General features: G+C 38.1%; 7 protein-coding genes across 7 annotated transcripts; 1 reads left to right on the top strand and 6 right to left on the bottom strand.

Moving 5' to 3' along the window:
- Positions 1-9356: 9356 nt before the first annotated feature.
- LOC148081690 (RAS guanyl-releasing protein 2) lies at positions 9357-52610 on the bottom strand. The gene is made up of 17 exons (XM_087788656.1): positions 52324-52610; positions 34866-34977; positions 34684-34786; positions 34553-34609; positions 34355-34486; positions 32894-33044; positions 31322-31495; positions 28804-28920; positions 26889-27170; positions 23603-23677; positions 23397-23519; positions 20492-20607; positions 20275-20416; positions 18015-18051; positions 14165-14326; positions 11059-11121; positions 9357-10340 (listed from the first exon to the last, which is right to left on the bottom strand). The coding sequence occupies exons 2-16, from the start codon at positions 34933-34935 to the stop codon at positions 11063-11065; spliced, it is 1800 nt and encodes a 599-aa protein (XP_087644782.1). The 5' UTR covers positions 34936-34977; positions 52324-52610; the 3' UTR covers positions 9357-10340; positions 11059-11062.
- Positions 52611-54193: 1583 nt separating this feature from the next.
- On the top strand, positions 54194-71983 carry alpk1 (alpha kinase 1). Its single transcript, XM_087788354.1, has 20 exons — positions 54194-54342; positions 55012-55159; positions 55884-56038; positions 56101-56299; positions 57234-57293; positions 57374-57460; positions 57541-57617; positions 57691-57786; positions 57855-57959; positions 58843-60067; positions 60553-60700; positions 60766-60928; positions 61004-61187; positions 61271-61449; positions 68135-68240; positions 68306-68340; positions 68410-68544; positions 71140-71320; positions 71508-71595; positions 71688-71983. The coding sequence occupies exons 2-20, from the start codon at positions 55051-55053 to the stop codon at positions 71812-71814; spliced, it is 3459 nt and encodes a 1152-aa protein (XP_087644480.1). The 5' UTR covers positions 54194-54342; positions 55012-55050; the 3' UTR covers positions 71815-71983.
- Positions 71984-74586: 2603 nt separating this feature from the next.
- Positions 74587-77073, bottom strand: cskmt (citrate synthase lysine methyltransferase). Its single transcript, XM_087790294.1, has 2 exons — positions 76883-77073; positions 74587-75395 (listed from the first exon to the last, which is right to left on the bottom strand). Exons 1-2 carry the CDS (start codon positions 76968-76970, stop codon positions 74707-74709), a joined length of 777 nt encoding a protein of 258 aa, XP_087646420.1. The 5' UTR covers positions 76971-77073; the 3' UTR covers positions 74587-74706.
- A 629-nt stretch (positions 77074-77702) lies between these two features.
- On the bottom strand, positions 77703-83532 carry otub1b (OTU deubiquitinase, ubiquitin aldehyde binding 1b). Its single transcript, XM_087788657.1, has 8 exons — positions 83471-83532; positions 82553-82594; positions 81440-81501; positions 81150-81248; positions 80971-81089; positions 79994-80078; positions 79208-79402; positions 77703-78270 (listed from the first exon to the last, which is right to left on the bottom strand). Exons 1-8 carry the CDS (start codon positions 83511-83513, stop codon positions 78073-78075), a joined length of 843 nt encoding a protein of 280 aa, XP_087644783.1. The 5' UTR covers positions 83514-83532; the 3' UTR covers positions 77703-78072.
- A 799-nt stretch (positions 83533-84331) lies between these two features.
- LOC148081694 (nectin-4-like) lies at positions 84332-106453 on the bottom strand. Its single transcript, XM_087788658.1, has 11 exons — positions 105295-106453; positions 97567-97752; positions 96736-96903; positions 95641-95919; positions 94497-94614; positions 91480-91634; positions 91252-91402; positions 91102-91177; positions 89913-89975; positions 88028-88222; positions 84332-86319 (listed from the first exon to the last, which is right to left on the bottom strand). The coding sequence occupies exons 1-11, from the start codon at positions 105347-105349 to the stop codon at positions 85933-85935; spliced, it is 1833 nt and encodes a 610-aa protein (XP_087644784.1). The 5' UTR covers positions 105350-106453; the 3' UTR covers positions 84332-85932.
- Positions 106454-109133: 2680 nt separating this feature from the next.
- Positions 109134-112412, bottom strand: fcer1g (Fc epsilon receptor IgFc epsilon receptor Ig). The gene is made up of 5 exons (XM_087790295.1): positions 112256-112412; positions 111248-111345; positions 111009-111056; positions 109756-109773; positions 109134-109675 (listed from the first exon to the last, which is right to left on the bottom strand). The coding sequence occupies exons 1-5, from the start codon at positions 112320-112322 to the stop codon at positions 109622-109624; spliced, it is 285 nt and encodes a 94-aa protein (XP_087646421.1). The 5' UTR covers positions 112323-112412; the 3' UTR covers positions 109134-109621.
- A 186-nt stretch (positions 112413-112598) lies between these two features.
- On the bottom strand, positions 112599-121410 carry ndufs2 (NADH:ubiquinone oxidoreductase core subunit S2). The gene is made up of 14 exons (XM_087788660.1): positions 121290-121410; positions 120655-120758; positions 120278-120468; positions 120081-120201; positions 119094-119206; positions 118929-119003; positions 118170-118247; positions 118004-118089; positions 117804-117923; positions 114782-114911; positions 114609-114704; positions 113816-113899; positions 112798-112855; positions 112599-112727 (listed from the first exon to the last, which is right to left on the bottom strand). The coding sequence occupies exons 1-14, from the start codon at positions 121394-121396 to the stop codon at positions 112690-112692; spliced, it is 1401 nt and encodes a 466-aa protein (XP_087644786.1). The 5' UTR covers positions 121397-121410; the 3' UTR covers positions 112599-112689.
- Positions 121411-121896: the final 486 nt, after the last annotated feature.

Raw genomic sequence — 121896 nt, forward strand, 5'->3', positions numbered from 1 at the left:
ACAAACCATTTTAATTATACATTTCAATTAAACATTCTAAATTAACTTAAACATTTTGAATTCATTCAAATACTTAAACATTCAAATATTTTAAATTAATTTAAACAACTTAATCAAATATTTTAAATGAATTAACAGGCACTAAGTCAAGGTAAATCAAACATTTCACCGACCATTGGCGTCTTTGGACTGAACTCTCGTTGCGAACTTGGAGCGTCTTCTCTCTCCGACCAACTGACTGACTGAGAACCTCCATGATTTCACAGGTGCTGCTCATAAGTGCCGATGACTGAAGCAGCTGGTTTGCTGCTGCTGGTGCACTCTGGGAAATGCGGTTCTTTCACACACTGAGATTCAGCCAAACATTCATAGATAGGAAAATATTAAACAAACTGTGAACAAATCTAAGGTTGAATTTATGAAGGGTGAGGACGAGGCGGGCATGTGGTGGTTGTTTCTGTGTGTACAATGTTGTTGTGTTAACACATGAAGGTTGACTGAACAATGGTACAAGGCGACCAGCAGATGAGTTGTAAACGGGTTCATGACTTGATCTCGCAGCAATATCTCCAGCAGACATTCTCACCAGTAGGAACTGTAGCACGAGCCTTGAGCTAAAGTAACCACCTTTCTCTTGATTAGATTATATTTTTTTCTTGCTTTTTAATTTGAAACCAAACCTGTCAGAAACCAAGCACCGCATCACACGAGGCAACTGCAAAGCTCAGAAAATGGTGCTTTTGATTTGCCAAAGAGCTGACGTGAGATCGATACTAAGTTAATCACATGCAGGTGTAACTGTCCGTCACAACAGTGTTCTCTGCCATTACCTTCTGACTCCTGAATTTTAACTACGTAGATGTCACATGCACTGTTAGCGTGACAACCTTAAGGCGAGCAGGCCTGCAAACCATCCATCAAGAGAGGAAAATACAAACATGTATGACTGGAGCATCGAGAGGACGTATAGCATGAAGAACGTGGATCAACTTAACAAAGGTTAGGGAAAGATGGCCAACTAACGTGTGATCATAATTGAAACGTGTAGCAAATAGAAGAGTACAACACTCTATCTAAATATATAGGTAAATATCTTAGAACATGAGGGTTAAATTCACACCATGGTGCCTAATAAGACATGTCTCTAGTACATTACTGCAGAAAACTGACCAGAAACTGTTTCCTTCAACTGAGAAAAATCTCTAAATTTAGGAAAATTATGTCACAACACATTCTTTGTTTATAATCCATGTGTTTGTGTCTTCTCGTTTAGAATATTGTAACAGTTTATTTTCGCATCTTAACAAGAAGGATCTGTCTCGCCCGCAGTTGATACAAAACTCTGAAGTGAGAATTCTGAGCCGCTCTAGTAGAAGAACTCACATTTCTCCGATCCTTAAAACTCTTCACTGGCTGCCAGTTTCTTTCAGGATCCATTTAAAAATGAAATTCTTTTTATTTTTGTTTTGTTATGTGAAATGTATGAGCATCTTGGCAGGAATGAACATGATACAGATGAAATATTAGGGTTGGTAATGTTGTAACAGATGGGGTTCCAAACCCATCAAACAAGGGGCAGGAATCTTTGAGCGGACTTGTATATTCACCAACCAGGAAGCATGAGTCTGATTTTGATATTTACAATCTATCCTTATTCCTCTATATATGTCTATATATATATATATATATATTTATTATCATAATTCTCTCTATAATTGTTCAGATCCATAATGTCACTTTCCTTATCTTATCTTAAAGACTGGCATCTTTTTAGGTCACCATAGCAACATCAGTCTACTTTTAATTTTGAACAAACCATCCTGAGGGCCACATATAATGACTTGGCGGGCTAGATTTGGCCCCCGAACCTTTACAAATATGTATGATTCTCGTGTAGTTCCTCATTCTATGTAAGACATGTGGTTCCTCAGTATATATCAGGGGTTTTGAACCCAATACATAAGGGGCTGAAATCTTTTAGCCCAAAAAAAGTGTATTTACCAACAGGAAGTACGAGTCTTTTCATTCTTGGAGGCTCAATATATTTGAATTACCAACGTGTTTGTTCTCCATCAAACACATGTTCTCTGTTTCTTACGGTATCTCACACACACGTGTATGATTGTAAACAGTTCTCCACGAGCCTGGACTCGTTGTATAAACAAAGCAGGGTGTGATAAAAGCCGGCTGGAGGAGGAGTGAAGACATTGTTACGTCTTAATGGACTCTCGTAACCTCTAGTTCGCCCAGATTTCAGAGCAACTTTATAAAGTAATACGTTCAAAACATGGTCATGATGAGGAACTTACTGTGTTTCACGGGTGCGGCTCTTTAATGAAAAAAGGTTAATTATTCTCAGATAGTTTTGCGGGCATTTTGTAATCATGTATGCACATTCAGCGTTCATGAATACCAAAAAACTGAAATCGTATTTTCATCAAACGAATAAAAAAACAAATCGATATCGAGAGCCTTTTTCTCCTGTGCCGCAACCAGATAAGTCTAAGGTGCAAGGTTATCATCGACGCCCGGATCATGTGATACCATCTCCCCGTGCAACGGTCAAAACACACTTGCCTGCCGCTCAGGTTCGCCTCCCCGTCTGGTGCGGCTCGAGGAATATTAAATATGTGAGCTGTCCCCGCTGCAGATGAGCAGTCATTGATTTTGTGTCAGCCCCTGGAGGTAACTTGATTTGGTATCAGTGATGACTAAATGAGACTCCTCCAGGGCTCCGGAGACGCTCTGGCGATGGGAAGACGAGGCGCGCCGGCGAAAAAAGGGAGGCAGACAACAGCGTCTGAACACTGTCATCATCCCGGCTCTGCAGTATTTATTAGCGACAGGAAGTGAGGCAGGGGTCTCAGCACGCCTGCTGTCGCCGCCGCTCGCCTCCTGTTACTTGAGACCAGAGTGAATCGTTATTTATGGAGCTTTGGATAAAGTCAGTGATTTTTCCCGTGTTCCTCCTAATTCAAGAGGTCGCCTAACCGTGAGGTATATTTCATTTGTCAGGGCAGGGGTTAAATCCAACTGGTTCATTTCAGAATTTTGTGAACAGTGAACAGTGACAGCTTGAACATCCACGTTTTGTTTGTTTTTAATGCACCGTAAGAAACTCCTCCGTCCTATGTTTGGATGAGTCAGATCCATTTTTATTGAACTAGTGACGTTGAGTACTCTAGTGACAGGACACCGAGCCGAGAAATTATATGTTCCCTTCAACACAGACTCACTTACTTTATTTATCGTTTTATCTTTTATTTATTTCGTTTTTCAGTTTTAAATTAACGTAGTTTTAATCATAAACATTTTGTATTTTCATAACTCTTTACATTGATAAACTATGTCTGTGTTACTGTTAGTCTCTGGCGTGGGTGTGAAGGCTCTTCTTGAATAGTGAAGTCATGTTTCCAACCTTCAACACGCCGCTAGAGGGCCAATTCTTAATAGGAATTTGTGTAGCTGGAGAACATGAACATCATTCATCAGGTTGGTGAGCTCAGTTGGTAGCGAGCTTCACATTTTTGGAAGTTTGAGGACGTGAATTTCGCCAGTATTTTCTTTTTTTTTTGCCGCTTCGAGTCCCGCTAGCAAAAAGTTTAAACTTTTTTTTTGTTAATAATAGTTTCATTAATTAGTTTATTAGTTAAGTAATAGTAGTATATTTGTGTGTGTTTGTGATAATTTGGTAGAAAGTATTGTTCTGGTGCCGACGGTTTTTAGTTTTTTAATAATTTAATTTTTTCTGAATTATGTATATACGAGTATAATTAAAATATGTTTTCATTTGGAATAAAACAAGGAGCATAATAAACATTACTATCCATCATTAACTTAATGTGATAAGATTAAAACTTTACAAATAACCTTTACTCACCTTTACTATTAATGTGTTGATTTTTACATGTAATATATAGGATAGGGGGGAAAATGTACTGGAAAAGAGCACCACCTAAAATATTTTTCACCTGCCGCCACTAGACGTGTTGCCTTAAAGCAAGGGTCTCTTGATTTAATGTCCACATTTCTTTTCAACAAAATAAGAAAAAGCAAAGCAGGAAAAATGCTGAATCTGCTCTGGACTGGTTTCTCTGCAACATGATATTATTTATTTATACTAGTGTATCATTTTTGACATGACCTGAACAATCATCTAGATGTCTCAAGAGTCAAATGCTGATGTTACATTAGAAAAAAAGTATTTTTATTATTTTTTTAAATAAAACACCTGTATTTTATTTCCGTTTATGCCTCAAAGATCAGTACTGGGCCCCCGCCAAGTTAGTAGGAAATAATAAGGTTTCATGAGTATTGTCATAAGTTTAAGAATATTGAACTGTCAGTTTAAAAATAATGTGAAGATTACTAAGTTGGTGGTTCAGATCTATTCAAAGGTTATGAAGTAATATCTAGTGGCCTTGTTTCTTTTGGAGATGAAATCTCGTTTACCATAACATCACCCACTCTGGTGTGATTGGTCAAGCATCAAGGTTTGTCACTGCTCATCATCAATACCCAGAAGTATTCACTTCCAAGGGACTCGTTGTATAAACAAAGTGGGCGGGATTACAGCTGGCTGAAGGAAGAGTGAAACCATTATTACGTCAAAATGGACTCTCGTAACCTCTCGTTCGTCCAGACATCTCATCGTTAAACGTCTCATTCTACATCAGCTGTTTCTTAAAACCACATCAGCAAAGACATCAAATATGTATTCACAAAAGACGAAGCAGAACCAGAAAAATAAAATCACAGTTACATTTTAAAAAACGTAACTTTCTTCTGCTGTTTCTTCTGATCATACTTTTTTCAAATGGTAGACAATGCTTCATGAAGCTTCATCAATCCATTGCTTACCTTTCGATTCCTCATTCAGAAAACGTTAATAAAGGCACTCTTTTTAACACATTTTACCTTAAACCTTTTCTTGGTTCCTCGCCCAGACGAGTACATTTTGTGAAGGTTTGTATCATCTTATTTATAGAGTCTTCTGGACGTCACTCTGCTCTATAATCACTTGATTTAAACGACTATTCTACGGACACTGACACATGGTTTTTAAACAGAGGGCGCCCCCTACTGAGCTTTTATAAAAACTGCTTCGTCAACCCATCATTACCAGTACATTAACAGTTTGTTTTCATGTCTTAACAAGAAGGAGCTGTCTCGCCTGCAGTTAATACAAAACTCTGTAGAGAGAATTCCGAGCCGCTCTAGTAGAAGAACTCACATTTCTCCGATCCTTAAAACTGGCTGCCAGTTTCTTTCAGGATCAACTTTAAAATTCTGGTTCTTACTTTCAGATCTATTCATGGTCAGACCTTCCATCAGTGATCTGATCCAGACTTACACCCCAGCTCGGGCTCTGAGGTCTGTGGATCAGAATCTACTGATGGTTCCTGAACACGCTTCAGGACCAGAGGAGAGAAATCCTTCCAGACTGTTGCTCCTAAGCTTTGGAACCATCTCTGTGTTTGATGATCTACTGACTCCTTCAAGAAACATCTCAAGACACTTTTATTCGAGAAAGGCTTTACCTTGAATCTCTGAGACTCCTGTGTTGTTCTCAGTGTTATATTGACCTTTTAATCATCTATTTTATTGGGTATTGTAAGTAAGTAAGTAATTCATATTTATAGAGCACTTTTAAAGATTGTTTAAGTGCTTTGTGACCCTGGTCTAGAAAAGCGCTCTACAACTATTACTTACTTACTTATCAGTCAGCAACATGCAGATCCAAGCCCCGATTTAGTTTAAGCATTAATGGTGTTCCACTTTTGTCTTTTATTTTTTAATCGGGATTTTTGTTGTGTGGTTCTGCTTTTCTTTCCGTAAAAATGCTGATAGTTTTGAAGTTGAGTTTATGTTTTTTATTGTGCTTTCGTTTTTGTCACCTTTAGGTCCACTGTAGGACTGTTTAACGGATCTTAACAACATTACTTGATGAAGCTCACAAAGATGTATTCATGTTTTTCATTATTTTCAGTTTCAGTTAAACAAAAAATGTTTTTCTTCTTTTGCGCAAATGAAGGTTTAATTTTAAAATGGTGGCCTTGATAAAAAGCAACATGCGTTCGACCTCTTCAGGCAAGCGTAGCTCGCGGTGAAACTGTACATCTGCATGTTGAATTAAAAGAAAAGTGTCTCAGTTAAAATGCTTTAGTGAATCAAAAGAGTGGTTCGAGATGTAGCCTTGAAGCCTTGGTTTGGTTTAGAAAAATAGTTTAATTATGCTGTTAGAGAAACCATTTTTTTTGTAAGAAAGAACCGGCTGATGTTTAAATGTGGACAAAGCCGATAAGCTGAAGTGCTGGAGGCTTTTTCCTTCTTTTTTTTAAAGCCTATTTGACTTGTTTATTTTAACACAAATACAAAAACAAGAATTCATTTTCCCGGAGACAAAATAAAAGAGACGAACACAGGAGGGTGATGAGCTGTAGGTGTGTGTGTGTGTGTGTGTGTGTGTGTGTGTGTGTGTGTGTGTGTGTGTGTGTGTGTGTGTGTGTGTGTGTGTGTGTGTGTGTGTGTGTGTGTGTGTGTGTGTGTGTGTGTGTGTGTGTGTGTGTGTGTGTGTGTGTGTGTGTGTGTGTAAGGGAAGGACTGTAAGAGAACTGTCAGCTTAAGGAGAAACATTGCAGCTCCAGTGAGTATCGGGTTTGTGCATTCGCTTCACTTTGATTTAATCGAAAGCAACGTGGAAGAAACGTTGCGCCGCTTTCTGCGTCTGCGATGCTGCATTGTGATTCACCACAATCCATGACAGGGCCTCTGTTTCCCGCCACAGTGCTGGCGTGATGCCCACCCTCATCCCGCCCCAAAATCCTCGACACACCGGAAGCTCAACAGCGCCACACTGAGGTGGAGTCAAGTATATCCATAACTACTTGATAAGACAAATATACTTGGTTTGTTTTAGACTAAATTAAAATGTTAAACTCTTTGTCGTATCATTTATTCTCTACCGCTTTATCCCAGGGTTGGGGTCGCGGGGAGACTGGAGTCAATCCCAGTATCATAGGGCGAGAGGCACGGGACACCCTGGACAGGACGCCAGTCTGTCGCAGGACACACAAAGACAGACAACCATTCACACACACACTCATACCTATGGACAATTTCCCAAAGTTCTCAATAAACCTCTGTATGTTTTTGGACTGTGGGAGGAAACCGGAGTGTCTGGAGTAAACCCACGCAAGATGGGTGGGAATTAAACAAATTCAAATCAATAAAGTTCTACCTTACCTTACCTTACCTTACAAACTCCACACAGAAATGATCTCTGGGCCTGGAATCGAACCAGCAACCTTCTTATTTCGAAACACATGATCACAAATGAGACTATTGGTCAATAATGTTGACTACGTTTTTTGTTGTTTTAATCACAGAAGTTTGCAGCAGGTTCTCAAACATTAATTTTTCCTAAAAGCAAACATGCAAGAAAGTTTCTCTCCTTCACAGCGACACATCTAAGTGTGAGTTTCAAACCCCTGAGCTGGAGTGATGCTGCTGCTGAATCTGAAGCTTTAGGGGCGCGTCGCTCCCTGAAGAGGACATTCAAGTAACACCTCTGCAGTTCCTCGGGAAGCTCTCGTGTTCCCACATGAGAGCGTTTAGCGTCATCAAAGTTCACCGGACGTCTGGCTGCAGCTGGATCAATGTCCTTTATTGAGCCGGATACTGAGCCGGCGCCGGGGCAACCGGAGGCCGACAACATCTTCACGGAGTAATTTGATGTGGCGTTTACTGCGAGCAATATGTTCCCACCTGCTTTATTAATACATGCCTGGAGGATGAGCAGCTCCAGAGGGAAATATTATGACTTCAACATCAATATCTGGGTTTAACAAACACTCTTTTTTTTTTAAGAAATGTTAAGTTTTAGGAGCTTTTCTTTCACAATAATTGATTTAAATCGGATTAATTGTGACAAATTAGCAGCATCAGAGAGTCGAGAGGGGAGATAGAAACTAAACATATCATTAAAATACAGTTTAAAAACAATTAACTTGACAACAGAGCACAAATATGATGCAGGACCACATGTAGAAACAATTGTATTTCTTTTATTATTCACAACTAGTTCTACTCTAAATATGACCATAGCAATTTTTCTACACTTTTCGTCATTTTTGTGAGTATTTATTTTCCCTTAAACAGACTTTTAAGTGCTTTTATATAAAATAAAAAATGAAAAGTTGAATAAAATAGTATAAAATATTTTTGCTTGATGGCCCCTTAAATGATTCACTGTATTAAAGGTGACCCCTTAATGGTCATCGGGGTTAGACCGAAGAACAGCAACGATTGAAAGACAAGTTAGGTCGAGTTAAACATAAACAAGCAAAGCTTAGAAACAGGAGTCGAGTCACAAACTATGATATTGAAAAAAAAACTAGATCAATAAGCGTTTCAAAGAAAGACGTGAGTCGGTGAAAAACCTTCAACTTCTGGCAGAGAAAACTTCTCCTCACGACAACCACGCGATCTTGTCAATAAATGGTTGAAGTTATTCCCTTATATGACACTTCAAATATTTTTGACTACTACAACTAGTAGTGGTAAACTGAGGGCGCCACCTGGTGCTTGGTTCTGTTTCTGTCTTGTCTATTGCTTACCTTAAGTTTTATCTTATTTCATCTTTTTTATTTTGTACTGACACCACAAAAAAAAACTGGCAATTAAAGTTTCTGATTCTAATTCTGAATAGTACTTTTTTCAAAATATGAAAAAGATAATCATTTAAAAATGCATTTTTGGGTAAAAAATTAAAAAAAAACTCCAAAAAGTAACAGATTACTCCTAAACCTTGCGGGTGAATAAAACAAGTAAAAAATTTATTTTTGGGTAAACTATCACTTTAAATCACACAAGTCAATCTCAGACAATTCATTTTATGTGGCTCGTCCAGTGGTTTCATCCTTAAGAAGATAAATGTCCATGTTGATATGGTGACCAAATAAACTAGTATTTCAGATAAGATAAGTAAGAGTTTATGGATTTCAACAAGTGACTTCCAACAAAAGTAAAACTGAAAGTATTTGCAGGAGGAAAAAGATAACTCATGACAAGATTGCAGAGAGTATTTTAATTTTTTTAGTTTAATGTCGACCTGAAAATCTGTATCTTCGTATCTTTTCATATTGAAAATTTAAAAAGGCATCTGTCACCTTGGATTACCCGAAGCAGGCGTTAAAGATAGTATTTTAGGATCAAAGCGCTGACGGTGCGACGGAAATATCCTTAAATGATTTCCCGGACGGATCAAAGTGAAACGTTCAATCTGGAGGCGAGATGGTTCCGTGTGTCTTTACCTTTCATGCTTTAATAAGAGAGAATGGAACAGAACACATCAGTGTGACGCTGGCAACGCTTTAATACTGGACAGTAAAACTCAGACAGAAGCAGCTCATTGAGAAACACAAACTTCTTCCTCTACATCTGGGACTAGAACCAGCAACTTCAGAGTCTCAGAGAAAAGAACTTCATCTGCATGCAAACCCTTTAAAAAAACAATTGTAATTTTTTTTTCTTAAACTTGATGAAAGTATAATTAGTGCAACACTTTTAGATGATTTTAAATTAAATTTCAAATGTGATTCTTTGATCACATTCTTTAGGTTTGAATATGTTTTTTCTTTTATTCCAATTTTAACTTCTGACGTAAAAATACATATTCATCAAAAAATTAAATCTAATTTACTTTGATAACTTGTCTCTTCATTTCCACTTGTAATTGTTTCATATTTATCTATATATATTTATCTAATTTACAAAAAAAGAAATAGTGCTCGAAAAATAAAAATAAAACTAGTGTAGTCATAGCTTTTATAAATTTAAATATATATCGTTTTTAAGACCAAAAATAACATTTATTTTTTTATTTTTTTAGTGAGAGAGTTCTGGGTCTGCTGACATCTCAAGATGCTTCTAACACGATACAACATTATCTACAGAACAGTCAACAAACATGAGAAAAATACTTTTTTTTCTGTAGAATAAAAACATGCTCACCGAAGAATGTGTATATTATCTGTAACATCAAACTTCTAAAGAACATTCTTGGCAAGTACAGCACCTATTTTGTATTTGACACAAAATACAGGGTTGTTTATTTTTTAGTTTGATTTTTTTCTTTTTAAAGATTCCACATCAACAATCAAATGCAGATCCTACAGACGAAGTAAAAGCATTCAGGTCAACGACGGTGTTGTGATTTCAGTTCTTGACCGCTGGGGGGCGGCAGAGAGGCGTCCTGGCTGAGGAACTGAAGAACATTCTGTTTCCTGGCTGCAGACAGACGAGCGCTGGAGAGCAGCCCGTCACACGTAGGAGGGAATCTAAAATAGATCCTTCATGTCAGAATCACATGTGAGTGCAGCTGACGCTGCTCAAAAGATGTTTTCTGCGTGACTCATTTGGCTTTTTTCAACATTTTAAGCTGCCTGTAAATGTATATAAATATGGAAGATTCAATCAAATCTTGACATTTACCACTTATTTCTTTCCCTCTCTGAGTGTTTGGATAATGGAACAAACTCTTTCCAAAAACGCAGATTTTACATCTACTTGTCCATGTTGTTTGCAGATGTTTTTTTTAATCATAAAAACCTGTATCACTCCTTTTCTTCGACTTATTTCGATGTATGATCACGAGGACAACATCCGGCATAAATCGCTTCTGACTTTTGTTGAGGTATTTCGAGGTCAACTGAGATGAATTATCTCCAGCATGTCTGGAAAACAGAACCTCCCCAGAGAGGTGACTTATGTGCCACACTCCCCTCACTCGTGAAACATTTGTCAAGATAATTGAACTCCTCCATCTTGGGAATGTCTTTGTCTCAAATAGTGAGATATCCACACAAAAAGGGGCTTTTATCCCATTTTATAAACAACATGTAGAAAACAGGGAAACTAAAATGAAAGTCATTACAGTGTTCCGACACCAGGGGGAGCCAGAAACGCTTAATCAATTCTACAGATTGGGTATTTAAAACACAAACATGTGTTAAACTAAACTAAAGCTGCAAACCAGATAGAATTTTGTGACTTTACCTGGCTATAGATGGACGTCAAACACTCCTTCCTCCACCGACTCTACATCCTCTTCCACTATCACTGGAAAAAAAAGAAGGATTACAATCAGCTGCAGTGTTGACGCACACACACAACCTCTCTCTCGTTTTATCTTCTCATTCCAGTTGATATTTTCCTAGTAAACATTTCTTGAAAAATTGAACGAGTTAGTTCACTCCTGGGTCACTGGCGTTGCTCTGACGACCGGTTTATCTGTTCGTCTATCGCTCTATCAGCCCTCTGATGCGGCTCACTGAGGTTTTTGGAAATAAGAATTGGTATAAATTTGGGTATTTTATTTAAATGTTTCGTAATGATGCATGAAAAACGAGCAGCTCTCTCCTTCAGTTTAACTTTTATTTAACAAAAACTGACTTAACTTCACCGATATATAAGAAGACAAGAACATTCATTTTTCACGATGATCATCTTTGACTCCTTTCTCCCCTCCCTCACTTGTCTCACTCTTAAAGGAACAGTAACACGCAAAACAACGAGTGTCATAATATTTTACTTCAGTTTGTTTAAAATATGAATTAAAAATTTAAAATAGACCTAAAAAAAATCAAGACCTGGTTAAAAAATTTCTTTAGGCCTACATAGAAAATATTTTATATTTTTCAGCAAGTCAGTCAGTTTCAAACGTGTACATTATTATAAATTAAGTTTGATAGCAAATCATTTAATTTTGAATGTCCTATTATTGGATTTTCTGCATTGTTGAAATATTAATAGTAATAATGATGATGATACAATTATTATAATGTATATTAATGTAAATATAACCCTTCAGAGTCACATAGTGCTTTACATTAAAAAAAAGAGTTAAAAACAAACATAAGTCTGTTCATCAGGACAAACTGCAGTAAATATACAGTAAAAAAAAAATGTTTTATGATAATTATCAATGCTCTATGTGATAGTTACTTAACATAAAGATGGGTTAGGATTATTTTGAGAATAATGTGAGTTTTTTAGAGTTAGAGACAAATCGTTTGGTTCATTTAATGTATCGACTGGGGCTCAGTTGTCTTTCGTCTTAATCTTCATCCAAAAAGACACTAAAAACATCCAAATACTTCCATACTGCTCGTCAGTAACAAGGAAGCCTCCCCATGAGAGATTTAAGCTGACGGCCTGGTATCATCCACCAAGAACAAGCCTTTTTGGTGACAATTCCTCATATTTAAATATGTTTAAGTGCCATTTTGGACGAAGAAACAGACAACTGAGCTCCAGTCGCTTAAATGAACATAAAGTCGTGTTTACAACTCTAAAAAGAACAGATTACTCTGAAAATAATTTCAACTCTTATTCGAAATGAGAGTGAGTGGAAAATGACTACCTGTATCACAAACTAAAGTTTTGTTTATAGTTTATTTATGTATAGCACAAAGGCAAACAAAGAAAGTGAAAATTAAATGGAATGATATTTAATCTGAAAAGTCAAAAGGGTTTTCCGGCTCCCAGGGTTTTCTTTCCTGTAGGAAACGGGTCCAAATGGCTCTTTGAGTGGAACTGGTTGCCGACCCCTGGTCTATCCTTTAAATGTCAGAAACAATGGTAACCTTTGGAGAAGCAGGGAGGTTATTGAGCCAGAATAGAGGTCGTTCTCAGGCGAGGTTGAATAAAAAAAAAACACTTGAATTATACTCTCGATGACCTCATCACCTAAGGAGACGATTGTTTTTGCCACTAAATTGCCCTCTTGGACCATCATCTGATGAGGAGGGTACTTTACCTAATCCAGTCTATAAAAAACCTTGTTACCAGTGGCGCACTCGCGTCACAGCAAGAAGGCTGTGGCTCGCCTTCCCGGTCGGAGGGAGAGGCGACCTTTCTGTGTGGAGTTTGTATGTTCTCCCCGTGTCGCGTGGGTTTACTCCGGGTTTCCTCCCACAGTCCAAAAACATACAGGTTTATTGGGAACTGGGGGAAATTGTCCAAAGGTTTCAGTGTCTGTGTGAATGGTTGTTTGTCTTTGTGTGTCAAGAGACAGACTGGGATCCTGTCCAGGGTGTCCCCTGCCTCTCAACCTATGATACTGGGATAGACTCCAGTCTCCCCGCGACCCAGACCAAGGGATAAAGCGGTATGAGAATGAATGATATGACAAAGAAAAGAGTTTAACATTTTAATTTAGTCTAAAACAAACTACGTTTTTTTGGGCCTGAAGAAACTGGGATGGACTCTTGCCCACAACCTCCATAAGGGAACAAGAGGTAGAAAATGAATGATTGAATGGAATGTCTCACAAAAGTTTGCACTTGCATATATATTTTTTTTCTTATTCTTTTTTTTTATTTCGTTTGATTTGCCTTTTTTATTACTGTGTTTCTTGTATCTACCTGATGGGTGAGTTGAATAGGAGTACCTTGTAAAACTCTTCACTGGCTTCCAGTTTCTTTCAGGATCAACTTTAAAATTCTGGTTCTTACTTTCAGATCTATTCATTGTCAGGCTCCTCCTTACATCACTGATCTGATCCAGCCTTACACCCCAGCTCGGGCTCTGAGGTCTGTGGATCAGAATCTACTTATGGTTCCTCGCACACGGTCCAGGACCAGAGGAGAGAAATCTTTTCAGGCTGTTGCTCCTAAGCTTTGGAACGATCTTCCTCTCTCTTTGCGCTTGATGGATCTACTGACTCCTTTAAGAAACATCTTAAGACGTTTCTATTTGTTCAGGCTTTTCCTTGATTTTCTGGAACTCCTGTGTTGTTCTCAGTATTATCTTGATCTTTAAAGTGTATTTACTTTTTTGAGCATTGTTTTGTTTGTTTAATCGCTTTGTGACCCTGGTCTGGAAAAGCGCTATATAAATAAATATTACTTACTTACTTACTTACTTGTTGTATGTATACTACATATTATGGATATGTCATCTATGATTGATGTGAATTGACAATAAAGAAGTTCCAAAAAAAAAAAGTTTGCACTTGTGCCGCTACTAGGCTCCTTCACTCTAAGAATTGCTGTTGACGCCATTTGGACAATCAGAATAAACCTCGATAAACATTCGAGTGATTAGTTCACTTGTTTGGTTGAAAGATGATCTGAATCAAAGGATTTACTTCCACCATTACCTGTGTTCTGCAGGTTGGCCGTTGGAGTGTTGGCAGGCGGTGGGAAGCTGTAGGACCTGGCCTGGAGAGACGGCGGCGCCTCGTGGCCGATGCTCTTGGTTCGTTTCCTGCACTCCACGGAGAGACGGCCACGGCAGGCCTTGTGACAGTTCACTCCACAGGCTGAGAGGAGGAGAGGAAGACAGGACTCAAGAACGAGTGCAAAACACAAGAGGGGACATAACATAGCACTCGTGCCAAGGAATCAATCACAGTGGTTCTCAGACATACAAGCTAACACCTGACATCACCAGTCGTGCCAATTAGCTCTTGCAGTCGTCGGCAGAGACAGTGAGAGATCAGGAATCTCATTAAAATGTGTGACCTTCAGGCGTTTTGGGGTCCAGAACCAGCATCTTTGAGTTCAAAAATACCTTGAATTGTGCACCGAGAACTCTTATAATGAATTCCTTACATCAAGCAGGTGTTTAATTACCTTTCCTAATAAGTCACTATTTAAATACTGACTGAATGAGTGACTTAATTAAATAATGACGTCGGCGTCTGAACATGTATGTTTAGAGCAGATCACCCACAATGCACTGCGGTGCTTCATGAAAATCACATCCATGTGGTGACAGTAATGGACCACAGTTTCAAATTCAGGGTGAACATTCCGAAGTCCCTCACTTTAGCCAGACTTAATAGCCGGGGATCGGATCGGAGTTAAGATGAAACCGCGGCCATTAGGTTGACGCTATCGTGTCCTGACTTCAAGCCATGTGAATTCTGGAAAACTGTCGAAAAATGAATCCCCAGTACGGTGTGAGACAAAAGTGTAACTAGTGTTTAAGAAGTTTTATGAAAAAACTCTTGTATGTAAAGCCAAGAGAAAGGAGCTGAACGACAAATGGTCCAGATATGACAATATGTACAAAAAAAGTCCTGAAAAAGTATTTTTTACCAAGTTCTTGTATACCATTGTATCTACTGACACACTTCGCTAACAGTCAGACTTTCAACTTCCTATTGTTGTTTATTTTTTATAATCGAAATGTTCTTATTGTTTGATTTAATAGTGATGGTTATGTCTGCAATGCTTCTCTGCCACATTTTAAAAGTGAACTTTAAAGTTCAAGTAATGTGTTGATTTAAGTTTCTTAATGTTATGCGTGACTCTATTGTATCATCAGTGTCTGTTTGTACAAAACACTTTGTTTTTCTGCCAATTAAATCTTGTTTACCATAACCACACCCACTCTGCTGTGATTGGTCAAACATGGAGGTGTGTCATTGCCTCATCCATCCCGGAAGTCTCCAATCATTGTATAAACAAAGCGTGCCGTGATTCATCTGGAGGAGGATGAGGAGTGAAGCCATTATCACGTCATAATGGGCTTCGCTCTCGTAACCTCTCATTCGCCAAGATTTCTGACGGAAAACTTTATGAGTTCCTTCAGTTTGTTAAAGATACACAGACATTTAATGGATATAAAATGTTTAACACTTTTCTAGGCGATGTCTCAACAAAAAAGTCACATTGCTGTTACATTATTCCAACACTAGTTGGAGCCAGTAACACTCTTGTTAGGTCTTTAATATACTGTGAGCAGCACCAACTAGGACACTGCTTCATCTGCCCCTCACTAATAAACCAATAAAAGTGTCGTAAACCAAGATAGGAAACGACAATAAGCTTTAGGGAGATTGTGTTTTTATACCTTCAGACACTTAATGTGAACGAGGCTAATTTTATCTTAATTAGACAGATATATAGATCGTTCTTTATTGATACCTCGGGTAAATTCCTTTGGGAAATGAAAGTGCCGATAGCTTGCACTCTCATCACGACAGGCTAATATGTTAAGACCTGCGTTGAGTTAATTTATCTGACATGAGGGACGACCCAGACGTCTCTGTTGACACTTGTATGGATTGTGTTGTGAGTGGCTCGCTCCCACTGACAACAGGAAGAATAGGAAATGCACTTTAAACAGGAGAATGTTTGCTTCTAATTAGAGGATTCATCATCGTCTGATGCCGTGAACGTTGACAGGACCTCAAAGGAAACAAAAAGACTAATTACTGCTGTTGCTATGCAACTCAAATGCTTTTTGACAACTTGTAAGATATTTAATGAGTGTCAGTACATTTCCTGGAAATGCACCGAGAGAGAGGAAAAAGACCAGAAGGGGAGAAAATAATGTTTTTGTTTAATTTGGTGGCAGAGAAATGAAAATGCTGTTGTTTTGTTAATTGCTTTATATAAACATTGATCCTATCTTACCTTCAAGTCTAATAAAGTTTTTCATTGTCATCTGAGAAAAGTGTCGCTAAATAAAATTTCAAGTCATTAATTTTGTTCAAATTTAATTTACTACTGTTTTCAAATCAAATGTTGTTGTTGTTGTATTTTCAATATTTCATTTTTGTTTGATATGTATAATGTTGGACATATACAGTATATGTCAAACAATACTGTAATAGTATTGTTTGATTTTAATTTTCTTCTTAAATTATTAACCAATGTGTTATCAGGGTCAAAGTGATAATGTTGCTATTTTTTCTCATTTTCGTTATTATTTTATTCATGTTAATGGTGTTGTTTTACAATGTAATTATTGTCCATTTTGTCCTTGTGTATCACATTGTTTATGTTAGTTGTGTTGATATAAAATATTTAATGTTTTAGCTAATATAGTTCCCCCTGTGGCCCATTAGTGAACGTGTTTCATCCTTTATGTGTGTTTGCAATCCAGTGGTATTTGAATAAAATAAACAAACAATACTATGTATTCTTAATGTAAAATATATATAGCAAACCCACCATAAGTCTACTTAACAGGAAAATCTGGTAGTTGCCAATCCAACCAACTCCAGTTTTCGCTGTCTTTTCTTTAACACTTTGCAAAACGTTATTATTGTTTTCAAACATTTTGATTATAAACCTGGTGAGTAAAGAACATTATCTTTAATTGCAGGTTCGCTTCAGAAAGGTGACTGAAAATGATTGCTTATGTTCTTTAAGCTAAGTGGATAAGTGTAAGTTAATTGTTTTTTTATTACGTAGATTGACGAGAATGTAAAATAACCGCTAAGTAGATGCCACTCTGAAAATGTAAATTAGTATTCCAAAGTTACTGACTTCATGTTTTTTTCTTGGACTGTGTTCTTGTTTGTGTCAAAACGTTACTGTTTAAAGAATGTTTTGGTTATTTTTCACCAAATGTTTATAGCAAACTTAAGTTGCATGCTAACGGTTAGCATCGCAATGCAATCTGCCTTCACATTAGCATCGCGCTAGCGACCTTTTCTCTATGGGATGACACAATTAGTTTGTGTGAATTCGTGTATATACGATATGTGAGAAAAAGTATCTCTAGGTTTGTTCATTTTACAGATACTCAAGTAAAGATGATGAAAGGAAACTTCAAGTTCTCTTTTGAAAACCTGTTCGCGATCTGTCGGGCTGATGCGAGGCTGCAACGTTCCACACACAACAGCAGGGGCAGAATACATTTTATTTGGAATTATAGAAGAAGTATAACATTTCTTGGTCAAGACGAACTTCAAATTTAACTTTAATATAATTTTTCTCCTCATAAGATTTCAGTGGTTGAAACATTTGTACCACGATTAGTCACAAATGTAATGTTTTTGTTTTTTTTGCAGGATGTGTTTTATTCCCCTTTTGTGTTAAGACTCACACACACAATTCAAAACTGCTGGATCAGGATGTTCCTCTGGTCTGTTTTGATTTGAGTGTATATGCGAAAAAAAAGATGTGTCCGCATACTTCATTCGCAGCGAATGGGTTGTAAATATTTGTGCAGCTGTTGGAAACACAATATCCTGACGAAAGCTGACTCACCTTTACACTTGTAGCCTTGTTTGTAAAAGCCCCATATCTGTAATAGAAAAAAGAAAATGTCTTGAAACTCAAAATGACATGTCAGCAAATGGAACCAAACAAGTCATTTAAAAAGGGTGATTTTGGGTAAAAAAAAATAAGATCAAGTCGTCAGCAGGTCGAGAGGTGAAGTGATTACTCAGACGTGCGGCACAAAGCAGCGTCGATGAGCGTGAAGCCGGCGCTGAAGCCGGCAGGACGGTGAGGGGGTTGGACCGGGACAGAGATCAAGAGGGACGCGAGGGGGGGAAGACCAGTCGGGGGGGAACAATGACATGAAAGAGCCGAGCTGGAGATCACACACTGTCCAGGAACATCTGAGGAAGCGAAAAATATCCTGACCTCTTGGTAGATACACAACATGGTGACACATACGACTTCTCCTGCACAAACTATCCTTAAGGAGATCTTTCTTCACTTAGTGTAATAAGTAACATTCCGGGTCTTGAGGTGAACCACTAGTTACAGAGGATTAACTCATTTAAAGCTCCTGTTGGAATCAAACAGATAATAAAAACAGATAAAACACTGATTAAATTAACTTCATTGGAGCACATTGTTGTTGAGCCATTGAGAAAAGTGAATACAGTTCACATCAAGTCAAATAAAAGTGCATCAAATGAATTAAACGATATAAAGTCATGAGAATAAAAAGTATAATATTCATGTTTTTATGTTTTACTCCTTTACCTTTTTACTTCTTTCTGATCTTACAACACAAACCCGAAGCCACCATTTTGACAACAATATATATATATATATTAATTAAACATAAAACAAAAAGTATTTGTATATTATTTTAGGAAATTCTAAAGGTTATTCTGCACCAGATTTACCCAGGAAATGTCGGGTATTTCAGCGAGTAACAGAATAAATATTAAACAGTGTTGAGCTGGAGAGCAAAACTACAACAATATGTACTGCACAGGAACCTCAATGAAATCGTAAGAAAAGTCCAAATATCCATTTTGGTCTCACGGAATATCCTGGCAAAGGCCCTAAAAATAAACTGACATGTTGATGGTTCTGATGGAATAAATTCAAAGCTCAATTTAACTTTGTCAAAAATCTAAATTGAGTTATTTTCATTCTTTAAGCACTGTTTTTAGATTCAGTCGGGCACTGTCGACACCAATTCTAAAGTACCAGATTCACCCCAGTATCCAACACACAGGTACAACCTGCAAAGTGCTTTACAATAATAATAGATCGGTTGCTCCTAGTTTAAGTTCCTCGTTTAGTTGTAAAGCTTTAATCTTATCACTTAAATACAAATGACAGTGGTTTTATTGTTATACATAAAAAATGTTATTTATTCTAACTGCGTACTTCACTGACAGACACTGTTTCCTTATGTGTACGTATGTGTCCATTTAACAGTCGTCTCTGTGTTGATTTAAGTGTGTCGTAAAGTGATGTGTGACTCTTTTGTATCATCAGTGTGTGTTCGTTCAAAGATCTCTTTTGATAAAATATAGACATTAGTAAATGATCTTAAACACCGCCCACTGAAAACACTGTTTTTTTCCTGGAAATTAAATCTTGTTTAACATAACCACACCCACTTTGCTGTGATTTATTAAACATCAAGGTTTGTCACCGTGCGTCATCAAACCACGGAAGTCTCCACCTCCAAGGGACTCGTTGTGTAAACAAAGTTGGGCGTGATTACAGCTGGCTGGAGGAGGAGAGAAGCCATTATTATGTCATAATGGACTCTCGTAACCTCTCGTTCGCCCAGATTTCAGAGCAACTTTATAAAGTAATGAGTTCAAAACATGGTCATGATGAGGGACTTACTGAGTCTTGGAGAGAAAGACTTTAATATTTGAAACATGTGAGTCAAGAGAGTTGAAGTTTCAAATGAGTTGCCCTCAAAGAACATGTAGCTCGTATCTTTGTTTTTCTTTTGACAGTCTTACAAATGCGTCCTTTTACCAGTGAGGTATTCTTTGTTTGTGTGTGTCAAATATTGGATTGTTTAAACGTTTCTATTATTTAACGACCTGTCAGGTTTGATTGATTGGTCGCAGGTTGAAAAGCGGCTGATGTGTTGATTTTGCTGCGAGGTTTCTCAACCATCATCGGGTCAGTAGAGGTTCGATGGGTTGGAGGGCAGGGAAGCTGACAGAGATCCATGCTTGTTTAAAGCAGCTTCAAGGTTTATGAATCATCACCTTACAGTGGTCTGTAGAATAAAGATGGATAGAAAAGCACTTACGAAGCCAGCGCAGTGCTCACAGAAGGTGGGCTTGACGTAGGTGGCCTCGGTGAACGTGTGGATGAAACCCATCTTGCAGTTGAGCAGAGAGCTGGCTTTCATGAAGTAGTCGATCATCTCCTCCCTGCTGATTTGTCCGTCTCTGCCAACGAGAAACACGTGAAGACAGATCAGCTCCATCTGTGGCGATGTGTCATCCTGCCCATCAGAGTCTCACTGGTTCTTGTCCAGCTCCCCGAACTTGCTGAGGTACGGGAAGTTGTTCCTGATGGCTTCGAACTCATCCCTGGAGATGTGGCCGTCGCCGTCCGTGTCGAAGTTCTTGAAGACGGACTGCAAAGTGGAAATGGATTCAATTTGTTTCGATAAGAAATGTATCATAAAAATAAATTAAACATAAAACAAAAAGTATATGTATTTGGTAAGCAGTTCACTTAAAATAGTAACTTAGTTACGTTAAGAGTTACTTCTTTGAAAAGTAACTTGGTTCATTTAAGTTAATTTATTTTCCTAATAACTAGTGAATGGGAAAAGAAACTAAGTTACTTTAAGTTACTTGTTACTTTCAAAGTAACTAGTTAATAGGAAAAGCAACTCAGTTGCCCTTAACTTACTTGTTACTTTCAAAGTAACTAGTTAACAGGAAAAGTAACTCAGTTGCCCTTAACTTACTTGTTACTTTCAAAGTAAATAGTTAATAGGAAAAGTGACTCAGTTACTTTAAGTTACTTGTTACTTCCAAAGTTAATAGGAAAAGTAACTCAGTTACTTAACTTTAACCAGTTACTAGGGAAAAGTACCTTTTGTGTGAGAGAGGGATAAAACTAAATTTAGTTCGGGTAGGTATAAGTGTAGACACTGTGATTTATCAATTCAGAAAAAGGTAAGAACAATAAATAAATAATCATATAAAAGAAAATTAATTACAGGTGCACTAATCATTATTTTAATGGGCCAATACAGATTATCGATACAGATAATTCCCCCGGACTTCTGAGTTACAATTTGGCTATTATTTTTCAGGTAAAACGTATATTAACTTCTATAATCTGTGAGATTATTGGTCAAAAACAAAGTAACATATTAAACCTTGATTACTTGTATTATTAATGAGGTAAAATATGTCAAGTTAGGGTAGTGGAAGAAGTAGCAGAAATTCAAGTACTCAAGCAAAAATACAAGTATATAAATGTTGTGGTGTCACAAAGATAGGATAGAATATATAATAAAATATAACAAAAAAAAATCCTTATAAGATTATATTTTGGGTTAGAGTGGTATAAATGGTTAAAAACCATACAATATTTTATGTTAGAAATGTTTTACTGCACACAATCTTACCAATAATACAATAAATACAATTAAGATGAATCATAATAAATACAACATTATACAAGAAAAAGAAAATCCTGTAGAATTTCATTTTAGACAGTTTCCAGAAAAGAGTATTGTCTACATGTACTACATCATGTTGGAATCCTGGGACTGATGAAGCTTCATGAAGCGGTGTAATATTCCTACAGGTCAGTAGGTGGCACCTTTAGTTGAAAAAATATCTGAGGTTTCCATAGCTGTTCAAAGCAATTGATTATCATGCAGAGATTGACATCTAGTGGAAGTAAAGCTTCATGAAGCTTCATCAGTTTATTGAATTTTAAAAAGAATATAATGGGAAAATGTACTCTCCACTTCAACCAACATGAGTTAACCTTGAGAGACCTCTTAAAAGCTAAGCTCTCTGCTAGAAATCAATCTGAGCATAACTGTGTTGTGATCTTTATCTTATTCCGTTAACCTTATTTTTGACTATAAAACCACACATAACAAATTGAATAAAGCATTAAAAAAAAAGATATGGAATACATTTTTGCATTTTGTTCAGGTTGTTAATTATTAAAGAGGAAACCTTGTTAAATATGAAGTAATATCTGTGAATTCTAATTTACTTCAAAAATGTTCTATCACTCTCATGTCGAGAAAGGGTTGGAATTATTTTCAGAGTAATCTTTTCTTTTTAGAGTTATAGACAAAAATGTTCGTTCATTTTAAATTAGCGACTTGAGCTCAGTTGTGTTCATCTTCGTCCAAAAATACACCTTAAAACATCCAATCATTGTGACACACTTCCTGTTTGTTCCACTGTGTTTGTTAAGAACCTCTGCGCCTGTTGCTGCAACAGCTGCAGCTCCTCACTCAATTAGTGAGTTTAAAGCCACAATTTTTCTTAGCAACAGGCGCCAGATAACAATCTTCGCTACATGGTATGTCACATTTGAAACCTCCTGCTCAACTTTGTTCTTCTTGTTTATTTATTTTGGAATAATTGCTTTGTTAATAAGCCTGTGTGTAAACTCCTTTTTCGCATGTTGCTTGGAGATTCCACTCAGCATTTGCTTCTGTCTGATATCCCAGTCATCACAGCTACACGTTTATCCTCATTCACATTGCAAGTGTCAGTTTCTATGAATCAAAAAAGAACCAGATCACTCTGAAAATAACCCCAACTCTTATGCTGTGTCTCAAATCGTTCACTTCTCTAAGACTGTAAGACAGTGCACCTGCTTGCTCAGTGCTCAAATTTCGACAGGGTATTTCTGTCTCAAATCAAACTCTGCTGCTACACATTTATCCAAAATGACTCGACAGCTTCTTCTTCTACTACTTTTTAAGGCTGATTGCAACCAGCGCTTTTCGCCGATTGAAACTAGTTATTAAGTTGTGTTTCATTTTGTTATTACTGTTGTTGTGTTGTTTTGCGGTAAAGTTAGTGTTTTCTCGAGACATTTACGCCGGTATCTGCTCCGAAGACGTGTCGTCAGTGACGTAGCTTCAGTTTAGCGTCAACTACGTCACTAAGGTGGTGGTGGTTGATGGTGGAAAGTGTCCATCGATCCACACTCAACTTTCTGGCCATAGTACACTACATTTTTGCACACTGCTCATTGGGACACCCCCTTAGTCTACATAAGTGCGAGTAGAAATGAGTGTTTAGTTTAGTCAAATTTACAAATATTCACTTCCTTATTTTCAAATTCCAATTCTTTTAATGAATCTGAACAAACCTGCTGATGTCAGACGACGTTTATGAGGCTGTAACAGCGAATCTGCAGCGGGACACTGACCTCTACCATCTTCTCGATGTGTATCTTGATTATGGTGGGGTCGGCGTTCGGCTTCACAGACACAGACCACTCGTCAATCATCGAGGGTTTGGGGTCAGGGGCGGGAGACGGGCTGGAGTTCTGCTGTAGTCGTGAACCGGAGGAAAGTTGTCGTTTAGCCTTGATAAATAAAAGTGAAAAGTAATAACAGCAGCCATGTTTCTTACCGCTGGTTTACGAGGTTCCCTTTGCAACGACATCTGGTAGATCTCCTCCTCAGTGTGGTATTGATCCAGAGAGACCTGGGAGAGGTTTTCACAATTAAAGCGACAACTTCACGAGCGTCCTTGACCATATGAACTCTCCAGCATGAGGAGGGAATATAGAAAAACATGCAGCTTATTGGAAGGAATTTACATTCAGCTACTCCTGTGAGACTCTTGATTGCGTTGACATTTCTGTATACATTGTGTACATTGTGTATACTAAAAATGTTGTTATATCAGCTAAGTTACAGTAACCGTTTTGGTTAAATAAAAGGTAAAGTGAAGGAGAGGTTTTCTCGCTTTTCAAGCATAATTGGAAAAATTCTATGAAGCATTTAAATACACATTTATACTTATTTTCAAAAACTCAGTGAGCCGCATCAGAGGCTGAGAGCCGAGTGTCGACTCCTGTCTTAGCCACAAGATAACCACGGAAAGGAACAAATAATTGGATTTAGTTTGGCCGTTCTAGATAACCTTAGTAATTAAGGAATATTATAGAAGATTCTTCCCTCTCAGTTAAGAGAAATTTGACATTGTTTTAGGGTCGCCAAAGAAGATTGCTAGAATCTTAGCACCTGTTGAATTCAGCAGCGTTCCTGACATGTCGCAGATAACCATCTCATAGATAATGAAGTGTTGATGAAGCTTCATGAAGCGTCGTCATATTTCTTAAGGGTCAGTAGGTGGTGTTGTCAGTTTAAAATGATGTGAGGGTTCAAAGAATAGCTGTGCAGAGCCACTGCTGATCATAGAGTGTAATCTACACTAGTTAAAATAAGGCTTCATCAAGACGTGACGATTCACCAGAGATAACCATGAATCATTTAATTATAGAGCAATAACATTTGAGAAAAATCACTATATAGGTTTATATCCCTTCGTGGTTGAGGTCTTTCCTTCCTATACTCACTAAACTCCACACCTGCACTCTCGACCGGCTTAACTTTCTACGCAAATCTCCACCTGCTTATCTTGCACTTGACAATGTTGTGAAGGTTTTATTGGTATTCCTGAGCTGAGGACTACTCAGCGTAGATAAACTTCAATAAGTGCTGGCCTAAGATAATTGTGTATCGACTCCCTGCTGCCCTGACGGAGAAGAAAAAACATCACTGGCGTAATCTGTCACAAACAGCAGCCGACGACCGATGGCTGTGGTTTTTGAAAAGTCAGAATGTCTTATCTGCAAAAATGTGTTCACTTTTAGGTGACAAGCCGAGATCGTTTCCTTTTTTGGGGTTAAGAATTTAACATGGTGGACATAATCCTGGATTACTCAACTCACCGTGGTTAAATTGTCACCTAAAAATCTCTTATAATTTCTTGTCTGATGACGATTGGAAGATAAACTAACCTTAAAAAAATGTATCCTCCCTATTGTGTTGTGTTAAGTGTTATTACTAACAGGGCTTCGTTGTGGCATCATCAATACCCTCTTGGGTAGCGATGAGTATTTCGGCGTTGAGGGTTCGAAGCGTGTGTCGAGTATTCCGGGATGATTTCCGTGAAGTGTGTATCAAGTGTGTTGGTGACGTTCGCAGCCTCGCGAACCAGCCAATCATGTGACCAGTTCTAGATTTGCTCACGGCTTCACTCGAAGTAGGAAATATAGGTGCCATGGAAACGCAATGGATCTTCCCTCACACCTGTTGGATTTGGAGGATTTTTGTGCGAGACTTAGTGACACCTTTTGTACTGATGGAGCCTGCAGGATGGTAAATGTTCTCCTGTGTAAATGTTCTCCATTTTGAGCTGAACTCCTCTAATAAAGTATCATAATTCTGTGATATATAAAAGCGCTGTAGAAAAGTTGCTATTCTTGAATAAAAATGAACAATTGTTTCCCCGACACAAGTAATTCAAGCATATTTTTCTGAATAATTTTAATGATTTAAGCACAAATTAAATAATTACGTCAGAATTTAAAAAATTTTGTCCACCTGAGGGCGCAATCAAGCAAATGAAGCCCCATAAAGCTTTGTTCCAAGTATGTACTAGTCGGATAGAAGCTTCATTGGTTCATGAGGTTTCATCTTGTCACCACTACTCTTGGGACTTCACTGTATGCTCTTAAAAGAGGAGGTTCGATGGCATTAAACCATTAAAATCCAGTGTCAAATACCTGCAGGAAAACAAGCCGTTTCTTTGGTTGAAACTCTTTTGATTCTGATCAATTTGACATGGAAGAAAGTGTGTTGATCACGGAGGGTTCTTTTGTCTAGGTATGGCATCCAGATCTTCTAGTCCGGAGCTGCTGGTGTGTTGTGATAGTGGTGGAAGAATGCTTTCCTTCCAGGAAGACAACTATTCCATGTCCACACAATAGGAGCGGATACAGGGGGAAAGACCCTTCAATACGTTCATTTAGGATGTAGCTTCCGAGCTATAGATAGATTACACCGACATGTGCACATTCAAGAATATACGACAGCACTATTCGAGGAAAAAACATATGATTTTAAGTTGGTTCGAGTACCAACAAGTTCCTGTTTAGACAAAATGTTCACATGATCTTCTTCTTCTTTAATGAAAAGTTTAAAAACAATGTTTGCTGGATGATCATTTTGTGTATTCTACAGAGTAATATTTCTTTGAAATGTCGGTAAGGTTCAAGTAAAAAGAGTCCCAGAACTTCAAAGCTCAAGGGTAAGAAAAAAGTTGCTAACATCCTAAACAAGAATGTAAGTAAGTAAGTAATTTATATTTATAGAGCGCTTTTTTAGACCAGGGTCACAAAGCGCTTAAACAATAAAAAAAATACTCAAAAAATATACTGAAAAGATCAAGATAACACAGAGAAAAACACAGGTGTCTCAAAAAATCAGGGAAAAGCCTGCAGGAATAAGCAAGTCTAAAGATGTTTCTTGAGGGAGTCAGTAGATCCATCATAAGTGAATCATAACCAATCTTTAATAGTTAAAAAAAACACTTTCTAAAGAAAGATCATCACAAATGCGACAAGTTGTTTTCTAAATGGTACAAAACCCATTTTAAACCATTATGTTATCTCTGTCTCAAGGTGATCCAGAGACAACACAAGGGATACCACAAAGACATTTGTTTTCGGTCCTTCGGGGTCACCTCGACCCAGAGATAACAAAATGGTTCACGTTAAAAGAAAATATTCAATTCCTTTCAAAAATCCTAAAAGAGAACTATCTTAGCTGCCAATACCTTCACTCAGAGAACCTTCTTTGCTGTTTCACACGTGAACTCAAATACTGTGACGGGTCGCGGTACTGACCGTGAGCAGGTTTAGCAGGTCCGTGTTGGCGTCCACATGAGGCGGCGTGCTCTGGATCAGGGCCAGCTCCTGCAGGATGGTGTACAGCTGCTGTGTCTTTGTCAGGTTAACTCTTGTCTTCTCCTTGTCGCTCCAGTCGGGAAGCGCCACGTGGACGGCGATCAGGTCTTTGAGATGGACTCCCAGGATGGGAAAGCGGAACCCTGGGCATTCGGCGAAGCGCTTGCGATACTGGCTGTAGTTGCCACAGGAGGTCACCAGTTCGATGAGGCTGTTGAAGATCTGAAGGGAAAGAGACGGCATTGTAAGAAATGTCCCTCATTCTTCAGTGATTAACATTGCGATTGTGTGTCAAAGGAAATGTTTAAAGACACAAAGATTCAGCTCAGAAACAACCAGAAGACCTTCATACCAACATTGACATTATGGATAACAAAACATGGTGGATTCATAGACAAAAACAGAATGACAGAGTTATTCTTCTTGAAATGCATGTCATTAGGACGTCTGACTTCAAAGTTCACTAAAGAGACTTAAGTTGTGGCACCAGCCGAAGAGGGTGGTCTGCCACCTCTGGGAAGGGGGGACTGGCACCAGTACACAAGGCTTTTGATTTCTGTTGTGTTGATTATAACTGTCTGGAAAAAAACTATACTTTTTTAAAATGGCGTTTAATTTTTTTTGCATCGTTTTTTAATGGTTTACACTTCAATAAAGTGTGTTGAAAGAATGAGTTACAATACAAATGATTTTATTCACAATATTCAGTGATTGTTCTTTTTTGTGTTGCAATTTAACTTCAGGCCACAAGACGGCATCAGTCATTACCTCCTCTGCAGCTAAAGGAAGCATAAAATCCTTTAAGATCCCGGCGGTGACTGAGGACAAGAGGATACAGTCGACTCCAGCAGCTTTTAAAGCTGATGTTTGGACATTTGTTTCAAAACAAGAGTATCAAGAGTCATGTGGTCTGTAAATTCTGATACACCAGAGTCAAGTACTCGACAATACTAAAAAGATATACTTGTTCCTACGGTATCACAATATTTTGCCTCATTGATCCTGTATCGTGATCTGTAGCACATCGCCGGATTCTTGCTGATATACACCACTAGTCTGGAAGGATTTTTCAGAAAGTCATCTTAGCTTGAAACTGTTGCCCTAGCAGTCAAGTTTACTCGCAAATATAACTTGTGTAGTGAAATAGAGTAAAACATGAAATATAACTAATGTCCTGCGGGCCAGATCTGGCACTTAGAGCAATTAGAAGTGTCCTACAGTCCTTAACAAAAAAAAGCCCATAAAAGTGTAGTTTCAATGGCAATTCGCCGCACTTAGAGCAGCTTTTCCTAAAATGCGATATTTTACGGTAAGCTGTGGAGCTAGGCTCTAGATAATGCAACATGGCCCGTTCAAAGTGACGCAAAGTTGACACCGAAAACAGAGGATTTAACCTGGAATGGACGAAAAAATACAGACACAAAGCAAATGCCAGTTTTTCACGATGTCAACAAGGACTTAGCTCTTTGCTACACATAAGTGCTAAATTATTTATGACATTATTGATCTATTTTTCATCTGTTTGCTTAACGTTCAACAGGTAGTAGTGGTATAGAGGGGCTGCGCGGCCAACAGGCTGGACCGAAATCAATCCTCAGGAAATTCCAGTTAAATTTGACAGCTTTATAAAGCCCGGGGGAATTTTGCTGATTCAGCGTCACGGTCATATTTTTATACGGTTAAAGTTTGCTTTTGGCAGGTGGTAGCATTTAATTTTTTATCGTTTTTATCTGAAGTTCAGCCTGAAAATGATATCGTCTGTGGTGGGGGACCCCCCTGGTCGTCATTCAAGAGGGTCCTTTATCATCATACATCACTGTTAAAACATTCATGATGCTAAAATATCTCACGCCACCTTGTTGGTCTCAGCGCTGACGTGGGTCTGTGTGTCTTTGAGTCGAGAGATGGAGCTGTTGCTGAGGCCGCCCACCACCGCCATGAGCGTGTTGAAGTTCTGCAGCTGCAGCAGTTTCTGTTGGCAGAGACAGCGTCGCAAGAGTGACGATGTTGCTGTAAGTTTAGTGACATTGAAAAAATAAATGGGAATCCATAAAATATAAAGTATCCTGGATGTGTAACTTTAGATTATTCTTTTTAGAGATAAAACTGTCTTTTTCTAGCAAGTATCAGACCCGGTCCATTGGTATTCACGCAGCAGCTTCAGCATGGGAAGAATGAAAATGAGATATTTGTGAATGTTCTCGACTGCTGTCACAAATCAACTGTCACTTTGTGAATGGCACGCCGCGGGGCTCCCCGGTGCCCTTCAGCATGTGTGGCATCTCCCTAAAAATCAATCAGATGGCAGCTGAGTGGGAGGTCTGCCGGAGGGGATCATTTGAATCGGGTCGCTTGATTGAAGAGAGGAAGAAATATGGTTGGGGGGGCGGGGGGTCGGGGTCTTCCCGAACCACACATATTTTCTAACTCGCCGGTGGTGTAATCACTCGTTTGTCATTCTGACGTCAGTCCACTCAGTATATTGGATAATGATGAATCAGTAATTCTATTTCAAATTGTCATTGATTGGTTCAAGAACTGTCAATCAAACTCATGGACACAACAATTAGATTTATTTTGAGCGTTATCCTTCTGCGAGTCCAATATTTCTAGTTATCTAATTATTTTTAAAAGATTATATGCAAAGTTATATTTCTATTAAGGGTACTACACTGGAAAAATATATATTTTAATTGTAGTAGCACTCACTTGCTGACTATAATCGTCCCTTAGTTTTGCTTTTAGTGTAATGAGGAACACGGGACACCAGCGTGGATGTTACTCCGGTGGTTTATTACTAACCACGTACGTAAACAACGCAAGTTAAGTGCGTAACCTATGCTCTTCGGTAACACACACATCACACATGACGACACATGTAGTACAATGCCTGACATAATACACAGCATAAGTATAAATACGTATATATCCACATATGTAACGATTTTTAGTTTGTAATTGTAAGGATCAGAACTGGAAATATTCAAGTAAAACTATAAATGTTGCTCATGCAGTAAATCAACTGTGTGGGAAGAGCAAGTTTTATTATATATTTTAATTTAATTTTCATCTGATTTTCAAAGTTTCATCGTGCGCGACATTATCTTGAAGGTAAGTTATCATGTGGAAAGATATATTCAGTTAATTTTGTTATTTTTACTGAAAATATATTTTCTTTGCCTTATTTTTCCAAAAAGAAAAGCTGAGGCAGAAGACTGTGAGTTTGAAGACGCTCAGCTTTTTGTAAGCATGACTTTTGATCCTTAAGGACTTCAAATCGTTTTAGAGAAATAATATTCTGTCAGAAGGAAACAAACGTGTTAAATTAAACAGTTGACGCATTTTTAAACAAAGGAAAACTATCTAAAATGTGCTTTAAAAGTTACTTAAATATAGTCCATAAATAAAAGTTAGAAATATTATTTAAAAATGACCTTTTTTTAGGTTAGCTTATTCAGAGAGTCGTAAATAAAACTATAACCCTAGTGTTGTCTCAGGGTCAAGGTGACCCGAGGGTCTGAACCTTGACCCAAGATCAACACAGGGGATAAAACCATTACATTTGTTTTCTGGCCTTCGGGTCACCTTGACCCTGAGATAACTCAAGGGTTAAGTAGAGCTTTAACAGGAGTACAATCCTATGACCATATCATTAACCATCAGTAAATTACCTGAGCTTTGCTACTAAAAGTAACTTATATCTGAGAGTAAAGTTTACTTGATGATCGCCCTACTTTAACTTACAATTTGTATCTGCAAAATCTGTATTCTCAGGTAATTAACACCCAAGTTTAGTTTACAGAGCTACTTCAGCTTGTATTTATTACAATATATTCCCTTATGATTGGACAGAGTTTTGTAAATAAATACATAGGTTTGACTTGCTTTTAAATTGATTTGTGTGATTTGATTTAAAAGAAACAAAATGGCTCAATGTTTGGAAATGATTCGTCTGTTTACTTTTCCAAAAACTAAAACAATACTCATCAGTACATTGTAAGTACAAAGTAATCATTCATTAAATCCACTTCACGTCATCAACAACATGAGGTGTTTAATTTGACGGATAGAGTAATGGATTTTCTTTTAAAAGAAATGATGTGTAATTCAAGTCGATCATTGTGTTTGCCTGTGTTTGTTGGAAAAGGTTTTCTTGACAAGCGTGACATACGAAGGACACACTTTCCATTATAACCCTCAGTTTGCGAAGGTTGTCTCTCGCTGGGCTTGTTTCAACAGAAGCTCTTTAGAAGCGAGAGTTCTTTCTTCTCCATAAACAAATGACTGAGATATTGCGCACGTGGAATGTCTGCTTGAGTAGAAGACTCGTACTTGTAATGGATGGAAGGCCAGCCGACGGTCCTCTCACCCACCTGTGCCACTCGGATGAAGTGTGAGATGACGGCAGCTCTCTGCGGGGCGGTCGGCTTGCTCAGAACCATGAGCTGGATCCACTGGGAGACGCTGTTGAAGAGCGTGATGAAGCGCTCCAGGATGGGGTTGTCCACGGTGCAGCCATGCATCACAAAACTGTGGTAGTCCTGGAACTGAAGCGAGGAAAGAGAGTCAGGATTTTCATGTAAAGGTGGTCCTAACTGATGTGTTGACCCCTTGGTATCACCTCGACAAAACACTCAATGGGTTAAACCTCCATTTTTAATTGTAAGGTACAACCATGAGATTGGATTTTGTTTTTTCCTACTATTGATTTTTGTGCTTCAATAAAAATTTGAAGGATCCAAAATGTAAAATGTCTGGGATATTTTTTACACTTGCAAAATTATAAGGTCAACCAGAAGCGGTATTTTTTAGCCCTTTCAACAGAGCTTTGTTAGATCAAAGTTTGAATCCTGGATAAGATGATGATGTCGCTTGAGCCCTAGTTATTAAATAAGAGAAATTACAGCTGCAGTAAAAAAAAAAGTAAAATATTTAAAAAAGAAAGAACATGCCAGTTTCTCCATTTTCTAATTAGTGTTTTAAAATTCAAAACTGAATGAATGAAAGTACAAGGACCCTCCTGTTAGCAATATGTGAAGTGTTTTTTGGTGTTACAATTAAATGGGTTTGAATGCTTGTCTAGATAATAACATTTTAAAAACAAATTAAAAATGAAAATGTCAGAAAAACAATGTTCAACTAACTACAATAATAATACTTCCTCCTCGCCTTAGATGAAAGGAAATTACACATTTTGGATTCTTTGTGTTTTCCAAAAGCATTTCACTGGTAAAATGCTCATGTTTTGGTATTTTAAACCCGTCTAAACACATTGAGAAAAGAGAAATCTGCTTTATCATTTAATTTCAAAAATTCAAATGGATTTTCTTGCTAGCAATACGTTTTCTTTTCTCTTTCACTAAATCCCACTGTTGTAGTGCTTCGAATCAAATTTCAGTTGCTTGAATGCTGCTCTACATAATTAAGATTTTAAAACAAAATAATAGAAAACTAATGGTGAATCTTGTTGTGTTTCTTTTGTGAATGTTTAGGTCAGAGATGCTCAGAGATGTTAGTTAAACCTTGTCTCTCAACACTGGTCTGGGATAATAACACGTAAAGAAGCAGATCCACATTGATTGTTTATTTAGTCAAATCCTGGTGGATGTTGTGATGGTGGAATGAGAAAAACATCCATTAAAGTTCTGAGGATCCACACTTTCCACTGGGAAAGGCCTCTTTAGTAGCTAAAGCCTTATAAGTCGATGGGGGTAAGGTTCCGCAGTACATAGCTAGTCCAGTATCTACCAAGATACCAAGATAAATGGTTTCGTCTGAGCTCCTGTTGTGACTCGGATAGAAACCCTCAGAACTCAAACAGATCACATTTCAAGGATTCACAAACCCACAAATCTAATTAAAGAGACTGCAAATTGAATTTTTAGCTGTGATTGCTAAGCAACAACATGAAGGAAAGATTAATTGAAAGTGTGTCCGACACTGACCAGGATTTTGCAGAAGGATTTGTACTCCAGGTAAGTCAGGTGTTCGGCCAGTTCGCAGGAGTCCAGGTGGTCGAAGAGCAGAGACATTTTCCTCTTCTTGGACACAGAAGGGACGCGTTGTGTCACTTGTCGCTTCCACTTATACGACGGCCTGCACAGAAGAAAACATCTATTACTGATAATATCATTGAAACTATGAGGTAATGAAGGGGGCACAAGGGGGGCAAGCGACCCCCATGAAAATCCCAAATATGTCCAATTTTGATTAAATTCAAACCATATATATTACATAATAAAGAAATCCCATAATAATTTTAAGAGGGAGCAAACAGAGGCAGAACATCCCCTTGGAAATTTAAATGATAGTAAAAATATGAATCACTTAATACCATATTTAATTAATACCAATTGATTCCCATAATATTGAGGCCCATATTCCACCTGAGATAACTCTCCTACCCTTCAACTTTTCCTTTGTTTTTAAATATTATATAATATCTATCGTCTTTTATCATCTGTATGTTTTTAATTTGTATTTCTTTAATATCTTTCTTCTTTAGAGCTGTACTATAGAAAACCTGGGTGCCTGATGTAACTGGGAAACAACAGTTTTGTTATACTAGTTCTAGTTCTACATTATTAAGCATGATTTTTTATATATGTTAGTATATTTCCCAACTTACTATCGAGTTGAAATCTGCTCAAATGCTACTTGGGGGACAAACAGGGTCACTTGGACTCCTTCCGGAACATTTCTACCTATTAAAATGTCATATTTTTTAGTTATGATGTAAGTTTTAAACACAAAACATCATGTCGATGACATCCTAAAGCAGACCTGGGCAAAGTGCAGCCCAGGGGCCACATGCGGCCCTCATAATGTCAAATTATGATCATGTATAAATGGTTATAATGCATTAAAAAGTGCATTTTGTATTTATTATTCGTTTGCATTTTCACATAACACTTATTTACTTTTTTCCTCCTTTTTTGTATAATTCTTCGAGTATATATTAATATCCCTCAAAATATTTTTTCAAAGTTAGTTGAAGAAATGTTAAAAAAATATATCATATATACAAGAAAAAAATTGCAGCTTATTTAGCTTAATGACTAATGACAAATGTCCTTTTTTTTAGGGATTTTTTTGTCTTTCTTTTTGCTTGACGGCCCCTAACAACATTTACAGAATTGAATGTGGCCCTTGAAGAATTATAATTGCCCCCCCCCCCCCCCCCCCCATGTCCTAAAGGGTTTATCGATGTGTTAATAAAATCCTGAGATACACTATCAGTTGTAGTCCCCTATGAATCAAATTTCAAAGTTCATTTATAGGAATTAACGCAAAACCTAAACCTCAGAAATATGGTCCGCTGTAGCAAAAGCAGCAGAAGTCTGTGACCCGAAACATCTGAAAAGGCCGAGCTGACAAAGACTGTCATTGGGAATGAAGTCGCTTACACGCTGTCCAGGTCGATGAGCTGACTCTGGTGCTCGTTGCCCTCAGTGGTCAAGAGGTGTTTAAAGTCTTTGATTTGGTCTGCCAGCTCGGGGCTCAGGTTGAACTCAGCTGGAAACTCCGAGATCCAGTACCTACAGATAAACAGAAAAGATTTGGAGTGAATGTGTCAGTTTTGTCGGGGGTGAGACGGGTCTCACTTGACTAAGTGGCAGATCCTCGTGCGGCGCTCGGCGCTGCAGCTCTCCTCTCGGGACATGAACCAAACGTTAAGGAGAAAAGTCAACAAGGCTCAACGATGTCAGACAGGTTTCTCGCCGACAAAGGATACTTGTGCACCAGTTTCCTCGCCAGGTCCGTGGATGGGATGTACCAGGGATGCATCATGAGGAACATACGGACTGTGGCGACGTCCTTTAAAGCGCCTGTTTCATCTGAAATCAATTGAAAGTTGAATAAAGTTCACAAAACTATAGATATTTTAACTGTTATAGAAAGGCAGCGTAAGCCTACCGAAGGCTCGGATACAAGATTCCACCAGCTCGTCCACGGTCGCCGACTGCTCTGAGGTTCCAGACTCCATTTTGTTCTCTTTCTTCTCTGCACGAATGTTACTTGGGGGTCACTGAAGACAGGGAATTGAAGATCATTATTTTCTGTCCTGATATACTTTGAGAAAAGACAGTGAAACAGCTTTAAAAACATTTAAACAAAGATCATAAATATAAGTCATATGGTTATTTGTTTCGTGGACCCTCAAGAAGGCATTCTATCGTGCCCCTCAGGGGGTCCTGTGGGGGGGTATCACCAATGGTGTATCAGACATACTGTATGTTGAGGGTTCTCTGTACGAATGGAGTCAGAGCTTGATCCACATGGTGTCCGCTGAGGGTTCGACTCTTTCAGGGCTTCTCACCGATTCTGTTCATAACTAGGGGTCCGGTCTGGTGGCCTTGGGATTGGGTCACTGCTTTTTGCGGCTGATGTGATCCTGTTGGACTCATCAGAACGTGACCTTCAGCTCTCGCTGTAAAGGTTCTCAGCTGAGTGTGAAGCTGCAGGAATGAGAATCAGCACCTCCAAATCCCAGTCCATGGTTCTCAGTCGGAACACAGTGGGAAGCCTTCTCCGGGTTGGGGATGAGATGCCCCAACTGCTTTAGTATCTTGGGGTCTTGTTCACGATTAAGGGAGATGGACAGGCGGATAGGGATCTTGGTGGTGAGCTAAGCCAAAAGGCAAAGACAAGATCGCGGGGGTATGGTGTGAGAAGCAAGGTCATCCGGGAGAGATTTGGAGTAGAACCGCTGCTCCTTGTGTTGAGAGGAGTCAGATAAGATGGATTTGGAGGTGTTTATGTTCCACCGGTAAGAGACCAAAGGGTAGACGCAGGACACTGGAGACCATGTCTCTCACCTGGTCTTGGAATGCATTAGGGTCCCCTGGGGAAGAGCTGGACGATGTAGGTCCGCCGAAGAAATTCAATAATTTTTGGGTTGAAAAATATAAAGTAAAAACCAGAAACTGTATCTTCTAATATGTCTCTTCTAAATCCTTACAGAATATCATCCCAGACATTATATCCTGGAGCAACATCTGACATCAAAGCCGGAAACATGGACGTCACACATAAGAGGTCATCAGTCTTTGAGATCGTCAACTTTTATTCGCTAAACCTCTGTCAAGCTCTTTTCAAGTGTAAATCATCCACTCAAAGTAAAGGTTAAAAGAAAGAAAAAACACAGAAAACAATCAAATCAGGTTCAAGTTTCCTTCTTAAAAGAAGTAAAGTTCCAGCAAAAGACAATGATTAACTACGAGCAGTTTTCAGATGCCAAAAGAAAAGGAGCTTTTAACTCAATGGCTTTACAAGCCATTTAGAAAAGCAACAAATTGGATAATCAATAACTTAAATGACACGACAGCAGGGGGAAAACATAAACTGCTTATTTGTCTTACGGATATAGTAAATATCTTTGTTTGTTGACCCATGACAAGTGTGTTTCTCCACCAATTTTTCTCACCGAGCTTAGAAAGTTGTTCTGTATCATAAACGATAGATTATTAATGTCACATGATCAACCTTTTTTTTTTTTAACTTTGCCTTTGTTTGCAAGTAGAATTTCTGTATTTTTTGTCTGAGTGACCGGGTTTAAAACAATGGTGAGTCAAATGGATTGGTTAACTCTATAATACTCCTTTTTTTATCGTCCTGTTGTCTAATTTATATATTTTTTAATGATTTAGCCAAAACAACACAACAATATTCGCCCCTGCTGGTGGTAACTAAAGGTGGCAGGGGCTTAAATACTTACTTCAAATTAATATTTTACATTTTATTTATCAATATTTTGATCTTCCCCAATAGAGACTTTTTTTTTAAATCAAGCTTTGTGTTTTTCCCACCTTTTATATGGAGACAATAAAAAACATTAATTATATGAATGTGTAAGAGATAATCTGTCTCTATAAATGTTTTGACAGCACTAGTTTAAAAACTATCTTAGCAGGGTTTGGAACCCTTTGGCCCCTGGGATGAACTGGACAAGGCCCTTGTGAAGGATAAGCTGAGACATGATATCAATTCTTAGAGTTCCTGAAAATAAAATCTCTTCCACCTCCAGAACAGTATTCTACTCATGTTTTTTTTAGCTTTCTTGTGCCGGTGCAGGAGTCGATCCAGGCCACTGATGGTGAACATCGACACCCCTGGAGTCACCGACGAGGAACGTGTGTGAAAGTGTTCCTGGGTCTCGAACACGATGTCGGGTGACAACACAAAGAGTCGGAAGCCGAGCGTGAAGTCATTTCTGTCTTGCCTTTTGTGCAGGAGCGTGTGTTTGTGCGGTCCACGATTCTCCTAAAGACTGTTATTGAGTGTGTCCACCCACATCTCTGCAGCATTGTGTCAGAAACAATAGAAGTGTGCACATCCTCATCAATGCCTTTTTCCACAACACAACAAACCGCACACGTATTGGATAAATAAGTGAATGAGGTCGCTTGCTCGGAGGCTCGAAGCGAACCTTGACATTTAAAAGATGGTATTGACTTGGGAATGTATACACACACCCTGAGGCCAGTTGGCAAAAAGTGTGGTTATTGTGCGTTGTTGATCAAATAAGTGCATTTTAAGTTGTGGTTGCCATGGTTTTTAGATTTAATATTTAATATAAATCTTTGATAAATCTATGAAATTAAATTCCAGTGGATTATTTGTCGTTTGAGAAGGTATAAAAAAAGCTTTGTGACCTGTATGTGTGTTTTATTTTTGTGTGTGTGTGTCACACATGCAATAGAGACGTTGTGTTGCACAACAGTCTCTTGGTTCAGACCTTTGTTCTCCTTTCTCATGACAGCAAGAGGAAGAAAAGCTTCCTCGACGTCTTTTATTACCGAACAACAGGAGTCATTACTCATCGTCCAGAGTCGTCTGTCGAATGTTTTCTTACTTCTGCATTTGTTCACGTTAGAACACTTTGTCCTCGTGATCTTAATAAAGGTTTCAGTTCCTGCTGACATCAGGACCTGCTGCACGGCTGACAGGGTGAGACTCCTATTGGGCGCTGATAGGCTACGATGCCATCCGCAGGAATGCACCAGCGTCGCTCCCTCTCCTCACAACATTCCTCGTTGAAATCTCCTCGGCGGTGTCGCCGCAGCCATATAAATGTCCTTCCTGCCGTCCACTCCGGAGGTCCAGTCCCCATTGATTCCCTGGTCTCTTACAAGCGGTCGCGGCTTTGGTGTCGTCCGGCGTTGCCTGGCGACAGCCTCCCAGGTCCCATCGATCAGGTAGATTAGGGGGCGAGATGGGGATGAAAGGAGCGATCAGACCTGGGTGGTGATGAATCTGATTCGCTGGTGTGTGGAAATGTCACACTCTCCCCTGCCATTGATTCGGAGTCTGACGGGTCAAATGCTGGACATCTGCTCTCATAAGGGTTCAGTCAGAAAAGCCGCGACGACGACTGCGATCTCAGGATTGTAGGGTTGAAACTATTAGTGATGGGTCGATGAAGCTTCGTGAAGCGATATCTCATTGTCACTCTCTGCTCTATAATCTTTTCATGTGAAAAATCATCCTATCTGGCAGATTCATTTCTTAAATGAGGGCGCCCCCTTCTGACCCCCAAAAAAGACAAGACTTCACGAAGCTTCATTGACACCTCAGTACTAATATGCCTTTACTAGAAAGTGTCTATTGCTGATGACCAGTGACCCTCTCACCCTATGTTGCTGGGACACATGGCGCTTCATTAATAATAATATAATAATAATGTTTCTTTTACCATACACTCATCACACAGTACACGGTACATGTACACAGTACAGAACATTATAAATTATGTTATTTAAAAACGTGCACATTACACTAAAATGCATTAAAGAATGATTAAAAAACCATTAATGAATCGAGTTCATTCTTCTTCTACTTCTTTACTAGTAACTATAAAGTACAGCTGCTGAAGTAAAGTTTATCTAAAGTTCCCAGTGGATTAAACACATGATTTGGATCGATGTGAGTTTATTGGCCATTAATGACACATCAACTACTGTCGCAGGAGTATAATTCAGCGCCACCCGCTCACACCCCTCTGTATCGATAACACAATTGATCGGTAATAAGACTAGGATAAACACAAACGCTGTGAGATCCATCTTACTATTGGCATCTCAATTATAGTTGCATTTCCTCCCTGGTATATTCCCCCCCGAGCAAAACATCTCCACTTCAATCCTTTTTATCCTGTAATGATACTTCCATGAGTCGCTGCTAAAAGTATTTATCCTGCCATAACCACCATCTTTATACACACACATCTATTTATGGTGCAGGAAACGTACGTAATTGACAGGTTGTCCTTTTCTAGGTAATTTTCCAGGGGCTGGGGAATCTTCAGAGAGCCGGGAGTAGAGATATCGTCGCTCACACTCTCGGATGAAGAGGTCGGAATTAGAGGCGGAAACGCTCGGCAGGAAGTCGGAATGACAAGAGCCAAGAATCAAACCTCCTGCTAGTTAGGAAGGTAAAAATAAAAATGTATTTATATTCCTGGAGGATCCTCAGAAGGGTCTTGCTAGTTCCTTAGGACTCCCCTGCCCCGGGTGAGACAGTCTTGTCAATATTCAATATCAGATATTTGACGTTGATTGACACCTGTCAGACCGAATTGAAGTCAACAGGAAAAAGAGGGCATAGTACAGGGGTGTTTACATTTATTTTTTGGACGAGGGACACATTTTATGAAGTGAGAACATTTTTCCTTTTTTCTTTTTCATTTATTTATGTGAAGTGTCTCCGGTTGAATATTAGGGTTTGTAATGACCTTCTCGGGCCACATAAAGTCGGCTTAAGGGCCATAAATGGACGTGCCTGGCATAGGAGGATATCTATTTTAACTAAATATTCAACTTAGTGTGTTCTGTCCTCATATCCTAAATTAAAACTGTAAGAAAAAAAACAGCATTATTATAATTTTTTAACCTGTGCCAAGAAGATTGTATCATTGTATTTAGATTGAAGAAGCTGATGTTAGGATTATTGTATCATCCCTTAAACACGCTCACATGGATTTAGTGCCGCAGAAAATACTAAGGTCTAGTAGAAGTCTAGAAACCTTCTTGCAACTTTTCAGAGGCTGTAACTTTTATTTTTGAAATAAACCTCTTTAGGCAAGCTGACTCAAGTGCTTGTAAAGTATAGAAGTATCGAGAAAACTTAACTTTGTAAAACACAGTATTCAATCAAATTACTTTAAGTTCCAGTCTGTGATCCACTACTTGAAAAATCTGTGACATAGAAGATTGAACTTTTTTTTGTTTTCTTACCTCCATTGTTGGAATATTAGTATTTGTGAAATTGTAAAATGTTGTGAAAACGGAAGCGTATCCGGCCCCATCAGTCCACATGTGATGTTGTCTTGATCTTTTTTCTCTTCCTGGAAGTTTCCAAAAGTTCTCTAATCTTGGACAATGTTGGAAATGAATGCAACCGCTTTGAAAAAACCTATCGTCGTGAAGTGCTGATGAAGCTTCATGAAGCGTTGCCTTCATTATTGACAACCCACTGATGGCGCTCTCTTTGCTTTTGGATTTGAGTAAAACTATTTCACGACTGAGAGATTAGCGCATTCTAAAACCATGGACACATTAAAACCAAGGATGCCTTTTTTTAATCGCTATAAGACTTCTGCTTCCAACTGGTGCTGCTCACACAGCAACTATCAATAGGAACTATCAGAACACTTTACTTTGAAACACAGTTATTCAATCGAAATTACTTGAAGTCACAGTCTGTGGAAATGGATTTAACCGCTGTCTTAATCCCATCGTCAGTAAGTGCTGATGAAGCTTCATGGAGCATTGCCTTCAGTTTTGCCAACCCACTAGATGGTGCTCTCTGCTTAAATATTTTGGATTTAATAATAGTATTTCAGTCAAACTCTTTTAAGACTAAAACACTATAAAACGTTGACACATTAAGACTATTCAATGGACGCTGGTTTGATATATATATATATAATTTTATTTATTCAGACACTCAAAACTAACACGTGAATAGCTGGGGTGTTTTGGACGTAGTCGTGTGTGTTGAGCTCTGTGGAAATTTTTATTCCATTTTTTTTCCACAAATAAAAATCCATCAAAACATGCAAACTCACTCATGATTATCACATGACTCAGGAAGCACTAGCGAGTAGGCTGGTGCATGATGGGACAGATAGAGCACTCCTGAAGGGGGTGGCTTTATTTACAGACCGCAGGGTACTAAGAGCAGGAAGAGGGAATGCTTCCTTTTCCCCGGACACACTGAATGCCACAGTACTAGAGGGGTTGGGGGGGGCACCGGCTGCAAAACCAGATTAGCAGCTGCAGTTGCTCCTCTGGGAGACGGGGGCAGTGATGCTATGAGGGAAGCGTGGAGTGTTCGCTCGCGCTAACAGCAAGAAAATACTGGTGACACAGATGGTTATGAGGCAGATGTGATGCAAGAATAAAAAGGAAGTGAGAAAGAGGGTGTGGTGGAATTTCGTATTTCACAACTTCAGTTAGAAGCGGAATAACAGAAGCATGCGTCGTCCGCCTGGCGCGCCCCGAATATAACATAACAGTTCATTCACTCATCCATCATTGAGTCTGACACTTGTGGCGGCTCTGCTCAGAAACTTCCTGCTCTTGTTCTGCACATGTGAAAGTCTGCTTGACAACAAACACCGGAAAAGGTGCAATCGTTTCGCGCTCACGAGCTCTTGAAACATGTGTGTGCAACGTCTTACTCATTACTCGTTTACCAAAAACAAGAGTTTGTCACGATTTAATTTCCCTTGAAATGACTGTGAAAACTGCATCAAGAACATGAAACAACTTGTTCCTTCAGTGAAGTCAATAGAAAGGAGTTCGATCCAAAGTTGTTAGTAACAAATGTCTTAGGGGGGTTTTTCGTAAATAATGTGACTGATTCCGAGCAATTCCTAGTTTGCCAAATGATTGCCTTAGATTAGTGGTGGGAAATTAAATTTACTCAGGGGCCACATTTCATACATGTATAAAGTGGCTGACATTAGGGGCCGTCAAGCAAAAACAAAGCTTAAAGTTTAAACTCAAGTAATAAAATCAAGCTATATTTTATAGTAACCTATTTAGCTTTCTTTTTCTGATATGAAAGCACTTTATTTTTTAGGGTATTTATTTAACCCTCATGTCGCAGCCGGGTCACTTTGACCCGGTGGCCGCACAAGGGTTTAATGTTTTTGAGAGGCAATAAATACTCTGAAAACTGACCAAAAGTCCTAAAACAAAAACCATATAGATAATTTTAAAAGATACTTAAAATAAATAAATATAAAAACAAAGTGTTTTCTACATTTTACCTAATGAGGGCCACATAAATACAGGGCCACACAAACCTTGGCCCAGTGTCTACCTAGACCAGGGGTGGGCAAACTCGGTCCTCAAGGGCTGCAGGGTGTGCAGGTTTGTTCCAACCGATCGAGCATGCACATTTTAACCAATGAGGTTTCAGCTGAAACAAGCAACACCAGACGGACAATCAACTGATTACACTCCTAAGACACCTGATTGGTCAAAATGTGTCCTCTTGATCGGTTGGAACAAAAACCTGCACACCCTGCGGTCCTTGAGGACCGAGTTTGCCCACCCCTGATCTAGACCTTAAGTGCAAAGAAATACCAAAGGCGGGCAACCGTTTGTCAACTAAATCTCAAGCTCATCAATTTAATGGCTCAAACTCTTGATCTGATTCAGGATAAGACAGAAGACCTGCATTTCCAAGATGGCCGCTGCCACGGATCGGCTTCAAAACAGACCCACTGACATCACAGATGCTACTTCCAGTCTTCGGTTCTCACAGACAGGATTATGAAAGTGAATTACATGATCAAGAAATTATGTTGAATATAACTGGACCCTTTGGGAGTTTCACTGTTAGCCATGTTGCTATTAGCAGATGAGGTTTCATGAAACAACTGATTAGGTTTCATGAAACAGCCGATGAGGTTTGATGAAACAGCTGATGAGGTTTAAGGAAACAGCTGATGAGGTTTGATGAAACAGCTGATGGAGTTTCATGAAACAGCTGATGAGGTTTCATTAAACAGCTGATGAGATTTCATAAAACAGCTGATGGAGTTTCATCAAACAGCTGATGAGGTTTCATAAAACAGCTGATGAGGTTTCATAAAACAGCTGATGGAGTTTCATGAAACAGCTGATGAGGTTTCATAAAACAGCTGATGAGGTTTCATTAAACAGCTGATGAGGTTTCAAGAAACAGCTGATGAGGTTTCATGAAACAGCTGATGGAGTTTCATGAAATGGCTGATGAGGTTTCATAAAACAGCTGATGAGATTTCATAAAACAGCTGATGAGGTTTCATTAAACAGCTGATGGAGTTTCATCAAACAGCTGATGAGGTTTCATAAAACAGCTGATGGAGTTTCATCATACAGCTGATGAGATTTCATAAAACAGCTGATGAGGTTTCATTAAACAGCTGATGGAGTTTCATCAAACAGCTGATGAGATTTCATAAAACAGCTGATGGAGTTTCATCAAACAGCTGATGGGGTTTCATAGAACAGTGTTGTATTTTCAGAGCTCAGGAGGTGATTTAAGGTTTCATTGAAATTGCGGTTCAAAGACAAACAAAAATTACATAAAACAAGGACACTGTATCATAATGTATCATGAAACCCTCATCAGGTGTTTCATGATACCTCAACAACCCAACACTACTAAATAGTAAAACTGCACCTCTAAACACAATTAAATAATAATAAACAAATCAGTTTAAGGAATAAAAATGTTGACGCATTATTCACAGTCATGAACACAAGTCGCCTAAACCATCGTCAAGAGACAAACCCGCCTCCGACATCAAGAGTCGTCTTCCTTCATTGAAAGCTCTTCTGAGAAGAGATCTGGTTAATATAATTTGTATGAATAATTGAGCGTAGAGCTCGTGGGTGATTATCCAGGTTCACGAGGGAGACTCCCCGATTGACAGATGTCAATCTTCTTGCCTGAATGTATGTTGAGATGAATGGAACCAACATGCTAGATTAGCTCAGCTAGTTTAACTAACATATCGCCTCATCCATGAATGAAAATGATTTTCATTAATAGTTTGTTTGAACTGTTTTTTAGTTGAAAAGATTTTTTAGTTTTTGGTTGAAGACTTAAAAATAGTTGTGAATAAAGGTTATAGAAGATTATTAAGTGTTTTGTTGGTATCTTGACAGCAAAATATATATGTAAAGTATAATTATCTATTTTATTTCTTGAACGCTATATATTAGAACATATTGCATGTAATTAAAGTCTCCTTAATCTAATATTATATATTATTATATTTACGTTACCTGTATGTAAAGTAGTAACAAAAACATGACACAACCATCAGAAAATGCTAAATAAAGATAGTGTTTCTTTTTCAGAAAATGTTTGATGAATATAGAAATTGAATTTGAAAAAATAAAGCGATTATATTTGACATTGTTTTATTTGTTAATTATTTTATTGTTTTATTTTACATTAATATATGTGTGTGTGTGTTTGTGTGTGTGGTTTAAGCGCGTTTTAACTGACAATAATTGTTTGAACTCGAACATTTTCATCTTAACATTCCAATAACCTCTGACCGCCGTGTTTTTCTCTGACATGGGAATCCTGGCGACTTCTGAACTGCAGCTCAAGTCAAAGTTAATTTTTCGCAGCTTTGCTGATGTCAGACTTCCTGTTGTTACAGTTTTTTTGTATTATCTGGATTCAACAGATTCCATGAAGGGACTTTATCTGACATATCAGACGAGCACATGTGTCCGAGGAAGACTTCTGGGACAAATAATGCCAGGAATGTGTTGGAAGCGCTTCTGCACTGGATTATAGCTACTACTGCAGTTATGCAACAATAAAACACAAATGCATTTGGATAAAACTTTTCCCGGCCTTCACTCTATCTCTTAACTTGCGACTGAGAGAAGGAGGAAGTGAGTTGTTAACCACTGAATTATGAAAAGTAGGTTGCAGCTGTGGTCTTTTTTTGTAGACATGGAGAAAAAGCTTGTTTTTTTTTTAAAGAAAAAGATCTGCTTTGGTTGTTGAAATCCAGATGTTGAAAGAAAACACACAACAACAGTGTGTGTTTCTTTGATTATAATTATGTACATCAAGCTTTTTTTACCAACTCCCTTCCATGCCTCGATATGAAAAACAAAACAGCAGAATAGACAGAGAAAAAAAATAGATACACTGCACAACAAATATTTGTTTGATTCGAAATATAAATGTAAGAAGTGAAGGAGAATAATAATTAAATTAGAAACAAATGTTTTTACCGTCATCATTTTGAGTCCTTCTCACTATAGCTGTATTCACGCCAAATGAAAACATTTAAAAGATGGATAATGGAGTGACATTTATTGAATTGATATCATGGGATTAGTATGGCCACACATCCTGGAACCTCAGTATTCTATAGAAAAAGTTGATTGTTATTACAATCATTCTGTGAATGCTGAAAGTAAGCATGTGGCGATCCTCAGGGCTCCAGTCTTGCACCATTATCTTTATATATATATATAGATTTAAAACTTGACCTTTTAAGTATATACTTTATTGAATATTGTTTTGATTGTTTAAGCGCTTTGCGACCCTGGTCTGGAAAAGCGCTCTATAAATACAAATTACTTTCTTAAAATGACTTACTATAGAATACTAGGTGCGTGTACCTCCTTAAATCATTTTCTAATCAAGGAGCTGATTCAAGCTTTTGGTTTATGACTGTGTTTAATATCTGTTTTTTCCCAAATAAAAACAATTCTGATGGATTTTCTGAAACCGAACCTGTTTGGACAGAATATATATTTCTTTTTTTTTTCAAAAAACTCAAAAATATGAAAAGCTGGGAACGAATTTGTAGAATAACTAAATGAATGTGTGAGCTTTAGTGCAGCCTTTGTGCAAACTTTGAGCGGCTCTAACTTAGAAATGAGCGAAACGACTTACAATTAAATACAATGTTTTTGTTTGGATGTGCTTCTCAACGGCTCCTCACCATTAGTGTCTATTATCATCTCCTTTAGGTTTGTCTAGAGTGTGACTGCGGCTCACGGATCCTCGCTCGCCTTCTTTCCTCCGAGACTCATTTGCTTTTTGCCGTTTCGTTAACTCGTGTCAGTCACACTCGTGCGGCGTGCACTCTGCTGTCAGTTTGCCGCGTTAATACTTTTACCCACACTGTCAGGTTGAGTGCACTCAAGTGAGATGCCACGTATTGAAATTGCCTCTCAGACCACAGACCCCAGAGTTTCCTGTAATAAAACCTCTTGCACATGAGGAAGATTATGAAAAAATCCTCTTTCTGATTGCAGGTACCGGAATTCAGTTACTTTCAACTCTCAGTCTTTCCTTTGTTGCTCAAAAATGTGAAATACATATAAGAAGTTGAGTATTTCAGCTTATTTCTCAACAGGACTATTGTTTTCTCATTAAGGATTTTTTTTACAGAGTCAGAAGAGAAGGTTGTCCATTAGAGCAGTTGTCTCTCAACCTCTCTTGCGCTGCAGTCACGGTTAAATGTTAGGATTATATTCACGGACCAACGTTCAGATAGAACAAAGTAAAAATATTATTTCATGACTGAGAGTGGTTAGGAGTATAACTCATTATTCTAACTTGTAGCACTAACTAGAGGTTACGTTAAGAATGCCAGGATATGGGGGAGGGTGCGGGTGTTTTTTTTTGTATTGTTGTTTTGTTTTTCCTCTATTTTTGTATTATTATTGATTTGTTTTTTTAATTTATTTTATTTTTTGTTTTTTATGTATGTTAAAAAAACAAGGAAAACGTCAAAGAAAGTTTTGTGATGTACACTATGATCTAATTTGTCGTTTTCCAATAAAAAATATTGAAAGAAAATATATATATATATATATAATTTCATGAACTGAAAAAAAAAACATTATGCTGAATCAGCAACAGCTCTGGACTGGTCACAACCAAATGTTTGTGTATTTGCATCCATGTCTATTTGATTGTATGCCGACGATGGTGTTCTGTACGTATGTGTCTCCTAGGTATTAGTTACTCTGGCAAAAGGTAACTAGCTAAGCTAATTTAGCATGTTGGACTCCATGTACATTCAGGCTTTGTTGGTCCCTAAATATTTTCGGCGCAATAGAAGATGAAATCGTTCTACAGAGTCAAACAAAGATTTGCTCCTTCAGAGTCCACGTGGGTTTGCGGTAAGTTCTCGCCCCCCATCAGACACCCTCACATTCGCATTTGCATCCACTTCAAGGGTTTGTTTATTGTGAGTGAGCCCGAGCGCCGAGAGGAAACCCCAAAAGCACAGAGAGGACACGCAAGAACGATTTTCCCAATCCAGGCTGGACAAAATGGCTTTTAAGTTGCAGCACTAACCTCCATGTTTGCCGCGAGCAGGAAAAAGTTCCAACTACAATCACACAACTCTACATTTAAAACACAAGTAAAAAATGGGCTTCATCCTGCACTTTATTTACCGTTTCATGTTTGTGTTTTTAAATGTTTGACAGCCGGCGATCAGTTATCTCCACTGGGGTAAACAACCGAGGCAGAAGCATTAAATATTCATCCAATTCCCAGTATCTAACCAACTTCACCCAAGGATCTGTCGGCAGAGACGAGGAGAAAGTAGCTACGTTTTTTCTTTTCAATGGCGACCAATCACAGCCAAGTGGGTTTGGTTATGAAAAAAACTAAAATCTAATTTCCAAAAGAAGCATTTTAGATCTGGCTTAATGTAAATGTTTCAACGTATAAAGAGCTTTGAGCAAAACAATACTGCAGAGACCTGCAGTATACAAAATCCACAACAAAATCCTGGCTCATATTAGCGATGCTTTGATGAGGCGTCACGATACAGCATCGGTTGTTTGATGCCGTATCGTGATGCAGTGTCTTCATTTTGAAAGGCCACTAGATGGCACTCTCAGCTTGAAAATGATGCCTGTTTCATTGAGTTGGTGGATGAGAAACAAATATTATAATTAGGGTGCCATCTAGTGGCCTTTTATAGTAAAGCCACTGCTTCATCATACTGTGTGATACTGTATCATGAAGCCTCGTCGACCCATCACTAGTAAATAGTTGAATAAAACAAATAAGTCAAACAACAATGATGTATTCATCTATCCTTACACGGAAAAGTGGATGAAGTACTTAAGTCAGTTATAATACCTTGGCCGTGTAGCTCCGATCGTAGCTCCGACGTCGTGGGTTTCAAGCCCAGCTCTCAATATGATTGTGTTGTTGTGTCGCTGAGCAAGATGGGGAGCTGTGTTGCAGCCTACTCCCACCAGTGTGTAAATGGGTGGGTTAATGTGAAGCGCTTCGAGTGCTGAAATTAAATTTTTGAAAATAAACGTTATGTTTTAATCGAATGTGATTTTAGAATGTCATGACAAAAGCACAGATTAAATAAAGTCCTTCAGATTAATGGGTTTAACTGCGTTTCACATCTGTTTGCAGAAAGTTTTGCAGGAAACAAAAAAGTGGTTGGTTCAGTTAAAACCTTTTTTATTTATTTTTTATTTCCTCAAACCTCATGCAACCTTCCGTCCCCGGGTACGACCTCCAGAGCTGTGAAGCAGAGATGCAGTCATGAGGACCGTAACGTGACCTCAGCTCTGACACTATAAAGGCCTCTGGGAGTAATTAGGTGACAGAGGGTCAATGCATGGATCCAATGAAGGGGGTGAAAAGTTCGCTCACAAAAACAGTACAAAAAAAAAGGCAAAAAGGTCATTTTTTCTGATTATTTGTTTGGTGGCTGGATTGATTTTTGTTTGCCCTTCTTCCCTGCTCTCCATTCGCGTCAGGCGGCGGCGGCGGCTCTTCACCGTACAGCCAATTACGGGGCGCAGGCCTGATAAGTGCAACGCTGCAGGTGGAGGAGGAGGACGTTGAATATCAAGGGTGGCTGCTCTGGAGGCCCGAGGTAATTGCATTGCGGCAGAAAATACAGAGCGAGGCGGCATGGAGAGTGGGAGGAGATTGTTCCTTCACTTGTAGGAGTTTTCGAAGACTTAAATACAAGTGTGCGACTCGAGGGTTCAGTTAAACATGTTGAAAGGTTCTTCGAAGGTGTATTTAGAACGGAGAGGTTGTTCAGCTCAGAATGTATAACAATGTATATGAATCAAAGTGGAAAGAAATGTCTTGTGGGATGTAGTTCTACCTTACCTTACCTTACCTTCTATCAACTATCAACATATTTCTTTAAAAACCTACATTTTTAACACACTTTTTTGTAGGCTATGCTACTAAACTAGAGGTGTCAAACTAAATCACACGAAGGGCTTAAATCTTGTTGCTGGCGAGGTTGAACTAAATATTTATTTACTTAAGTATCTTTGACAGGAAGTACGAGTCTGTCAACATATATTAAAGTGAAACTTCACTCATTTTCTACTCACCCTCTTGTCAACTAAGAGTAATCTGTTTCTTTTTAGAGTTATAGAGAAAAATGTTTGTTCATTTTAATGTAGCGACTGGAGCTCAGTTGTCTTCATCTTCGTCCAAAAAGACACTTAAAAACATCTAAATACCTCCGTACTGCTCGTCTGTAACGTCCATCTTGTGTTGAAGCCTCGTTATTCGAATTTGTATCAAAATATTTGTTAAACAAATCTGTATTTTAATCTTGTTTGTAGCTGAAGCTGAAATACTATTTAAGCCTTTTATTATCCCTGTGTTTTTCCTCCTTCACCAAACATCCCCATTGATTTTATTTGACTTCAACGTCACAGTTTTGTTCAAACATTTCCAGCCCGAACTCTTAACGACATCAGCTCCTCCAGGATGTGACCCGGCCCACACCACTGTAATCTGTGAGGTTCTGGAGCCTCATAATGGAAGTTAAAGTGGATTATCTGACGACGGGTTCACCTGCTGCAGACACAGGTCGGTGCAGGTCGACTTAAGGTGATGCTCAAAACTATAGATCAGTGGCGGACGGCCCCTAGGGGGCGCTGGGCTGCTGCCCTCCTGACCTCCTGACGTTTTTTTCTTTTATTTATCTTTTCAGATTCAAAATGTAATAATGAGTTTAAAAGGTTTATTATGATTTGTTCTTTTTTTTAGTTTGAAAATCGTCATCAAAATGAATAATTCTGTGTGTTTTGTCTTCACATTTGATCGGCTATAGTTGTATTAACTCTGATGATAATCTTGATTTGTGTCGTCATTGGTCATATCTAGAAATGTGTTTGTCTGAACAAGGAGCGTAATAAACATGTATTATTCACCGTTATCTGTCAAAATGTTGATTTCCACAAGTAATATTTTCTAGGTTTAATATAAGACTGTTTTGGACTGATTCTTTCAATGGTATAGGCAGGAAGTGTTACTGAAAAGAGCGCCACCTAGTATAATATTATTCACCAGCCGCCACTGATCTAGATATATTTGTTTTTAATTTTTCAATCATAAACTCAATTGTACACACTTGGCCCGACCTCCAAGTTATTGTAAGTGGCCCAGAGACTAGTTCATTTTATTTTTGAAGCCCTTGCGTTATCTCAGGGTCAAGGTGACCCGAAGGCCAGAACAAATAACGACCTCGCTGGCTTTCAGAAATACATCTGCAACGGTGTAGGCCTCAACACAAGGGATAAAACAATGACATTTGTAGATAATACAAGGGTCAAATCATTTTCTATTGTTGTGTCTTCGCGAAAAAATAAAAGCTTATACGATAATACTTTATTGATCCCAAGTATATTTGTTTAAAGTAGATGAACGTTCATGGTAACACGGTGACCGATAAATATGTTTAAGTTAAGTTAAGAAACAGACATGATAAACTTCTACCATCAGAATAGAACTGAACTCTGATTGATTTCTAGAAGATTTCCGGCCCCTTGTGTCATGTTGTTTGACACACATGTACGGAACATTTCACCTTGTATTTCCATTGAACTGTATCCTTCACCGGCTCAGCTCCGGTGAATAACGCGGAGGAAGAAAAGAAAAACAAGAAAATCTCCAGACGTGCGTTGTAGACGTACGGTGACGCCCTCACATGGGAACATGTGTGGATAAATCTGAGCGAGGATGCGGCACAGTCACGTAATCATCATCCCTGATATATGCCTTGTAATCCCCGCTGCTCTGAAACGGCAGAAGAATCAAGTGTTCTGACTCCAGACTGGATTTAATTGATTCTGCTCAATGTTGTTGGGAAATAAATGAGATATTTCAACGCCGCTGACGGCCGAGACGAGACTCGACCCAAACACTGATGATCGATAACGTGATTGATTTGAGCGTCTGACGCCTGACGATCCCTTTTTTTTTTCTTTTCAATCTGTCGACGGTGTGAAGTTTCGATCGTCCTGATGGAGAAGCTGTCAATAAATATCTGTTTAAGGACTTCTTTCTTGTGAGTATAGAGACACTTTTTTTTAGAAATCATGAATAGCGAGTGGTAGTTTGGACCTATAGCTGTATTGATCATCTCATTTCTGTGTTGATTCCACTTGTTTTAGACCCCACAGAAGTCATCCTTTCATAGGAGAAACAGACATCTTGGATGGTCGCAGCTAATCAATTATACCTACAATAACAGTAACAGGAGATAATAATGTGTAGTTTTCAGTATTATAATAATAATAATAATATACATTATCATATTAAACCTTGTGTGGATTCAGTTTGATCATCCAAAATAGCGACGATGCAGAATACATATTTTTTTAAACTGATGACAACTAAAATAGAACCTTAAATATTAGGCTCTTCTATTCTGACTCATTTTAAATTAAGAAGGTACTTTTTCTAAACTAAAATAATAACACATTGGGTCAAGTGGAGACATTGAATCCTGTCTAACAGAAGGTCTCTTTGGAAAACCTCTCGCCGACATGTAAACTTTAAGATTCAGGACTCACTTCAAGAAGCAGCAGTGAGTAGAAAGTACATCAGGGAGCCCTCTAGTGGACATAGGTCAAAAATGTAAAACATTGTAACAAACACAATGTATCAAATACATCAGTCGATTCTACAAATAGGAAACATCGACTAAACATCTCCTGAATATTCTGATGTTTGTTCTGTTTTGAAGAAAGCAAAAGCAAGGAAGTGGAATTAAATAAAAGTGTGTTTGGATTGTTGAGAAAACTACATTTTAACTGTTCGGTGTCGACACACTTGTTGTTTACCTTAAGCCCCCTGACCAGACACTCCCTGGATCTATTTCGGGAAAGACACATTCCTGCATCCTCTTCTGCTGCTCTCGTAAATGACAGCAGAATGAGGTTCAAGACAATAATCCAGTTCAACCTTCAGCTCAGCAGGTGCAAGAGAGGATACGTTCCTCTGAGCAAACACTTTCAGAAATGAAGTGACATTAATGAAGAAATGAACAACTGACACTATGTCACAGGAAACATGTGGATCTTCTTACCTTTGCTCAGAGTTGCTCCAGTCCCATGGTGTCAGTGGAAAAGGATGGTTACATCACTGAAGTCAGAACCGAAAAGTGGGGCTCCTGCAGAGAGAGGGGCATCAAACAGAGGGACCCCTTCTGGGCTTCTCCTGCGGATGTTTTGACGCTACATTAATCCGGTACAAAGTCTCCTCCCCCTTTTTTTCTCTGCTGCTCCAAGTTAAGAGCCCGTCGGTTGCTGGAGAGAAGCGGCTGAGCTCCGTCATCTGGCAGCAGCTGGAGCGGAGAGCTGAGCTTCCTCTGGCCGCCCGCAGCGCTCCTCAGTGCGGATCCATAGTCCCGCCTGCCGGTCGCTGCGCGGCGGTGCCTCTCGAGACGACAGGGCTCCAGAAAGATGCTTTTGGAATTACACGCGATTACGAGGCTAATGAAGCAGAAGATTTCTATCTGTTTCTGTGCAGCATGGAAGTGAAAGTTGGAATAAATTTGTGTTTCGAGTCTTCAGTTCCAGGCTTTATTATAAAACGTCAGACACGTTTAAAAATAAAACACGTTTGGAGAAATGTCACTTGTGTTAAAGTCGTTTTTCTGATTATTATATTTAAAGACACAATATAAAAATATATAACAACAAACAATATATATGTAACGTAAATTATTGTAAAAGTTAAGCATTAGATATTTTCTTGTGTTTCTCACAAGTTTTCTTATTTTTTTTAATACTGCTCTGTCAACGCAAAAATAAAAACGTATATCATCTTTTCATCACAAGTATATGTGTTATCTTTCGTGATAATAATAAAATAGTTAAAATGTTATTTTTACATGATTTTAATTTGTTTATGTTACATTTTACATGATTTTACAAGATTTATATTTATATAAATGTATTTCGAGATCTTGTTTTATATTTCTTACATTTTTTCTCATTTGTTATCCCTGTCAACTGTTGTGTCTTAAAAAAAAATATTATACTATAATAATGAATTAATCACAAGTATTTTTTTCTTTTTATACATTTGAAGATCTTGTCTTATATTTCTCACCAAGTTTCTATTTCTTTCTCTTTCTTCTATCTCTTTTTTTTTTACATTTGACATGATTTACATTATTTTTTTTACATTTTACATTTTTGTTTTTTCTTATTTATCTATGACTGTACGTGATTTTTTTTTATTTTGATTTTTTTTAATTGAATATCATTTTCAGAGATATATTTTTCTAATATATCTATTTGTCGATGATGAATTTCTTTTAACTATTTTAAAACGCAAACGTTTTTTTAAGTTATACATCAAATATATTTCTCACTAGTTTTGTATTTAAAAGATGTATCCATTTCAACTTAGATAAAAGCTTTATAGTATAAGTGTTTTTGTTTGTTATGTATTATTAAAAACGTTTTTGTTTTAAACTTTTTTTTTTTAATTATTTTTCATGTTGTTGTTGGTTTTTACATTTCACATGATTCGTTTTTTATATTTTACATACATTTTTTTATTACATTTGACATGATTTCTAGTAATACATTTTATCTCATACATCTATTTATAAATAACGATTTTCTTTTTACTTTTTTCAATTATTATTATTCATTAGATACTTTGAAAAAATGCATTACATTTTTAATTATACTTCATATCGGGTGACGTGACTCTAAAATCCCTACTTATGATGTGTTGTCAAACCAAAAATGGATATACATAATATAGATAAAACAAATACAGTTATTTAACCAGTAAATAAATAAAAAGTATTTAAGACTTGCCTCTTTTTCTAAATGCACACGTGTGGGAATTTCCCACTGTCAGTGAACGCAGCAGCCAACTGTCCCGCCCAAATAGGAAGAGAAAGAGAAACAACTTTTCACTGGATTTGTCACTTCATTGTCATAGACCTTTAACTTTATTAAACACACACTGTTCATCTCAAACCATTACCAATACTGGGAGGAATTAGTTTATTAAATTAGGAATTTGTTTTTGCTTGAGTTCAATACTCCAACTTAAATCCAACCAAAGGTAAACAGCACAATAAGTAAGTATTATTTTGATTATTAATATTAATTTGTGTAATATAATTCGTGAATGAAAAACATTGTTATTACTGTTGTCCTTTAATTTCAATTCATATTTTACAACATTCATAAACATAGTCTTCATGAATTATTAACAAGAATATAATGCCTTTTATTGCCATGTAAACCGAATTTACTGCGATATAAACTAGTATAAACAGCTTCTTAATGACTTACTTATTTAACATTTTCAATTATATTACTAAGTATTAGTCGGTGTAGAGAATGCTGTGGACATTTACTACAGTTTGATCCTGGAATTGTGAAAAACAATAAATAGTTATATGACGTATTATATAGTTTCCAGTTAGGCCACTATTACTTAAAAATGACAAGGAAAATGGTGACAAATCAGTTGAATACATTTAGTCCTAGTTTTGAGTTAAATTGATGGCGCTTAGATGTGCGGGTTTATTAAGTGGTTTTATTAAAATACATTTAAAAGAAATGTAACTGTGAAGTTTATAATCCTATTTATGTTTTCAATTCAACACATATTTAACTTTGATCTGGATACTATCCTAAATGAAATACAGTAAATCTAGATGGCCTGATGGTTTAGGTGTTCAATATTCCACTACTTATTTTTGCAGAGAAAAAGTTTAAATTGTGTTTTTCTTTTTTCACAGATTCTCAATCATTCCACTGAAGGTGGTTGAATCTCTGGTATGGATAGTGTGGAGCTGCGGCAGTTGCTGGAGGATTGTCTGAGAACAGCAGCTGCCGAGAAAAAGTACTGTGAGGAGGAAGAGTGGATCAACTACCGCACCTGCAGAGGTCAGACACTAAGTGTTGCTGTGTTTTCAGAGGATGAACGTGACGCGATTGTTGTGTTGATGTAACTACCTTCATAGATATAGGTTGCTAACGAACCCTTTCAGTTAAAAGTTCTGACAATCTTTGAAATAAAATATGTTTATGGAGCCTCAAGGTTATAAAAAAAAGATGAAATTTGAGCAGTTGTCTACCTTCTTGGAATTGGAAAAACAAATCAGACGGGTCAAATGTACAGATTTCTTTATTATTTGATGAAAGCAGTAAAGCAGTAAAACTGCAACTGATAGGGATGCATTATAAGGGGAACTTTTTTATAACACTCACTAATGATAAAGAAAAATAAGAAGCCAACAATGAAAAAATTACAGTCACAGAAAACAGAGTAACAAGACATACTGACCAAAAGAGTCTTGAAACATTTGCAGGATATGAAATGTTTCAAAATTAAATTAATGATCTGGGGAGTGAAGTGATATCAACTTTGCAGCAGGCAGAACTTTAAAACGAGCCGATGCCGGTCTGTGGAAAGACTGGCGTGTTTGAAGGACGGGAAGATTGGCAGATTAGCAGCGTCTTTTAAAGGTCCTGCCCCTTAATCTGCAGATAAACAATAAGAAATGAGGATCAAAACAGGAAGTGTCCATACAAAATAAAGCGTTTATTGAAACACTCAGAATTGATGAATAATATACATTCAATATCAGAAGTTTGTTTGGTGGTTTAGAGTCGCTATGTGCAGAGCTGGAATCTCTCCTGCAGGAGGCGCTGGACATGAAGTGGCCTTTTGTTCCAGAGAAGTGGCAGTACAAGCAATCGATCAGTTCCAACGACAAGACTAACCTCAATGATCTCATCCGCCAGAACCTTCATCAGCTACTGGTGACAGACCCATGATTTCCCAGATCACACTTTTGTGATCAACTAACTTTCTTTTTTATTAGATTTTCTTAAAGTCTTGCATCCTGGCCGAGGAGGTGCAAACGGCACTGGCTGTCGCCTTCCTGGTCGATCGGTTCCTCTACTGGGCCGACGAGTCCAGTCGTCTGCTGAAGATTGTCAAGCTGCTTCACAAGAGACGACACGAGGCGTCTGTGGCGCCGCAGCTGGTCATACGACAGGCCAGGGTCTACCTCAACTCTGGTAGGAGGCGTAGATAGTGGAGCCTGACCTGGTGTCTGGCCTTGACTTGAATCTCAATAACTATTGGTAAATAGTGACGTGTTGATGAAGCTTCATGAAGCCACCACTGGGTGTCGCTCTCTGCTCTATAATCGATTGCTTTGAACAAATTTTCTATTGATAACATGACACTTTTTCATGAAGCCTAATAGACCCATCACCTATAGTAAGACCTCAGGAACACATGATGCATTGACATTCAAATAATTATTTGTTTAACTTTATTACAAGATACCATGAAGATTCAAACCTAAGATGGAAACATTGTCCACATAATCTTCATGAAGCAGTGGCATATTTGGAGCTAAGTAGCTCGGTTTAAAATCTATTTTCGATAGAATAGCTTTGTGCCTTTTGGTAAGCACTGATTATAAGGAAAGCCCATAACTGCCGTATTTTTCGGACTACATGGCGCACCTAAAATTTGCACATATTTTCTAATTAATAGACAGTGCTCCTGGTAATCATATAGCCTTATATAATTATTCAGAAAAAAAAAAACATTTGTCAAACTGTTAGTAGCTTATGAATCCGTAACGTTATTACTCTACAAGCCTCTGAAGTATTACTCTAAGATGCTCTGTAGTATTACTCCACAAGGCTCAGCCGTACCAGGAGCCTCTCGAAGTTATACACAGTGATATTACGGTGTGTGAATAAGGGCCCAAAAATGGCAGCTCCTAAGTTACATGCTAACAATGTGAATTTCAAAGTCATCAAAATGCACCTTATATACAGGTGTGGCGTATTGTAGTATTGATGGCTGAAAAGTAGGCTCAAATGAGTATTAACCATTTGTGTTTTTCTTTCTGCATATGTTCGTTTTGTTTATTTTTATCCCATATACTGTATATATATATATGCATAAAGTCGGGGGAACATTTTTTTTCGACAGGTAAACTTCAGAAGGCAGAGTTCATCCTGAGTCACCTGATCAGCAACAACGGTGCCACTGGTAACGTTTCTCTTCCATCATAGATAGATCATCTCTTGAGTTCTTATGTCTGAATGAAGGTCTGCTACCCTATACTTCAGGTTGTTGGGAGTACCAGTCCGAGAGTGACAGAGCTCTGGTACAGTCTGTGTGTGTTCAAATTCGAGGGATGGTTTTACAAAAGCTTGGTGCGATGTTTTTTTTTTTATTTTACTCCCACAATGTGTAGAAAAACCAGCACTATTTTAAGATTTTCAAATATTTAAAGGTTTGTGGCTGGAAGCAGCAGAGCTGATCTGGGCTTCCTTGGTTGGATTTTATTCTCTTCCTCAACCTGATAAAAAGGTAATTTAACTTTGGGTTCAGGATCATGTGTTGCTCTGTAAGTGGATTATATAAATTCTCCATTTGTCTGCAGGGAATTGGAACGTCTCTTGGCATCCTGGCCAACATAATGGTGTCAATGAACGACAAAGACTTCCAGGCATTCAAGAGTATTCCAGATATTGATTTGGCAAGTGATTTAAACCACCGGTGCGCAAATCTATCGCGTTATTAATGGTTTAAACATGTTTTCCACAGTCTTTACTGGTAGGCGGTGATCATCGTCTCCTGTCAGCAGCCGAGGCCGCCAAGATGGCGGTCGTGTACAGCCAGTACGCATCCCTCTACGTGCTGACCAACGTGGTGAGTTCAGAGACTTTTCTAGCTTGTTGTTTTGTCAACAATGAGTCAGGCAAGATGGGTTTGTTCATTGTCACTTGTTGTATTATATATTGTAGACATAGAATATCCTAGATTGTTTTTTAAAACAAGTTCTTGCTTTGCTGTTCTGCCAGTATTCATTTGGGGCAAAACTGTGTGTGCATATGGGCTTACAAGAGTACATCACCGTTGAAAATAAAAGTTGACATAAAAGCAGCCAAGATACAAAACACATAATAACTACATTTTGCATGTTTCAATTCTCAACCTTCAAGTTCTCTTTAACGTAGCATTGTTTTTCAGTGGCGGGGGGGGGGGGAGAGTCATTTTTTAAATATTTGGTCTTTAAGCTGCAACACTCTCAGCGATAGCTTTGGGTCAACAAATCGCAGAGACTACCTTCCATGGAGAATCTTTTGAGTTCCACTTTCAAATCAAGTTTTTATTCTTTTGTTGGTTCACGTGTACGTTGTGCTGCTTTTAGAGACAACCTTGGTTGAAACCGTGCTCGTTCAGGTGGCTAATGCTAGTTAAGCACACTATTCATGTTCACTGAAAAGTCTAGGATTCTATAGCTGGAGTCGCACTGGTGAACATGGAGTCTCTTACTATCTTTGTTTTCATTGTCCTAATTGGCAAAAATTGGCAACTTCCGAAGGGACGTGCCTCGGCTCCCTCGATGTTTTGATAGAAAGGATTACGATTTTTTTACATCTCACGATCTCACTCAATCAATATTTTTATTTTCACTTTCATTACTCTTTTTTTCACCCAATATTTTTCTCCAATACCAATTAATGCCTATCAAATCATTTTAATGCAACCTGGTCGCCTTCAACATCTCCGTCTTCCTCGTGTCCTGCAGACAAGTCAAGGAACCTGCTTGTTATCGTACAGCTTCTCTCTGGAGTGTAACCCTGAGCAAAGACGTCCGTACCTCACCCGGGCCAGAGAGGCCTTTGAAATTGGACTACTAACCAAATCAGAGGGGGAACCGGTCTCCAGTGTCCAGGAGCTTCACACCTTCATCAAGGCAGCATATTCCCTCGCCGTCACTCATAAATGGCTCGGCACTGATGCAGGTGCTGTTGAGCCAGCCAGAGAAGCTTGCCAAAAAGCTCTGGCGCTTTTTTACGACTACTGCAACGCCCAGTCCAAAGCCAGAGATGACCTGTGTCATGAGATCATGAAGCTGGTTGCGCAGGTGAAGCATCTGTTGCAAGTACAGCCTTTCGTGAACTCTGACACCGGGTCGTTCATCCCCGACTTCTACAGGAACATCAGAGATACTTTGGTCAACTTCACCTTGGAAAGTTTTTTCAAAATGACACTGCGGTTGCAAAAATACCATGAGTCGCTTTGCAAGGCTCATTCTAAAGGAGCTACAGATGTTGAGGCAAGGTCGTGTATAACTGCACTGGGAACCACAGTAGAGGCGGAATGTCCCTCCGAGGCCTCGGAAGAAGCGTCCACAGGAGCGAAATGTCCCGAGGATGTTCAAAGTACGTCTGGTTTGAGTTTGCCTGAAATGTTAGGGCAATTGAGTACCCTGGGAAGCAGCGAAAGTCTCAGCTCCTCGTGGTACAAAGTTAATGGTTCCGCGTCCCCCCAGTCGAGCGGCAGCAGTGGCAGCTTCGCCATTTTGCGTCAAAGAAACGCCGACAGCAACGCGAGTATTCCGACCACCGAGTCCGAGGACGAGAATGCCGAGTTAAACCAGCAACACAACAACATGCCAGGTCTTCAAATCAGTGCATCCAGCCCTTTAAGTGGAAGTTTTGGTTCTCACTCGTCCTGGGAGAAAATCTCTGCTGACACAAGTGGACTGTCCGGACCTCACTCTCTTAGTGTCTCTCCTGGGGATTCGTTTGTGATGCTGGAGAAGAATTCTTGTGAGGATCCTGTTGTCATTAAGTCCTCATGTCACTCTTGCCTGAATCCTAGCTCGGAGGTCTTTCCTCCAGGACGACAGTACTTTCTGACCCAACACGACTACTTAAGTCTCTTGAGTGGAGTTTGTCACGAATGTCTGATGAAGAGACTTCAAAGCAACAAGACAATGATTGAACTTGAAAATGGAGTGACCCACAGTAAGTCTCTATTTTTGCCATCAAAACATTTTTGAATTGCCTAACTAAGAAAAATCTGAATCAATTATAAAATGAATTAAGTTTCATTAAATATATTGTTATTCTTGGATCTTTAGTAACATTGTTCAATTGTCAATTGATATAACTATGAAAATGTTTTTCAGTAACAATTTTGTTGAATACTTACCCGATATAAAAAATGTCATTCATGATATATGTCGACCCAACTGATATATAACAATAGAGAAAGAAAAAGCCGGTCGAAGAAACCTTCTAGTCCTGCATTACATGTGTCATACCAGTTTATTCTTTCTTTTTTTTTAATCAAAAAAGAGATATAGTTGATAAAGGCAGTTTTAAGTAGGCTTTAAATTGATATTCACCTTTAATTCAAAACTGTTCAAGTTGAAACTATGCCTTTTATTATTTCTTTTTCATTCATAATCTTATTTGACGCTTTAATTGAAGTGGTTATATTCCTACAGATGCTCTTCATTTGAAGTTCTCGAAAGCTAGCGGACTGTGGGCCGCGAGAGAAACCTGTGTTTACATCGGACAGCCGATGGGTAAAGAGGGGCAACAAAGACGTGCTATATGGGTCCAGTTCCTGCACCAGGAAGAGAGACTGAGCAGGTACACGACTGTAAAACACATGAAGACGATACCAACATGTCCTAACTCTTACTGCACGACCTCAGTTATGTAGGGAAGGAATACTTGAAACCAAAGCCAATCCAGCTTCACCTGAAGGATGTGGAGAAGCAAATGACCGCCCAGTTTTACATCACCGAGTTCAACAAGAGCCTTTATGAAAAGGAGGCCATGGCTCAGATTTTCTATATACCTTCAGAGGCACTGCTGGTAAAAAAAAAAAAAAAGAAAGAAAAATCAACTTCTTCATTGTTTCTGTGCTTTCACTTTATCCTTCTTGAGCAGCTCCTGAATGACGACGAGATTGTCGGCTGCTTGACGGTGGAACCCTTCATGCTCGGGGACTTTGTCAAACTCACCAACAATAAGAACAAAGTCAATAATTGTGACGCCACACAATACGGACTCGCGTTCGGTCACTTTACCTACCACTTCTCCAACCATGAGGAGGTTGTTGTCGACCTGCAAGGTTTGTTCATCGATGTGCTGCTGAAAAGCATGATGGGAAATACCAAAAGACTTTGTGAATTACTGACCTTTCTTTTTTTTCAGGGTGGGTGACTAAAAACGGCGAGGGGCTCACTTACCTCACAGACCCACAGATCCACTCCACTAAAATCATCAAAGAACCTGGAAACTTTGGTGACAGAGGTATAAAATACTTCCTGGAGGATCAACATGGACCCAAGTGCAATGACATTTGTCAGCTTCTCCAACTCCCTCCAGTGGTCTGAGGGCCAAAAACACTTCAGTGGAAATCTTGAACGTGCACTATCATCTATTTCAAATATCTCCAGATTTATAGTGTTGTATTTCTTCAGCCGTCAGTTTCACTAATTGTTTTAATTCTGTTTTAATTGTAAAAATGTCACGAACACTCAATGGTTCCGATATGTTCTAACTTGTTATCTTAAAAAGGTGTTCTTAGATATTGTCACACTTGATGATGAAAAGACAAGGTCTACTTCATTTTAGTCCAGAATAGAAGTTCTATGAGATATTATCATTCCATGTATGCTGCCGATATTTGACAGAGCTGTGAGAGTCTTTGACTGATGTGTATTGACACGTTAGGACTGAATTTAGTTTACTGAAAAGTTAAGAGAAAATTACTAAATTGTCGCTCATTAAAGTTAAGTGTGTCTTAAATAAATGTTGGACCTCTATTGTATCATCAGTGTCTTTTTGTACACAATTCTATTTTAATTACAAGATATTGACATCAGAATAACAATCTTAAGTCCCGCCCACTGAAAACACATCATCTGGAGATTGATCTTGTTAACCATAACCACAACCACTAGGTAGGTCGGTTGGTCGTGAGTTTTCACAATTTTTGTCCGCATTTAAAAAAAGTGTAATTTTCAGTGCGTCAAAATCTCAACCTTTATATAACAGTTTCCTCTCTTTGGGTTATTTTCAACTGGAGCATAGAGCCATAGACGTGCTAAATACCAGAGCACGTAAAAGTACCTAATCTGCGCTCAAAAAGACCCTCAAAAAGAACATCATGAGCAAAAAGGTCTCCATCCACGCCTCTCATGGTCTCCATCTTGTTCCTTGAATGACTTGGAATATTTATGGCTTCTTTCTAATATTATTATGAATTGAGTTCTGTTGAGAGCATTTTGATGATACATAAAGAGTAAATGTTTTCACTATACAAATATATCCAAACATTAATACATGTTATTGTAGGATTCAAAGGCATCGTGTTAAAAAAATACACAATACAAATATTGTTACCTTGATATTTTTGTAGTTCAATAGTACTGTATCCAAGTCAGAGTAATCACATAACTAACCATTTTTTAATATTCGATTTCATAATGTAGTTCTCCTAAGATGCAGTACCAAATCCTAACATTTCTCACTGATGTTTTGTCTTTGGGTTATTTTTGTGTTTCACATTTTCCTTTTTACAATTCATTTCTTCTTCCCAACATTTCTGCCAATTTTCCTTAATATTTGCTCGTATTTCTCTTTTTCTGAGTGGAAGGATTTTGTTGATGTTACTTTCCGTGTCATTGTTCTGGAAAACAAGAGCCACACCTCAGTCTCATCTCGCATGATGTCAAGAACAAGATATTGCTAAGCTAACAGTTGGAGAAGTAGATGCTCTAAAATATTTACCTGATGATTTATGGTCGAAAGGACCTGCTGACGTACGGCTACTGATCATGTTATCGGGTATATTTACCCGATACCTAAAACCTGATGCGGAATAATAATAATAGAGAAAAGTGTAATTATTCAACGTGACGACTCGCCATGCAACACACATTAGTTTCCTGTATAGAAAGCAGATGTACTGGTTGGAGAAAAGCACAGGACTTGCAAAAACTGAACTTCCCAAAACACAGTATTTCAGCGTTGATGGTAAAACAAAAGCATTTTTCTCTATTCTAGTTAGCTCCAAGATCTGGTTCGCATTCAGCTTTACAAACAAAATGTACACTTACACAGGATTACCACAAGGGTATATAGAAGCACCAACCATGTTCTCTTCAGCAACGCAAGCTAGCACAGCTAAGTCAGGTGCTTAGAAAAAAAGTTGCCAATTACTGGTGTATGTTGATGATGTATTAACAAGAAAAGATCGATGCAAAAAGTTTACCATTAAACTGCCCAAACACTTAGAAGAAGTTACAGTTAAGGAAAAAGTGAAGTGAAGTATCTCGGGTTTCGTTTCACACGAGAGGAAGGAATCCTTGATGAAAAAGTAAAGACACTTTTTATGCCAAAACCCTAAACAAAAAGATAAGTTATGGCCATTGTGGGAATGACAAACTTTTGGATTGTGAATTGTGGATTCCAGAAATAAATACAGAAATGACTCCATCGCATGGACAAAAGAAGCAGAAAAATCCCTTGTCTACATCAACAAGGCTCCAACAGACACACAAAACTTTGCGAAACCTTTTGGTTGACTGCAAGAAGTGGTCACATGACATCAGTACTATTGCAAACGTCTGGGAAAAAACAGAATCTTGGCGTATTACTCAACAAGACTTGATGTGTTACGGACATCATCAGATTGTGTACGAGCAGAAATCTCTTGCTCAATACACACATAGTCTAGTTCCACCTTTTAACAGTAAAAGTGTCACATCTCAGCTCAGATAAACAATACAACACATTTCAGAGTAAAACTTTTTATCACAATGAAACAAGCTTTTTAATGCTATTTACACATTGAAAATTGTGTATTAAACTGGATGTAGGGATAGAACTTCTGAATGAGAGGTCAACATTTGTCCCCTGTTCCTTTTCAATTTACCAAATGTGGCCCTATTTGAAAAAAGGTTTTGACACCTCTGGCCTACGGAGATCAACAAGGTCTGCACCATTATTAGGCAGCTTCTCTTCCTCAGTCAAACTGACCCTAAAAAAAAATTAGATTTAACTCTGACAAAAACTGTAAAAGATGCAGATATACTTGGGTTTGACCACAGAACCTTAAGAACCTTTTGTTGCAAATAGCAAACAAGGCCGTGAAAATCTCATCAGGAATAAAAGACACAAATTAACCGCCAATGATTCGAGGAGAATTCAAACGTGTAGCATGTTAGCCTTTTAGCTTGCACTAATAACCAGCTTGAAATAGACTTTTGAAAAGTTTTCTTTCAGAAAGATTCCTTATTCCTTCAATCCGAGGACGTTACAGACGAGCAACATGGAGGTATTTGGATGTTTTTAAGTGTCTTTTTGGACGAAGATCGTCTTCATCTTCATCCAAGACAACTGAGCTCCAGTCGCTACATTAAAATGAACAAACATTTTTGTCTATAACTCTAAAAAGAACAGATTAATCCCAACCGACTACCTTGCTATCACTATAACAATCGCGCAGACCCAACCAGTCAAGATTCTGGTTGTTGATTTTCTAAATAAAAGAACAGATAAGAAGAATAAAAGCATTCAAACCTTTGCACTTACACCATGAACTGCAGCTTCATTCCTAATGTCGTTTTTCCATTTGATTTCAATCCATGGGCGGCAAAGACTCGTGCGACACAACAGTTGGCTTGTCAACACTGAGTCTGGTTCTGCTCGAGGCTTCTGCCATCTAAAAGGAAGTTTTTCCTCGCCCAATTCCCACGCTGTGATTCCCTCATTGTTGAGTTTCTGGGATCTTTTTTTTCTTTTCTCCACTATAGTCTCACTTGAACTTGAAGTGTTTTAAGATAAGTTTGTTATGATTTGACACTATTTGAACAAAATGGAATTGAACTGATGTAATTTAAAGTGTTATAGACATAATAATTGTCTCACAGCTCTGCCACTGATTATTTTGTAAAATAATGACGTACATTCATAAAAAAGATAATCTGACGTCTCTAATCTACTGATCTATGAGGGAATATTAAAACTGCTGTATCCGTGTTCTGTCGTTGAACCTTAGAAGCACATGCTTGTGGATTGTTGTCGAGCCGGATCACCTGACGCTGAGTCACAGAGTTTTAAACATCAATCAAGACAACACAAAAGATTCCCCTTGAAAAGGATTTATTCTGCGCTATCTTTGATTTGATTCAGGCTTTTTTTTAACTGATATGTCCATATATAAAACTTGCTCATCTGTTATTGTCAGAGCAGTTGTTTGATTTGTAGAAAAACCAAGGAGTGACTCAATCATCCAGGCTGTCAATCATGGGTGTCAATTGCAAGGTGCAATACGTTGCCATATTCTTTCCAGAATACTGTGTTAAATATTTTAAATATATACATTATTTATTTATTTTCCCGCTTTCAAATCATATTCCCTGTGTTACCATGGTTGCAGAATTGACAGACCACATGACTTTCTTGTAAATAAAAATAATTATATTTTTTTAAGTATCAACATGCAAATATTCTCGTCGTGGTCATTTTTCATTTGCAATTAAACTTCCGCCCGCTAGATGGCCTCAGTCATCACGTCCACCGCAGCTAAATCAACAAAAGAATCCAGCAACGATTCTGGCCAAGACTAAGGACGAGAGGATACAGTGGACTCTGATGTTTGGACATATTTTGTTTACAAAACAAATAAAGTAGTTACGACATCGTCAAGAGTCACGTCTGTAAATACTACAACACCAGACTCAAGTACTGGACAATACTACACATATATACTTGTTACTACACTATCACAACACCAGAGTCAAGTACTTAACAATACTACAAATATATATTTGCTACTACACTAACACAACGCCAGAGTCAAGTACTTGACAATACTACAAATATATCCTTTTTACTACAATATCACAACACCAGAGTCAAGTACTGGACAATACTACACATATATACTTGTTACTACACTATCACAACACCAGAGTCAAGTACTTGACAATACTACAAATATATATTTGCTACTACACTAACACAACGCCAGAGTCAAGTACTTGACAATACTACAAATATACTTTTTACTACAATATCACAACACCAGAGTCAAGTACTGGACAATACTACACATATATCCTTGTTACTACACTATCACAACACCAGAGTCAAGTACTGGACAATACTAAAAATATACTTGTTACTACACTATCACAACACCAGAGTCAAGTACTGGACAATACTAAAAATATACTTGTTACTACACTATCACAACACCAGTCAAGTACTCCACAATACTACAAATATATACTTGCTACTACAGTATCTCGCAATATATAGTATTGCTTTCCCTGTATTGCGATGTGTATCGACAGATTCTTGTCAATACACACCCCTACTGTCAATCGTTTATTTATTTTTGACTCCATGGTACAAAAAGTGTTATTACAGTTCAATAACTAAATGAATGTTTAGTGATTTTAAAACTTCCTGAAACTGCTGGAGGTCATAAAGAGTTGAACCTATAATGGTCTTGATTTATGTGTTTTTTTTAGTGACCCATGTGAACGTTAACTCACTACTGATTGAGTCGACGTTTCAAATTTAAGGAATCGGAACAAAAAGTGTATCAGCAATAAAGTCAAGGGAAAGTCTGAGCACGGATCTGAAAGTATTGTTGACTCGCTCTGTTCTGCAATTGAAAGTTGATGTGGCTCTTGAGAGTGTTGACACGCAACCACGAGAAAGAAGAAGTGGATTATTAAATGGAAAAGAATGGAGATTAAATCACATGATTCTTTTGTAGGTCAGAGCGACAGCATCAGGTGATGTTGAGTCACCGGAGTTAACCTTTTATTGACGCTTATTTCATCTGACAGAGCTTTTAAGATAAGACACCTGGTTATGGAGGAGGTCGGAACAAAACAAAGATTATAAAATGGTCGAGTTTGTAACATACAGAAATGACCCCCCCCCCCCCCCCCCGACCTTGGATTACTTTTAGGATGGTTGTAAATAAATAAACATAAATAAATAAAGCTTCAATATGAAAGTATATCAGTGCCATCAGAATATTGGATTGTTGATTTAACAATTTAAATGCTGATATTTTTTAGTTTTAATTCAATGTTGTTGTTGTTATAAAAGCATTAAAACATACTGTTCATTTTTTAATATGTTTGAAAATATTTTAAATCAATTATTTCTATATTTATAAGCTGAATTTGTTTTTATTAAATAGTTGAAATAAACAATGTATATATTTAAGAAGTATACATTGTATTCAATTAAATAATTGTATATTACAAGACATATTTTATTTTAATTAAAGTAAATATTGTCTATATTTAAAGGTTGAATTTGTTTTTATTTAATAATCATTTGTACATTGAAAAGTAGATTTTGACTTTTTTATTTAATTAAATAAATTGTATATTGAAGGACAAAGTTTATTTTTGTTGAATGAAATATTTTTGTATTTTTAAAAGTTAAATCGTTTTTATTTAATTGAATATTCAATATGCGTTATTTATTTGAAAAGTTGAATTAGTTGTTTTTATAATTTGATTAAAATATTCGAATATTTTTCAAAATTAATGATTTTTTTTATTACACTTAGAGTTTGATATTTTAATTCCAATACTAAAAAAATAATTTGTAGCCTTTTGAATCCAACATTAAAATGTAGGTAGTACCACCAGACACTCACAAGTAATCATAATTTGTTGTCCGGGTAAAATAACTACTTCTAACTCCATCAGATTAAATTAATCTTATGTCGAACAAAAATAGCGAGAAACATCTCCATTCAGCTCCGGCTCCAAACTCTGTTTCAGTCTTTGAGCTTCGCACAAACAACACACTTGACCTCTGACACGGAACCCGTGACCTCATCGGAAGAACCAGAGTCATAAAGATACGAGGCTGCAAGTGACGCTGCCTGTGATTTGATAGAACCGGTCCGATCTGTGACTTCTCACCTGCATAACTGTGCGATAACAAACCAGTCTTGCCGCGAGGAGGCGGGACCTAAACCCTGCCCCACGGAGCTCGTTTATAAGGAAGTGCTGGAGTCCCTGACACCAGCAGACGCTCTTGAGCAGCACTTCTGTGAGGTTGAAAATGAAAGTCCTGCTGGTCCTGGTGTGTGCGGTGGTGGGGGGGGGCGTCCTGGCCGGAAAACCGCCCTGCAGTGAGTATCGAGAGAGCCGGCGTCAGATTCTGTTTGTCCCGCTGACGGGTTTTGTGTCTCTGCAGAGAGTCCTGCTCTCCTGACCGGAGCCCTCACTGTGGTAGGACTTCATGTTGACCTTGGATGATGTTCTGTTGTGTGTCGCTGACCTCGCTTCACGTCTGCACAGGCCACTCAGAACGAGCAGCTCTGGACCTACGCCCGGTACCAGTACGACGCCTTGGGCGAGCGGATGCGTCTCCATGAGTTCGGACAGTACAACAACAAGACGTTCACGGTGGACGTTCTCCTGCACTACAGGGAGGTGAGTGACACCAGTGTCTCCAGTCACACACTTCTCTTAGTGCACTGGAGGTTAGTACGCATCAGGATAGTCGAGTACGTACTAACTAGTACGCAAATTCTCCACAGATAGTATGTCTCAAATCAAATCAAAAACAGGAAATGACGCGACAGCTTCTTCTTCTACTACTATTTAACGATGATTGCAACCAGCTGTAGGAACACTAGCGACACCTGCTGGCAGCACATTTTTCAAGTTTGGAAGAAGAAATAAAGAAAAAATAGGAGAAATGAAATATTCGCAAGATATTTAAGACGTCTCATCCTCCTACTGCTGCTGAAAATGCATCTGTAAGTATATGCATATATATACATATATATATATATGTATATATATGTATATGTTCGCCATCTTAATGACGTAACTTCCATTTAAAACGTCAACGTCACTAGATGGCAACCGTTTAGGGTAGATAGTAGATCGATCCATACTCGGTTTTGTGTTTTAGTACGGCAATTAAGTGTGCATGGCGCACTAAATTTCGCATACTAAAAATTGAGAAGCACTTACGCGCTAAAAATACTTTGAGTACGCAAGTATGCGATTTGAGACACAGTTAAGGCTTAAGTCGATACTTACCCTCGTGTCAACAATTCCTCGTTGCAACGTTACAGACGAGCAGTACGGAGGTACTTGGATGTTTTTAAGTATCTTTTTGGACGAAGATGAAGACAATTGAGCTCCAGTCGCTACATTAAAATGAACAAACATTTTTGTCTACAACTTTAAAAAGGAACAGATTACTCTGAAAATAATCCCAACTCTTATTCAACATGAGGGTGAGTAGAAAATGAGTAAAGTATCACTTTAAAAAATATTATATCCGCTGCCAGGAACGTGTAAGTGTAATGACAGGAAATCATCGTTGCGCTGTTGCCATACACCGCATGTTGCATTTGTCTCGTATTGTGTCAGTATTTTCCGGGTAACTTTATAATTTAAAAATAACAGATTACTTTGGAAATAATCCCAACTCTTAGTTTGAATTCTGGGTGAACGTTTACTTTACAAAGTACTATTAAATGTATTTGATTGTGTAATAAATATGCATTTAAAAGTATAAATACAACGCAGAGGTTACCTTCTGAAAACAAAATTGATTATATATATTTAACTATTTGAAAAATTAGTTGGCACCATAAGTAAGGTGGTGTGGTAAATAGTGTATACTCCTAGATGTGGTGGGGGGGGTATTTTATGTTTGTCTGCTGTTCAAATCACTTGTTTGTAACATAGTAAACAACATCCGTCTCTCTAAGATAACAGGCTTGAAATCAAATGTGTTTGTAGTATCCCTTGTGTTTATTAAGGTAAAAGTCTTCTTTGGCCCCCATAAATACATATGCGTTGGTGGAAGTTGTTCAGCTTGACCTAGAGATAGTACAAGGTCACTTTGACCCTAAGACATCATAAGGGATACCACAAACACATTTGTTTTTGGGGGCCTTCAGGTCCCTTTAACCCTGAGACATCACAAGAGATACCACAAACACATTTGTTTTTGGGGAACTTCAGGTCACTTTGACCCTGAGACATCACAAGGGATACCACAAACACAATTGTATTTTGGGGCCTTGAGGTCACTTTGACCGTAAGACATCACAAGGGATACCTCAAACACATTTGTTTCGGGGCCTTCAGGTCCCTTTGACCCTGAGACATCACAAGGGATACCACAAACACATTTGTTTTTTGGGGCCTTGATGTCACTTTGACCGTAAGACATCACAAGGGATACCACAAACACAATTGTTTTTGGGGAACTTCAGGTCACTTTGACCCTGAGAATACACAAGGGATACCACAAACACATTTGTTTTTTGGGGCCTTGAGGTCACTTTGACCGTAAGACATCACAAGGGATACCACAAACACAATTGTTTTTTGGGGCCTTGAGGTCACTTTGACCGTAAGACATCACAAGGGATACCACAAACACAATTGTTTTTGGGGAACTTCAGGTCACTTTGACCCTGAGAAAACACAAGGGATACCACAAACACATTTGTTTTTTGGGGCCTTGAGGTCACTTTGACCGTAAGACATCACAAGGGATACCACAAACACAATTGTTTTTGGGGAACTTCAGGTCACTTTGACCCTGAGAAAACACAAGGGATACCACAAACACATTTGTTTTTTGGGGCCTTGAGGTCACTTTGACCGTAAGACATCACAAGGGATACCGCAAACACAATTGTTTTTGGGGAACTTCAGGTCACTTTGACCCTGAGAAAACACAAGGGATACCACAAACACATTTGTTTTTTGGGGCCTTGAGGTCACTTTGACCGTAAGACATCACAAGGTATACCACAAAGACATTTGTTTTTGGGGAACTTCAGGTCACTTTGACCCTGAGAAAACACAAGGGATACCACAAACACATTTGTTTTTTGGGGCCTTGAGGTCACTTTGACCGTAAGACATCACAAGGGATACCACAAAGACATTTGTTTTTGGGGAACTTCAGGTCACTTTGACCCTGAGAAAACACAAGGGATACCACAAACACATTTCAGGTCACTTCAGTCTTTTCTTTTGCTCCCATATCAGGCGGTGATGTATTTGATCAACCATGAAGCGAAAACCTGCAAGAAACAGCCCCTCGCGGACCCCTTCCGGCCCATAGGGGTCCCCAAGAACGCTTCCTTCCTGGCCTCGTATGTGGTGGGAAGTTCTTCTGGAGTAGGTCAAGGACTGCTGGTGGACACCTGGATGGGAACGATGAAAAACGGTACGAGCGCCACATCGACAAAAGGCGACTTTGACGTTACTAGCGGGGGTCGTAAGTTAGTGGAGAGTCAAAATGGCGTCTCGAAGTGAGAGTATCTTTACCTAATGTGGAAGTTAGAAACAAGTTTGTCGTGAAGAAGTTTTTATTTGTTGTACTCACATACTCCTATCAATACTTGGTCCTCCAGGAAAGTACCTCATAACCATGACTGAGTTCGGATGCATTCCCGTCTCCGTTTCCTTCCAGACGCCCAAGTTCGGCTGGATGGTAGTGAGGTGCCGTTTTTTTTTTTCCTCTTTGTTTTGTTTTCATCAAGGGTCGTTTTAGGGGAGCTTGACTTTCATAACGGTCTCCTTTTGGTTCCCAGTTATTTCAACAACGTGATCGGAATCGTGGACCCCGACCAGCTGAACCCGCCGGACTTCTGCCTGCACGAGGGGGTTCAGACGGAGAAGCGTCCGGGTGACTTCTTCAGCGCCTTCCTCAAGGACTGACACGGAGATGTTCTGGACTTCCTGTTCACGCCGACCTCACTGACCCCGGTTACAATAACAAGTGTCTGTCTTTCACATCTTTCACCGTAAAAGGGAAAACTTTAAGGGTAATTATCAGAAGTATTTGATCAAAGTTGTCGTCGGAGCAATAAAGAAAAACACTTTCTCACTCCTTTTGCATGACTCAGGGATGTGCTTCTGGTTACACTGCCCTCTGGTGGTCACCATCGTGTCTTACAGCCTAGGCTTCATAGTCAGCGGATGATATTGACTGCGGGAGGAAATTGGAAGAAACTGAAAACTTGTGAACTCAAGTTTAATTTTTCTTCATTCATATTTTTATAATTTAGACGGTTAAAGAACATTAAATCCTTATTTTTGGTCTCTTTTTGTTTTTTAAAATCGTCTTAAAAGGTTCGCAGAAATTTGAAATAACTTGTTTTCAAGCTACAATGGCGGGGTCATGATGCTGATGAAGCTTCATGAAGCAGTGTCATGTTGTTCAGAGGTCAGTAGGTGGCGCCATCAGTTTAAAAGTGTTCCATCAAAACAAAGGCAAATAGTGAGGAGACCGCCATCTAGTGGACTCTGAAGAAAATGACACTGTTTCATGAAGCTTCATCGACGCATCACTACCATCTAGTGGACTCTGAAGATAATGACAATGTTTCATGAAGCTTCATCGACACATCATTACCATCTAGTGGACTCTGAAGATAATGACACTGTTTCATGAGGCTTCATCAACACATCATTACCATCTAGTGGACTCTGCAGATAATGACACTATTTCATGAAGCTTCATCAACACATCACTACCATCTAGTGGACTCTGAAGATAATGACAATGTTTCATGAAGCTTCATCGACACATCATTACCATCTAGTGGACTCTGAAGATAATGACACTGTTTCATGAGGCTTCATCAACACATCATTACCATCTAGTGGACTCTGAAGATAATGACACTGTTTCATGAGGCTTCATCAACACATCATTACCATCTAGTGGACTCTGCAGATAATGACACTGTTTCATGAGGCTTCATCAACACATCATTACCATCTAGTGGACTCTGAAGATAATGACACTGTTTCATGAGGCTTCATCAACACATCATTACCATCTAGTGGACTCTGAAGATAATGACACTGTTTCATGAGGCTTCATCAACACATCATTACCATCTAGTGGACTCTGCAGATAATGACACTATTTCATGAAGCTTCATCAACACATCACTACCATCTAGTGGACTCTGAAGATAATGACACTGTTTCATGAAGCTTCATCAACACATCACTACCATCTAGTGGACTCTGAAGATAATGACAATGTTTCATGAAGCTTCATCGACACATCATTACCATCTAGTGGACTCTGAAGATAATGACACTGTTTCATGAGGCTTCATCAACACATCATTACCATCTAGTGGACTCTGCAGATAATGACACTGTTTCATGAGGCTTCATCAACACATCATTACCATCTAGTGGACTCTGCAGATAATGACACTATTTCATGAAGCTTCATCAACACATCACTACCATCTAGTGGACTCTGAAGATAATGACACTGTTTCATGAAGCTTCATCAACACATCACTACCATCTATTGGACTCTGAAGATAATGACACCGTTTCATGAAGCTTCATCAACACATCACTACCATCTAGTGGACTCTGAAGATAATGACACTGTTTCATGAAGCTTCATCAACACATCACTACCATCTAGTGGACTCTGAAGATAATGACACTGTTTCATGAAGCTTCATCAACACATCACTACCATCTAGTGGACTCTGAAGATAACGACACTGTTTCATGAAGCTTCATCGACCCATCACTAGCATCTAGTGGACTCTGAAGATAATGACACTGTTTCATGAAGCTTCATCAACACATCACTACCATCTAGTGGACTCTGAAGATAATGACACTGTTTCATGAAGCTTCATCGACCCATCACTAGCATCTAGTGGACTCTGAAGATAATGACACTGTTTCATGAAGCTTCATCGACACATCACTAGCATCTAGTGGACTCTGAAGATAATGACACTGTTTCATGAAGCTTCATCAACACATCACTACCATCTAGTGGACTCTGAAGATAATGACACTGTTTCATGAAGCTTCATCGACACATCACTAGCATCTAGTGGACTCTGAAGATAATGACACTGTTTCATGAAGCTTCATCAACACATCACTAACATTTGATGGACTCTGAAGATAATGCATTCTGGGAAATTCTATAAAAATCAGCATCAGGAAACCTTTATTGCTTTTCATTCTACCAATGTTGCTTCTAGTTTTTTTATTGATGTTTGAAAAAAAACATTTGCTTCTTTTAAAATATAATTTGGACATTTTTTTCTTAGTAAAACTGCATGAAATTTGTAATCCTTTATAAATGAATGTTAACTTTAATTTAAACTTTACTTCCCGTTTGATTGATGGATAAAAATATTATTCTTGCAATATTGAAGAAATGTAGGTTGTCAGTTTTTAAAAAAAAACACTATTATTTGAAGACAAACACAAACATAACTATGTATTAATATTGTATTTTTTTTTACTTTTCTTGTTCTAAATGTCCTTTATCTTGTTTACTTAACCTTGTAAAGTGCAAATGAAATCTATTATTATTATTATTATTATTATTAATAAACAGTACACATATTAAAAGTAAAAACAATTATAATAAAATAATAGTAATGATGATTAAATAAATGTATAATAAATGCAATTATAATAAAATACAATTTAAAAAATAAAAATAAAATAAATATATATATATAATAATAAAAAAGCATAATAATAAATAAAATAATGATAAATATATCAACCACAATAGTACAAAATGATGCAACTTTATTTCCTTTATGATCTGGCTGGAGCAGGTCCAACAGGTGGAGGTGTGACATGATAGCAGTAGTAGTTCACGCCCCTCACCTCGCCCACATCCTGCACCCCAACCTCCGCCAACACCTCGCCCCCCTCTTTGGCTTCAGTCTCCAGCCAGAGCAGCCTCACGTCCGGGTCCTCGTCAGAGAACTGCAGCATGGACCCCGAGCTCCGCAGCGCCCCCAAGCAACTCCTCAACACCAACCCCGCCTTCCCCTTCCCTTCCTGGGTCCTGAGCAGGGCGTCCACGGTGCCTTTGTCCACGATCAGGTCCAGGCTGCCGGCCCCGTAGTGCTGCCGCAGACGTGTGCAGTCCAGTTCCACGAACTCAAGCCGTGACCCGGGGGTCCGCGGCTCGACGGCGTCGACCCGGGCGTGCTCGCGCATGAGTCCGACGGCCACGGGCGAGATGTCGGCGCACGTGACGTGCACGGGGACGGGAGCGTGTCTGTAGATGGACGGACCCAACGCCGAAGTGCCGCAGCCCAGGTCCAGGACTTGGAGCGGGTGGTCCGGGCGGGCGCCGGTCAGCAGCGCCGGCAGAAGGATGTGTCGGACGGAGCTGAAGCCAAAGAACCACTCGAAGTTCTTGAAGGCGCCTCTGTTGGTCTCTGTGTAGAAGCGATCCCAGGTCGCCTGCTTGTCCATGTTGGCGAAGAGTTCCGCTGCCGGACAGGAAGTCAAAGTAGCTCATGTTGATGTGGAGACTTTTAAAGATGCTTTTAATGTGAGGAAAGATACTGATATAATATTATATTTCATCATCGTTACGATTAATTGTATTCATTTCTTTCTGCTTTCTAACCTTTTTTTATCATATTATATGGTTTACATTTACATAAAATATTTGATCAACTTTATTTCTCTACATTTAAAATGCAAATATTCACAGCGTTTGTTCAGTTTTGTTTCGCAATTAAACTCCCGTCCGCCAGATGGCAGCAGTCAATACATCCTCTGCAGCTAAAGGAGTAATGAGTTCCCACAAGATGAGAGGTGATGACTGAGGACGAGAGGATACAGTGAGTTTTAAAGCTGATTTTCGGACATATTTTGGGTTGAAAACAAATAAAAGCAGTTACGACTTTGTCAAGAGTCATGTGGTCTGTAAATACTACAACACCAGAGTCAAGTACTCGACAATACTACACATATATCCTTGTTACTACACTATCACAACACCAGAGTCAAGTACTCGACAATACTACACATATATCCTTGTTACTACAGTATCACAACACCAGAGTCAAGTACTCACACTACTACACATATATACTTGTTACTACACTATGACAACACCAGAGTCAAGTACTCACACTACTACACATATATACTTGTTACTACACTATCACAACACCAGAGTCAAGTACTCACACTACTACACATATATACTTGTTACTACACTATCACAACACCAGAGTCAAGTACTCACACTACTACACATATATCCTTGTTACTACACTATGACAACACCAGAGTCAAGTACTCGACAATACTATAAATAACCTTGTATGGATCCTTAAAAACATCAAAACTTATTTTAAGATGGGGGTCAGTAATGGAAATATGATAAAACACCTGAACAGGTGTTGATGACAATAAAGACATGAATGTTGTTGCTTTTTTTTTTTTAACATAAATTCCACGATCTCCATCATCCATATTCTCTCTGCTTATATAGTGTTGTTTGAACTTTAAATTATTCTCGTTTTGATTTGACATTTGAAATAAATTTGAATTAAATCGAGTATTAAAGTATCGAGCAGTAAATAGTTCCATCCAGAGAAGAAAACGTAAGTGTTTAAAGCATCTTTGGGTCGTAAATAGACACAAAAGTAGGACAAACAACTGGAGGACGATTAGAGTTCGAGACGGTCGAGGAGTCGATGTTTGTTGACGTCATCAGTGCGACATAATGACCAATTGTGTGGCAAATTGAAGTGCAATTCGACTTTGGCAGCAAACGTCAAGGAATAAAATGTATTATAACACATTAATGTTCAAACAATAACCTGTTTAAATTCACAAGGATAACGGGTTTCGTTTCACCTGCTAATGTAAGCTAACTTTTCGGCACACGTTAGCTTGGAGGCTAAAGTAGCGAAAACAAAAACAATGCATTTGATTTTTTTTTACCACTTTAAAGACTTACATGCGATGGAAGAGTGTCGTCGCAGACATCTTGAGATTATTCCTGCGTTTCTCTGCGTCAACGACGTTAAAAACCGCGACATTATCATTCAGTTCGTCTCCTGCAGACTCGACATGACGTCTCACTTCGACCGTTTTGCAGCTAAGAATATTGTACCGAGGAAGGAACATAAACGATCTTTGTGCCAAACGTAAACACATGCAAGTAATTTTTATTTGTATAGAAATATTTATTTTTATTCGTAGGCCTTTTAAAATCAATACTGAAATTATGGTATGATAGTATCACAGGACGATACCCCCAAAAATACTCAGCGACTTCATTGATATTTCGAAGTCAATAAATACTAAAAAAAAAAATTTAAAAAAGGTATTTTTTATTGAAATATAAATATCAAACTGTAACGTTTTTTTTTAGAGTTTTAAATGAAATTATTGAAGATTAAAAATCAACCTTTTAAATAACAAGTTCTTAAATTCATTTACTGAAAAAAAAAAAAAAAAAAAAAATATTCAAGCTTTCGATATAGAAATAACTTATTTGTAATCAATCTTTAAAAAAAAAAAGTAATTAAAAATAAATAAATAATTAAACATAAAATAACTTAACATCCTTTTCCGCATTAGATTTAAAAATAACAACTTTATGATCATTTTATAAGTGGATTTTCCAGTTTAAAGTCATCAAGTGCGGCACGATCTGGAATAAATGATCACTTTAAACTGTATTTAAAAGTGTCAACAACCAACAAACCAAACCTTCTGTTTATTAATATTCATGAATCCCCGTTTCAACTTCTGAAGGACGAACCAAAGCATGATTAAGATGTAAATCCCTTTAATAAAACTCAATGAACGCAGTGTAACAAAGGAAACAAATCCATCATCATAATGCAAGTAGATAACATTTACAACCACAAAAGAAAAAAAAAACAAACCTGTACAACTCTAAATGTGTGGAGTCACTTCTAAGATTCTTAACCATTTTTTGGTGACAGTCGAGCGGACATGAGCGGTGAATCATCTTCCAGTTACTGGTTCAAATATGGGTCTTCGGATGTACATCTCATAGATCGTCGTGGCTGCTGAAGTTAAAGCTCCCGCCGCTGTCGAAGCAGCCTCGGGAGGATGACTATGACGAGTGTGTGTGTGTGTGTGTGTGTGTGTGTATGTGTGTGTGTGTCCGGAGTGCTATTTGTACAAGATGTCATAATGGCCTGGTCTGTACAGGAGGAAGATGCGCGGGTCGCCTCCCTCGGGGAAGACGTGGTGATTGACGGTTCCTCCTTCGCCTCTGTCCATGTACTCCACCAGGATGGATACATTCAGGGCCTGCGCTAAGGCGATGATGTGAATGTGGTCGCTCTCTTTAGACATGGGCTCCACATCCTGGACACAAAAAGATATTCGCTCATCAAATCGAGCCTTAAAATTCATGGCCACCCGTCGTACGATTGTTGACAGATATACAGAGACTGTCAATAATAAAATAACTGATATCAGTATTTAAAAACAAATGATTTGATGAGTCTCGACAAAGACGATCAGACTAATAATTCCTCTTTAGTAGATATATATTTTCTTTCTGCCACAATCTGAACAGCCATAAGATTTCGTTCTGTTTCGTGATCGACTTCGACCATAAAACATTTGAAACCGGTAAATTAAAGGTGTTTTATTTACCAAAGCGACAGCATTTTCTCTGAAGGAGCCTTTGAGGGTTCAAAAGTCTTTCATACAAAGAAATACAATTATTTCTATAAGAGTTGAAAGGTTTTTGATACTTTACTCACCAGTCCTGGATTATTAGCGTTTTTTTCCCCATGATACGCTATATTCAATATATTTGAATTAAAATCATATTTATTTTTAAATCATAGTTCTTTTATGTTTTCTATCTCATTGTGTATATGTGTATCAAATAAAATAATTCAAGTCCTCTGCAGCCAAACGAACAATGGCGATGACTGGGGACGAGAGGATACAGTGATTCCAGCAGCTTTTAAAGCTGATGTTTGGAAATATTTTGGTTTGTAAACAAATGAAAGCAGTTACGACTTCGTCAAGTCATGTGGTCTGTAAATACTACAACACCAAAGTCAAGTACTCGACAATACTACAAATAAATCCTTTTTACTACAGTAGAATATATCGACATATCTTAACGTTGCCCCTGTATCGTCATACGCATCGTACAAACAGATTCTTCACAACACACAACCCTAATACAAACTAGTGTAATATCTAGTAATAAAATGTGAGAATAATGTGATATTCTTTGCTCAAATCTAAGCTGTGTTTATTTTTCGAAAGGATAAAAGACAACCTGCTGACAGAACTCCTTGACGGAGCGGCCTCCCTCGATGAAATGCTGAAAGAAGTCGTGCTCTCGCTGCAGGTAGCCCGAGGTCAGCAGCCGCAAGTAGACCACGACGTAGTCCGACACGTTCTGGTCGTTGAACGAGCTCAGCAGCTCCTGGAGACTCGGCTGCTTCTCGCACAGTTCGATCAAGTCCATGAACTGACGGGAGAAGAAGAAGAGAACCTTAATAGTAATTGTGAATAACTGCTGTGATCGAGTCACATGACACGCTTCATCATAGTCTTCTTTCAAATGCATTATACTAGGAGGGCTGGGTGTCAATCAAAGCTTTTTGAAACGGTTACCAATACCTTGAAGTTGATATGGGTTTGTTTCCGATTAAGGTTTCCAATAAGGTCGATCATTTTTCAGACTCAACTTTTTTGTGGTAAAAGAACACATAATAAGGAAATGCATAGTAAATAAATAAAAATACATTCAATTTAATTAAACCATATTTATGATCCTGACAGCATTATTGTTATTTATATTTTGCAGTAAATAGAACATTTCAGTCCCATTTTTAAATCTTTATTCCAAATCATTTTAATCTAAACAGCTGAGCTGCAAAATACCCAACTCAATTCAAATAAAGCGCCACCTTGTGGTTAAATTAAATAACTACGAAACACAACAAAAGAGTTGTTCTTTTCTCTTCTTTTTTAAGTAAGTAATTAATTAGAGGTTATTTGTAAAGATCTTTCTAGACCAGGGTCACGAAGCGCTTTAACGAACCAAAACAATACACACCGTATTGTGGAAGTCTTCGATGGTGAACTCAATGAATCCTTCATTAACAAGGTCCAGTTTACTCTTGGCTGCAACGGCTTTGAAGCTTAGTGGGGAAGAAAGTAAGAAATGATTAGTTGATAGGATCTTACTCAGACCAGGGTCACAAAGCGCTTAAAACAATAAAGCAGATATTTGATCAAAAATGGTTCATTTCTTGCCTTAAAAACCGGTAAAAAAAAACATCTTTTGTTTGGGAGCGTAACACTTTTATGAGTTTGACATGTTTTTAACACTTTTTAACCACTGGGTTCAACCGTTTAATCACTGCTACCAGAAACATGAACTTACTAACTTGTTTTACACCGACTTTAGCTAATGTAATTTAATATTCTGCCCATTTCTTTGTGTTAAGTTTACCGTTTTAATGCAGGACGAGTTAAGGAAATGTGGTTATCGTGCATTTTATAATGCTGATTACAATAAAGACTCTTGAGTTCAAAGGTTCTCTCTGACACACCTGCTCTTATCGCAGCCACAAACTACTAATACAAGTAAGTAAGTAAAGGTTATTTGTAACGATCCTTCTAGACCAGGGTCTCAAGTGCTTTAACAATCAAAAACAATACACAGTTAAAATATATACTTTAAAAGATCAAGACACATAAGACAAACAAAGGAGTCCCAGAAGATCAGGGAAAAGCACAAATAAAAGTAACTAAGTAAGTAAGTAATTAGTATTTATAGAGCGTGCGGTCTTAAGATGTTTCTTGAAGGAGAAATCTACCAGGTTGGTCGTTCGACCTGCATTTGTGCGTCACATTTTATAGTAATAAATCATAAAAAGTCCTACGATTTAGGGAAATGTCCTTCAAGAATCTGTGGCCAGGAAAGGCAGTTCAAGTTAAAGTTCATTTTACTAATCAATTTTAATCACAAAAGTTAATAGGGGCGATAAATATTTTAAAAAATCAACCGTGGTTGCCACGGAGACTCACTTCTCCAGCTCTTTGCTGTCGTCTAGCAAGGACTCCAGATGTGCGAAGCCGAAAGCTCTGTAGAAACAATTGCCGTCTGGTCTCGTCTTACGTATGAACGAGTATTTTTTGTGTAGGTCCTGCAACGGAAAAGTTGAAACGTTGAGAAGGTCGAAGACGGGTCGACACCGCGAGCTGACCTTTATCTTGAGCTGATAAACCGTGTCGTCCTCGGCGTACTCCCCCTGCAGCACCTTCAGAAACTGTCTGTCTGACACCAGAGGATTACTGTTGGCAATCTGGAGACAACGAGAGAACACGGCAAAGTCATTTGAAAACCCAATCCTTGTCAAAACCCGTCTTGTTCAAGCAGACTATAGCTTATCACGCGTCGAGCACGTTCCAAAATAAGTGTCGCACAAACTTGTTAAAACTAGTTTCTTGCCTGAATTGTATTTCAGTGCAGATGTTTGTAAAAATCAACCCTCACCTCTTGCTGTATTCTGTCTTGCTGAGCTATAATGGCTTCGTCATACGCCAGGCAGTTCACTCCTGAGAGAGGGAGAGAAAACAAATGAACGAAGATGTTTGCGCCATAAACGATGATGTCACTGTAAACAGAAAACTTTCGTGACAAATTCATACATTGAAATGTTGCCATTTGTTTCTTAAAACACAGAACAAGAGTCTTTAATGACGTGTAAACTGCAGTAACATTCGGTGGAAGAACTGATCAATCTTTCAAATATTTTTTCCTAAACAACTTATAGTGACAATTATTGTGCTGCAGCAGTGGATTAAATATTTATTCAAAAGGGAAACTGTTGGGATTTTCTTCATTTATTACGAGTGCCACTGGGGAACATAGCAGCAAAATAAAATTGTTCATGTTTTAATCATCAAGTTAAATAGATCTGAGCCTTGTTTGTGCAGAAAATACTTATTTTCCGTCGCAAACCATAGTCATGTCACTTGTGCTATTATATTAGTTTTTTAAATTAATTATATTGTATTGATTTCATATTTTATCCATGTTTATTTATTAACCGTGTGGAGTTTGTATGTTCTCCCCATGTTACGTGGGTTTACTCCGGTTTTAATAGAGAGTATGTGTGAATTGTTGCACGTCTGAGAAAGACTGGCGTCCTGTCCAGGGTGTCCCCTGCCTCTCGCCGGAAAAAACTGGGATAGACTCCAGCCCCCAGCTGGACCTCCATCTCCATGCTTGTGCCCGCATGACCCAAACTCAGGTAGATAGATAGAGGGATCAATAAAGTTTATCCATCTATCTATAAATAGAAGAAAACAAAAAAAAAAAAAACTGGTAATGGTGACGACTGACTTAAACGTTTCTTCTACATAAATATAATAGTTTTTGGTTACTTGATGCTATAAAGTTTACTTATATTTGCCATCAAGAGATAGAAATATAGACGATTTCAGAAACCTGATGTTAATTTAGCTAAGGTGTTGTAAAATCAATTTAAAAAAAATCCTTTTTATTATGAAACAGCAGAAAAAACTTCCCAAAAAATATGTCGCACAAAGAAAACATCCAGACGCCAATAAAAACAATCATAACTTGGGGTTTTCAAATACTTAACTTTTTCCTCTGTGTTTGAAAGTACACAGGTGCGTCCTTTCTCTGAAACACAAAGAACAGATTCTCATGTAAGAAGTCGTGTTTGTTGTGCTGAAGGAGCAAAAAACATCTCGTTTTTCTCTTGCATTTAAGAAGGTTTCTATTCAAGCGGGAAATTGACGACTATCTCAGGCTAATTTGGGTTTTAATCGATCTGTAATTGAATTCGGTTTTATTCATGTAACCACTATTCCTACCAGATTCCGTTTATTTAAAAGGACAATGTGCAGTTACTTTAAAAAGATGGCTGCACCAGATTTAGCACAATGTTACCTTCCATCTGAGGTCCTCAATAAAGATGTAGACAGTGTTCATAATACATCACATACAAATAAAGCAAAAACAAACTAATACACAAAAACACAGGACAATTGAATAATGTCAATGATGGCCAAATACCCGTGTGGTACTATTAAACAAACATATCTAGTTTAGTGGTTCCACTAGATAATACCTAATATTAGCTGTGTTTTTACATTTCTTTATTTTTTAAGCTGAAAAAGACCATCGATTTTGATTGTCTTCCATCTTTAGGTCGATGAAAACAAACACCTCGCTGCTCAACACAGCGCCATGTACGAGACAAAAAGAGTGCGTTTGCCAGGAATGATTCACTCCAGTAAGCACTAAAGGTGATCCACACACAAGAGTGTCACCGCGGGGTGATCTCGAGAGTCACTGAACGAGTGTGTTTTTCTTTGTATCGCTGGAGCCTGAGAGCTGTGGCCCTGCTGCAGCCTCCACCAGGACCCCCATCCCTGAGCCCCAGCGACGGGACACAGATTCGGCACAACGAGTCGAGTCCACCGCTGTCCCGCAGCAGTGACGCCGAACATGTGTTTGGGGTTTTATTCGATGTGGTGCGACCGCTTTTCTCACCCTCCATCTCTCCCTGCGACGATTCCTGCTGCTCCTCCGCCATCTTAGCTGAGCGTCTCTGTTTCCGCCCACTATGTGACGTCACACGTGACGTACTTCCGTGCGGAGTCCAAACTTTCATTCTTTGTTTTTTTGTGTTTTCTTTACTACTTCATATATTCTTTAATGAAAGATCTTTGACCCTGTTACATGTATTTGCGCATTACGTCATGAAGGAGACACAGAATATATTCGCCTTCTTGATCCACCGAAATAACACGCTTTGCTATACTAGCCCAAATATTATTAATAAACATTTCTATTTAATGTTTTAAAACACAGGCTTGAAAATGTTTAAACTGTTTACTACAAAAACATAAGACTTAATAGAAGTGTTTATAACCTCTTCCGCCCGTTTTCGTAAGTTTATACACAGAATTGCGTTATTTTTATTTAATCATTAATATTTTATTACTGGTTGTTTTTTTGCCAATTGTTTTTATTCATTATTTGACAGACAGACAGACAGACAAGTACTGTCCCCTGAGATGCTCCTGAAAATACAGTTTAAAGTTTCCTTTATTTTAGGTTGCAGAAAAAAAACATTTTAAACTTCCCTTGTTGTAGTTTTGAGTTGCAATGTTAAGCTCTGTGGAAAACGATCGAAAGTCTTAAAAAAAATAAAAAAAAATCATGTTCTATTGGACCTTGGTCGCTTTTATTGATGTCACAAAAATTGCAGATTTATATAAAATAAGCGACATTTTTAATTTATTCTTTACATATTAAATTAAACTCCATTTTTTTTATTTAATTATATATACGTGTGTTTTCGTGTTTGTGTGTGTGTTCCCAAACTATTTGTAAAATTCTCGCAATAAGATAATACAAACTGGATAATTTCTGGTTAAAAAAAATGACACGTTTTATTAGACAGGTTCGTAGAATTAGCAGCATTGATCCAATAAAGATGACAAAGATGATGATATCTCATGCTTTCTGGTGTCGAAGTCAATTTAAAAGAAATATTGCAAAAAAACAAAACAAAAAACTTTCACGATTCATACCTGACACACAATAACCCTCCGAACAGAACACCGACCCTGGCGCAGTCTTTCTGTAAAACTGTTGGTAAAAATCTAATCCCTGCACTTGCCAGTGGTAAACACAAGATGTCGCTCTCGGATCCAGTTACAGACCTTTAATCCGCGGACAGTTTCAAACCTGTCACCAGTGACATGCAAACATATATTGTTTATGTACATCCAGAACATCCTTGAATATATACATAAAGAAGTTATGATACAATCATATACATTAGTATTCAATGTCAGGGTTCATCTTTTTTTTTTGACTCGATTTTCTCATCTTTTCAAAGAAAATACTGTTTAGAAGTAAAATGATAACGAAGTATGTCGAAGTCAAACATCTTGATGTTCCTTATTTAAAGAACCAAAACCTTCCGGATCTTTCCAAACTGACCTTCAGACACGTGGATCACTTTTACATGTAAAGAAACCGAACAAAAAAAAAAAAAAAACAAGTTTACTCAGAGTCAACAAATATTAAACTTGGTGGAATATTGACCTGGGAGAAAGAACATGAAATAATACTTCATACTTGCCACATAGGCAAGTATTTCAGAATTCAATTTGGCACAACAGTACAAGACAAGAGTAATAAGAATGATGGAAGTTCACATTTACAGCAGATCTGATAACAATCCTAGTGAATCTGAAGACGTCACACTGAGTAAACACATTCTAGAACCTCGGTGCTGATCCGAGATCCAACAGATCCTTGACCACATCGTTGGTATATTGACTTATGGCGTGACTGGTCCTACAAAAACAATGCGAAAAAAAACAAAAAACGTCTGCATTATCACCAGTCCTGTCCATGTATGTGAGACTGTTACTGACACACTGTTATGACCTTGAATAATAAAGACTGATATCACTTGGCAAAGCATTAGAGTATATTCTCAAAATACACTTAAATCTACACGTAAAATAATGACATAAAGAATCTTTTTTTTAATCTCAGATCTGTTCAGAATCCTGTTTTGTCGCGTAAATGTCGTTTATTTCCATGGATCCAGAACCGACTGTAGTGTCGTGAAAATAAAAAACCTGTTACTGTCGCAGGATATATATATATATATAAAAGTCTGTGGATCCGAGATCCTTCCATCAGGTCGTGTTATGTCTCTGTGAGTCTTTATCTGATCACAACTGTCGCTCCGCTGCAGGCGAAGGCTCGACGACATTGACTCGAAGGTATGCAGGCGTGGCAGGAGAAGAGGAACAATTCTCAGCTTGGATCCGATCCCAAAAAAAAAAAAAAAAAAAAAAAACTCTTGTGTAAGGTTCTGAAAACCACAACGAAACAACCTCCGAGTTTCTGGAGTCCAATATTCCCGCGGTTCTCCGCCTGTGATCCCACTTTTAAAATCGTCCTGATCCGAGTCTTTCCGCCTCCGGCTAAACGATCTGGGCCTTGTGGATGAAGGAGGCGTGAGGACTCACCGCCTGCATGCCGGGTTTGGGTCGCATGGTACCATTAGTCTGGTGGTAGCGTGGGCTGTGCGCCTCGGACACCTGGGAGCTGTTGGTCTCGCTGTCATCCCGGTCGTCGGGATGCTCCTGACTGGCCGGACCCCCCAGACCCTCGTCCACCTCGTCCTCGTCGTCGGTCACCGGCGGGTAGCTGGAGCTGACCGGGGACGGGTGGTGGTTCTTGCTGACGCTTTCCGTCCGGGAGCTGCCGTCCGACGGCACCGCGTTGCCGTTCAACTGCCGCACGATCTCCGTGGAGTGGACCACCGGGAACGAGGACGGCATGAGGGGCGGGTGGAGACGGGTCTCCTGCTGTGGTGGACGACATCGACGGGGGTTTGAATTAGTATTTCATAGAGGTTTAGGAAAACATCCATACACTTGAATATGGCAATTGTGTTTCCCGCGGTACTGTAACGATATTTAACAGCACTGAATTCGTTTTTTACAAAATAACATTTAATTTGTTTTAAGGTTGTTTTATGGTTCGTATTTCAGTAAGGTCAATTAAACTTCCAGCCTCTAGATAGCAGCAGTCATTACGTCCTCAGCAGCTAAAGGAATAATGAGGTCCTGCAAGATCCCAGGGATGACTGAGGACGAGAGGATACAGTTGCTTTTTAAACCTGATGTTTGGACATACAGTATTTTGGTTCGAAAACCAATGGAAGCAGTTACGACTTCGTCAAGAGTCATGTGGTCTGTAAATTCTGCAACACCAGAGTCAAGTACTCAACAATACTACACATATATCCTTGTCACTACACTATCACAACACCAGAGTCAAGTACTGGACAATACTACACATATATCCTTGTTACTACAGTATCACAACAGCAGAGTCAAGTACTCGACAATACTACACATATATACTTGTAACTACACTATCACAACACCAGAGTCAAGTACTCGACAATACTACAAGTATATACTTGTTACTACACCATCACAACACCAGAGTCAAGTACTCGACAATACTACACATATATCCTTGTTACTACACTATCACAACACCAGAGTCAAGTACTCGACAATACTACAAGTATATACTTGTTACTACACCATCACAACACCAGAGTCAAGTACTCGACAATACTACACATATATCCTTGTTACTACACTATCACAACACCAGAGTCAAGTACTCGACAATACTACACATATATCCTTGTTACTACACTATCACAACACCAGAGTCAAGTACTGGACAATACTACACATATATACTTGTTACTTCACTATCACAACACCAGAGTCAAGTACTCGACAATACTACACATATATCCTTGTTACTACACTATCACAACACCAGAGTCAAGTACTGGACAATACTACACATATATACTTGTTACTACACTATCACAACACCAGAGTCAAGTACTGGACAATACTACACATATATCCTTGTAACTACAGTATCACAATGTATCGTATTGTTGTCCCTGTATCGTGATACTTGCCCTCAGATTCCTACCAATACAGCTTCTTCATTTTGAAACGCAATGAAAAGAAATGATGCAAAGACAGTGCCATCTAGTGGCCTTTCAGAATAAAGTAAGTAAGTAAGTAAGTAATTTGTAATTATATAGCGCTTTTCCAGACCAGGGTCACAAAGTGCTTAAACAATCAAAACAATACTCAATAAAGTACAGTATATACTGTACTTTAAAAGTCAAGATAAAACTGATAACACAACAGGAGTTCCAGAAAATCAAGGAAAAGCCTGAACAAATAAAATCGTCTTAAGATTTTTCTTAAAGGAGTCGAGACACTGTATCATGATACCCCATCAGCTGTTTCATGAAGCCTCATTGACAAGTCACTAGTATCTAACAAGTTGACAGAAGAAGAGACAGCGTTGAAACAAGGATGAATTATTATTATTATTATTATTATTATTATTATTATTGAATTATGAATTATTTTAAAGTTGTCACAGAGCTTGTGTTCGTGCGGTGGATTTAGGGCGTTGGTGGGTGTCAGGGGAGACAAGGGGGGGGTTCAGGGTTCAAACACTCACCAGAGATATCGTGCTGTTCCGCACATACGTTTCCACCCTGAGCCTGGTCTCCTCCTCCCGATCCACAGACCTGTCTCGGCCCCTGCGTGAGTTGTTGTGCAGAACCGGTCGGCCCAGGTAGTCGAAGGCCGCCCCGCCTCCTCCTCCCCGCCCGCCAGAGATGGTGGACCGGCTGTCGCGGTAGTGGGCCTGCTCCTGTCAACGCAGGACGACGCCAGATGTAACCCAAGAAGAAGAAGTTTGTCGTAAACATTCTCCACCGTCAAGCTACTCTTGTTCCTAACGTATCGCACATGATCTCATAGGAACGGAAACCGTTCCGAAGTTCCATTAAAAAGACATTAAAAATAGAGCGTCGTGGACATGGATTGCAACTTGACATGACACACAAGACCATTTGGCAACACAAGAGAGCGCACAACATGACACAACACAACGAAAGAACAAGGAACAAGATGACATGTAACAAGTGTGTACAAAAAGCAAGAGAACACACGTGGAAGTCGTCTCTAAGTCTCCGTGTTGTTTGTGTTCATCCGAGATCTGGCGTGACGAGTCTTATTGACTCTCGACTCCTTGGCTGACTCTGTAAATACAACCTAAAGAAATGTTTGTGTATTTCTTTCACTTATCGTCTGCACAAGACAAGCAGTAAGAGCTGCATGACTAATTTCAGGTGCGGTATCGTTGTTGTTTTCGTCACATTCTGATGAGCTGAGTCAATTACCAGAGTACTTGAAAACAAACGTTCAACTCAAACGGAACGCGGCTCAAAGTTCAGCCTGACTGAGCGTTCAAACGTTGACCCTTAGAAACCTGAATAATATCTGCATTTATTATTTTAATATACATTTTAAAAAGAAAATATAAGTCTATAGATTGTACAAAATATGTTCTATTTGCACAATAAAAGTACAAATACTTTTGTAACTCTACTCTACTGACTGTTGTGTAACAACAACAACAACCAACACCACCAAAAAACAATTATTATAAATATAATTAACAGAAAATCTAATTATATTTATTCTATAAAATCATGTTTTTCACAATAAAAGTACTTTTACGCATTTTATTATTCTGCAAAATATTGGCTGTTTAAACCATTATAATATTTGAGTATAACAATACTTGTCTGAACCAAATGAATTATTATAAATATATAATTAAAATAAAATCCAATTATATTTATAGTATTAAATCATGTTTTCAAATGTACCTTATTTCCACAATAAAAGTACTTACGCATTTTATTATTCTGTAAAATATTTGCCATTTAAACCTTTATAATCTTTGTGTAAAACAATATTTGTGTGAACCAAATAACATTTATTTAAAATATAATTAAAAGAAAATCTAATAATATTTATTGTACAAAATATTGTTTTTAAATGTACCTTATTTTCACAATAAAATTACTATTACACATTTTAATATTCTGTAAAATATTGACTGTTTAAACCTTTATAATATTTGTATAAAACAATACTTGTCTCTTTAAAACATAAGATATATTTTATCATAAATTCAAAAAAGAAAACGTAATCATTTTGATTGTTTAAACTTATTTGCACATATAAAATAACTTGTTTGTGTTTTATTATACTGTTAACAAGAGATCTATTCAAATATATTGTTGCATCAATGTAAAATGTTTTAAAGGCGATGATAACATTGAAAATATACATTTTATGTATAAGACCACATTATCCTTCACTACAAATATCATCTTTATAATCAATTTATACCTTTATTTAATTATAAGACAATTGCGAAGTTAAGCTTTCATGTTCCAGATATTACAATAATAATATGAGATTCAGTAGTTTTTATTCTCAAAACATGCGATCCAGCCAATCAGGGTTAGAGAAAGACGAAGACTGACCCCCATTGACGACAGACTGGTCCTTATGGTGCCCTCGACTCTCAGCGGGATGTTCTCCTCCGTCTGTGGCGAACAACAACAAACAAACATCAGATTTAATTGATGGGAAAATAAGTGTTAAAGCTGAAAATTTCAAATTATACAATAATTAAATCGACTTCCAACACAAGGGATAAGACAAACACAATTATTCTCGGGGTCTCCTTGACTCAAAGATAACAGAGGGGTTAAAATTTAAGGAAGTTTAAATGAGATTTTCTAAAAAAAAGTTTTGAAGTTAAAAACTATCTCTTCATTCAAGTTGTAATTTCTGTCATTTAAAAAAATAACTTTAAAGTTTACAAAACGGACATTAGCTTTTTGAATTCAAACTTCAAACATGTGTGCATTCAAATGTTCTGACTGTATTTGAGCTGTTTATTGTTTTTAATTTAATTATTAATCACCTTAACTGTATGTAATAATTTTTCAAACAACAGAATTGTATTTTGTCATGCAGTGCTTTTCGGGGAGGGTTTTCATTTGTATTTATTTAGTTTTTTTAAATATAAATCCGATGATAATTAAAAAAAACAAACAAATTATTTTAACGTTAAAAATGTAACGTTTAAAAAACAATAGATTAACTCAAAATTAAATATTGATCTTAACTTTAAAAACCAAATCAAATAATCAATGAAACCAAAACAAACCAAACTACAATGTAAAAACATAGTTTTGAGCAAAACACAAGCTTTATATAATAATAATTTCAAGACTACTTTTAATCATTGATGGAAGCAAAACCAGGATTAATAACATATTAATAGAAACAGCGATTGCAGTTGGAAACAGAACAATTCTCTTCTGAGAGTTAAAAGCCAAACTTGCGCTACAAATGAAACTTTTACGAAAAGTGAAGACACCAGATTCAAAAAGAGTTTTTGGGTAAAGAGCTGGGATTGTCAAGACGACAGACGATACTTTGCCCAAGAATAGAATCACATATTTATCAGAGCTCTTCTCAAAAAAGCTGCCGTCTGTCAAGATTCCATCAATTCGAAATGAAAAGGCAGATCTCGGCTCTCTTCCCCCGCAGCGATTCAGTCGAGCTGCAGTTCTGCTGTTTCTGATCATGGAACTGCCAAAGTTTTAGGACCTGAATCAGGTCATGCAGAGAATAAAACATTTAAGAGAGAAGCAACAGTACCGCTCCTCGGGTGTCGGTGCTGACAGAGTTGATCCTCCTGAAAGAAGCTTGTCTGGAGAGTGTGCTGATCTCCTCCCTGTCAGGGACACACAAGGTTCCTCATCAGCCGTGGAAGTTCTTGACAAAAGCTTATTTATATTTTAAACGTACTTCTTCTCGGTCAGCTCGCGCACCAGCTTCTTGTTCTTGCTCTTGTGGTGACACGAGACGATGACGACGATGACGAGCATGAGGACGAGGAGGCCGACGGCCACGGCGATGACGATGACCATCAGCAGGCTCTCGTAGGACACTTGGGATTCTTACCAGTGAGGAGAAAAGTTAGTCGTTTAAAGGAAGTGGGACGCCTCGGTCCTGGTGGACGCTCCCGTCATCTACCTGCCACTGTGACCGTGGTCTCGGCCTTCCCCACCCCCACCTCGTTTCTGGCCGAACACTGGTACGTTCCTGCGTCAGAGAGGCTGATGGGTTGCCTGAAGATTAGGGATCCGTTCGGGTGAGGAATTGCACCTTCTGGTAATTCAGCGCCTTTCCTGCAAAGAGTCCAAACAAAAAATATTTTAGTTTGAAATTCAGAAATAAAATGTCAAACAACTTTCAAAAGTACCGTATTTTCCGCACTGGATTATAAGGCGCACCTTCAATGAATGGCATATTTTAGAACTGTTTTCATAGCATAAAAGGGATCATAGAATAAAAATATATAGTCAATATATATATATATATATATATATATATATATATATATATATATATATATATATATATATATATATATATATACTGTATATATAGTCACTGGGGTTGCGTTATGCATCCACTAGATAAAGCTGAGCTAAAGGGAACGTCAACAAAACAGTCAGATAAAGTCAAACTTTATGAAGTGTTCTGACAACTCCGTTCACTCCCATGCTAACGATGTTCAAATGATGTTTAAAAGGCTTCAAGCAGCAGCGCGTGAGACTGGTGTTGTGAGCAGACAAATAATGAGCAGGAGTCAAGTTGAGCGCGTGTATGACAGCTAGAGTGCGCGTGTATGACATGTTGAACACACGTGTATGACTGGTTGAGAGCGCAGCAGAGTGATTTTGAGTGTACAACAACCAAGACACACTCGCTCAAACAGGTGGCAGTAATATCACTCCATAAACGTCCGCCATAATATGACGTGCGTCATAAATCCCACCCCGTGATGACACAATGACGTAATCCCGCCCACGGTTACCCACCAGGTAATGTTCATATATAAGGTGCCCCGGATTATAAGGCGCACTGTGGTTTTTCGAGAAAATTAAAGGCTTTTAAGTCAGCCTTAAGGTGCGGAAAATACGGTAGCTTCTTCGTCCCTGCTGAAGCTGCTGCCCCCGCGATCCTAACCCGGATAAGTGAAGGACACAGAAACAAAGTAGTTTCTTCACAACACTGGAAATTAAAGTGTCTGATTCTTAAAGTTTTCCTCATTGTTGTCAACTCATAAACATGACACATATATCATAGACTGTATCTGTGCAACACCTTTTTCCCTTATCTTGGCAACTATTGAACATTTCTGTTCTTAATCTTCATGTGAAAGTATCTGACTTGTGTTATTTACAAGCTGGGACAAGACTGAGCGACACCAGCTGACGTTCATTGACAAAGCCAACTGGTTTTTAGAAGCAACAAACATTTGTGAGCGAGGCTGATTGTGTAATGGGAGATGTCAGGAAAAGAAAAACATAGTAAAAGTTGTAGTAAAATGTGTAACTATAGCAGAAAATAAATGGTGAACAATATAATGTTCTAGTATTTTAATATCTTAAGACAAACATATTCTTCCAAAGTAAGCATGATTCAAATGCACTTGAAACTGACCATAAGTTTGATGCATGTGCAGGGAATTCAATTGAGCAAATTTCAAATAAAATCAATAATTATCAAGTCAAGATGAAGACCAATGGTGTTCCCTAAATGTCACACTTCTGCACTTACGCTTAATATTTGAAGAACACAAGTGCATCCCGATAAACAGTGTGCGAAAATGTAGTGTGCAATGAGCACTCAATTTGTGCTCTCAAATCGCCAGAAAATTGAGTGTGGATCGATGGACACTTTCCACCCTCAACGTCCTCCATCTTAGTGACGTAGTTGACGCTAAACTGAAGCTACGTCACTGATGACGCGTCTTCGGAGCAGATACCAGCGTAAATGTCTCGAGAAAACACAAGTTTTACCACAAAACAACACAACAACGGTAATAACACAATGAAAAACTTAATAACTTCTTTTAATTATAGAAAAGTGTTGTCAAGTGTCGGTGATAGTGTTCCAACTTCCGGTTGCAAACAGCGTTAAAAAGTAGTAGAAGAAGAAGCTGTCGAGGCATTTCCAGTTAGTGCGTAGCTGCAGTGTTTGATTTGAGACAGTACTACCCTGTACAAATTTACACACTACACAAGTAAGTGCACTGTCTTACAGTGTACTGTAAAGCAGTGCACTTAGAGAAGTGCGCGATTTTAGACACAGCACATGTTTAATTATTTTTAAGGCTACATTTGGTCCAATGACATGACAAGAACTCATGGAACTCTTCGATTTTACCTGCACCGAAACAAAACCCTTCAACTATTATGGAACCAGAGGAACATTATAGGCTAAGGCTGTGTCCAAAATCGCGCACTTCTGCATTTGCACTTAGTATTTTAGGTTTGTCCCAATTAGCAGTGTGGGAAAATGAAGTGCACAATGAGCACTAAATTGGTGCACTCAAACTGCCAAAAATGGACACTTTCCACCCTCAACGACCGCCATCTTAGTGACGTCACTGATGACGAGTCTTCGGAGCAAATACCAGCTAAAATATCTTGAGAAAACACAAATTTTACCACAAAACAACACAACAACAGTAATAACACAATGAAACACAACTTAATAACGTTTTTGTATAGGCGGAAAGTGCTTTCAATTGTCTGTGATATTGCTCCAACGACTGGTTTCAAAAAAGTAGTTAAGTAGAAGCTGTCGAGGCATTTCCAGTGAGTGTGTAACGACAGTGTTTAATATGAGACGGTACTATCTGTCAAAAATGAGTATGTGCACTATCTTAAAGTGTACTATAAACCAGTGCACTCGGAGAAGTGTACGATTTGGGACACACTCTAAGAATGAGGAAAACTTAAACCCATTTATCATTATACAGATTTATTGATGAGCAACTGCTGAGGTGAATCACTCTTGTATTCGACTATAGATCAGGACAAAAATGCAAATGAATATGAGAGTTGATAATTGGATTGAACAGAACAGTTCTTCTAATAGTTGGTGTATTGGACCTAGAACTTTTTCTATTCAACGTTTTATGGTGGTACACAGACCAACGCAGCCGTAAGACAGAGACGGTGTGGAGTCACTCGTACCTGGTCCAGGTGAAGATATTCGGGTTCGGGTTTCCTTTGCTCTTACACCGGAGGATGGCGTTCTCGAAACCCACGAACCAATCTGCATTGAAGCCAGTGACCTCTGCATGGGGAGGGTCTGCCAATGACAAAAAGAAAAATCAGCACATGAAACCAAGGACATACTCTTTAAAGACATTAAAGATGGAAACATTATATACTAAACATACATTATTAGAGGCGTATAGTTCAATTTACAATCTCGTTTTGTTTGTTGTTGCCTTCATAAACTACTACAAATCCCATGATGCACTGCAGCAAACTTAGTGAGTGCCAAAGTATTTAAAAAAAAAAAGTCTATTGTGTTTAAACAGTTTGAATACAAATGATAATGAGAAGCCTAACAAGTCTGCAACAGTAAACAAAAAAAAATTGAGACAAATGAGTCATATAGTTTGAAATGCATTTTTAAACATTCTCCCACTGATCTTGAGTCGAGACAGACTGTGGTCCAGACCAACAGTATCATGTCTTTGAAATGTCATACTAATGGATGTAAAGTATTCAGGCCTTTTAACAAAAGTAATTGTATATGTTGTGATGTAAAACAAAGGGATTCTAAATGTCTCAAAGTTAATGGAAGGAAACAGACAGTTTAAAGTTAATATTAAACAAATAATTTTCCTCCTGACAAATGTTTCGTCAATAAATGTGTTAATGCAGGAAAATATAACACTTAAATTATTCCGAAATGTCACTATATTTATATCTTATTGATAGCCAACATCAGTGTATGCATTCTTTAAATGAAAATGGGAAAATATTCACAATATTTCTTAATTAAACCTCAGTTGACAGCAGTCATTACTTCCTCTGCAGCCAAAGGAACAATTCAAACCTGCAAGACTCTGGGCGACGACTGAGGACAAGAGGATACAGTCAAATCCATCGGCTTTTAAAGCTGATGTTTGGACATATTTTGGCTTCAGTTCTATTCATTTAAACAAAAGAGAGTGAAACAATCACAGGATGTCCCTAAAAATCAGGGTCACCTAAAAATCGATCGAGTATATCGTATCTAGTTGTAAAGTGTGATTAAAGTATCGCTTCAGCCCTAACATCTATGACAATTCCCGAAATGTATTCATCTTTTGCGAGCACTCACAGTGGACCACCACGGTGTTCCGGAATCGACGGGGCTTCTCCAGGGTGGGGTGAGTGACCAGACAGTCCAGCTTCATGCCGTTCATGCCCCTGAGCGGGTGGAGGGAGAACTGAGTGGACACGGCGCCGTTGTCGGACGTGCGGTTGGTGGACTGTCCCGTCAGATCCGTGTCCCAGGACAGGAGGGCGGGCGGCCGGGCCATAGAGCGGCAGGTGGCGGCCTGTCGATACGACTGACCCTCCACCAGGACCACGGAGTCTAAGGTCGTGATCGGGATGGCTGTGGAGTAAAGAATGGTTCATTAAGCAATTCAATCACACCTCAGGAAAGTTTATATCTTGACACTCTTGGTTGGGTTTAAACATAAAACATTGCTTGAAGAAGTGCTTGAATTTGAAGACGATATTCTTGTCATTAAGTTCCTTGTAACTAACACGTCTCTTCGTAACAATAAGGTAACATGAGCAGTGAAAGTGGGGCGTATGTTGCATAACTTCTACATCCGTTAATGTTTTCACCAGAGGATTAATGAACTTTTATTAAGTCTTCTCTTGATCTTCCTTATGAATCCCTTATGCTAACAGGGTCTTACATACAGACGCACATAAGAAAACACGTGCAAATGCTTATGTCAGCATTTCTATGATAATGAAAACATTCGTACTCACAACAACTTAACACGACAACTGTGAAACTGTGTGCACGTACGAGTAAAGCAGATGAAAAGAAAGAAATAAGAGATGCTGCGTTAGATTTAGTAATAACTTTGTGGTGTGGAGATCAAATCTGATGCTTTTTTCAGAATCAGAAACTTTTTAATGTCAGTGTTGTAACCTCAATATAGGTTAGAACACTGCTAGCTAGGTTTTTGTTATAATTATCACAAAAATTCTTATATTTCTCATTATGTCAATGTGTTATCTAAGAATTCTTTACATTTTTTCACAGTGTTTAACATCCTACGGGCTTTACTGGAATCTGTTGCATAAAACATTTTTGTCAGGCCCTGCTTTGAGTGCATATGAGTTCTACTATGTTCCGATGTAGTTCACTTCTCTGATGAACAGCCGCCGTCGAATCCTGATGTTTACTTACACCACACGATCAGGGACAATTCCCGCTCAAAGTTCCCGGAGGGGAAGGTGCTGATGTGGCACATGTACTCTCCTTCATCTGAGATTTCAGTGTTCCTGATGACCAGGGAAGAGTCGGTGGTGGGGTCACTGCTCTTGAAGTGTACACGACGGAACCAAGTCCCAAAAGCTAAGATGGGGGGGGGACAAGAATTATTACACAATTACGAACTTGCAACGACCACTTTCTAATATGGACTCAGTCTTTTAGAAGTTTTAGTTTAGACTCTCATCTGATCGCAATTGGCTGGAGAAGTATTGTTAGTAATAAGTAAGTAATTTTAAGTATTAAGTGCAAATAAGTTCAATAGCAGTTGTTCTCAACCATCTGAGAGTTTTCTAAAACAATATGTTTTTAGCATAATTTAGAATATCATTTGTTTTAAAATTATATTATATTTGATTATCAGATAGATTTACTATAGTTTTATCCAATACAAAACAAACTGATCAATATAATCAAATAAAGTCACAATTTTTACCCATTTTTAATAATAATGACAGGTAAGCTGGACATATTGAGCCAACTATTTGTTTTTTAAGTGGGGCTATATCTCCTTTTTCATTTGAATTAAAAGATAGTAATGAGAATAAACAAAAAGTTCAAATATCTTTCATATGAGCAACTGTTTTGTTGGAAATATATATGTATTAATGGAAACATAAGGAAGTTATATATAGAGGTAAATTCAGAAATACATTAAAATAATTATTTTTCAACATGTTATATCGAATAAAACGACAATTGTATTTACTGTTCAGGTCTTTCTGCCTGTGGGCCCTCTGAACTCACCTGTCTGCCCGTTAACATGGTGGGCGAGGATGATCGGCTCCTTGGTGCCATCAGCGTTCTTCTTGTCCCATGCGACCTGCACCACGACGTCAGTGGTCTGGTACTGGCAGGGCAGCACCGTGTCGTGCTCGGCGTGGGCCCGGATGGATCCAGTCGGAGGGTCGTCGGCAAATCCTCCCCCTGTCACTGCAACCACGAATGACTCTCAGTGATCATAGCTTTATCCTTTTAAAAACATCTTTTAAACTTTATCTTTCAGTCAAATGGAGGTCCAGGTGCCAATCTAGACTTTTAAGTAAATATATTGCATTTCCTTTTTTGTTCTACAGCTTTTTTCCTCCAGTATTTTTGGTCCATTTTTATTTTAATCTTAATTTATAACATGTCTGACATTCCATCAAACGGTAACATTTCGTTCAAAGATAAAATGAAACTTACTCTTATCAGACACAGAAATATAATACAGGTGTTGAAAAATAAAAGTTGTATTTCCTCTTCAGCTACAGGAAGGACAGGCTTACTCCATATCTGCCAAGAACATTCAACAAAATGTGACTCGTGTATTTTTTAAATTAGATTCTATTATTATGCTTGAAGCTTGAATATTGTGTCTTCATAGTAAGTCAATTTGGTTTAAATTAAAATAAATGAAAGCAGGAAACCGGAAGTCAACATGAACAAAAAGAACAATAAGACAGTAAAGAAATCAAGAGCCATAATGTATATTCATCTGAACACCAGACGAGAAATGCTGTTCGACGAGTTACTCTGGACGAGCTTTCGACACCTACTGATGTTTGGACAAGTGTTTAGCAAGGCCACAGGAAACAAGCGTGTGTCTGTGAAACTGTAAACCACAGATACCCGACATAGTGTCTAGTTTCTCGATCTGTTTACATGTTAAATGAGTGCGATGATCATGCAGATTGTCTGTGTGTATCAACCGCTCTGAGCAAATACGTTCTGTCACGAAAGGATAATCGCACGCTCTCGACGAGCTTCCTCTTCTTAACAGATGCAACTACTGCCAACACCCTGAGAGTAAATCGATGCTTTAATCTGCCATTTTTCTTCACATCGTTTTCAAGTTGTTTACATCGTTCACATAGACAGGCAACTTCCTGTTGACTTTGACCCTGAACTTTACATCGAGCGCCGACACAACAAACCCAATAACAAGAAAGACTTTGGTACACAGACAACTATGGACACAAGCAGGACTTTTAACCTGTACTACATTTTGAGAAAAATGTATACACAAAATAATAATGCATTCAATTATTCAATTGAAACAAATTCAATACTTTTCAATATTGAAATTATTGAATGTAATTATTAAAGAATACACTACACATTCAACCCTATGATGGCAGTGCTGTATACAAATGTACTGCCAACATAAATTTACAGAAATGTAAGAATACATTTTTTTGGTGAGGGTCACTTTTTCAGATTTATTTGTGGGGAAAGCAAAACAGTATACATTTGAATAAAAGTCATGTTACTCTGACCCAGGGGTCCCCAACCATTTTTGTACCGCGGATCGGTTAAATGTCTGGATTGTATTCACGGAACGACTTTCAGATAGAGAAAAAAGTAAAAATAGAATAACATGACCTGCAGTAAAACTACAATTAAGTGCATGAACACAAAGACATCTCACCATAACGCTGAATCAGCAAGAGCTCTGGACGAAGAGTATGTTGTAATGTTTGTGTATTAGCATCTACGTATATTTACTTGTATGCAGACGATGGTGTTCTGTACGTGTGCGTCTCTTCTTGACTTTGTACCAAAGTGTGAGCATGTTTGTGTTGAAGCATTAGTTCTATGGACTGAGGACAGAAGTTTAGTGTCTAGAAGAAGTGTTTTACTAGTCAAGAGTCACAGAGTCATGTTATTTTAAAGAAAATCAATCAAAACATTTAGGAAGTAAAAATAAAAACTTTATTTATTCTGTGTGGCCCTGTAACAAATGTCTCACGGATGGGTACCACTGCTCTAATCTACTACCTCTATCTTCTATACTAGAAAAAAATCTAATAAAAATATAAATTGGTCGAATATTGTTGCACCCAAGTGTAAGTAAACAACATCACAATATATTAAAAATATTGTTCGTGCCTCCAAACCAAGCAATAACTGCTGTGTTACTGACCAGCCCGATGTGTCGTCCTATTGTAGTGTAGTTACCCTGAGCACTAAAAATGACAATTATCAGTACCGACCGTAATCTTTGAATACTGTACATGTTTTATTACCTTAACATGTTGTGTCTTGAAAGAAAGAGGTACAGAGAATGAAAGAGGGTGTGTGTGTGTGCGTGTGTGTTGGCTGTTGATTCTCTCTACCAGGAAGGTAAAACTGGACACGGACAAAAGAGCATTAATCTCTTTTGGTAAACAAGAATATGTAGTATGTAGCAATAGAGCAACGGCAGAGCCACGCCAATGTAGTACCATTGTTCTGATACGGTTTTCAAATGGAAAGACTCAAAAATCATGATTTATATTCTTCAAGATACTGTATCAGTGAAACAGTGAAATCCCGCCAGATCCCGGTGATGACTGGGGACGAGAGGATACGGTGGACTCCAGACATATTTTGATTTGAAAACAAATGAAAACAGTTACGACTTCGTCAAGAGTCACGAGGTCTGTAAATTCTGCAACACCAAGTACTGGACAATACTAAACATATATACTTGTTACTACAGTATCACAATGTATTGTATCATTGCCGCTGCATCATTAAAACTTATTGTACTGCGAAGATTCTTGCCAATACACAGTCCTGTTCTTTAATAATTATCATCTTTTCGGCAGCGCAGAATAAAGATTTTACAATCATTTATTTTTTCAAACACATTACGGAAGTGGGTCAAAGGCAGCAGTACTGTTTATTTCCCTTATGGCTGAAGTTCCAAAAGTAAAATTTAAAGGTTTGAGAAAGAGAAAAGAGGAAAGCTAGCAAAGCATCACTTTCTTTTTAAACAAATTGCACATAAACACTGTGGGGGCGGGTCTTTCAGTTTCAGCAATAGTTTGTAATTAGACTGTTCTAACAGGGGGTTACATGCCGCTTTAAATACTTGGTCATAGGCTACAAGATCCTTAGATGTTCCCACGCCAGACTGGTCATGGTTAGGTGTCGTTCACTGACTGACGTGATGACGGAGCTCTCCGTCAGACGCCTGTGCGAACACGTTTTCAATTCACAACAAATAGTCGATAATAATGTTTCAGCCATCGCTGTGAGAGAATCCGTGTCGGATATGATTCACGGTTTTTACCATCAGCGTCGATGAGTGTTTTCAGACAGGCGTGTTTTCCAGTGTGTGTCACTCACAGCTTACAGTCGCCGCAGGAATCTGCCTGCTCTGCATTACTGGAATGACACGATCTTAAGAGGTCGATCGGTTTGATGATGGTCTGTGGGTCGGTTGCAGGACACGTGAAAAGATACGACTTCAATGATTCTCTTCTCGATCTGAGCGACAGGCCAACACGTCGTCGTCAGTAGTCGAGTGCAGGTGAATTTGTCGAGAACTAAACTCTCACTTCATATCATCTTACAACCGATCTGTTCGCATGGCAGACCATTGGTCAAAGCATCAGCTCCAGAAACACCCTCAACACACTGAAACTCGTCGGGTTTTGTCTTAATTAATAGCCAGACCCGAAACTCTACACGTCTGTATTTAAACAGAACTATGAAGGAAACCGACACTGATCTTGGGTTCCAGCCTCATGTTGCTGATCTTTTTTTTGGCAGTCAAGAGAAGACAATACCTACCTGAGAAAGGTGGGGTTAAGATTTTGTAGATTCCAGAGCGAGTAAAAAGGGAAAAGGAAATGGTTGATTAGATAACAGCGACATTGGCGGTGGGAACCGAAGATAAGACTTGTTTTTTTGTCTTCCTCAAAAACAGCATCTCAAACTTTACAGGACACATTCCAAGGTATTATCATTTAAAATGCTTTAATGATAATCACAGGACACTGTAGGTCCGACACTGTAGTATAAAAGTAAACTATTGTCAAAACTTTCTTCCTGGTTAAAGAGTGAGTTCAATATAGTGATTTCACTGGCATTTTGTAAGTAAGTAAGTTATTTGTATTTATATAGTGCTTTTCCAGACCAGGGTCACAAAGCTCTTAAACAATCAAAACAATACTCAATAAAATATATACTTTAAAGATCAAGATAATACTGAGAACAACAGAGGAGTTCCAGAAAATCAAGGAAAAGCCTGAACAAATAAAAACGTCTTAAGATGTTTCTTGAAAGAGTCAGTAGATCCATCAAGCGCAAAGAGAGAGGAAGATCGTTCCAAAGCTTAGGAGCAACAGTCTGGAAGGATTTCTAAAGCATGTTCATGAACGATCAGTAGATTCTGATCCACAGACCTCAGAGCCCGAGCTGGGCTGTAAGGCTGGATCAGAAACGCATGGATTATAAACTCCAGATCATGTTGTGACAACATTTTCCTAAATTTAGAGATTTTTCTCAGTCGAAGGAAACAGTAAAACATGTCTTCTTGTTCTCCTTTCCATCTGAAGTAAATGGAGTTTTCTAAGAATTATTTTGGATTTGAATAATTTGTTCTGTCAACACTGCTGGTGAAAGAGAAGTTGCTTGGAAAGGTGTTTTTTGGGACAACCATACTCAACCCAATCATTTCAAAGGTAATATTTCAGAAATCCATCATAGGCATTACAGAAAAATCTATCATAAATTAGCGAAGGAAATTCTATCTTTGTCACAGAAAGAGGAACAAATCCAATTGATGTTTACCTAGAATAAATAAAAAAAACTGAAATCCATAATTTTCATAAACAACACTACTTTTGAATTAAGAAGTCATTCAGGACAAAGAACAGAAGTCGAGGCATTGTAACTCAAATGAAACAAATACATGGCAAAATAAAGCCATAACCGAGCAAGTGAGTTCCTTTAAATGAAGGTTATGATAAGTTCATTATTGCAACATTACATGGAATAACACCAGTAGATGTGTCATCAGTGATGGTGGAGTCCCAAACTGAACCTATGTTGCATCACTCACTGACTGCAGGCAGTACTATTCAACAAACACTATTAAGTGTGTATTAAAAATGGTAATTTTAAGCAAGTTAGTAAGTCATTTATAGTTGTAGAGCCAGGGTCACAAAGCGCTTAAACAATCAAGACAATACCTGATCATTTAAAGACATGAAACTCTTACTTAAGAGACCAATTGTGAAGTTTAACAATGTTTATTATGACAAATGTATGTCTTTTCATTCATGACAACCTAATTGTCATACTGGGTGGGGGACGACAAATAATATTATTAACAATAATAGCTGTTTGGTTTTTAATTGAGGGTTTTATAATGACTTCATGAGCTTTCTCTCACTCGGTGCAGACGAGAGGAGGATCGTTCGGCAGTGACCGGTTTTTCCAGAAATATCAGAGGATAGCAGTGAAGTCTCTCTTTCTACAGCCACGAGAGGAAACGAACAAGAAGGTGATTCAAAAAAAAAAGTCAACAGCCTTGAAGAACAAGTAAAAATCAGGAGATGTTGTTTGCATGAAGTGGACCACATTAGTAATTGATGCTCAGTGTTGTAGGCAGTCTTGTAAACAGCGTTTTTACATTCATAAATAATTAAAACTATACACTGATCAATTATTTAACACCGATGAGACTGTTTCATAAATCTTTTAATTTAAAAACAAGATGCGTTTAAATCTTTTCATTAAAGTAGTTGTCATGGCGCCAGGGATGGTTTTCGATTATTATCATTATTGTTATTTTAGGGCCATCAGAAATAGAATTTACATGAATTCACCAATAAAATATTAGATGTGTAACAATAAAACCAGACGCAGTTCTCTTAAAGCAGCTCTATGCGATTTCTATGTGGTAGTGTTTAGCCCGACGGGAGACTACATTTCCCATGAGCACTCGCTAAACGTCGCCATGTCCCGGTTTGCAGCAGTTTTCCAGACTTCCATTGATGAATGAAGGATGATACTGATGAGGTAATGAATCAGATTGTGGAGAATGAAATATAATATGATGGCTTTGTAAATAAAATAACTTTAACTTTCTTTTGTACTATTACCCCCCCACAACCAGTAGATATGTGGCATGTTCACACCACCCCCAAGAACTTTTACAGTGGAAATACAAATCACACAAAACACCTCAAGTCACGGTTTATGAGTCATTCAACTAGTTTTAAGTTGATGTGTCGTAACAAGTTATTTAAGTACAGAAATATTAAAGTACACAAAACTAGCCGGAGCTTCATTAATTTGCAAGATATTATACAATATATATTTAGTACAATTCATGTGTATCAGATGCTTCAGCAAAACAATCATTTTAATGTTAAAGTTAGCGGCTGCCAAGGAGGCTTGTTAAAAATATAATAAAGACGCTTGAACCGTAGCATCCGTTGCAAAAGATGCTAATGCTGCACACGTTCAATAAACCAAAGATGCTGCTAATTTTTAATCTTCACAGGTGTTTGAACCTTCACTGAAAACTTATTTTTTAATGTTAAAACTGCTAATGCAAGTCAGCCAAAGATAGTAGCCGATGCTAAAGCCACAAATGCTAACTGCTAATGCTAGTCAGCTAAAGATAGTAGCTGATGCTAATGCTGCACACGTTCAATAAACCAAAGATGCTGCTAATTTTTAATCTTCACAGGTGTTTGAACCTTCGCTGAAAACTTATTTTTTAATGTTAAAACTTCTAATGCAAGTCAGCCAAAGATAGTAGCCGATGCTAAAGCCACAAATGCCAACCTGCTAATGCTAGTCAGCTAAAGATGGTAGCTGATGCTAAAGCAATGCATGCTAACTACTAATGCTAGTCAGCCAAAGATAGTAGCCGATGCTAAAGCGATAAATCCTAACTGCTAATGCTAGTCAGCTAAAGATAGTAGCCGACGCTAAAGTCACAAACGCTAACTGCTAATGCTATTCAGCTAAAGATAGTAGCTTATGCTAAAGCAATAATTGTTAACTGCTAATGCTAGTCAGCCAAAGATAGTAGCCGATGCTCAAGCAATAAATCCTAACTGCTAATGCTAGTCAGCTAAAGATAGTAGCCGATGCCAAAGCAATAAATGCTAAATGCTAATGGTAGTCAGCCAATGATAGTAGCCGATGCTAAAGCAATACATTCTAACTGCTAATGCTAGTCAGCCAAAGATAGAAGCTGATGCTAAAGCAATAAATGCTAACTGCTAATGCTAGTCAGCTAAAGATAGTAGCCGATGCTAAAGCAATAAATGCTAACTGCTAATGCTAGTAAGCTGAATATAGTAGCCGATGCTAAAGCAATACATTCTAACTGCTAATGCTAGTCAGCCAAAGATAGTAGCCGATGCTAAAGCAATAAATTCTAACTGCTAATGCTAGTCAGCTAAAGATAGTAGCCGATGCTAAAGCAATAAATGCTAACTGCTAATGCTAGTCAGCTAAAGATAGTAGCCGATGCTAAAGCAAAACTGGTAAAAAAAACGAAATAAAAAAAAAACATGTTTCCTATATTTGATGATAAAAAAACAACAACTTGGGAACCTAAACATGTATTTAATTAGTTGTTTTCTTTTTGTTTTTCTTCCAGGGACTAGTTATTTTCAATTGAAAAGTTGGATCAACTAAGGATCACGTAAAACACTCCACGTTAGCTTCGGTGGCCTCACACCTGTCCCGGACACTCACCTGAACCGTGGAGGACGCAGAGAAGAAGAGACACAACGGCCGGAAGGGACTTCATCCTCCTGGGCTGAGAAGCTACCAACTCATGCGGGTCCTGAACCTCCGGCCCAGAGCAACGTTCTTCTCCTGCTACAAGTGTCCAGAGCAACGTTCTTCTCCTGCTACAAGTGTCCAGAGCAACGTTCTTCTCCTGCTACAAGTGTCCAGAGCAACGTTCTTCTCCTGCTTCAAGTGTCCAGAGCAACGTTCTTCTCCTGCTTCAAGTGTCCAGAGCAACGTTCTTCTCCTGCTTCAACTGTCCAGAGCAACGTTCTTCTCCTGCTACAAGTGTCCAGAGCAACGTTCTTCTCCTGCTTCAACTGTCCAGAGCAACGTTCTTCTCCTGCTACAAGTGTCCAGAGCAACGTTCTTCTCCTGCTTCAACTGTCCAGAGCAACGTTCTTCTCCTGCTTCAACTGTCCAGAGCAACGTTCTTCTCCTGCTACAAGTGTCCAGAGCAACGTTCTTCTCCTGCTACAACTGTCCAGAGCAACGTTCTTCTCCTGCTACAAGTGTCCAGAGCAACGTTCTTCTCCTGCTACAACTGTCCAGAGCAACGTTCTTCTCCTGCTACAACTGTCCAGAGCAACGTTCTTCTCCTGCTACAACTGTCCAGAGCAACGTTCTTCTCCTGCTACAAGTGTCCAGAGCAACGTTCTTCTCCTGCTACAAGTGTCCAGAGCAACGTTGTTCTCCTGCTTCAACTGTCCAGAGCAACGTTCTTCTCCTGCTTCAACTGTCCAGAGCAACGTTCTTCTCCTGCTTCAACTGTCCAGAGCAACGTTCATCTTACATCTTCTCAAGAGAAACTTTTTTTTTGTTTTAATGAAACAAAAAGTTATTCAAAATGCGGTTAAAATCCTCCTCAAAGACTCATGTGTGTCACACCGCTGCTGTCATGTTTGCCCTTTTGGGAGTAAAGTAGCTTTACCTGTTTTTTGGATACACCTGTTGGCGCTACACCTTCACCCCCCCCCCCTTTCTGTCTCACACACACACACACACACATCGAAAGTCGTCGATCCGGTTCGGTCCAGGCGGGATGACAGTTATATTCGCGTCTGCACTTGTTCTGCTCGCAGGTGAGTCCAAGAAACACTTTGGTGACGCGAAGTGACTGTTAAACTGACAAAAAAACATCTTATTCCATGGAAATGATCTCATACTGCAACGTTATAGTTCATTAAAAACGTCGAACAATGATCACGTCATAGCCAGCAGTCACTTTCAAAATACGTCATTCTTCGCCATTCTATCGTTCGTCTTATTATTGTTTTTAAGATCGTATTGGAGTTTTTTTCTTCAGGTGCAGGTTACGTACTGTGGTTTCTGAATACTGCCACCTGCTGGTGAGAATCACGTGAGACGTACGTTGTTATTCGTTATAATAGCGTCACCTTTAATTTAGTATCACATCATAAAGATTTTTTTAAATGTTTTTACTCGCAAGATATTTAATCCATAGGCGTGTTTATTATTTATTGTGTGCAGCTACAATTTTATTGATCAGTAACAGCCAGTAGTAATATGGGCCCCCACCTAGAACATCAATAAATATACAAATAAAAACACAAATTAAAAAGTATATTATACTGTTAATATATTTTCAATTTTAATCTGAATTAGCGAAATCATACATTTAGTTCACAAAGACGTTAGGCGAGTTAATATCCTTTTTTTCTTATCACAAAACATTTAATTTATTTAAAATTAAATGTATAAAATAATAATATTAAAGATACTTAAAAAAAAAAATTAAAACATGTATGATATTGTTATATATGTATATATTTATTTTTTTAAATCTTAATCTCATTTTAACCAGTGCCCCTTACGCTAAACGTAACTCAATAAAAGTAGGAAAAAAGTAGTAAAAGCATAATTAAAACAATAATTAAATTGTTAATTTATGTCAAATCTTGATTAAAATATTAAATAATACCTTTAATTTTTATTTAACATTATAAAAAAAAAACATAACATTCTCTATTTTAAGTCCCAATACATTTAATGTATTGAAATGTACTGTTTCTTTTTAATGTATTTATATATCTCGTATTTTGACTTTAAAGCTTTTATTACAATATTATAATCATTTTAGCTGCACCTGTAGGTATAGAAAAGCATACTTTGAACAACAATAATAATATTGTTAATATATTTTCGATCTTAATTAAAAGATTAAATAATACCTTTGATTCAAACAGACATTATAAAAAAAATAATAATAATGTTTTATTTGTATCAACAAACAAAATAATTAATTTGTTATTATTGTAAATAACTGCTGATCATTGTTTATAGTATTAAATCCTTAATTAGCTGCGTTTCTGTGTTATTTGTTTTATCAGCAACACCTGGTGGTTATAAAAACTAGTGCCCCTTATAAATAATAAATAAAACAATAGTAAAGAAAAACATGAAAACATTAAAAAAAAATACTGTTTTTAATAGTATTTATTACTATTCTATCAAAAGTAATACATTTAATTTAAGAGGAGATAATTGTACCATTTTAAAATTAAAATACATTTAATTTATTGTAAATATTTGTAGTTTCTATTACCGTACATTTCTTATTTCTCCCCACGAAGATATACAAACAGCAACTTCTGTTCAATTCCACTCGCATGTGTGTGAGATGCTGAAAGCGTGAGAAGATAACATCTGTACCATCCTGTCTTCGACCGCTGACGCGTATCTGATCGAGTGTTTCGACACGGAATATTTTCTTTTATCACAAGGATTCTAACTAATTATAGCGTCATCAAGTGAATTACGTTTTATGTTCAGAACCACACGGCAACTTGGCGAGCTACTAGAAATGGCCTCGAGATATTGACACTTTTTAAAGATCGTCTTAACCCTTGTGTTATCTCTGGGTCACGGTGACCCGAAGGCCCGAAAACAAATGAGTTTAAAGTATTCCTTGCGTTACATCAGGGTCAAGGTGACCCGAAGGCCCGAAAACAAATGTGTTTAAAGTATTCCTTGTGTTAACTCAGGGTCATGGTGACCTGAAGGCCTGAAAACAAATTTGTTGTCACCTTGACCTAACACAAGGAATACTTCAAACGAATTTGTTGTCGGGCCTGAGGGTCACCTTGACCCAGAAATAACACAAGGAATATTTCAAACACATTTGTTATCGGGTCTGCGGGTCACCTTGACCCAGAAATAACACAAGGAATACTTCAAACACATTTGTTGTCGGGCCTGCGGGTCACCTTGACCCAGAAATAACACAAGGTATATTTCAAACACATTTGTTATCGGGTCTGCGGGTCACCTTGACCCAGAAATAACACAAGGAATACTTCAAACACATTTGTTTTTGGGCCTTCGGGTCACCTTTTATTTTGCATTTATTTCTATTATTGATTTCTAGCCTCCAAAATGACTATAGGGTTTTTGTTTTAGGACTTTTTCCCTCCACTTTTCCAATTATTTTCCCTTTCACTAAAAAAAAAGAATATTTAGGGGAAAAATTAGCTTTGAAAAGTTATAACCCATACATTATGATAATACTTTTAGCATATTTAGCCTGATTTTATAACTTGATTTTATACTTTCTGCTCATTTTATTTTGGCCACAGTTTAAAATGTGGCCCCTGAACAGCTTTAATTGTCAAGAATAAAGATGAAAGATTTTTTTCTTAGACTTTTAAACCATTAATCATTTTTAGAAAATCCTTTTTTTTTTTTAAACGGTGTTTTAAGCCGAGTCTAATATCTATCGTTCGCCACAAGTGCAAACACGACTTCCTGTCCTGCAAAACCAGGAAGAGACTCAAGTCAGGAAGTCCTGATTAGAAAGAGATTCTTTATTTGAAGGTGAAAACTATACAACATCTAAATCAGACGCGTGTGTGTGTGTGTGTGTGTGTGTGTGTGTGTGTGTGTGTGTGTGTGTGTGTGTGTGTGTGTGTGTGTGTGTGTGTGTGAACACATTCTGTATATGAGAAATAAACTTCTTGCTAAAAATAAAACTACCTTTATATGTGAAGTGCAGCAATTTTGAGTCTTAATATATTAAAAGAACAGCTTGAAAAATATGATTTCACTGAATATGTTGCATTTAAAAGCAAAAATGTAAATAAAAAAGAGTAGCTTTTTTGTTTTTAGACGACTTCTACTTTTAAGAATGTGTTGGAATTTCTTCACTTCCCTCTTCTGTGAAACATTTCTTCACTTCCTGCCGAATTCTAAATAAAGTTTTATTCAAGGGTGTTTTTTTTTTTCGTGAGCAGACTGTCTGCTGAGAGGCTTTTATATCCTCCTGATCGCCGGGTCACTTCTTCAAGCCGATGGTTTCGTAAGTGTCCAGGGGGTGCGGGTTCAAATCCTGCCGGACGTAAATGAGATGAATGAGGACGTGGTGTGAGTTAAGAAAACATGAGTCAACTTGGCGAACATTAGACGTACCTGGTAGATGCTTTCACTCTGGGGACGAAGAATGAAAGAAGGGAGAAGAAAAGTTTGAATAAATCCATGAAGAAGAGACAATAAAAGGAAATTACAATTGTTGGGGAAAAAATCATATACATTAACCAGCAATAATGAAAAAATATAATGTTTGTATCTGTTGGTATATTTATCATTCCTTTTTTTTTAAATTATTATTATTATTGTTTTTATTTATTAATGATAGTTTCTTAGTTTTCTTTATTTTAACATTTTGTTCTGTATTTATGAACATGTGTTTTGTGTGGTTTATTATACTTGTGTGTTCTTGATGGATTGTTTAGTGGTGGCAACTTAAAATGACATATAAATAACGAATAAAAAGAAAGAGAACAAAAATACATTTAATTAAATAAAACTATATTTAATATTTAATCGAATATTTTAAGCCAAAAATCTTCATTTCTGTTATGTTGGTTTTTTTTTTAATCTACATCTTTGTTTGGCTCAAGGGCATTAGCTTTTACAAAATAAAGTAAATATTTTTTACATTTTGTTGAAGTTAAAGAGTTTCGATCACTATGACCTTTTTCTGAAAAACATTTGTGTGGACTTTAGTTAAAGTCACGCAGGGTTTGTCTCTATATGTGTATTTAAACAAAGGTTTGTGTGCAAACTGCATATTGACGAACATCCGTATCTTTGGCTGTTATTATGTATTGTATTGTAAGTTATTTATTATTTATTATTTATTATTTATTATTTATTATTTATTATTTATTATTTATTATCTTTTTTTAATGTATTATCTATTATCTATTATCTATTATTTATTGTTTATTGATTATTTTTTATAATTTTTTATTTTTATTATTTTTAATTATATAGTATTATTTATTATATTATATTTATTTATATATATATATATATATATATATATATATATATATATATATGTTTATTATGACAACCTTAAAACGGGTTCTAACAATTCTTCAATTGCTTATATTTCGTATAGTTTTTGTTTAAATCTGACCTAGACAAGCTTCAGACGCTACATTTTATTCGTCTCTAACGAATGGAATCACGATCTTTGACCTCTATTTGTTTCCTTCAACATTATATTTACTGGACGTGCATTAGAATCATCTCTGGAGGTCCACATACTTGGGTCGACTCTAAGTCTCAAGCCTTGAGTTTGACACGTCGTTGAGAGAATTCACATAGAAACCAATTGTCATGAAAGATTCTGAAGAAAGTTTGGAAGAACTCACCTTGGCCTTTGGTTTCATGGCGGCTATTTCCTTCCGAGCGGTCACGATCTGTACGCAACGTTGAAAAAACCCAGTATTAAAAAAAACAACCCTTAAAAAGTCCATCAAGTCAACGGTTCACAAACATCCACGCATGTTTCCCTGTGCCTGTGACGTCACGTTGAGTCGAGGAAACATCTCACCGTCGTACTATTTCAGGGAGAGATAAGACTTGAGGTAAAGTCCCTCTTCAAACCCACCTTGAGTCTGCAGTAGAGGATGGTCAGGACCAGCCCGTAGAGGAACAGAATCCCGTCCAGAACGTAACAGATCTGTGGTTCAATAAGAGACGCTCCCGCTTCGGACAGAAACGACAAATATCAGGCATCACTTTTATTTACTATTACATTATAAATGATCAGGTTCTCCAAGGTGAGATGAAGACATGAGATGAATTCCATTGAAACCATCGTTTCACATCCAACTATTGGAAAATAAGTCCCTATTTGACCCCATGTTTTTAAAGTTGGTTAAAATACTTTAACACTGGAGCGTCAACAACCTGTGACATTCTTTACAAGATCTACGAAACGGTAAATACTCACTAAATGTTTTTTAAACTTTCCCATTTAATCTTAAACATGTCTCCCATAGTTCCATCTTCACCATTTATAATTATATATATATATACTAATGAAATAATCTAAACATGTATTTGTCTTGTTCTTTATACACACTTTTATTAGTATATATTATAAGTTTATTTTTAGAAATACATTTCATTGTGAGATAAATGTGTATATATATATATATATATAAATATGTATAATGGCTGCATATACTGTATACGTGTAATAAAGTATTTCAATTCTTCCTCTGGTCGCAGACCCAAGAGATTTATCTTCGCCAGGATCGACAACAGTTTCCGTTGCTCAAGGGCTCACGGGTTTAAACACTTAAAGAAGCAACTTATTATCGGTCAAGTTCTCTCCGAGATGTTCAAGGAGGAAATAAGAGAATTTAAAATCTTACAAAAGGTCACTCGTGGATTCGAAGCATCTACTGATTTGACAAGGTTTGTGATTTGTTCACGAAGAGAAGTTAATAAACGTGTTCGTTCGGAGGTTATTATCGAGTTATAAACTATTAGAACAAGGTTTTTGTTAGACCATCAAACAGGAACTAAGAGCCAACAATGTCATCTGGAGCTTTAAGTTCGATTCCTTTTTCAGTTGTCAATCAAACTTCATCGAGCTTCACAAACTCACCAGCTCTTCCGAAGCACAACCACAGAGGAAAGACCACCAGTAATGGGCTCCTGCGGTGGGACACCATGTTGACCCGGGTCCAGACACAAATCGGCAGCGGCAGAAACAGAACGTGTCGGCTCGGCTTCTGAGTTCCTGTCTAAACTAAAACTCCGGGCTGTCATTCGAGGGGAAGTTGTGGTCAGAGTTTGAGGTCCACTAGTGACTGATCTCATCAAAACACTCGCCCCCACCTTTCCTTTTCTTTTTAAAAGAAACCAGAGGAACCGCTACGAGTTCGTGCTTCACACACAAAATACTGTCGATTCCCTGGAACAACAACAAAAAAAACAACATGGAAGAGTTGAAGGAGATAAAATATTTATTAGGATGAATCCAGGTTTTGTACATCAGTTGATCAGGAGTCACTACAGCAAGAACGATACGTTTCCTCATCAGCGGTCGACTTCACCGAACACGATGTCCTGTGTTCCTGTGAGAGAAAGAGAAAGATTAACGTTTAATTCTCCGACAAATCGCCTCCAACTCGACTCTTCACCCACCGATGATGGCCACCACGTCTGCCAGCATGTGTCCTTCAGCCATCTTGTCCAGCCCGGCCTGAGAATGCAATTACAAAATACATATTAACAAATAATACACGTTAAATGAGAGAAACCGTAACGAGAAAACACAGAAGTGAAGATGAAAAACCTTCCTTTACTTTGAGGAAAACTCCAAGTTTCTTCATATCGAGAGAGAAATTATTTCCACACTCTGAAGGTTGAGTGACTGATAAATGAAGCCCTGTGTCTTCTAGCTCAGCTCTTTTCTAGCACATTAGTCCCTCGTGACAAATGAGAAGTAGTTGTGCAAGAAAATATTAAAATAAATGTAACCATACATTAGATATTCAACAGCATTGTATCAATTTTTAATTTACAATTAAATGCACACCCTTGTTCATTTGTGTTGCAATTAAACTGCTGGCCGCTAGATGGCAGCAGTCATTACATCCTCCATAGCTAAAGGAACAGTGAAATCCTGCAGAGGACGAGAGGATACGGTCGGCTCGTGTCACTTTTAAAGCTGACATTTGTACAGCTTTTGGTTTCTGGCAATACTACAAATATGTCCTTGTTCCTACAGTATCCCAATACATGGTATCGTTAACTCTGTATCGTTAACTCTGTATAGTGATACGTATGGTGTCACAAATACACATGTGTATGAAAGTAAAAGCCAAGAATAATTATTGTTAGAGTGACTTGAAAGTGACATTCTTCCATTTGAATCCAACTTTTAAAATCTCACGACAGGCAGTGAGTCGACGGGTTCTTGAGCGTGCAGCCAAAAACACACGCCAACGGTTGGTTTAAGCAACTGTAAAGACAGTTTTGAGCCTGAACATGGAAAAGAAAAAGCTGTCTTAGACATAAGAGATGATAGTGTGATTTAAAAACATTAAATGAAGCAAAAGTAGCCCAGAGACAAGCCTTTCAACTGAATAATTTAACAAGAGCGTGTGTGTGTTAGTGTGTTAATATTTCAGGAGGGTTTGTGAAGTTTGAATTGTCGCACCAAGTGAGCGAAGCCAGGAGCTTTGATCTTGCAGCGATATGGTCTGCTGGAACCGTCCGACACCAAATACACACCAAACTCCCCCTGTGAACACACACACACAGAAAATAGATACAAGTTACAACAAAATGAATTGTTCTGTTCCAGGAGTCTCACACACACGTGCACACGTCTTCATTTAGTGCTCGATATCAACAGTAACCTGAACATGAAGTCACTTTTTTTAAAGTGATCACACAAACCTATTAAATAACAATAACTTAACACTAGAAAACAAACGCAACAATCTATATCATAAAATATACAAACAATACTGAACTGTTAAAAACTTAAACAGGTGATTTCAACAGTGAACTAATCAAACACACAAAGTAAACTTCACTTATCTCTTCAATAACATGTTTTTTCCCCAAAATATTATATCCACAGAAAGCCTGTGAGTTTTGTTTTTAAATGAACGTTAATGACTTAGATTAGTGTTGAATGAAATATATTACAATTTTGAACGCACCATATCAATCCAGGCGTCATTGAATGCATCATAGACGTTTAACAAAAGGTGCAGAGAAAGTCGCGTTTCTCCGAAACCTTCCTCATCCATGATTCTTTGTTCATTTATGCTAAAGGAGTAGTAAAGGATCTATTCTCATGTATAAATACCAAAAGCATCCTTAAGAAAATGTGACGAATCAGCTTTTTGTTTGCGTTTCGATCAGGGCGACGTCAAAAAACGCTTTCATCGGCGCCGATAAATCCATCAACGCCTCCCTTCATTGGACAGTTTGTGGCTCACCTTCGGGGCCTCCACGGCGGTGTAAGTAGCCCCGGGGGGGACCTGGTAACCTTCCGTGTACAGTTTAAAGTGGTGAATCAGGGACTCCATAGACATCTAGCACAAAAGAAAACAAAAACAAACATGATACACTTACAGGTCTAAACAGTACCAACGTCTGTACATCAGCTCACCTTCATCTCGGACCTCTTGGGCGGAGCAACTTTGGCATCATCCACCTTGATCTCTCCCTCCGGCATCTTGTTGAGCGCCTGAAGGATGATCCTGAGTGACTGCCTCATTTCCTCCACCCTGCACAGATACCTGCACACAAACACGGGGTTACAACAGGGTCAAGATGAAACCATCAGGCAAGTCTATCACGAGACGACTGATCAAAGCTTCGCTCCACTTGTGCAGCAAACGCTTAGAGGAGGATGACGCTGGAACTGATCGTTAAACTGTGGTTTGAAAAATAAAAAAACGAGGCCAAACTGCATTTTAATTGATGTAAACCAAGAAAAGACGAGTTGAGAAAAAGTGTTCCTGAATCACATTAACACGCTGACGAGTGTGGAAATGCAAAAGCGTTTAATTAACAGAAAAACAAACAAAATAAGCTCAAATCAAGAAATAAAGTAAGCTTTGGAACGATCTTCCTCTCTCTCTGTGTTTGATGATCTACTGACTCCTTCAAGAAACATCTGTGTTTGATGATCTACTGACTCCTTTAAGAAACATCTGTGTTTGATGATCTACTGACTCCTTCAAGAAACATCTGTGTTTGATGATCTACTGACTCCTTCAAGAAACATCTGTGTTTGATGATCTACTGACTCCTTCAAGAAACATCTGTTTGATGATCTACTGACTCCTTCAAGAAACATCTGTGTTTGATGATCTACTGACTCCTTCAAGAAACATCTGTGTTTGATGATCTACTGACTCCTTCAAGAAACATCTGTGTTTGATGATCTACTGACTCCTTCAAGAAACATCTGTGTTTGATGATCTACTGACTCCTTCAAGAAACATCTGTGTTTGATGATCTACTGACTCCTTCAAGAAACATCTGTGTTTGATGATCTACTGACTCCTTCAAGAAACATCTGTGTTTGATGATCCACTGACTCCTTCAAGAAACATCTGTGTTTGATGATCTACTGACTCCTTCAAGAAACATCTGTGTTTGATGATCTACTGACTCCTTCAAGAAACATCTGTGTTTGATGATCTATTGACTCCTTCAAGAAACATCTGTGTTTGATGATCTACTGACTCCTTCAAGAAACATCCGTGTTTGATGATCTACCGACTCCTTCAAGAAACATCCGTGTTTGATGATCTACTGACTCCTTCAAGAAACATCCGTGTTTGATGATCTACTGACTCCTTCAAGAAACATCCGTGTTTGATGATCTACTGACTCCTTCAAGAAACATCCATGTTTGATGATCTACTGACTCCTTCAAGAAACATCCGTGTTTGATGATCTACTGACTCCTTCAAGAAACATCTGTATTTGATGATCTACTGACTCCTTCAAGAAACATCTGTGTTTGATGATCTACTGACTCCTTCAAGAAACATCTGTGTTTGATGATCTACTGACTCCTTCAAGAAACATCTGTGTTTGATGATCTACTGACTCCTTCAAGAAACATCTTTGTTTGATGATCTACTGACTCCTTCAAGAAACATCAAGACTTTTTTCTTGACTTTTTTCTTGATTTCCTGAGACTACTGTGTTTGTCTCAGTGCTATCTTGACCTTTTAAGCTTGTATTTTATTGAGTATTGTTTTAATTGTTTAAGTGCTTTGTGACCCTGGTCTAGAAAAGCGCTCTACAAATACAAATTACTTACTAAAAATAGAAAACAGTGCAAGCCATAAAGGAATTCAATGACTGCTGTGAATGACAGCTTGACGCTAATAAATTAAAAAAAAACTGAAATTAAATCAGAAAGGTTACACATTAATATTTAATCTATGTTTTTAAAGTCATTTTTGTAGTTTATACATTAATATTAAATACAATCTTGAGGATTCATCAAAATAATCTTTTTAATTCATAAATTACCATTTCAAATAATTAATTAATTAAAGAAAATTAATTTGCACTGTGGACTAGTTTAAAAATAAATGATAGTGTTTGTGTTAAACCCATTTTGACTTGTTAAAAGTGAACTAGCTTTGTGTAAACTTGACTTAAAACAAGCGCCAAGAGTCAAATGCTAATGTTACCAAAATATATTAAAAAAAAAAAAAGACTAGAAATGACTGTATATAATTTTTTTTCCTTTCCGTGTGAACCAGTAACAATCGACTCACAGGCTGGCTTAGAGCATTGAAATAGGAAACAATGCTGGAGGAAAAGAAAGTAGCAAGAAAGCAGCTAAGGACACAGGATGAGAGTAAAAGTGCAGAGAGGATTAACAGTAAGTTAGTAGTCATACTGCAATCCACACTAGAGGTCAGGACGCTGCACACAGTAAAAGCACCGTCATTATCCGATTATCCGTTACATCCATAATAGGGCTGCACGATATATCGAAAAAACATCAAATATATTAATTTATAATCTTTTATTGTATAACGTCTCCCTCCGTCTGTGAACTGTGCGGCGCAGCTTGTTGGTTGCTATGGCGACGTGTCTTGTCGGCACTAACTTAGCACGACTCAGTATATACACAGAAGTAATACTAACTTATGATCTAGTCAAACACTAGTGATCCAGTCACTCGTCTCTTTCAACCTCCTTTTTTAAAGCAACATATTGTAAGTACTTTTCATCTCGTCTCATTTGTTTTCTTACAAGATCGTGAACTTCCAAACAAGTGTAAACCTGTCCCTGTCTTTGCCGTATGCTAATGAGCTAAGTTGTCAGGTCATTTATAAAGTTTTATGTGTGCGTGTACAAGGAGGTGGATTTATTATTGATTTGGTGATATCGTGACACGCCGACGGCTCGTCTCTGATGTCGCTCAGTTTCGCGGGAAATCGATGCAAATCCCTTAATTCAGGCTAATCTGGTTTTGAAACTTCATGACCATTTATTATTATTATTATTAACATAGTTAAAGCACCGACGTCGTTATGACAGATGATAATGCAACGAGTTATTTGAGTAATTACGGTGGTATGAAGCACAGACGCCACTTATATAAAACCATGCATAGTCAGGAAGTGATGTCATAGTGACAAAGTGAGGCTCACCTATCATAACAATCCCCGTTGCTTCCGATGGGAATATCAAACTCCACCTCATCGTATTTGTCATAGGGCTGACTCTTCCTCAGGTCCCACTTGATCCCAGAGCCTCGGAGCATCACGCCGCTAGCGAGACAAGAACAACAATGTTTAGTTTCATCACCGTTCATCCGTTACGTTGTTCATCTTCGAGTTTCGGAAAATACCTGAAACCGTAGTTGAGCGCTTGCTCAGACGTCACGATCCCAATATCAACCGTACGGTTCTTCCAAATGCGGTTGTTGGTCAACATCTGCACAGAGACATATTCAACATTTTGATCTGAGGAGCAGCTTCAGCAGAAGACACTAAGTCATGGAGTCAGTGACGCACCTCCTCCACTTCATCAATTCGAATGGAGAAATTCTTGCACCACTCGTAGATGTCATCCATCAGGCCCAGTGGCATATCCTGGAAACACAAACATGTGAGCCAGAAACCTTCATTTTCAATATCCTTGCTGGAAACCAATTTTTTTGGCGCATTTTAAATGCATTCTTACACATTAGTCAACTTTCAGGTGTCATGCAGAATAATTTTGCTATACACTTTGTTGACCAATAGGTTCGGGATAAAATATGTCACTTTAACATAATTGATATAAAACCGAATAGAAAATAGTTTTTTTTCTCATTTTCATAACCCAACTCTCCCGACTCGCTCTCATGTTTGGATGTTGAAGTCTTTCTTTCCAAGATGCAGTAAGTCCCTCATCATGACCATGTTTTTAACTTATTACTTTATAAAGTTTGTCTGAAATCTGGGCGAATGAGAGGTTACGAAAGCAGAGTCCATTATGACATAATAATGGCTTTACTCCTCCTCCAGCCAGCTGTAATCACGCCCGCTTTGTTTATACAACGAGTCATACAAAAGGAGAGTGGGTGTGGTTATGGTAAACAAGAATTAATCTCCAGAAGTGTTGTGCGTTTTCAGTGGGCGGGGCTTAAGATCATTTTCTAAAGTCAATATTTCATTGAAACAACACTGATGATACAATAGTTACACACATCTATTTAACACACACTAAAATCTACACATTAGTTCCCCTTTAAGATTTATTATTTTAAGAAACACACTCTCTGCTCTCACCTGATGAACTCCACCAGGTCGGACATATGCCGCGTGCATTCTGGCTCCAGACACTCGCTCATAAAACTCAAACATCTGAAAAATGAAGAATTAATGTTAACAAACCTTTAAAATACAAATGAGCAGTTGTAGGAGTTTTTAGTCGGTATTGAAAAAAGTTGAAACCTTCTCTCGCTCCTCAAACAGCCAGAAGAAAGGGGTCATGGCACCGATGTCGAGGGCATGAGTAGTGACAGCCATGATGTGGTTCAGGATGCGAGTCAACTCTCCAAACAGAACTAGAAAACAGAAAAAAATGCACAGATAAAATGCACATATAAACAATACTGGATAGGTTGTGCCTAAAATTTATTTTGCAGTACTCAGTACTCTCAGATCTTGTTTGACGGAAATCAATTCCTCTTCCGTCAAACAAGATCTGGTCGAATGACATGTAATCTTGTCTTCATTTGGAGGAGATAAGATTCACTCTTTCTGGCAATATTAAGAAGTATCACCAGATTTGGGAACCCACCATTGACTTCATCAAAAGAGATGCTTATTTATTTATTCATTTTCTACCACTTTTATCCCTTGTGGGGGTAGGAGCCTATCCCACTTTCATTAGGCAGATGAGGGACACCCTGGACAGGATACTACTCCGACACAGGGCACACAAAGACAGACAACGACACACACACGCGCACACGCACACACACGTACAATTTCCCCAAATTCTCAATCAACATCTCTATGTTTCTGCAGGAGGAAACCGGAGTTTTTTTTCATTTGAACTTTTCTTCTTTTTAACCGTTTTTTCTCAGGTTCTTGTTTTGTGCGTTTGTTACTAAATATGCCAAAAAGGAATTAACATACATTTGTAACTTAATAATTTTCTCACAGATTTAATCTATATTAAGTCTTTAAATAAAATTCCAAGTTCCCATCAATCAAGAGTATTGCTATAAGGTATGATTTTAAAAGATGATAAACAGCTTAATGAAAATTTGATTTTCAACAAAGTTTGCAACAAAGTGCCGAGTTCGCTCGATATGCTGCAAACACCATAGACAATATATGTTTTGGAGAGATTTGGGGCCGTCAACAAACCACAATAACATTAAAAGTCGATACCAAAACAAAGCCCACTTTGCTTCACAATTACAACAATACCTCGAATCCACTGGGCTCTCTCCGGGGCCTGGATGTTAAGAAGCTTCTCCACAGCCAAGGAGTAGGCCTGCTCGTTGCACATCATGGAAACATAGTCCAGACGGTCAAAGTATGGCAGGGCCTGAAGTTCACAAGAAGAAACAAACATATTCAACAGGGAACCCATTGACCACCTCCTACAACAATAAGAACGTTACCTGCAGGTAGGTCTTGTACTCGATGAGCTTCTCGGTGCCGCGGTGCAGCAGGCCAATGTGAGGGTCACATTTCTTGACCGACTCACCGCTCAGCTCCATAACCAAACGCAGCACGCCATGAGCAGCCGGGTGCTGAGGACCAAAGTTGATGGTCAAGTTGGACACATCCTTTTCTGGAATTGGATCTATGTCTAAAAGAGACAAATCAGAGAAACATGTGTTGAATAGAAAAAAACAAAGCAAAGAACATCATCAAGTTTCATGCATGTGTCAAGTTATAAAGGTTGGACTGCCCTGTGCCTGCTATGGTTTTCATTCGTTATTCAGGGTGAGAAATAAATACATTCATGAAAACATTGGTTTATGTCCAATTTTACCATTCCATGGAGGTGGCTTCCAGTTCTTAGTTTCAGAGCTAGGATACATTACAGCTCCTGAGTATTGCTCGAGCCACTCTGGATCTGGCTGCCATTGTTTCTGCCTGTAAGGAATATAAAAATGTTCATATTGTCTCACAATTTGGTAGACATTGAAAAGTAAGTAAGTACCATTTCTGGAGCACTTTTCTAGACCAGAGTCACAAACAAATATATACTGTAAATGCAGAGTTAGATTACTCAGATACAGAGTTTAAAAAAAAACCCAGTACATCCTTAAGTTAACCAGGACAATATCTTATCTATTTCAAACAAATGTCTCCTTATTTCTATATCAATGACCGGAATAACGTTAAGTCCTTAAACCACGAAAGGGTTTGACCTTTCAACATTGTGACAGTTATATAAAGATACCAGTAACCACGGTAAGGCATTCAGGTTATTATATGAATCAAAATATACACCATGCCAAAGACAAAATAAACAAAACAGTATTTTACTAAATACATACAAGATTCCGTCTCATAACAAAAAGGGACGCCGGCATGTTAGCATTTGGTTGCTAAGTATTACCAAACGGGGCTTTTTTCACTACTAAATCAGCCATAAAGCGAGCTTTCTTTCCACACACTTACCTAGTCTGCAGCACAGTGCAGCCAGGAGCCGCTAAACCTTTGTTTAATATCAATTTGGTTGAAGGACGTCCCAGTTTAGAGAGCGACCTCAACATTGTGGCCGCCATCTTGGTGGACGGACGAACCAGCCTGGATGACGTCAAGTGTTTTCTTCTCTTCTGCTGTTCACGGTCTGACGCCTGCCCCCTGTCGGTGGCGTAGAGTAGAGCACACGAACCTGCTTCTACTATAATGGAATCTGATTTTTTTTTTACTGTAGTATCAAGTCTTGTTTTCATTGTTTATCTTCACATCTCTCCTCGATCTCAAGGCCCTGGGGCCAAATCTGACTCTCCGTGTCATTTTAAGTTGCCTGCCGGATGCTTGTCTCAAAATAAGGCGGAATAAGGTTCATGTTGATGAATTTATAAAGATGCCAGCGTTTAAGTTAAGATAAGGGACTGAGATTATTCAATGTCAAAAATTATACAAAGACTTCCAATGACAGTAAGTCTGACATGAAGTGTTTAGTGACAAATAATAAGGGTGTAAGAAAAGTATTTTGGCTTTCAATAATAATAGTTCTTTAATGGTAATTATTTTAGTTAAGTGTGTATGTATATGTTTT

The sequence above is a fragment of the Callionymus lyra genome, chromosome 4 (assembly GCF_982586985.1).
Source record: "Callionymus lyra chromosome 4, fCalLyr1.hap1.1, whole genome shotgun sequence".
Lineage (NCBI taxonomy): Eukaryota > Metazoa > Chordata > Actinopteri > Syngnathiformes > Callionymidae > Callionymus > Callionymus lyra.

Excerpts from the sequence above, each read along its gene's own strand:
- otub1b (XM_087788657.1), bottom strand. The coding sequence starts at position 83,513 with ATGGCGGAGGAGCAGCAGGAATCGTCGCAGGGAGAGATGGAGG. Across the intron at positions 82,595-83,470 it reads GTCGCAGGGAGAGATGGAGG|AGAAAGGACGCACCTGTGTA; the intron begins GTGAGAAAAGCG and ends TTTGTGTTTCAG. Across the intron at positions 81,090-81,149 it reads TTTATCAGCTCAAGATAAAG|GACCTACACAAAAAATACTC; the intron begins GTCAGCTCGCGG and ends TTTCCGTTGCAG.
- LOC148081690 (XM_087788656.1), bottom strand. The coding sequence starts at position 34,935 with ATGGAGTCTGGAACCTCAGAGCAGTCGGCGACCGTGGACGAGCTGGTG. Across the intron at positions 27,171-28,803 it reads TCAGCGCTGAGACCAACAAG|ATCTTCAACAGCCTCATCGA; the intron begins GTGGCGTGAGAT and ends CTTTCCCTTCAG. Across the intron at positions 20,417-20,491 it reads GGGGAGCTGGACAAGAACCA|AGACGGACAAATCAGCAGGG; the intron begins GTGAGACTCTGA and ends TCTCGTTGGCAG.
- alpk1 (XM_087788354.1), top strand. The coding sequence starts at position 55,051 with ATGGATAGTGTGGAGCTGCGGCAGTTGCTGGAGGATTGTCTGAGAACA. Across the intron at positions 57,960-58,842 it reads TCTACGTGCTGACCAACGTG|ACAAGTCAAGGAACCTGCTT; the intron begins GTGAGTTCAGAG and ends CGTGTCCTGCAG. Across the intron at positions 60,701-60,765 it reads CAGGAAGAGAGACTGAGCAG|TTATGTAGGGAAGGAATACT; the intron begins GTACACGACTGT and ends GCACGACCTCAG.
- ndufs2 (XM_087788660.1), bottom strand. The coding sequence starts at position 121,396 with ATGGCGGCCACAATGTTGAGGTCGCTCTCTAAACTGGGACGTCCTTCA. Across the intron at positions 114,912-117,803 it reads AACGGGGATTGTTATGATAG|GTATCTGTGCAGGGTGGAGG; the intron begins GTGAGCCTCACT and ends GTTTGTGTGCAG. Across the intron at positions 112,856-113,815 it reads CTCCTGGCTTCGCTCACTTG|GCCGGGCTGGACAAGATGGC; the intron begins GTGCGACAATTC and ends TTGCATTCTCAG.
- cskmt (XM_087790294.1), bottom strand. The coding sequence starts at position 76,970 with ATGATAATGTCGCGGTTTTTAACGTCGTTGACGCAGAGAAACGCAGGA. Across the intron at positions 75,396-76,882 it reads ACGACACTCTTCCATCGCAT|CGGAACTCTTCGCCAACATG; the intron begins GTAAGTCTTTAA and ends CCTGTCCGGCAG.
- LOC148081694 (XM_087788658.1), bottom strand. The coding sequence starts at position 105,349 with ATGAAGTCCCTTCCGGCCGTTGTGTCTCTTCTTCTCTGCGTCCTCCAC. Across the intron at positions 96,904-97,566 it reads CCATGTTAACGGGCAGACAG|CTTTTGGGACTTGGTTCCGT; the intron begins GTGAGTTCAGAG and ends CCCCCATCTTAG. Across the intron at positions 91,635-94,496 it reads AATATCTTCACCTGGACCAG|GAAAGGCGCTGAATTACCAG; the intron begins GTACGAGTGACT and ends GACTCTTTGCAG.
- fcer1g (XM_087790295.1), bottom strand. The coding sequence starts at position 112,322 with ATGGTGTCCCACCGCAGGAGCCCATTACTGGTGGTCTTTCCTCTGTGG. Across the intron at positions 111,346-112,255 it reads GTTGTGCTTCGGAAGAGCTG|CGGGAGCGTCTCTTATTGAA; the intron begins GTGAGTTTGTGA and ends TTCTGTCCGAAG. Across the intron at positions 111,057-111,247 it reads TCCTCTACTGCAGACTCAAG|ATCGTGACCGCTCGGAAGGA; the intron begins GTGGGTTTGAAG and ends CGTTGCGTACAG.